Genomic DNA, 144,179 nt, shown 5'->3' with positions numbered 1-144,179 from the left:
GGAGAGTAAGAGAGGGAGCAGGAGGGGGAGACAGTGGGTGAAGGTGGTATAATGTGTTTAACATTCTGACCACTGTATGTATAAAAACACTGTAATTTCTACATGGTGAAACCAAAATTTACAAAAATACCATTTAATAAAAGCTGAGTCTCTGCACTTTATTCAATGTATTGTCACAAATGCATGTGACACTGAACTTCCATATTTTGACCAATGGTACAACATTCTTCCTCCATCAAACCTCACCCCCAGTGCACGCGGCTGCCGAATCAGGTACACAATGTACAGCGCCTTTAAAAATCCCCCTACCCTGGGATCTTCAACGTTATCTCGAATGGGCCCCCACCTGTGCAGTAATGATCTCTGCAGCACTCCAACCAGCACCATCCACCCCTTTCAGCTGGACTTATTGCTCAAACCTGCTGTTATGGAATGGTCCCCTAAGCCAGCCAAAATCAGAGGAGGCGGTTTCAGCAACGGGCTAGTAAAACAGCCCTAACAGTGTGTGTGGAGGCCTGTCCATGGCCTCAGTACCCAGGCTCACCAAGCTCTGTGAGAGCCAGTGTATCGGCTTGCCCTGAATCCATTAGGAGAGCCAGCCCCAAACCAGCTCCTTTCCTCAGCAGCGCACAGGCGGTCTCTTTCCAGCCTTTGCCAGCACGGAACAGGAGGCTCCTCGCTCCGAGGTTCTCTCCAAATCACTGAACCCAAGCCTGAACCCGCAGGGGCAGATCCGCTGCCCCTCGCCAGTGCTGCCCTGGCCAAAAGCTCCACCGAAGCTCCTGCAAATAGTTATCAGGAAACCTCAACCACAACACAGCATGTCCCACAGTGCTGAAGCAATGCGGTGATTCAGTGATGTTCAATCATTCTCGCCTCCAGGCTAGACTACCTAGCAGCCTGAAAGGAGGCCCACAGAGTGGCCCACAGAGCAATGCCTCACCCTTTTCTCAGTTTACCTTGGCTAAGGAGTCCTGTTTGAATCAGCGCAACCCCTGACTAGTATGCAAGTCTTATATAAGTTGGACCTGATCATAAGTCTGAATACATTTCCCACATGATCCACCACCTCCATCAGGGTAGCCTGAAACTAATTTCAGTGCAAAAGAAAACCAACAAAAACTTTGGAATACAGAATCTACAGTTTTTCATCAGGCTCCCATGATGAGCATGAAAGAGAGAGAGAGAGAGAGACATAGAGAGAGAACCCCAAAGACAGTTCACATTGACCTCATATCAGGTCACCAGCAGGCACAGAACAGGCTGGAGACAGCTGTGTGTTCGAGGGGTGGCACTGAAAATAGCTCATGGCTTACATATATTCACCAGGCAGATTTGGACACCTGGGAGTTCTGTTAATTTTTTAACCCTTGCCTGTGCACTATAAGAGCAGTTTGCCTTAATTACATAAGAAGAGGCAAGAAGAAATTATTGGTATTGTTTAGTATGTTATTATGACTATGATTATTCAAAAGAATAACATGTTTAATATTGCAGTTACTTTAATAATAATGATAACAGAGAAACCAGCGGCCAGCTAATGATCTAATAATCTAAAAATACAAAATACATTTATTTTAAAGTTTTTTTTCATGAGCAGTTCAAGTTCAAGTTCAGAAGCACTTGCTTTCCTTTTGAGCAATGTTTTCTTCTTACCAGACTAAAAGGAAGCTGCTATGTAATTTCATTGTTTTTTTCCTTAACTGTCAACACGTGAACAATACTCAACACTTCAGAATTATTACTGAGATGATTCTTTGTAGCTACCACTAGGATAATAGTCCACTTTAGAATAGACAGCACAAGTTCAATTATTAGCGAATTGTTTTATCCTTCTTAGCTACCAATAAATACAGAAAGAGTCTACTTCAACATAGGGAACACAAGATTGATTGTTGACTTGTGTCGCCTTTCTTAGCACACTGACAAACCAAGTTGCTGTGCAGGAATAACTGCCTTACCATTGCAGAAAAGCTTGCATTTCTTTATCTGTTCATGAATACTCACTAAGAAAAGTGGTGGTATAGCGTGCTCAACATGTTCCTTGACAAACATGAAATCTCTTGACTGATATTGGTGCTATTATTGCCATTAAAATGTGGCTAATAAATATATGAAGAAACAATTTAACATTTACAGCCTTAACTACCAATAAATATGCAGACCCTAAAATAAAGTGCTAAAAGTTTTTCATACAGTTGACTCTCTCTCTCTCTCTCTCTCTCTCTCTCTCTCACACACACACACACACACACACACACATTCAATTTTGAGATGCTTTCTTCTGTCTTTTCATCACACAAGCTGGCATTCTAATGAATTCTAATAATACATAAAAAATGGCAGAAAATCAACTAACAAAATTCCAATTATCATTCATTATGTGGGATTGAAATATGACCCATGCATTGGATGAAAATAAGGTAATCTCAAATTGATCTGAAATACACAAAAAAAATTATTTAACTGAAAGAAAAAAAGATTGTGACAGTGCAAGAACAGTTCAAGATCAAATCTCCAGAGACAACTTCCTAAAAGGTAAAAAGAGATCATTCAACAGAAGTCTGATACTCATGTTGATAATACCATTTAAATACATATGCTCTGAGGAGCTCCAATAAACAGACAGACAGGTGTTTAGAGGATATCAGATATATTGTAATCTACCGTAGATCAAGCTTCCTAACACTTACCAAGTACACCTGCATACATGACTGAACAAAGGAAATCCAGGATATCACCTTGCACAACTGGATATTGGGGATTTGTTAGGAGCAGGTGGGGGAGGGGTACCAACGAAGATTAAAGCTTAAGTTTAAACAGCCCCCTCGCAGCGAGTGAGGTGTTGAAAGCATATTTAGAGAGAGGAGGGAGTGGCCTACCTGCATGCCGCTCAGGTAAGTACACTTGCAGTGTGATCTGGCACAAAGTGCAACCTGTCATTAGCCCCTGAGGCTCTGCACATAGCTGCAGGAAGAGGGGGAGGGGTTGGGGCGGGTTCATACAGGTACAGCTGTCAGTCGTTCTCAGAGCTAGAGCCCTGCTATGTATGCTATGCCAGCTCAAACTTGGCCTGAGCCCCATACATTTAGACACGACACTACCTGAGCCCAAACGCTGTACTTTATTTCTGTTATATTTAATATTTTGCTAACACATTTATCACAATTATTCCTTTTTAATCCACATATGTTTTCCTTTATCTATTTCCCTATTTTCCGATTCTCCTACTTAGTATTTTCCTTCTACTATTTCCAGTTTTCTTCCTCAAACATATTCGAGGAGGTGGCACACTTGGGCCATGATATTATAATGAGATGGGTGCAGCTATAGCGGCTAGATGGGTCTGACTACAGGCTCTGACATGCCATTGGCTAATCATCCAAGTTGCTGAGGGTTTGACTAGACATGTCTGCCACCGCATTCAAACCAGCATAATGGAGTCTTATGCAGAAGTGGTACAAGAGTTACACTTTTTAGTGGATAAAATAGAGCATATTCCTCTTATCAACATTTTTAAAAGGGTCAAGTAGACCTAAGAGGCCGACGTTGATACTGATAACCCAGCGTGGAGGAATTTAGAGAATGTACAATTCAAATATTTGAAGCAGGATTTTCCTATTCGGGAAGGGGCACACAGGAGATCCAAACATGTACCCAGAAAAAAGTGTTGTAGAGTCTAAAGCACATACATAAAGCACATACATAAAAAATCCAAACCCTGAATTAAACATTACAGTCACATAGCAAAACATAGTAGTTAGAAAACTGGCTTACATGTGCACAGCAGCAGAAGTTTCTATATTCAATGATAAAAACCCACAAAAAAATGCTAGGAAATGAATAAATAGAAGACAGACAGTACATTCCTTGCAACTAGCTGTAATTTGTTTATGTGGTTTCATAATTATTGTCATCCATTCAAGTTAGTTTAATTCTGTGCTTCTGTGTTGCATAGCATGAAAATTAATCTGCACCCGTTAGCCTCCATAGCTGCATAGTAAAACGCACAGTGTTCAACCCTAACAGAGTTCATATGAGTCCAATAGGGACCATATGTACCCTGTATGCGTTGATTTAACACTGAACATTGTACTGTGTGGTAGCCTAACTGCATGTAGCTGCATATAAATCAATAGGTTTGGTATCTAGCAACAAGCTACCTTTCAAAATTTACAGTACTTACTGATCAGTATTTACAGTTCAAGGTAGAGCAGTATATTTACATAATATTTGCATAATTTACTGAAACTCGGCCATAAGAATTCAGCATCCCTACTTGAACTTTCTTGCTGTAAGCAAATGCCAACATTCTGATAGTTTGTTAGCCACAGTTAGCAAGCAGATATCAATTATTCTTCTAGCTGTAGTTAGTTATATTTGCAGTTTCAGTTTCTGGCATTTTTATGAGGGTTTGAACAACTGAATTATGGACAGCTGTCTGAACAGCAGGACAGATATGCTAGTCCATTATTCTCTGGATAGCCAACTAGCTGTTAACTACTTAGACAGCTATGGCTGACATGTTTTGTGAACATCCCAGAGACATAGCCGAACCACAGTTATAGTTAGCAAGCTAGCTATCTCTAGCTATTATGTAGCAAGTGGTCTTTATAAGTGAACACAGTAGGAAGAATATTTTCCACTTCTTAATGCTTGATGTTTCAGATAAAAATAAAAAGGTAAACTCAAAATTGCAAACTTATATGAATTACAATACATACAATACATCTGTCCCGTTTAATGTAGCCCAGCTTACGGCTTGCCAACTGGTGATGACAGCAGTTAAATCACCAGTGAACTATTTACAGTCATACAATCCATTTTAATATGAATTGTGGAGAAACCGTTAATAGCTTCAGTCCAGTTTTCCACTAGACACACGTTTCTCATGTTCAGAAATATAGGCTATGCCAGCAGAGGCTGCAATGAGTTACGGTTGACAGTAGGTGGCTTTAAATTACCTGTGAGTGGTAGGTGAATTTTATCAGATTTGACTCACAAGACAATAATAGCCTACCCAAACCCATATTGAGCCTGAGGCACAGATGCTAAAATACGCCTGGCCTAACCTGAACCTGACATAAAGCATTGAGGCCCATCGGGCAGGTAACAGAGCTCTACTTAGTGCTGCTGCGCTTTGTCATTGGCCATGAATCTTTCACTTTCCTTCCACTGCACAAGCAGGAGTAGCAGAGTGAGGCGGAAAGAGGGAGGTGAGTCAGAGTAAAGAACAAAGTAGAGATTAGTGATGGGGGTGGTGCCAGGGGGCATGTGGAGCGCTGTCTGCCGATATGTTGACACTCAGGACAGGGCTCATTGTTCGTGGGAGGAGCCTTTGTTACTCCCCCTGGACCTGCATGTCCTTCAGACTCCTCCCCCTCTGCTCTCCCCTCTCCCAGGGCAGCCACTGGCCGAGCTCCTTAACTGGTCCTTGACTGAATATCTATCTAAGCAACAGTACTTTTATTTATCTCTGTCGGTGGTTTTTCAGTCCATATTACAAGTTTCAAGGCTCTGAATTTCTAAATTGTAACTGAAAGTTTTTTTATGGACGCACAGCAGATTGAACTCTGGGATATGTGCTGTGGTCTCTGTGACCCACTGTCTGCAGCCAAACCCCAGGATGCCATTCTTCCCAAACACAACATTCAGAAATCACACAGCACGACGTGTCCTCTTTATCCTGACCCTTGGAAAGTTTGAGTTGGGCTCGAGATTTTATTTAACAAATTAAGGATGGGTATGAGTAATGGATCGATCGATTACTTGTTGGATACATTAATGTTTTTTATTTTCCCATAAAGGTTATACATGTACAACTATGGTTGTGCTCTGTTAATTTATTGTACAGTATGGGGAAAAAAGAAGAAACACATTAAAATAGAGGATATTTCTTCATCTAATGTGAACAGAATAAAGAAAATATATATTTTGAAATACATGTTTCTATTGCACTTTTTGTTGATTAGCCATTGTATAAGCGGGATAATGTGACTGTCTGAGGGGCAGAACATTATGCACTTTGAATGCCCTGAGCTGGGGGAAATTGCTCAAAGCAAATTTACTACCTCCGTCAAATATAATGAAAACATTTCAAAATATGTCATTTCAATGCAATGGAAACGTTGATTAAGTATTCCAGCAAATGTCCCATATCCTATACCATTTAGCAATGAACATGTCTTTATAGTACCTCGACCGGGTTATCTAATATTAAAATTCTGATTCAAAATGGTCTCACAGCATGTTTGTTATCACAGATAGCTAAATAGCCAACAACCAAATTCCATTCCAAACAAAGGCTTAACTATAAGCATAGTCAAGCAATAACAAGCTACTCTCTATACAGTCATTCAGAGATATCAAGCAGACATTGTTGTAAGTATTATATTGCAACTACTGGCTTGCTCGCGCTTACAAATTTTCACTTTATCGAGTCAGACCAATGTACTTCATAGCTAAGTGTATATAGAAAAATAAAGCACATATCCCAGTGAATCAGGATTGAGTAGGGAGTTGAGAATAAAATTGTGTCATATCATATCAATGCCTGTTTTTGTTAACATAATAGTCTAAGCATTTAGACATTATCAGGATGGAAAAACTTGGGTACTCATGTATATTGTTATGCGTTAATGCATTTTCTATAAAACAAGCAGTGCTACCTGGCCAAGATGCATTGTAAAAATAGATTCTTCCCCATGCAAGGAATTGATTTGGAATCAAGTGCATTATTCAATCACTCAATCCGTGAAATAACTAAAAATCACCATCCCTAGTACAAACACACTGGGTTGGTGCCAACATGAGCCTTTACCATCCTAATCAAGTTCTAGTCAAGTTCACCTCATGAATGCTGACATGCCCTTCTGAAACCCAGCCTTGCTAGGAAGTAAACAAAACAAACAAATAGACAGGGTGACCAGTTGGCTACACAATAAGACACCTGCCCCACTATGGGTACTCCTTACAACATTTCTATCAAATCTCCAACTCACGTTTAAACCAGAGAATGGGGCACACACAAGATGCCGTCACTGAGAGAAGCTCTACCGAGCAATAGTTTGCACTTTTTTTTTTAAGGTAATGCATTTCTGCTGAAGGAAAATGGCGCCTGAATGCACTCAGACTGTTGATCACCAGAGCTGACAATGGTAGCATGGCGGTGCCTGGGGTAGCGTGTCTGGATTGTCCACAGCAGCGCTAAGCTGAGGGATGGTTATGAATGCTGGGGTCACGGTGAGGCTCTGCAGAGGAGGGGGGCTGTTGCTAATTCTCTCAGCAGGCAGCTGGGATAGGGGGGTGGGGGGGAGTGAGGGGGCTTCAGCAAGACAGCAGAGCTATCAGATTGGTATGCACTAGGGGTGTGAATCTTTCCCTCTCAGAAGATTCTGTATCTATCTTGATACATGGTTTTACAATACTATACAGCAGATAGTTACAAATGCAGTTATGCGATAGAACTTGATCCAATTCAGCTCAATATGATTTGATTCAGCACAAATTCAGTTCAATTTTGCTCTCATTCAGTTCAGTTCAAATGTGATACAATTCAGTTTAGCATGTGTTGTCAGTGAAAACTCTTCATTCTAGATCATGAAATCAAAGTCAAAATGTAAATCTTTCAATTACGTCAATGTTAAAAAGCATTGACGTAATTCCAAACCATGGATTTAAATAGTTTGGCAAGTCGACTACTGTTTTTCTGACATCGCACCAGAGCTAGTAGCTGGTTAGACACATTTTTTCTCTCAAATCTTAACATTTTGCAAGGTCAAGCAGTTTCCCGTTTTAAATGTAAAAGACGGATACCTTATTTGGATTCATGAAAACTGAAAAATATAGTAGAGAGAGGGAGGGAGCGATAGAGAGACAAGAGCAGGAGCGAGAATGCAATAGAGACAGAGAAAAGGATAGAGGACATTTGGGAGAAAGAAAGAGCAATAGAGCAAGTGTGAGGGTGAGACAGAGAGACAGACAGGGCAAGAGAGCTTCACAAGAGAGCTTCTGGATGAGTCCAGCACCCTGCTGAGTTTTGGATAATTATGTAACCCTCTTGCATCAAAGGTAGCCCTGAGGCATTCTGTGACCCAGCCATGATCAGATGGCTCCAGCTTGGTTTTCATAAACACAAAAGGACCAATGTCACTCGCTGACCTTTCAACCCCACAAAGCCCTCGTCTGTGAACACAAAAGAGCATCTTTTTGGCAAGTCTCAACGAAGTTACAGCACCTCACCAGCAAGCATGGCTTCAGCTAAGTCAAACAAAAGGAGGTTAATCCTTCATTACGTTTTCTTCATTTCCCTTTCAGAGTGGAGGAGGAGGTAGATAATGAAAGGAGTGGGTCTCTTGGATAGTGTCTTATCCTACGGGGTGTTAGGCTGTCAAAAATTTTAACAGTTGCTTCAGTCTGGGATATGAACTGCCAACAGACCACAGCACTGATGCTGCAACTTGGTAGATCTGGCACGAATTAAGGCGAGGTAGAGGAATTTTGGTTCAAGATTTCAGGTGAGGAACAGTAACTACCCTCTTCTTTTTTGTGTTTATCTGATGGACATCCTCACCATGGTGTCAGTGTTTACCCAACGAACAACAACAGAGCCAGACACTGGCTCCAGCAGATGACCCTCAAACAAAGCAGCTGTCATTTTTCCATGAAGGTCAACGGGGAAAGAATGTTATGAACGTGGTGGCTAAAATGTGGCCTGTCGCTCAGCTCTCCCTTCCAAATACCTCTGTCCCTGAGGAACCAGAGGAACCAGCTTTGGAAAAAAAAAGCCAAAATTTCTATTTGGATGAACAGAGATATTTGTGGGTTAATACTAAAAATGGATTGTTGATTCCCAGATCCATTTCAATCCTTACATTTTGGTGGACGGGGAGCTGTTGTGTCCGTTAGCACTCCGAACTGGATGTTCATTCCAAGACCAATAGTGTGGGCTATTTCTGCCATTTCCCTGCAGGACATCCTGTTGCTCACCCTAGTTTCCAACCCTCTGTACCTTGCTATAAACAAACACCCACAGGCGTTTGCGGTCCAAACTCATGCCAAAACCACAGTGTGGGAAGAGGCTTGTGGTTCCGATGAACCCAGTCCACTCTGTGTCTTGTCAGGTCACAGAAGAATCACTGCCAAATCTAAACAAACGACGCCCTTTGACGAGGCCCCGTAGGCAAATTGTTTCCCTAAGAGGTGAACCTCCTTTCCTTGATGACAAATTGTTGTCACGAAATGAGGTGAATCTTCCCCTGAACTTGATGAAAGAGATCTGTTTGAGCTTAGACAAAATAAAAAATGAAAAAACCTAATTGAGGTCTTTCAAGTCAGTCTCTCTGGGCCAGAGGGAGAATGTGCAAATATAGTGCACCAATGATGTATACACCCAGTCTCAGAGGTCTGAAAGATGACCCGACCAATGAATTAATCTCAACCAAAACAGGATTGACACCTGTATCAACACATAATTAACATTCCAAGTAATGGCCTCAAATGAAATAATTAAGAACTGAAGAGAAAACCAGAAAACTGTGAATCTGAATTAGAAACCACAAACTAGCACAGACAGACAGAGACAGACAGACAGAAAGATAGATAGATGCATCAATAAGGCTCCCTTATTATTTATGTTTCTTATTTTTATCTAATGTAACCCATGGTACATAAAATTTTATACTGATACATCCCTAAAAGGAACAGCAGTGCCCTATGCAGAAATAAAAAAATCTAGTGTTAAATGAACTCTAACAGTATTTCATTTCAAAGTCCGGTAAGAACTTTAGATAAACGTTATTAACCCTAAGAGTTCATTTAACAATAGTAATTTTGCTGTGCTTTAATTGTATACGCTTCAGTTTGTAAGACTCAGCTATGCATTTCAATGGAAGTGCTCTGTCCATCCATTCTCTGATAAGTCACCTTTTGCAAATACAGTATAACCATTCATGCATTAAATGGCATTCATGGCAGTAACTCATTTAAAAGCAAAATGCTGAATGTGTTTTTAAAAATCATAGTCTATTTCTTAAATCATTGCAATTTATTCATATTTGCATGTGGACAACTGTTTAGTTCTTATTCTCATTTAAATGATTTATTTGCGTTTAGTAGACCATGGGGCCACGTACTTCTCATTAGCAGATACCTGGGCTGGAAAAATACAGCATCACAAAAAAGCAAATACATAATGCAATTATTCTGTTTGCAGGTATGTAGACCTAATTAATAGGAGAAGCCAGTGGGCTCCAGACTAGGATCTACCTGAGGAAAAGAAAGTAAGAAAACAACACTGAACTGTAAGAATTGGTCGGGAAAGATGCATGTGCGTCTTAGCAGCACCCCCTACACAACGAAAAAATTAAAAGAATATCAACAGAGTTGCCACACCTGTTGCTGGTCTGGACAAAGTGGAACAGCAGACAACATTTGAGATAACTACGAAATGCACAGGGTGTTGCAAAACAGTGATACTGTCTAGATCGTGATAAGTCACTTTCCTTGTGAAAGTCCAATCTCAAACAGTCAGCTCAAGTGTTCTGATTATTTGTTTTGGTTGTTCAAGCATAAATAAAAGCAAAAAAAAAATTATGTTTCACAGCCAAACATTTTCTGTTCTTTGATTTTCATGGTTCAAAATTGATATTACAATCTCTACTTCACATCTGTGCCAAAATCAGGATGCATAAGGAAGGCTAGATTCTGTGCATATATACCCAGAGCTAGTAGCAGCCTGGCTTCTGCCATACACATATGAAAGGCAAACAGAAAATACCATTTTGTCAAAACTGACATATGTTAATAATTGGAACCAGAGGATAATTTTCTGATGGTGGTTTCAGTATACTGCACATCAATCCCTGAAGTGTTCCCAGAAAAAGAAATTGCATTCTCAATCAAAGAAAGTTGTTCTACGAGCCCTTATTAAGAAATGATCTTCATCAACTTGCTATGACATTCAATGCTTTTACAGGGTAGTTGGTCAATTACCTGCCAACATAAAAATGCTATTATGTAGATACCACTAATGCACAAACACCAGTAGCACTTGTTCTAAAAGGGAAAACGCTGCTCTGGGTATATCACTTTTATAATTTTACATAAGCGCCAATTTGCTGTGTGGAGGAGAAAGTCCGAGCTTCAGATGATGAAATGCAATGACTATGCACGAGAAGCTTACTTTTTGAATTTGTGGGATACAGCAATATGTTCCCGATGAATGGAGCTGATTTCAGCAAAGTAATTATTACCAAAGTGATATTGATAACACATTACTGAACTGTTGGGATTCAACACCTGCCAAATTAACCTGCTCTTGCATCCGAACCAAATATTTTTATTGGGAGCAAAATCAAACTTTTTTGGGCTTCAGTTTATGTTGCTTTGCACATCCCATGAGGACAGGCACAGGAGATTCAGGCACTCCCTTAATTATACAGTTTAGAACTTCAGCACGTCCAGTACGAACTGGTTAAAGATGGCATGCTCAGACCCACTGCAATATCCGGTGACGTACAGCCACAAAGAGAGCTGCAGAAGTGCACACCATAACATTAACTAACTGTCACTGATGTTAAAGACTCAAACTCATGACCGTGCCAGCACCTTTATTATTATTATTATTATTATTGGGCCAATCCTTGTTTCGTAATTTCTGTTTAGTATTTGTTTTGCCACGCCTGTCTGACTTGCGCGCTGTCAATAATCAACTGCGGTGAGCGTTTCGTGCTTTCCTGCGTTTGGCTATTTCTGGACACGTGAACGTCTGAACAAAAGAGACAGATGTGTCCTGAAAGCAAAGGCAGCTGAGACGCACAACTCAGAAAAAAAAAAAAAACCTGCGTGATTCTCGCACTGGTCAGTGTTTGTGCACACATTAAGTCCTCTCCCAGATTTTAGCCTTGGTACACTTTTCAGCACACCTGGCCAGTACACTTCACCACACAACTCTGCCCCTCCAGTCTCCATATTTGTATACCCTTTTATTACTTTTCTTTTTAGCAGTAGACTAACAAAATGACAAAAACAACTGAAAAACAAACACCCCCAGTCCACACCCTCAGAACCTCCAGCACAGTACTGACCTGGAAGGTAGTTCACAGGTTAGTCTTCCGTCCTTCTTCCTCTCTCCTCTTGTCCCCTCTCGCTTTCTCATTCTCTCTCTCTCTTTCTGGCTGGTGAAGTTTGCCTTGCAGGTTTTCTTCTCACATGCACAAGGAAGAAAAAGTGCTCTCTGGGCACAGTCCTCCTTTCTTCTTAATTTGATTTTTTTTTTCTTTTTTTTTCTTTTCTTTTTGTGTCATTTAGTCCAGTTTTGTGTCACCTCCTACCTCCCCCCCACCCATAACCTCCCTCCGCTGCTTAAATCGCAACTAGCAACAACAAACGAAAAGAAAGAAGCATGCAGAGAGAAAGGGAGCGAGTGAGCGAGAGAGCAAGAGAGAGAGAGAGAGCGAGAGTCTGTGTAAAGCACAGAGTGTGCTCAGTAGACTGTCTCTCCCCGGTTCAAATTTAGAGGCTAGATTTAGGAGAACAGAGGGAGCTCTAGTGAGCATGCTCTGAGTTTAAAGACACATTTTGAAATGAATGTTACTTCCTTTCCAGTGGTTCCCCTTGTGTGGGACTCCAGCTCTGCGCTCTCTCCCGCTCTCTCTCTCTCTCTCTCTCTCTCCCCTCCCCTCTCTTACCCTCCGCTGTCTTTCACAGGAGTAGGATCAAGGAATGCAGCTTTGACCAAAGTCCAGACAACGTGTGCTCCTCACAACAGCACAGGCACGAATCAGTGTTTCTCAGCCTCGGTCCTGGGGGCCCACTCTGCCTGTTTTCAGTCCAGCTGGGCATATTTCATTAATTCATTTGGCTTGATTGAGTCATTAAATGTATCTGAATTTGGATTCTCTTGGCTGTTCTATTCAAGAGAATCTATGTCATTGGAGGTTGTGTGGGTTCTGATATAAACTTTAAAAATGATTTCATTATTAAAATTATTTCATTTTTTAAATCTACAACTGTTTTTATTTCAGTTTTTATTTCTATTAATTTGTGGCACACGGCAACTATTTTTATTTACATTATTAGCCTAATTAATTAAAAAGCCACTTGAAGCCAGCTTATTGACTGGACCATGGCTAGCCTTTACACAATTACAGTGCACTGAAATATATTTAATTAAAAAATACATTAAAGGTATTGCTACATTTAAACAAGGGAAATACACAATTTATTGCCATTTTCAAATATTACAATTATTATTATCAAATATTATCATTGTATTTTCCCAAAAGTCAACACATTCACCATACATTTGAGTGTATTCCATTTCTGTAAATGAAGCCAGACTGATCTGAACCAGCTGAAAGGAAGAAGAGAGCAGGTGAGGTCACGACATGAGAGCACAAGACCAGGGGAGAGCAACAGTGAAAGGAACATCAAAGGGCTTTTCTACCCAAAAATAAAAACTTCTTGATTTTCTACTTGCATAGAGTGTCCAATTAGGGGTTTTTTTGTTTGTTTGTTTTTGTAAAAAACATTTTTTACATTTTTATGTTGCAGTTAGGAGCTTTTATTTAAATTTATGGTCAAGAAACTACACGCCACTCTAGGTCAAAATCATCTTCCATAGACTTCAGTTCACCTCATTTCACCACGTAATCCCATAACGATAATGTAATAAATACGGAATAATGGTCACTGGGTAGGTATATCATTCTTTTTATAGATATTTTCCAAATGCTAAATATTTTTGACAAAGCTGCAGTGAACAGTTGTGTGGTGATTCACACAGCTTCCCAGAGGTCTGAGCTGAAGGAACTGAAGCTGCACTGTTCTCTCACCCCTAGTGATACCGAACCGCAGGCAGAGCAGTGAAATCTAAAGAAGTACTGGCAGATAAGCATTCACTGGGGAAGTGGATTTTTAAAGAATTATTAGATTCAAAATGAGCTAAAATCGACAGTCCAGTGGATACCATTAGATTTGTCTCGATGCAAAGCCATGTCATGGCTCATGTTGAAACTTGGTGACATATTAGAAAATATTAATCTGAAAGGATTATTAACAACCAAACAACCAAAGGAAGATAAACATGAAATATAGATTTTTATTGATGATTTTTATTAATTGTTGGAAATACTCCATAAGCATACAGATATCTGTTATAGCTAGGCACTGTGGAATAGCAATAAATTAAAAGGATCTCTATATGTTGTAAGGCAATGGCAGCAAACTGACAGAGTGATCAGATACACTGTACATAATAATCAAAATATGGCCTTTGTCTAACTGGCACTGAGAGACAGAAATATACAGTATACATGAATGTCTCTTAAGACTTTTTGACCATTTTAATATTTCATATGCTGTATGCAAAGGCCGTAAATACCTAAATAGTGCTTTGGTACATTTGTCATTTTTACCATTAAAAGCAGGCAGGCCATTTTTATGTTTAAACACAAGCACTTTTAAAACAATAACTGCTGAGGCACAAACTTTATGGAGAATGCATAAACAATATATTGCCTACATTGCCTTGTATAAAATATTGAAAGCTAAACTAGAAATGTATATTGTACAATTATATTAGTGGTTTCCAATACAATCTGGAATGCGGTAGAAAGCACAGATCAGCATCGTCCAATGGCTGATTAACAGAGGTGCTCACCACACAACCACTGTTGCTATGTTGCACCTTGGTAGGTAGTTTATGTGTCATCCTAGATTACATATTAACCTTGGTGTTTACTAGCAATTAAAATTGTATTGTAATGAAGTAAGACACTAGGAGATTTTATGAGCATGTAAAGTCAGTCACTGTAAAAAATAATAAGTCAAATAAAAATTGCATAGAGAATGCTATGCCTTTGCAGGTCAACATGTGGTTTGCACCATTAAATGTGTTCACAAATGTTATTACAGAGTGTGGTAACTTTTGTCCTCATTAAAATAAAGCAAAAAAAAATTATAATTATTAAACATTGAAATGCTCTAAAATGTTTAATAAATCGGCACGGCCCGGTTTAAATGCTTGAATGGCGAACCACTTAAAACCGCTGCCAATTTTTCTCATAAAAAACAGAAGGTCAGAGGGTCTGTCAGCAGGCTGTGTTTCCTGGTCATCACTCGTGCCAGAGAGGCAGCAGTCCGGACCAGTCAAATGGCCACATGTGGTCCAGAAAATGCCTCGCGCAAACACTTCACACTCGCCATGGAAACCGGCCAGCTCTCTTCACAGGAAAGGAGGGACGTCAGACCACCCGATGAGCGCGCACAGCCGGCAGCCATACCACCATACAATTTAACCTGCTTCCACTGAAGGGCTGAAGCGTAGCAGTCGTGGGCTCGGCGAATATACTTGGATAGGAGATCTCCTGCCTGCTGCTACTGGAAGTGGCGCTCGTGGGCCAGTAGGGAGTAAGGGTCTTTCCCCTGAGCCAAACAAACACCAGTGCAGTAAAAGGGACACTCAAGACCCTGTCTTCATCTCTCAGGCACAACCTGGGCCGCCTTCTCGGAAACAGCAAATGGCCGGCCTTCACGTTTTACCCGTCCAACATCTGAGTTCATTCTACGCTTCAAAATTTCACACACACACACACACACACACACACACACACACACTCCGGGATAATTTTAGTAAATCTAGATCAAGCCACTTAATTCCCAAGACCAGAAACTCGTGACATCGGCTGAAATTAGCGACAAACGGGTTAAGAGCGGGCATCCGAAAACCGCAATGTGCGATGAACGGCCCAGCTGTTTGGAATGCTGGCGCTGAAAATACACGCTGAGGAAACGCGAAACGCCTCCGTGCCCGGACACGCAGGGCGCTCCGACGCCGCGGCTCGGCACCGCCTGGGGTGAAATCGTTAAGTTCGCCGCGGCTAAATAATAGAACCCGCGATAATTTAGAACTCAACAGGTTTCCGTGAAAAGGCTGCCGCGCATTTCCTGCACTCGTCGACCCCTGACTCCCGAGTTGCGTGTGAGACGGGACAGGGTGAAACGCGGAGCGCACCGCGGGGAAAGGCTGCACGTGTATCGAATGACAGACGAGCGCCGAGCCCCCAGCCCGCCGCTGTCCTGCCCCGCGTGTGAGTGGCGCAGTGTGCTAAATTAGGGAGCGGCGCAGACGGACGGACGGACGGAGGAGAGCGCCTCTCCGGTGCCCTGTCTGCGGGACCTGGGCGTCTGGCTGATCCCAGGCAGGACTGGGAGCTTCACCTCGCACGCTGCTCACGTACCGTCTGACTCCGACGCAGCACCGTGCCTCCCGCCCTCCCAGCATCCTCCACTTCCCTTCTCCGGGGTCACGCTCCTCATACGCACGCTCCTGCTTGCTCGCACGCACGCACACATGCATTTACATCCGTCTCGCTCACTCTCACGGACACATGTACTCCCATATACAGTGCACACATTCACTCATGCATAAACACACACACTTGCATGAACTCTTGGGTACACACACACACATTCGCACATACACGCACACATATCAAACCTATGACGGGTGTCAGACACAGGATATGTTCCCTGTCTGGGGCTCTCTGTGCCACCCTTCTACTGTTCAGACCTCTTCTATATTTCCGTGCACCTCAGATAAAGATTTTTGAGACTTCTAAGATGGAATATACACCACCCACCATCAGGGAAAAGTTCATTTAGTGTTTGCTCACGATGATGTTGCAAAAACGAAATGAACCGCAGACCTTAAAAAAAAAGAAAATTAAACTAAAATTTAAATTTAAAATTTAATCTGAAACCAACTATGGACCTCTCATTTGTTAGCTTTGATCACTTAATAAAATCTGTCCTGAAAACCCAGGAATGTATTTCGGTTCAGCAGACCGCTGTCTGTGGTACCTGCAGTTTCGTAGCACTGACCCACTTTCACCGCGGTTTGTGCAGCACTGCGGCGGGACTCGAACGGGGACGCGAGGAGCGAGGTTCTGGAAGAGAGGCCGTCTCTCACCTGGCCTGGTCCTGACAGTCCAGCTGCCACAGCTGTCCTTGTCATATGTCCCCAAACGCCGCTCAAAATAGACGCCGTAATCCCGTGTACAGACAGCGCGTTCCTTCAGCGCATTCTCAGACGGCTTTCTGGTCCGCCGCGATAAACACGGGAAAGTCATTATTGGATTATTTCATCTCATTTCTGCCAGATACTTCAAAAAAAAAAGAGAGGGGGGAAAACAGGCTCTCTCTGCTTTGCATGTTATTAAAATTTGGCGGGGGTTTTTGTGAGCAGCAAAGCGGCTTTTTTCAGCTTATTCCTCAAGATGACACCTAGTAACACGGCCTGAAGTGACTTTGCTCAGATCTAGTCCAGAGTCCATCCTAGGACACAGGCATATTACACACACACACCCAAAACACACAAAAATACACATGCTCGCTCACACAAACAGATACACACAGCAGGAGTGGGGTAATGCCCTGAGTCAGGACAAGGGGACGAAGGGACAGGAATGATGCATTGTGGACTGTGCACAGATGTACAGTCTTCACACGCTGTCAGAGCTGTCCAGATCCCTCCATTTATGACAATATCTCAAGAACAAAAGCTGTCGGGGGCAGCAGAGCATGGGGGGAGGGGGGGTGTTGCAGTGTGGGGGACATGTGGAGCCGTAAGGCTTTCCGAAAGCGACTGACACGCTGGCGTCTGAAACACACGTAGCATGTCAAACACACACCGAGTGACTCACGGGATGATGAGCAGGGCTGTCTTTTCTGGGGGAGAGAGAAGGCCACTTCCTCAGGGTCACTCAAGGTCAGAGGAGCTGAATACAGTAGGCAAATGAGATCTGAGGTTTGAGACAGCAGCCACAGGGAGTATCGTCTTTGGGGAGTAGAAGATGAAGTGTGGTGAATTTTTTATGTCAATTATTATTATTATTGTTGTTGTTGTTGGTGGTGGTGGTGTTGCTGTTGATGTAATATATAGTATTTACTGATTGTTTATCTGTGTTTGTATTCAAATGTGTTGCTATACGATTTGGCAATATTTATAGATAGTTCCTGCCAAAAAAGCACTTTGAATTTGAGTGGAGGAGAGAGAAAAAGAGAGAGCGAGAGAGAGAGAACCGCAGTTTTTCACCAAATGAGCTAAATCTTGAATTTACAACTCACTCGCAGGTACAGAGGCTGCAGTCCTCTTGGGAGACAAGAGGAAATGTGTGGTTTTGGCAGCACATCATGTTGCCATTTGCTACAAACTGAAAGACGGTGGCTAACGAAAAAGCTAATTAAAGACCATTTATGGTCCACATCTATTTCTGTGCACAGTACATGCTGCGTAGGTGTACAGCTTAGTTTCTTTTGTTTGCAGTTCTGTTTGTCAATTGTTATTTGATATTTGTTTATTAAGGCAGCATATTCTTTGCATTGTGTAGTCAGTGTAATCAGTGTTGGGGAGTAGTGAACGACATGTAATTAAACTAGTAGTTTAACTACATTTTGCAGTAGCTTGCTGGTAGTTCAACTATATTCATATTTGCATAGTGATTCAAGTAGTTAAATTAAATAATGTTTTTGCCATTTTTTGTGTAGTTAACTACTGAAACTACAAACAATTTTGGGCCATAAAATGAAAGTAATGATTTTTTTATTTTTATTTTACCATTGTTTCTCTACTGTAATTGAACCCCCTTTGACCAGTCCCGCCCCCTTTTTCTCTCATCCTGACTGCTGTGAAGGCATGCCCAGGCAATGCATTCGTCAGGCAGCCACCACCACACACTTGACCTTTGTGTAGTGCATGTGCAAAAGGGCAGGCGTTGCTCAGTGCTCACACAGCGATAGCGTCATCATGGATAAACCTCCCAAATCCCAGCCTGAGGAAGAATCACCATGACCATACATAAACTAATAATCTCGAAGATTTTCATTAAAATAAATGTCTTTTAAGTCACTATCTATCGCTGCATTAGGTAACACAATGGTGATTGAGCCTATTTTTATATTAATTTATACTATTATTATTATCATAATTCATGATTAAAAAACTTGGTGTCTGTGGCGACATTCCCGGGAAAAAATCACAATTGGCGCACAGTTAGTGATGCGTTTTTCATCACCCATCAGTGGTTGGTCCGCCAGAGAGGGTAGGCGGAACTAACGCAACAGGCTCGCTCTTCAACTCACTTGTGTGTGAGCGGCGTACTGTTTTTTCCGGTGTCTGCATGCGTTATAATAACAGAGAAAGGGGGGGTTGGGGGAGTTATGGAACCCTAAAAAATTTTTGTGTAACACGAGAGATCATATTATTTGTTGATGTAGATTTCGTATTACATTTAATGACAATGTAACTTTACTAAATTACATAGCTATTTGCACAGCTAACGCTAGCTACCGGACCATGTCAAGAAAGACAACATTAGTTTAGACAACGTTGCGCACAGTATCCATCTCTCATACCAGGTAACGTTGCATTAGCTAGCTAGCAATCTAATGTCGGCTAACAATTAGAAAAAAACGCTAGCTAATGCTACCGACCGGTACCGACCTCACAAACCGTCTCTCGAATGCAATGCTACCTTGTTGCAATGTTGCAGTGTAGCTAACTTAAGGCCAGTTCAGATCAATGATTCGCAACGAGACTGGGTGCAACTTGCAAAATTTCAAGATGTCTGATTGTAAACGTTCTAAAACTGCACTTGGCGATTTGACAAGGACGGTCTTTTAAAACCTCAGGGCAGGCAACGGCTCTGCTACTAGCCAGTTCACACCGCTGCAATTTTCTCTGCAACATTCTAAAACCGTTTCGCCTGGTTGCGATCTGAACTGGCCTTAAAGTTACCGTTATTTACATTGCCATCGAGTTCATCAATATATTATAATGATCGGAATAAAGCCGGGGTATGTGGAGCAGAGCCGGGTCTGATTTCTGAAGACGTCACGCAGGAGAAAACTAAAAAGAATACGGCAACATGGATTAGCATTGTTATTATTTTATTACGCTTCCTCATATGTTCCTTCAGCCTTTATGCCCTTTTTTGATGAAATCTCCTTTGTTTTTGTTTTATTCTTCTTGGTCTGATTAATAATTTAACACCCAGCTCAGCTTTATTCTCGAACAGTTTAGCTAGCAAAACCAGAAACACCAGGGGTAACATTTTGCAAGGCAGTTGTTTCAAAAATACCACACAACAATCATTCACGAAAAAAACTAATGTTAGACAACGAATAAGTATGTACATAACGTTACTTTTATAACAACCGTTTTTTATTCAGTAAATAGTAAGTGTTATAGTTGGCGTGCAAACTGACTGACGTCACACAGGCGACACTGGTTGGATCCGGTTGGATCTATGGGAAGTGAGGTCCAGAAACACACCTGCAATTACCGCTTCTCGCCATTGGCACCGCCATAGAGAACGAAACTGAAATCTTCGAGATTGTCACTTTAAGCAAATACATGACACTGACTAGCTCCACCGACAAAACCTACGTTTTTACTTGTGAGCTATGCAAGCCGAGAGTAAATACACTCTCTACTGCAAAGATGTCACACACAAACCTAAGAACACATATAAAGGTGAGTGTATTAACATTGACTTTGCTAGCTAATTTAGCAAAGTTTAGATAAGTTAGCCACATTGTAATGTTGCATACAGGCAAGTGATTTAATTCATTGAACGTTAACGTTAGTCTAATTAAATAAAGTATGTAGCATTAATTCGTCTGACGACAATTATGTTCTATCAAAAACGAACATGTCGCTAACCAGCTAATGTCAGGTTTGCTAACATAAAGCAAACATTAGCTAGAGTTAGCTGACCTAGTCACTATTCTCATGATGTGTTTTGCCGCCCATACAATATGGCGAATGCATGGGACCGGTCTTTCATGATAATCACCTACTATTTGATTACAATTACCTGTGTTTGCCGACCAAGGTGTCTGCAATCAATCCAATACAATGAATAGCTTAGCCAGAATCATCCAAATGAAGATCTGGCTAGGCTGAGGTTGGCTTGCTGTTCTTTTGCCGCCTAAGATTAATACTGTAACAGCATACAATTTTATTTAAACTTGATCTAGTGATATAGAGGGCAATTCTATGGACCATTATAAATGTCATGCGATTCTGTATTATAAGTTACCTGGCTAACTGAGTAATCCTGCTTGGTGCAATACCCCCACCTGGACTCTAGTTTCTGGAAGGCAGGTGTCTGACTGATGGACATTGTATACAAAACCAAAGCTGACATTCCTTGCACTTTCCCATGAATAGTGGGGTATTTAATTTTTTTGGTTTATGTATGACCTGTGAACAAGTGGGCACTTTTTGCAATAAACTCAATTGAGTGGCATTTTTTGCTGGCATGTGACTTTTTTGTATTATATTTTGTTATAATTTTGTATCACATGTGCAATGTCAATTTGATCATTTTTTTACGAAGTAGTTTGAACTACTTTTTTTAAGTAGCTTTAGTTAACCAAACTAGATTTCTCCCTAGGGTAGCTTTGCTGTAGTTCAACTTCTTCCAGTGTGAAGTAATTGGTAGCTTGCAAAGCTATGCTATCAAAGTAGCTTCCCCAACACTGAGTGTAATGTTGTCATGCCAATACAGCTGAATTAACTGAACTGAGAGAAAGACAGTGAGACACATAGAAACAGAGAGATAGAGAGGAACGTGTGATGAGAGACTGAGAATGAAAGAGGTAAAGTGAGGGAGATCGGGACAGATCAAAAGATAGCGTGGAAAAGACAAGCAAGGGTCAAGAAACAGAAAGAAAGAGAAAGGACAAGAGAAAAAGAGTGAGAGGGGATTATGGAACAGAACAAATATGTAACCTTTTACTTGTGGCCTGCAGCCTGACCTACTACAATAGAAAGACATATCATTTTTGAGCCTATAGTCCATGCTAAGGAAAAAGAAAGACTGACCCAAGAACACGCGGCAGGTGAAGTCCGGGAGGGGACAAAGTGACACGTTTGCATTGTTGCAGCAACACAAAGGGACGCTGGCGTAAACACATGCAATCCTTTTCAGGTTTGTCCAGCCAAAATTCTCACGTGCAAGACGATAGCTGGACCCTGCCATCTTGCATCTGAATTGACTGTTCTGACAGTCTATAATTCTAATGCAGCTGTAGGGAGGTGATTTTCCCTTTGACTGGAAAGGCTCCACCTGCCTCTATGTTCTCACTCAGACTAATTGTGTCTTCTAATATCTACACATACAGTACAGTAATATATTAAATATATGATGGGAATCTATTTAAGTATATTGTATAATAATTCTAATAATAACATTATTATTATTTTATTATATGTGTTTATTATAATAATGACATGTAATATATTTAATAATACATGTTAATAATAATAATATAATAATTTGATTTGTAGAGCATTTTTTATGGAGAATCTCAAAGATGCCTCCCGTACAGACAAAATTTAGATACAAATCATGAAACAAAAGTACCACAGAGACTAAAAGGGAAAAAAAAAAACAGGATATAAAAAACAAAACATAAGGCCTACAGGGATTCGAGGGGCTCAGTCAGACTGTAAGCATAATGGAAAAGGTGGGTTTTGAGTCCAGTTTTGAAAGAGGAGAAGGACTGGAACATATATATTACTGTGTTTTATAAAATGGATAGGGAAAATCTCACAATCTGATTAATAGTTAATAGCTGTGGTATAAACCGTATACCATGGCTATGACGTCAAATGTTTCTTTACAGTTCTATTTCAATTATCACTCTGCTTATAAGCAGTCATTAAAATATATAAGCACGTATATTAAAATACATGTATTCCATATATTCCAATATATAATTTTTCCATACGGGTATTGACCACTTGAAGGTTCTTGCATTAAACATCTTACTGTATGCATGCCTGTGTGAATGGCACACATTAACCTTCAGAACTGCTCACACAATAAATTTGGTGAGGGGCATGAAATGTTGCATGCTTGAATTTGTGCACAATTTACGGCGTTTAACTCTCCAGACTGGCACTTGGCAGGAGAGGTGTTGGTCTGCAGTGTGAGACGGTGTCGGTGAACAACATGTTCCACACATGCACACACAGGCGCAGTCAAATGAGAGACTGAAGTTACCAACCATCTTCCTCACACACGCAAATACATACCTGCGCATGCCAGTACATATTCACCTGGTTAATCATTGATCAGTCACGTTACTCCTACACTACACCTGATTGCTTTCTCATTTAAGTAACAGCATTGTTTTTCAAGTTCCTCCTTCTCCTGAGTCTCCCCTCTCACTCCTTTCCAGTGCTCACTAAAGGGGCATTTGTGACCAGATTGTTTCCGTGTCCTCTCTCCCACCCCTACAGGCGTTGAATGGGACAGAGAAGGGGGTACAAATGATAACAGAAGCAGCTGAAAGGCGAAGAAGCCCGATCTACTACAACATAAAAACATATAATTTGTAAAAATGTGAATGAAGGGCCAGGCATAACAGCCTAGCAACCTGACATCTCTCGAGCTGACATCATTTCAATATCAACCAATGCCATCCCGATCAATCAGAGTAATAGAATTTACATGTTACCAGTTTAAAACTCTCTGTAACTTAGGTAAATTTTAGCATCCTGAGGAGAACATTGAAGCCCTATGTGGCTGCTGTTTTGTCCTGAGCTCTATTCAAATTGCCTGAGAACTGCATTACTGACTCTGCTGGTGTTTCCTCCGGGCCACTGCCTCAGCCGTCTCTCACCTGGCTCCTCCCAGTCCTTCAGCATCATTTGCCCAAAAAAGCCACTCAGTAATCAAACTGTCACTCACACTGGATAGCAGACTTAAGCGCAACATAGCCAGAAGAAAGGATTGCAAAATTACCATGGAAATTCATGCCAATTTGAGGAATTTTTTAAACAGGCTTTTAAAACTTTGGGTTATAAATTAAGTTTTAATTAAGTAGCCCCACTGAATATGGTGGCATTATTGCAATATCTAGGAAATCATAATGTTTTCAGCATGTGCTGATATGGCAATGTGTGTAGTTTCAGGCACAAGAAATTGAGCTGCAAAGTCATGTTTGTTAGATAGCAACAAACTATTTAATTTTCTGTGACATGAAATGTCTTCCTTTAAAATATGAAGGCATATTGTGCATTTCGTACATTGCAGGAAAATATTTAAAATGAAAATGCATACAAAAATATGGCTCCAATCAATTTTTTAATATGCCCATTTGAAAATGGTACTCTTTTCAATTACCTTTTGTGATACAGAAAAACAGCATCAGCCAACATAAAATTTCCTAATTAGGCAGAGGGAGCATTTCATTGTTTACATTACATTCTATAATTTGTGAAATCCCATATGTGCAATTTTAAACTTTTAGTTTAATGAAGTTAATGGATAATGAAAGCTAGTACATGCATAAAAACAGTGGTCACAAGTCATATACTTGCCAAATTACAAATTGTATATTATTATAGCTACCTCAATTAAAACACATATAAAATGTAGAAGCTATTTACACTTTAGATTTCCATAATTGAACATATATTAACATGTGTTACTTTTTTTTACAATTCTTTAGATGAAGCTCAATTAAAAACCCTGCTCCAGCTATACACACAGGACAGAAAAGAGCCAGGTGCATGAGGGTTTTTTTTTTTTCTGCCTGCTCCACGATTACAATTTAGCTTGGCACAAAGGACCAGGTGCATATTCAGAGCTTCAGAATGGGTCCAGCGTGTAAATAAGGCGGGGGGTGAGGCTGTGAGGGAGGTGGGGGTGTGGGGGTGTGGGGAGGGGGGGGGGGGGTTGTTCAATATGCATGTTCCGGCACTCGGCAGCACAAAGGTGTCTCGCAATTCTCCCACTCACCCCCCCCGCCACCCCCCCATCCCCTCGCCGCCTGTCCGCTCATATGCACCCCACTTCCTCTCCCCTGTCTCTCTCCCCCTGTTGAAAGCCATCTGCATTCGATTTGCTAAACGTCTCAATCTAATTACATTACCCCCGCTTAACGCAGCCGCGAGCCCCCCGGCCACAATAGCAGCGGTGACAGATGGAACAAAGCCCTTGGAAATGAGGGAGAGAGCGGCCGAGGGTGTGAGGCGTCTGGATGCCACCGGACGGCTTCATTTCTCTCTCTCTCTCTCTCTCTCTCTCTCTCTTCTCTCTCTCTCCCTCCCTCAGTCCCTCGTACACACATGTACAGCCTTCCGGTTTATTCCTCTGCAAAAAACAAGTTATTTATTTCTGCCTATAACTGCCTGCACCTCTTCTGACACCCGTCTCAGCCTGCAAAGCTACTGTAATTGGACTTCTCCTGTGACCCCCACCCCCAAGCCCCCAAGGATGCTGTCTGTGGAGGAATCTTCTGCACAACGCTTCCCTTACACATTTCAAAATGGACACGCTGAATGTGTACTCGACTCAAGGAGTTGAAAGGTGAAAAATGCCACCCACCCCACCTCCGACTCCCTTCATTTGGATAGCTGCCAAAAAATTGGAAATCTTTTGGGGGCCATGATCTACCACCCCCACCTCACCCTCCCACCTCTGGCCTCCCTCCTACCGCATGTCCTCACTCCAACCCCGATCCGTCCACCACCTCCACACCTCTTTTCACAAACCTAGAGGGAGGGACAGCGCAGCACATTGGGAAAGTCTTTGGTTCAAAACTCATGCAAATGTTCTGTACTCTATTCAAGTGTGCACAGAGGGAGGGAGGAAGGGGGGGAACGTCTGGGGGGGATAAGAATGCAAGGAAAATGAGAATACATATCATCCCTCTACCAGTATAGAAAAACAGGGAGTGTGTGTGTGTGGGGGGGGGGAGAGATCCCACAGCGCTTTCAAATCTTAAACAAAATAGAAAAAATGGAGCCCCGGTGACAGGTCCTTTTTTCCCTCCCTCTACTTTCACACGTTCATTCAGGCAGAAAATAAAAAGAGAGATGTGAAAGAGGAAAAAAAAAGAGCTAGATGTAAATTCCTCCGCAGACAGACAAAGGGTACCGCAGGCTGCAGGCGAGAGTACTTATGTAGGAAAGGACGAAAGAAACCTACCATTTGTGTGTGTGTGTGTGTGTGTGTGTGTGTGTGTGGGGGTTAGGGGGGGGGGGGGTGGAAATTTGAGTTATGAGATGCCCAACGCAAAATCACTTCTTATCCCACAGAAAAGAGGTGTCATGCAAGCTCAGATACTTAAACTTGCTTTGGTTGACCAGTCTCTCAGTTAGCCATTTGGCTGGTGAGCAATTAGGAGGACCAATTAAATACAATACCAACCGGCAGCCTCTGCACCCCCTACACCAAATACTGTACTCACACCTGCCTCCTGATTGGTTTGCCAGACAGTCTGGTTGCTGCTCATGACTCATCTGTGATCCCATTACAGAATAGAAACCTGCAATTCTCCTCATTTTCCTAAATTAAGCAGGACCCCCACCTCTCTATTTCAACCTTCTGTGATAACGTGGAGGAACTTGTACCCATCTGGACAGACACACAGAAAAATTGAGTAGTCTTGTGACAAACACAAATAAGACAGCACTTTCTCAAAGCATTTCCTTTCTCGACCTTAAAGGGGAGCTGACAGTATGGTCTGGTGCGATGAGCTAGCCTCCATATCATTCCAGACAGCAGCCAGCCAGTTCACACAAGGGTGAAGTCCCTAGATTCCTGCTCCAGATCAGTTCAAATCAAACTAAATACATTCAGTTTAACTCCTCATAAATTCCTGTTCGCTCCTTGCGAACCTCGATTCCAACTGAAAGAAGCGTTACCTGCCTCAGATTTTTATGTTAGGGATACCAAAATTCAATTATATTGATAGGGGTTTGAAATCTCACAACCAATGTTTGTCTGCAATGACTGCATGATATAGGCTATTAGGCTATCCCTGATCAGTCCAATAGAAAAATAACATAAACATCTTTCATGTTGTTCTTTTTTTAGTTAATTTGCCCCATTTTGAGTTTTATCTGCACTTTAGGGTTTTATCTGTACTTTGGGTTCAAAAGCTGTACAGCATGATTCAAAATCAGGGCACACAGTAACATGGGTAAATTATGTAGAACTCCAATAGCATGACAAAGAGAACCCCACACACATGAAAAGCAGACTGTGTTATGGTGTCATAGGAAAAGGCTAGTGTGACAGATGGAGGACATTTTTGAGCGTTATACCTGCCTAATTAGGGTTATGGATATCAGCTTTGTTGCATTTGGATGAATGTTATTTCAAAGAAAAACATCAAGAAGCATACAATCATGAAAGTATCATTTTTCATAACTTATGTAGGGAACAGGTGTGCAGACAACTCTATCTGTGTCTGTTCGATCAACAAAATGATCTACAGTATATCTGTACCCAGAATGATGGGTACAGATGACCTTGCACTTGAGGCAGCAGGCTATTCCTTCATCTTACAGTACAATCTCAACAAAAACACATTTTCAGCATACAAAAATGGCAAGTTGCTCCCACATACAAAGCACTGTCTATGTGTCATTAATTTAAACTTGCAACATCTAGGCCTACCCAAAAAATATAGATATGACAATGAGGCCATGTTATACAAATTACATTGACTGTCTTAGCTGACACAAATAAAATCAGCTCTATTCCAAAGCAATACTCCCCCAATGTTTCCTAAATTAGTTTATGTAACTTGGCACTCTGTTTTTTCACCTTACCATCTGAAGAGAATGTGGTCATTCAAAGTTTACATGTTACATGAACGTGTGAAATGGAAATCATTTAGGCTATACTAAATAGGCTATAATCTGCAATTAAGCTGTGTTGCACAAATGACTACACTATGTTTGAACAATTGTCTGCATCCAGTAGCCTAAATGTGAATATGCAGCTAGGAAAATTTCCACAGGAGGATGAAGTATTCTATCTATCTATTTATCTATCTATCTACAGTACCACATCTATTGTAGAATCTGCATTTATTTTAAGTTGCAAATTTCCAAGAACTTGTACATCTTGTAAAATTTACTGGACAACAAAGTATAAACATATTCTTTCTGGAGTGTAAGCTTTCATCAGCTGCTTTAAACATTCATTTAAATGATGCTTTGGAATAGAGCTTGTTTAATTTGTGTGAGCTAAGATAGACAATAGAGAAACACACAGGTGTGGATTCAGTAATTTTTTTCCTTTACGATAAATTACAAAGTATTTGTCATGTTTTTAAATGGATTATGGTACATGTTTTTAATGGGTTATAACTGTATACACAATAAGCCTACAACTTTTTTGTATGTCAGTTGATGATTTATAGGCCTAACATTACTTTTAAAACGTGGTGTTAGTAATTTAGCTACAGTCGGCTTTTTAAAAAGTAGTTCGAAATGCCACAGAGGTCAATTTCACCGTGGGCATTAAGACTAAAATCGGCCGTCATGCAATTCATACGGCTCCCCTTCATGATTTTTTTTAAAACCATATATAGGAAATGAAATATATATATATATATATATATATATATATATATAGGAAATGAAGCTATAAAGACTTACTTAAAATGACCATGACTGGCAATGGCACCCGGTTGCAGGCCTGCGGAACAAGCCAGTGCGTGGATTGGCGAAGTCTGCAAAGGTAGGCCGAGGTTTTCATTCGTTTCATTACCTTGTAGTCACGCAGCGGCCTAAACAGGCTTTGGTAGCGAAACCCGGTAGCATTTATGGCCTATCTACAGGATTGCAATACAGATTTGGGTGTTTCGTTTCGGTGCCGTCTTCATTCCTACGACCACACTCGCTCGGTACCGTTATCAAAACCAGCTAACTTTAAACTCGTTTTCCCCAACACTGTTTTCGCCCTGAAGTGAAGCATTTTTCTTCTAGACTAGGTGGCTAACGTCAACGTTACGGGTGGCAGGTGGAAACTGCTAGCAGCTAGCTGGTTCACTATAGCTCACTTTTAACTGGAGTTAATGTCACTGGCTGCTGTTGTTCAGTATTTTAGTTTTAATTATAGTTAATAGCACAGACGATTACTAGTACGCTGTTGTAATGAAATATCTGAAGAATAGCTAGGTAGCTGCTAGTTAAGTAGGCAGCTAGTTCGCAGCTAACATTATTTCATTTATACCTGCCAGTGCTGCCAACTAGCCACACTTGAGTAATTAGTTTCATTTTCCATTTTAAATTAACTCAGCTGAAGCTAGCATGCTAGCAAACCATGGAGCTGGTTTACTGAAGGTGCGAAGCTCAGTAGAAAGCCAGCTCTGTGAATAAAACCACTATACAGTTCATTGAATAAAACAGACGTTGCTATGTAGCTACACCATGTTTTTGTTAGTCTCAGTACAGTTACAAATTCAGTCCGAGGTTCCGCTTTGTAGTCATGTAGCCCATGAAACAATATTATGTGGGGTTTGTATGCGAAATTATAGAGAATGCATTTAAATTAAATATTAATGACAAAGTTTAGGCTATATAGCTGTAAAAAGCTAGATTCCAACATGGAGACCACAATTCTTTTTTCTTTTTTTTAAATACCCTGCAAGCAATGTTTTATAATGCATGTTCTAACAACAAAATATGGTTGTTCAATAGACAGTTTTCTATTAAATTATCTTCCAAATATCTTTGCTCAACCTTTGGGGAAAAATACTGTCTGTGCATTTCTGAGTACAGTATTTGGGTTCAGATACAACCCTATGACGGAGAGAGGGAACATGACCTTATTCCGTCTACTAATGGCTTTAAACAAAGGCATACCTACATGAATTCTCACTGTGCGCATGATGTGAATATTCATTGTGACAAATGAAATGGGAATGCACCAGTGTAAAACAGTCACTTTTTCTTGATTACTTTTACAGATTCAATAAGAAAATAAAATTCAAGTAAATGCAAACCTACCAAAACGTAACTTGGCGGGATGTCATACCTGCCATCCCAATTTCATTAACCAAGTTCAAGTTCACCCCATTAATTGATCCCAGAGTTCTGTAAATTTCTAAATTTTAGCAAATGAAATGCCTTTGAAGAATGCGTGTCTATAATCCGAGAACTGAAATTGTAAAATGACAGTAACATCATTCTGTCAAACATGAGCCCATATCAGGCCATACCAAAAATTTTACTCAAATGTTTATTTCATAATTTTGCTGCAGGATTAAGCACCATCCAATGTGTTTGGAGGCATTTGGTTGAACTTGAGCAGATCATTTGTTTCACTGCTGCTATCAGCAGTTAAATCATTCATTTGTGAAGACAGGTGTGCCAGTACCTGTAGCAGGCATACATGCCCAAACCATAACAGCCCCACCAGCATTTTGACAGATGGGGGGGGGGGCTTTGGATCTTTTTCCTTTTGGCCTATACACTTTGCTCTCGCCGCCATCACTCTGATACAAGTGAATCTTGCTCTCATCTGTCCACACCTTTTTCCAGAACTCTGCTGGCTGTTTTGATACTTTTTAGCAAACCGTAATTTGGCCATCCTGTTTGTGTTACTAACTAGTGGTGTGCATCTTGCAGTGTAGCCTCTTTAGTGATGTTTATTAAGTCTTTTGCAGAGTAGTCACTGGCACATCCAAGCCTGCCTCTCGGGTGTTTCTGATTTGTCAGGTGTTTTGCAGTTTTTCTTCATTATGGTGAGAATTCTTTGGTCATCCGCTGTAGAGATCTTCCTTGGCCTACCAGGCCCTTTGTGATTATTGAGCTCACCAGTGCCCTCTTTCTTCTTAATGATGTTCCAGACAGTTGATTTTGGTAAGTCTAAGATTTGGTCTGTCTCTGACTGTTTTTTTTTATTATTTCATAGGCGTATAATGGCTGAGCATCTGCACTTTAACCACGTGTGAATTGTTTGATAACAAATCTAAAATTGCGGAGTATAGGGTCAAATCAATAAAGAAATATATCTTTGTCTCAAATGTTTTGGAGCTCACTGTATATTGCTCATATTGTTTGAAACTGAGATTATGTACATTGAGTATTTTTGCATACATTTTATTTCTTTATTGCTTTAAAATCCCAAAAATCTGATTTTAATGGCACATATTTGACCCAGGCTAACAAATTCACAGTTGCTAATAAGTAAATGAGACACAAGAGTTAAAAATAAAAGGCTTTGAATAGATTTAATACTTTGGATACAGTGAAGGTTTGCACGTCTAAAGTGAGAAAAGAAACAGTGGGACATAATGGTTCAACTTCCTTGCTGGTTACTGATTACCAGACATACATCTATTAACCCATTCTGTTATTATTTAAAAGACGTTTCTTTATGTGTGAAGGCACATGCAGATGTGCACATGTGTGGGCACCTTATATTTCATATAAAAAATTTATAAAACTGAGTGTCTTAGCTCCAGACAGCCACCCAGCCGGTCCCAGAGGTCACAGGTCATGGGAAACTGAGGGAACAAAAGAGCACTCAAATTGAATAAGGGAGGGAGGGCAGCAATCCTGGAAAAGAAAGAGAAGGAGAGAACATAGAGAACATAGTGTGCATATGTGTGTGTGTGTGGGGGGAAGGGGGTGGGGGGGGGGGGCGAGGGGGATTGATAAAATGGGAAGGGGAAGTTAGCTACAACAAAATAAGAAGAGGAAAGCCCAAAAGCAAAGCAGCTTCAGAGACACCCGATATCAGCCTGGGTACTAGGGGCCCTCGCAAGAGTGAGGCCAGGGCTTCTCACTTCCCCGCCCCTTCACCTCCCTCAGAAACTCTATGGACTGATACAAGCTCCCTCAAGCATTGTTTGCACACTGACTTTCAGCCAGGACAAAGCTCAGCAATTAAGAAGTCATGCCTGACAAAGTGTCTCAGCCTTGTTACGCCAACCTGAAGTATAAGGCCAAATTCATTTTTAATTAACTTGACCCCCCGCTAATTAAAAAGACAGCCAAACTGGCCTTCAGTGGACAAGCTGTGGGCAGGCACCTGCGTCATTTCTTCAGTGCATGTTTCTGTGCTGCAATCTAGTAAAATGTTCAGCGTTCATTTAACTCTAATAAAGTTTATGTGACTCCTATGGGGATTGAATGTACAGTGTTTTTTAAGTGAACTCTATTGATTTGACACTGAACATTTTTGCTATACACAGCCATAAAATGGAACATTGAATGGGGGCAGGTTATGTAGATTATAATTTGAATTTTGTTCAATATTGAAAGGACGTATTAGTAATACTTAAAAATGTGTGCAACTGCAGAGGTGGCAGCATTTTTTTTTAAGCTGGCACTTGTACTGAGGCACCATCGCCTCATTCCACCACCTGCTGTATTAAAGCAAAGCACCAAAACAAATCTGCATCCATAATCAAAACCTATGCATATTATCTTTAGCAAAATAACCTCAAATAAAATGTTCTCCTTATTAATCGGTATTTCAAGAGGTAAATTTTCTGTCATGTTATCAATAGCAATAGCCTGCGTTGCACTGTTTTACAAATCAACACAAATAAAGATGTACATTTTCCATAATAAAGACTAGGGTGATGTTTCATGGTCATACTACAAAGAAATTCAAGATATAGAATACAGCAGAAACAAAACAATGGCTTTTATTATTTTCTTTACTACCTTTCTTTCCCAGGGCATATGCAGCCCAAAAGCAGCTTGATACTAGCAAAAAAACATGAGCACAGATTTAGATCTGTGGAGAATGGGGGCAGGATGAATCACAAAATGTGTAAAACTCAACTGATGGCTAATTTCAGTTTTTGCATTAGAGCGGTTTAAACCGCTCTAAAAAAAGAACCAGAAAGCTTTCACAAATGATCATGCTGCTACCCGTCACTATCATCTGTGTCTAACACAAAAGGTCTCACCCTCAGTTTTACTATCCCAGCTAATTCATATGCCACCATCTCCCTGATAGCTATCATCTTTGTCCTAGATACATGCTGTCTGTAAAAGCTCACTTCCCCAGTGGCTCCAATGGGTAGCATTTTCCTTGAATTAGATCCCATAAAGCCTACAAAAAACTGTTAAGTATGACAGAACACCTGCCATAATTAGTCATTATGTCTTATTACCAGTGCCTTATGACAAACTGTAATGTGCATAGAAATTGAACCAATTATTTTTTTCAAAAATATGCTGCGTACATGACGGCAGTATTTTGACATTTGTCATAAATAAGGCTGGGTGTTTGCCATGGAAAATATTGGCCAAAGTCACAAAACAGTCACAGCAAACTGAAAAAAAACAGCAGAAATCACAGAAAGAGCATTCATTTAATCAATTTATTAGTAAATCAAATGTCCAGCAGTGGCAAACGATTGAAGTAACATGTACAACTGTAGTACCAGCAACAAGCGCTTGAAGTTTGAAAGAAAATGAGAAGTCAGTCCCCAATAGGAACAAATTTGAGTAAAATGCATTTCCATTATGAAAAGTGAGAAAAAGAAAAACATGGAACAATGTGATGTAACAAAGGCAAAGAAGAGTAGGGCACAAATGAGTGTCGCACATGGAGTGCGTTCGGTCTGGGAACTCTTGCTGTGCCGACCAATGGTCCGCTTCTTACCCATTTTCATACATAAACCAATTACATGCACACAACACATCTTCTCATACCCAGCCAGTCACATGCGCAAACAACCAATGGAGCACCATTTTAAACCAACAGTCACATCTCTTATTGCCTGCGCTGCTTTGCATGATTTGCTTGCTACTGCTCAGAAATTCTCTCACCCTCCACCACCCCAGCTACCACCTGTTGTTTGGATCTGCTTCTAGGTACTCGGGGGTGGGGGCGGGATTCTGGCAGTCCTCCTGTTTATAGGGGAGATGAATCGTGCTCCCTGTTACATAGGGTAGTGCACGCTGGTGCATGCACTACAGTACCAAGCAGAACCATTCAGTGCCAAGCCAAATAAATCACTAACATATCCATTTAAATATCCAAATTGTATCTATTCATTTAATCTAAATATATGAGTTGTCCTGACTGAACTACACTTGTGTTATGGGAAAGTGAGGCACCCTTGGGTCTGGATTAGATCCGAACAATGCCAGTGCCAACTGCAGTCAGGAACGTATAGCATCACCACAGTTATAGGGAGGGCTTCAGTCAGCAGGCTGTCACCCACCACATTGCGCTGCAGTGCCCCCACTGGTCAGTCGGATACCTGCGGTCGGCCTGTGCCAGCTGTGTGGTCCTGTGGAGCGGGCGCTCAGCTGCTGGGCTGCGGAGTGAAAGGAAGAGGCAGCCGGCCTCACGTACTCAGGAGGAGCCGCATGGGCGTCACTGCGATGGGGCAGGCAACAGCTGTCATCAGGCATTCCAAAATCATAAGTCAGATGAGGGAAAAGCATCCGCTTTCATCTCAAGATCCATCACATTATATAATGCAATTGGATTATTTTATTGCTTTTAATATGGCTTCTGATGTCAGTGTTTTAACATGAAATTACCTATTCAGTGTAGAGAAAGCCCGGCGTTCTGTAAGTCACCAGACATTCAGCCATGCAGTCATCTCCTCTCATCTCAGCTTAAAGCAACCAACATAATATCAGTGCCAGTGTCAGTAAGTACGTGTTTATTAAAGTGTGCATTTAAAGAATCTGTGTATATGAAGCTTGGCTTCGAGCCCGACTATAGTTGTGATTGGTTACATCTCTCTAAAGTTGTAGCCTTCCTATTTTTTCTTCCTATTCCCTTTTTTCTTTTTCTCTTATTGGCTGTATAAGAGTGAGGATGAGAACACATATGGTGTGGAAAGAAAACACTGCTCTTAATCCAATAGATTTTACACCTTAACTAATTGGGCTACAGCGGGGGTCCAGAACCACAGGTGTTTTTGCCAAATTGTGCCAGTTGGCAGCTCTGATATGGTAGCCTAAACATATCTTCAGACTCTTTTTTTTTCCCCATAGGCACATGACCATATTTCAGCTCTAATATTAAACAGGAGTTATAAATAGTTTTTAACAAAATTTATAGCAAAAAATAAAATATCCTTTATGTTTGTTATTCATTTTACACTTTGCTGCAGATCTAATAGACCCCTCTGGCTTTAGGCCTTACCGTGCAATCTAACTTAACGTGAGAACATCATCAGCGTTTATTATAAGAGCTTATTTTGTCATGTGAATGTCTTATTTCTTCTTTATATACAGATTCCTAAATCTGATAAATCTGATAACTGGTCTCAGTGATCCTCATTTGAGGTTAAGCATTTAAATTGAAAAGCTTTACAAGCTCACATTATTTTGTGCTTCTCACATTGTGCAATCCATTTATACAGCGAGGTTAGTGGAATCACAGAGGTGCAGAGGTTTATTCAGTGCAGTACAGCAGTGTCAGTTCTGGGATTCACACCCCTGGTATACTAGCATAATACCCAGGGTCTCAGCGACTACCTGCTTCACAGATAGCACAGTATTGTGGTTCTACTCGCTAAAATGTTATTTTCCAATAACAGCTTTTATGAATCTAAGAAGGATCAAATGCACACTGATTTAATGGAGCTGATTTAACACCAAACATTTTACTGTGGACCTGAGCTCTCTGGGGGATGGCCAACAGAATAAAGCATTTTAAGTTCCATCTCCCCTTCTTTGGTTAGAAGTTCTTGCCCTTCACTGGTCATTGCACCTGTGGAGGGGGTGGAATTCACAGAAAAAAAGAAATCCCAGCTTCAGTCAACCAAACAACTAAGGGAGGTAAAGAATTTCCAAGCACAGCTATTGATCAAAGTCATAGAAGAATGACCCTTGACCCCTGCATGAATTACCTATGACCTCTTACATCAGCAAGAGGCAGTCTAAACAAAATGGCCCCGGGGTGTCTTCCCTGAATATGCAGCACTGCTCACACCTGTACATCTGGAAATATAACTAATACCAGCTTTTTGCGGAGAGCAGCTCAACAGGAGAGAAAAGTCAGTGCATTGGACCCACTGCTGGAGGGTCAGGTGCGCAGTTTATAAAACAGTACAAACCCCATGAGGCAGTAGCCAGGCCAGTGTGTGAGGATACACACTGATTCGGAACCTGCATACATTAATATCACATTTTGTTATTTTCACAGAGATCATAAACTTGGCTTCACTTTCCTCATAATTTATCACAAAGTACTGCAGCGAACCTGCAAATAAAATGTCTTTGACAATGGTGACTCCGAGCATGCTTGGATTTCATTGCACAAATATCTGTTTTTGTAAACCAGTCCCTGAATATAACATACTTCACAGGGAATATCTTATTTGTTTTATTTTGTGATGTGCCTTGGAGCAAGTCTTCTGTTCCTATCATTAATTTTTCAAAAGCAGATCTCTTTGTGAAAAACATATCCATCCCTGCTACCCCCTCTTCCTTTAATTTTTTCACTGGCATTCAGTGTTTTTTTCAGTCTTCCTCTTCACATCACTCTCTTTCTTTTCCCACATTTCTCTGTGTCAGTCCACATCATTCTCCAATACTCCAAACTGCTCTGTTTGATGTGGTACAACCACATTTGTAGTTTATTGTCTTTTCAAAAACATCCAGGTTTTCATTGAATGGTTCATTATGAACTAGAACTGCAGATTTCTTAAGGTTTATCCTTTTCTTACCTTACAGTACCCATGTTACCCAAAGTTTTTTTCCTCCCTTGAATTCAAAATTTTTTCCCTAAAAAAACAGTTTTATGTAGTAAACAGTGCCCCCTGCTGGTGAACAGCTTTTTGCCTGTATGTGAGTGAGTCAGGCTAGCTTTAAATGAGAACTGTAGGCTTAAATAGCAACACCTTCCCTACAAAGCCACACAACCTCTTCACTACAATACCTGAGCATTCTCTGCACCAAGTCACCTTCAGGAGCTGTGCTGCTCCTATCTGCCTCAGCTCAGTTCTCCCCAAATCTGCATGGATACCAGGCTGAAGCACAAAGAGCATCACTGGAAAATTAGAATGAATCAACTTAGGTATTCTGTGGGCAACCTAATTTTTGAAAATTTAATTTTTTATTCATTTTATTATGGAGAAGATGGGGGATGTGAGGTAGTTTAGCTAGCTACACCAACCCAAGCAAGGAAGTTAGCCAGAGTACCAGCTAGTTTGTGACTCTTAACTTTTAACTTTTCAATTTAGGAATTTTAACTTTTTTTCAGAAAAATGTAACTATTACTATCCAAGGGGTGTGTAATAATAGACATAGACTAGAACCCTATCTAAGTTAACATTTAATAAAAAGGTGACTCTGGAACATACTTGGCAACAGGCTCTGATTCATATAAAACAATTATAGCAATACGGTAATTACAGCTCACAAATGTGTTAAAATGTGCTATAATATTAGCAATTAACATGTTGATTGTCCAGCAATGAATGTAAAGCATTTCTTAAGTGATATAAATGATTGCACTTGGCTAATGTCAGTTACACAGTATATATTTAATTTTCATGTATATCATTTATGATAACCGCTGTCATCTTGTGTTCAGAATTGAGCTGCTCATCAACAGTTATATAGTAGAAAATAGAAAATATTATACAAATTAAGAAAAGTTTGCTTTTCTTCTGTACTTTTGCAATTTCAGAAACTTTTGAAAAATAAAAACTAGAATGTATAAAATATTTATAAGGACTGGGCTTAAGTGAGAGCTTAAGAAACTCACTGGATTGTTTTTGAAGTTTTTCAGTCTTCAAAAAATGTTTCACCTCATTAATTTTCAGGTGGATGCTTTTTCAACTGTGCAACTTGATGCTTAATGAAGTCTTTCAAATGTTCATATCTAAAAGCATTAGGTGGATTCTGCATGGTGTGTAATAATGGAACTGAGACCCAAAACTATGGCATCCAGTAAAGTAAAATTAATTTTTCAATTTCAAATACTGTGTATCATATTTCACATTGTCACATGAGGGAGAGACACCTGAGGGGTTAAATATTCTTCATGAGGGTCTCGTGCCATAGAAATGAATCTCTATCGCCTCCTTCTGGAAAGACCGTGTGTCGAAGCACCCATAAATGGCGGTTCTTTCCCGAGAGATTCAGCGAGCCGCGCACATATGCACACGCACGCACCCACCTCCACCCCACACCCATACGCACTACGCGCACATTTTAGCACCAGGCATTCGAAACAAGGCCGCGGGCCGGCCTGAAATTCAAGAGAACGGTAAAGGTTAATAGCTGCGCACAAATCGATACAGCAGCCCGGCGCTCCTCTCATCTTTGTGCCAGGACCTTTTCCATTTCATCTGTATGCTACGGCGTTTCGCCCCGCGCCGCTCCAGACGGACGTGGCGGCCCGAATCGATGCGGGCTGATCGCAGGATGCCTTTTGGGACGGCTGAGAAATGCTAATCAGTTTGCGTGATGCTAATTTACTCAGTTTCCAGATAAATTATGAATGGGCGAGCTAATGCGAGCGCTTACGGCGGTGCAGCTTAATCACTGCATTCTGAGACGGGACAGGGCCAGACAAAGGAGACAATTTGCGCCATCATTTCTCCTCTGCCTCTCCTCTGTGGTCCCCTGGCAGGAGCTGATGAGAGCCGGTGACGTCTTTGTTATGCGTTCACGCCCACAAATTAGGCAACACAATCGAAGGTGATGCTGCAAAAGATCTAAATAATGACTACTTTAATTAAGTGCTATACTGTATATTGACTTCATAAAAAATATTCTGATTCATCATTCCTTGCAAATAATTATTGCATAATAGTCTGAATAAGTACTCCCATTTCAACAAGGTCCCTGAATAAGTGCATCCCATTTCAACAAGGTACCTTAGTCTACTACTAACCTGGAAAAAAAGGGTCAGAACCTAGGGCGCCTGTGCAGTAAGGAGCTGGTCTTGTAACCTGAAGGTCGTAGGTTGGATTCCCAGGTTGGACACTTGTCGTTACACCTTTGAGCGAGGTACTTAACCTGCATTGCTTCAGTATATGCAATATATGCTGTATAAGCTGTATAAATGGATGCAATGTAAATGTTATGAAAAAAAGTTAATTTAGCATCAACTAAATACCTGTAATGTAATGTAATGGAACCACCAAAGGACTGTGCTTCTCAAGTGACTCTAAAGACTAAAAAATTAATAGAGCAAAATGATCTAACAGTCTACTCTCAAGTCCCCTCCCACTGCCTTGATATAGGCTATGACCTCCTTCCCTCCTGTTTTATTTTTTAAGTTGTTAGATTGGGTTATTCCCCTTTGTAGCTACCGCATGTAATTTAAAAAAGTTATAGTTAAGGGGTTACACCAATCAAAATCTGCCCAATTGTAATCACAATTAGACTATTGGTAAATACATGTTAATGCAAGCAACTTTATGTTTCTTGAAGGTATAGCTGGTCATGTACAACTAGCAAGTATAACTAACATGGCATAAATGTTGCAGTGAGTTGGTCTTAAAAGGTTTGCAGACACTGATTGCATTTGACCTTGAAATGTTTCACATTTATACCGCCAAAAAATTGCCCCAAAATAATCTTCAGGAAATATAATTGTTGGAAGCAGTTTTTATATTTAGTTGATTTGCAGATCCAATCGCTACAAGTCATTCTGGTTTTTTCAGAAGCTCCTTCAAGAGCTATAACATTTAGAAAGCCAACAATGCTAAAATTGAGCTGTTCCTACCTAGTACAAATACTCAGTGGTCAATCAACTCTGACAGAGAAAATTTTATTTTGATAGAATACAAAATCTCTCCATCCTTGAGACCTCTCCTTTTTGGGTTAGTCCCTGTGTTTTCTGGTAAGAATCCTTCTTTAGCCTTTTTTTAAAACTTTCAAACCCTCTGGGACTCATATAAAAAACTATAAGATGAACAATGAATATGTTACTCTGTGCTTACAAGCCATGTAGTGACCTACTGGAGGGAATGACGAGGCTTGGAGAATGAAAGAGCCTGTCAAACATTACCCAGCCCCAATCTCATTCAACCCCTGTGCAAGCTGCACGCCTGCCAATGTTGGAATGAAGGGTCACTCTAGACTGAGAGAAAGCCCAGGCCAACAGGGTTGTAATCATTTGAATACGATAAATGTGATCGATACTTTTGCAACTGTGTGCGGTTATGGCAAGCATTTCTGTTAAGTGTGTGACAACCGCATATCCGAAAACAGCTAACTGCACAAAATCGTGTTTTTTTTATTTATTTGAGGACAGACAGTAGGGGATGATGTCGCCTGCGCACTGGACTTGTGCTCAGACTGAGCACCACTGCACTTTCCGTGGTTGCACTGATTACTTTGGCAGGGTCATGAAGTGCTCAGTCTGGGAATTTCACACAGATGAGTCCTCTTCTGCCAGCATTCCCCATTGACACATCACACTCAAAAAATGAACTCACATGAAAGGACCCCTCCCCCCATAACTGAATGTTTCAGCAAAACAGGACTATAAATGAAAAATGGTCATCCTACAGCTATTTACTGTTTTTGGACAGATGCACAATATGTGGAGCAGATGTGTAGTTGTCAAGTTTATAAATCCCTCAGTGTTACAGAGCTCATTAGATAATTCCGGCCAGACGTCCACATCAAAAATTGCACCTGGAGCAAAGTTCCAAATCATCTATTTTTTGGGACGGCTTAATCTGCTGAATTCAATAGAGGAAGTGAAAAGTTCACAGAAGCAGGTTTTGCGAAGCCAAGGTAAAGAATACTATATTTCCCTCATGTGGCTTACAGTAAACAGAAGTAAATCAATTACTTGTGATAACCCAGAATGCAGAATCCTCTTTACTATATATCAAATATGCCCATAATACAAAAATAATATGCCCAGTCTGTGGGAATGCATTTGTTTGGAAGGTATTTAGACGATGTGAAGCACAACCAGGAGGTGACAAGGGACATACTTTCCTTTGCTCAGAAGTTTCTAGCACATGCAGTTCTGGCTGGGTGATGGGTTTCACAGCTTGCTTTACGAACACAAACCAATCGAAGCTTTGCTGTCGGACCCCACTTGTAAATAGATGTCGGCCTGATAAAACGTCTTTACTATTTATCGCCCTGGCTAGAACACAGAAGGCGCTGAGTGTGTGCTAACACAGTAAAACAAGATGCACCCTGGGAGAATATGGGGAGCAGGACACAAAAAACAAGATAAAATAATGACATAAATTGCATCTGCCACTGGGTGACACGCAAGAGGAGCAGAGAATATCAGCAGTTTTTTCGAGCTGGCGACTGGGAGATAGCTCATCGTCTTCATCAAGGCAGAGCTCTGTAGCACAAGGTTCTTCAGCTGTTTCCTGAGGGCTAGGTCCCTTCCAAAAAATTGGCAGAAAAGAAAAACAGCATCCGTGCACTAATTATGAAACAACGTATGGATAAAATGCACTGTAAATGTGAGTAAACAAAGCCGAATCCTTGGTTAAACATGGATAGCTGTAATTCATCATTCTGTCACTGGTGGGAGGTGTGCCAACACTGAGCAGACGCAGACCTGGACATAGTCACAATTTTTGACGAATCCAAATAATAACTTTTTGATTGTTCCCAATGAAAAGCCAAGAGCCCATCTCTGATGGTCCATATTTGGCCCCTGGGGCCCCCTGGTTGGACGGCCCTACCGCGGCGGGTGCCCCGCTGAGCCCTGCGGAGCCACCGGCCCTGCCGCAGATAAGGGCTCCGGGAACAGATCGGCAAACGAAGCGGCTAAGCTGATTGGGACGCCGTTCAAAACGATGAATAAATATAATGAGCCGCGGCTGATTCGCCGTGCGCACCGGGGCCAGGCCAGGGACGGGGCTCGCTAACGCCCTCCTCAATCTGCGCGGTGGACGCATCACGTCCTCGTTTCATGGGCGACGGCCAAGCCGGCCTCGACCAATGGCTGCCGCGCATCACGCATGTTTAAGGCCGTCTGCGCGTGCGTGCGTGCGTGCGTGCGTGCGTGCGTGCGTGCGTGCTCGAAGTCCTAAAACGGGGCCTGAGGCCGGGTTACACAATGAGAACAGACCTGTGTAGAGCAGGCTCCTTCAAGGGTCTCTAAAATTACTTCCAGGCATTTAATTAATAAATTGATTAAACGCTCAAAAGGGTTACCAAGACAACACTAAAACGCTAACATATTATTGACTGTATGTAAAAAATTATAGGAATGTGAAAAAATCATACTTCACTTGTATGGCTACCGGATGTGCCATAACCCACAACACAAGAACAACACACAGTGAAATATCCTGTGTTAATATAATGTGAACATGGTTTATGTGAGTCCAAGAAGGGTCAAATGTATTCTTTCAGAGTTCATTTAAAACTGTTTTATGTGTATTTTGCTCAACACAAAATCTTGCTTCTTGGTGTGTGTACTGTATTTGCCAAAATGGCTCTGGTCTGTAACGTACTCCCTGAGATACAAAGTCTTCACCAAGGCCCTGGAACAAAAGCACATTTGATTACTTTTGTACTCTAAAGGTATGGCACAGGAGAACTTCAGAGATTCAGATATCTGAATTACAGATTGATCAGTCAACCAAAAATGGTAGGAACCCAAGAAGTAGCATAAGATATTATGTTTTCAAGCCACTTACAATGCACTGATTCTCTTTTTTATTATCACTGATGCCAGAAAGTAAACAATAAAGAGAAACAGGTTGCACTTTCCATTGGTAAAACCCAGGAAGTGCTCCTCCTCTACCTCTATAACAGTGTGTTGGGTGATCTAAAATGAGCGAGTTGAGAGAAAGTTTCAGAGGAAACTGCTTAATGAAATAAAAACAGTAATTTCTCGTGTGCAATAACACACTCATTTTAATGCATTGCTTGAGACACTGACAGATGCCTTTATTAATGAACCATGATAGAAGCAGTTTATATTGTGCAGGGCAGTCAGAACCTCATTGGCAGAATGCTCAATGTTCCTTCAGTAGTGTGCTTTGAACAGACAGTCTGGGTTCATGTCCTTCAAACTAACTTCTTTCCTGGTCAATAGATTTCAGTTTCTCCATAGTCATTAAACATAGGACACGTTTTTTATGATATTTAACTTTGAAATGTTTTCATTTTTACAATGTAAGAAGACAGAATATTTTGCTTACAGAAGATTATTATTATGCTGCATCTTATTTTTCTGCATCTCTCAGAATGAAAACGTTGGAAAAAAACCTGTTCCGATGAAATCCTGCTTAAGACATTTCTGATTGTTATTACCTGAAGGATTTGTAGTTATATAAAATAAGACATTGTTTTAAATAAGGCTGGAGTAATATAAGCATTCAATTAAAATGTTAATTTTTTATCCAGACGATAGTCTAACTCACTGAAGTAACATGTTGTGCCACATCTAGTGACCTCTAAATTTAACAAAAAAAAATAAAAATAAAAAACTACGTCTTCTATTTGTATTCTGGTGATCATACAATGGCTGTGTAAATTCTCAATGTAATCTCAAGTATTCTTGACTGTGTGGAAGAGTTTCCTCTCCCCCGCATTGTATCCAGTATGGGAAATACGTGCAAACAAATCTTTGGAACCATGGAAACAACACACTGCATCTGAGCTGGCCACGGTGGAGATATATTAAGTGTTCCAGTCATGAATGACATCTAAGTTTGTACCGTAGGTCATTGGGCCTCATTCCCCAATATCTTCCAAGTTTTTTCTTAAATTTGTTCTTGAGAAAGGTCCTAAGAAAAGTCTACGTCAGATTCATGACGTGTTCTCAAAGATAAAATTGTTCATACCTGTGTTCTTATAATGATAAATCCCATTGTCCTCGTAAATTGAAAGCGCGTGCCAGTTGTTCATAATTAGCATAGGTAAACGCCCCGCCAATTCCCATAAAAGGGCATGAGACTGCAGGGCCGTGTGCACACACAGATCGAGCATTCAGATGGTCATCCTCTACTTGTAAATTCGGAAATTTATCACGTGACCAAGTCGTATATGAGGTGTTTGCGTTCGGGCGGTCATGGAAACTGGTAAATTTATCACATGAACAATACGTATGTCCGCTGGGGATGTAAAGGAGGTGGACCAATGAGATCACCCACTGTTGGTCACATGATAAATTTCCGACATTACGAGTTGACGAGGACCTGCCGAACGCACGACAATGGAGGCGAGGCATAAACTTGTTTATTGTTATTAGCGGCATGCCATTATCAGAAGGCACTTGGTACATGTAGGCTAACTGTTAACAATCATTTACACACATTATGATCGAGAAATGAAAATTATACAGATATATTTACCATTAATCTGGTACATTGTTTCTGTGTTTGCCAATTGTCCACCATGAAGTGTTAGGGTAGTGTTTATTTATCTTAAAAGACCATAATGCTTTGTAAAATAATGAAAATAATTATTACAAAAATATTATAAATGATAAAAATATTATTGTAATTTAAATCCTATAATATTATACAACTGTAGAATTGAAGAAAACGCAATATCCAATCATTTTGCACAAACATGTCAGCACTCAAATGTGTGTAAATGTGCTCTTGAGTGTGCATAAATTCTGTTCTTACCTAAGAACAAATCCCAAATAAGAAAACATTGGTGAATGTCAGAATCTTCGTGAAAACTGCATAAGTGGGTTTTAAGAAGAAAATCCTTTGGTCGGTTGGTGAATGAGGCCCATTGTTTTATTTTAATTTAGTGCATGTCAAATGTACTTTATCTATTGCAGTCTTCTTGACTGGGAACAAGTCTTCATATCTCAATGGGGCTTTCCTGGAAAAAAAATTAATAGGATGGCTCTTTTAAAAGGGCTATTATTTTGTACATTCTCATCACATTATCTGAATAAAAAGCTCAGAGAAATATTATGTATTGTCATTGGTTTATTTCTTTATCATTCGATACATTTTGTGATGCCTCAGAATTTGAAAGTTAGGGTTGTCATTTCTCTCAGATCCACTTATTTCTGCATTTAAAATTACAGGAGGCGCTTGGATGGTGTAGTGACCTGACCATCTGCATGGCACGGCAGTGACTTCAGGTCACTTCTTCAAAGCACTTCATTTATGTCAACTTGGTGCTCTTTTCCATTTATGATACCTAATGACAGTCAGTTCTTCTTTTGTCATATTATAGCAGCGTTTTCCAGGCCTTGGGGCCCATGGTCACCTAACTCAATGCTGCAAGTTACAGGAATGTGCTAAAATTTCCAACATAGAACCCATATTCAAATATTTACAAAACATATAACCATATATTGTATTGTGCTTTACAAATGTGATAGGAACCAAGATTTTTTAAAATCCTTAATTAATTATTTTTTATTCTGGAGGAGTTTTTTTTATTTTTTATTATTTTTTATTACTTCTTTGTGAATAATTCTGTGGAATTATGGTATATGAACTTGACGTATAAATTAGCTTGTTAATATATTTAGCCTCCTCAATTCAAACTTAGAGATGGTTAAAAAGCAATTCTGCCTAAAAAATGGAACTGAGATGTTGTATGCCACTGTAAATATTACTTCAGGGAGTGATCAAGGAAGCAGCTTTTTTGCAGCCATATGAAAGCATTATGCATAATGTTCATACTAGTTTTATTTTATTTATAATTCAGAGCAGAAACTGTACTAACAGTACCTCCTTCCAAGAAACAGAGGAGGTCAGAAAATCTATTCAGCCGGTGGGATGATGGAGATGGGATCTAATTGGCCTCGCACTGGGTTTAATGGAGCTGCTCTAAATGTTCCGAGCCATTAATAGATATACAGAACAAAATGATTCAATATTAGATTATAATTATTCATTATATTGATTACAGCCTGTCTCTGCTCTCTCTCTGTTTTGGCAACAACATTGCAAGGCATTTTATTGCAATTCTAATTCTATAAATGGTAATAAAATAGAAACGGGCTATGGAGAAGTTTAAAAAAAACAAAAAAAAAACATACAATTTATAATCTTGGGGTAATATGAGACAATTATTATGGAATTACAATCAGCAATGATAAAAGATATTGCACTTAGGCAAAGAAAGATCAAATTGTGTGTAATGACCTGATAGATTACCACAAACCCTCCACTGGATAAGATATAACAAAGCCCACCCCTACCCTATCCTGCAATCTGTTGGCTGAGTCCGAGAGGAGATTTCATTTGTAGCGAGAGCACCATTTGCCTGCACGCAGGTCATCCTGTCCTCCTGTTTTAGGTAGATTTGAAGGTTTTACAGGAGAGCGGCCCTTTCAAGGATAAGACGTCTCTCCACTAGATTCAATTATGCCTGCAGTCAATGGGCTTTGCTGGGAGGGGGGTGGTGATGGAAGGGCCGCTCGGGCTAAATCAGGACAAGCAGAGCAGGTATTACATTTCCCCGGCTGGCTCCCTGTGAACCCAGTGCCCCGCTCTAAACCGTGCGCTGCTGAGGCGGCCTGAAACCTGAGCCTCCTCAACTCCACGTGTATTTATACGCACAGTTTACTCCTGGTAAATTTAACCAGGGATTCTGCATACGCGACACACATATACACACACAGAGAGAGAGAGAGAGAGAGAGAGAGAGACTAATTTAATACTAATTTATACTTTAGATAATATGATTATGACATTTATGTTTTATTCATGTATGCATGTCTATATGTTAAACACTGAGAGATTCACAGAGAGATAGAATATAGAAGAAAATGACTGGGTTTTTCCCTTCTTTCAAAAAGTGCAAAAACACAGAAGTGAAATAGCCTTTGTATACGGCAGTATGCACTTTACTTGGTGCCAGCAGTTCTGCTTATGATTGCCCTCTAGGTGTGTCCTGTCTGCTAAAGCAGGCAGGGAGCAGTGTAGCATACTGGTTAGAGAACTGGTCTTGCAGCTGAGAGGTTGCAGGTTCAAATCCAGGTGAGGCACTGCCATCGAAAAGGCTTCAATAAGGAAACCCTCCTGTAGAATGCAATACTGTAATGCTCTGCCTAGGCTGTACCATCATGTGCATCTCTGCCTGGATTTATACTCCCTGCTGGTACACCCCAGCCACGGAAGAGGCTTCTTCTCTCAGTTTACCAACTGGACTAAAGAGGCTGAAGTGGATAGACTTGCATTTGTAATGCTGCGGAAGTGCAAACTGGGATGTTTTCCTGGGCAAACTTCTATAAATAAACAGAACCTCAAAGAAAGGTATTTGACTTTTATTTTTAGATTGAATTGGAATTTTAGATTGAACATTGAATACTGAAAAAGGAGAGATGGCCAGTTAGAATTATTTGCCACAGGAGGTCACTGCTACTACGAACAGAAGCATACTCATTTGATCTCATTTCCATGGGGAAGATTATTACTATGAACAAGAGCATTACTCATTCAGTTTGTTTCACTGCCTGTGTGTCTCCTGGTTGTTGTGCTACAGTAAAGAGCATGCACAAACAACGATGGCATGAAATTTCACAAGAATGAAATTCATAGTCACGATTTATTAGGAGCTGCCATGCTGGGGTGGTGTGAGAAGCACTGGATGAGACTGTGTTCAGTCACACCTGTAGAGACCTGTTCCATAGAAACACAAACAACTCATTTGGAATGAAGCATGGTTCATACCTCCACCTGCCAGAGCGTGGCCAGATATTCCAGCACTGAGATCTTTCCCAGAGACAGTTAACAGCCTTCACAATGTCAAAGCCAGGAAGACTGCTAATACGAAGGCATGCGTGATGCCATGATAGAAAGGAAGTTTCCAAAAGCCTAACTGAATTATTATTCCCACTTACTGAATACAGTAATACAGTCTGTGGCATTTTAAATAACATTCGACAGCTTTGGTGGGCCTTATGTGAAATACCAAACTCTGGAGCTTGACCCTAGTTAAGAGTTGTTTGTTTGCTTGTGATAGGTGCAGATCAGGTCAGTTATGCCAGTCTTGTTTGTTGGCTTGAGTGGTACCGGGTGTATCATGTTTTGCACACTTACATGTAATGCATTTACAATATACACGCAAGATAGTAAACAAGTATCCAATGGTGAACACAAGTCCTTTTCTTTCGAATGCAGAGGAGCTCAATAACACGCATGGAATTCTGAAGCACACCATTCAGGTCATATGTGGTCAAAGAAGGATGATGTAGCTCATCGTCACATTGCAATGTCAACAGTGAGCTCCCCACAATAAATGAGAGCTATTATGTTCTGTACAGTGGTATGCAGAAGCTTGAGCCCCAGGTCAAATTGCATGTTTTGTTAAATCTCTAAGTAAAAAGAAGTTTACACAACCTCTACAGGGCACAAACTTAAACATGACACATGTCTGCAAATTTTAAATAATTTATTTATTAAGTTTGAAAATAGTAAAATAGTAAATGTGGCATGTGAAAAAGTTTAGGCACCCTTCCAGATGATCCATTAATGCTTTTTTTAATGTCTCAAAACTTGATTGACTTGTTAAATTAAGCAAGCAAAGACAAGTTCAAATATCTCTGACCCTTCTGACCTCCTGTGGTTTTTTTACTTGCTCTCAACAACCAAGCAGCCGACTAAGGACTTGAAAATAGATCATTGTCTCCTAAAAGCAGGGTAAACTATAAGATGTCTAAATGCTTCCAGCTGGGAATTTCCTCTGTCCTAATCATCATTAAGAAATGTAAGTTAAGGAAACATGTTGAAGTTTAAGCAAGATTTCCTAGTATGAGAAATAATTATGAAAGAACTGAGATTCTCAGACCTTTCTGCTGGTCATTGGCAGGGATATACAGGTTTTTACAAATGACCAGCAGAAAGGTTCGGTGGCACTTGAGTAGCGCTGCATTACTTACACAAAAATCATCAGCATGGAAAATTTGTCGAAAGGAACCCTTTCTGGCAATCTTGTTGTAAAATATAAAACATCTCTTACATGCAGTGCATGCAACAATACCTAAGATTATTTCTTAACTAGAAGGGGTCTGTGAGGAAGAGTGGAAGAGTCTGTTCTAAAGCAAGAATAGAAAGACAGTTAGCTGGCTCCAAGAATGTCTGAAAGCTAAAGGAGGTGTTAGTAAGCACTGACTAACAAAGTACCAGAAAATTTGCATGTACCACGTTTTATTTTCTCATTCTGTTAAATTCAGCAAATTAAAAAGTAATTGTGCAATAAAAATTTGGGGAACATGAACTGCTTAATTTTGTTCCCCGCAGATGTTTGCTTCTTTGCATTCGAAATGTATAAAAAAACAAAAGGAAGAAATACATTAAAAATAATTAAACTTACTTAAATATGTGAAAATAGTACATAAGACCCACCTAAAATCACAAAAAATGTCTTCCAGATGTATGCACTGTCAAATACCTGCTGCATTTTCATGAATGACTGAACAAGCTGCACAGCACCACTTAGTGGTAACCGGTAGTATTGCTGTGCAATACAACCTCTGGGCAAATCGGAAACAAATGGGCTGTCCCATTTCTCCACATTTGGCTAAGTGCACTTGGGTACTTATATGCTATGGTGGTATATTGTGATGTGGAACATACATTTGCATATAGTGTGCATGGATGTATTAAGTGCCTAAGTGTACTGGGATTTTTAAAACAATTGGGACACACTTTTTGTTCCTTGGTCCCCATTTCAAATAATTTATTGTAGTCACACTGCTATTAATAGCTAGTAATATCTGTGCAAAGCTTGATGTGGGCTTGCTAACAACGGACAAATTAACCAGGCTTGCTAATGTTATATTCACATTAAGCATACCATCGTGATGCTACCATATGAATAAAATATTAAGTTTTTTCCATCTTTGCTTACATTGATATTTCTTCGGTGATGTTTTCCCCTCCAGTAGACACACAAGCTGGAAACCTCTTGACTGGTGCCCACCATAAATGTCACCAACTTGGTGCATTGCGGGTCTGTGTACTTGGCCAAATGGCACTCCGGAGGGGTCTTATCATAAGTCTGGACGAAGTGCACATCAAGCTGTGTCTGAGGTGTGTAAACAAAAAAAGATACACATTTTTGCTTTGAAGTTCTTTTAAAAGGAAACCATAAAAATACTGAAATGCAACTGCCCTAACCTAAAACTCAATGTTAGTGGCACATCAATGAAAATCTGTGTCTATTGTGTCAAACATATATATATATTTTTAAAAGCATCATTAAAATATCTCCTCAGTATGATTCTGGAAACATTTATCTCAGTGATCTCAACTTAGCCTTTATGTAACTGTGTATTTTAAACATGCAATAAATACAAGAAACAAAGTATATATAAATACCTGGGGTACTTAGCTCAGTTGTGTGTTCTCAGTTGAAATGTCATTCATGACAGTAAATGAGGTGTCTTGTCCATTATTTATCAAAAAATTTTTAATAAAAATGCTGACACACCAAATGGCAATAAAACATTTATTTGCAAACATAATTTATATATTTCTAAAGCAGTAAGTTGTTATAATAATTATAACAATCATAATAATTACTGAGGCAATCATTTGCAACAAAATAGAATACACATTCTTTAGAAACACTGTTTTGTAAATGCATAAAAAATTAAAACAATAATTTAAATACATAAAGCATTTTAACTTTACTTCTTATTTTGTTTTATTTGTTCTTGTTCAAGTAAAGGGTTTGCCTTGAATCAGCGCATTTTTGTACTTTTTCCCCATTTCTCATGGTGCATTTCCATTAAAATGCATGCAAAGCACTGGCGAGCCCACTGGAGAAGTTCATCTCACTTCATAAAGCACAAGGAAATTGTTTTTCTTTTTTTGTTTGTTCTTTTTTTAATTACAAGAAAACAAGAAAGACTACCCATAACACATGGGCCAAACAATAATTTCCAAAGTACTAAAACCATTTCTTACATACATTTTAATTCAGGACAATAATACGATCAAAACCGAAGACAGGAATGAAATCAGACAGAGTAGGACAAGGAGTTCAACTGGTCACATCTTTGAATCTGCTGCAGCTTTGAGAGAGAAGAGCCTAGTACCGCATTATGCTTATTGTATTCTTTAGATTTATAGAAAGGCTAAACAAATGTGCTTTAACATATCCATAAACTGCCAAGTGAAGATTAATACACAGAAAACAAATGAAATCCTCAAGATTACTCTTTGTAAAAGAATCTCACAAAGTGATAATAGATTATACTTCCAATCAGACTCTTGAGCACCCATGTAATATAAATCAGTTATAATGACCTACATAATAACTTCATTGATACCATTTCATATGATTTATGTTACACAGATTATATAACATTTGTATAAATTGCACCATAAAGTGTGAATGAATCTCCTCTTGAAACTATCCAGTGTGAGGTGCAATAAAAGCATATAACTGGACACAAACAGACACAAAACAAAATATAGTTTCTCTCTACAATAGGAAAATAATTGGCCGCACTAATTTAGCTCTGCCCCATCCAGGATAATTTGTCTTCTGACAGCAATTGTGTCTCCTGATGCGTTCACACATATCTGTTTCAACACGACGCGCACATCGACCATTATTTTTACAATCCAATGTCTACGTTGATCCATAAACTCCCAAATTGAGTCCCACACCGTTTCTGTAGACAAGGAGTCCATTCGCATCTAACAGGCCTGTGTGATCAGTGTCCCTGTGAGACGGTCGATTCGACCGTTCCGATGCTATGAGGTGCTCAGTTTTGCATATAGATTATGTTGAGTATGGCAAGCAGAGGAAGTTTGGCAATAGCAAGTGAGACAAGTACGTATATGTATATATTATCCCTAGAATCAACAGTGAGAGAATAAACTACAGCCAAGGTTGAAAACATAAAAAAGTAATTCATAACTTATTATAAATCAACGGATAAAATATTCCAGGGGGTTTTGACTACCAGCACCTAGGACGAAGTGTGCTAAAGAATCTGATCTTAAAGCCTTACCCAAAGGACAGTGACAACCTGCTCCCCTTCTTCTAAGACTGAAAAAGTAAACGTGGCAGAGGAAAATGTTTGCTAATTGCTCACTGACTGATTTTTAAAAATCCATATACCTGACAAAAAAAACCTAAATACAATAAACTGCAATTTCTCCACAGTTCTGGAATCTGTGCTCAAATTAATTAGGAAAACTTTCCACAATTGGTCACGTGCCATGACAACAAAACTGCCCTGCATATTTTTATGGTCATACAGGGCTCTAGTTATCTTTTTCAGTATCTCTATTATTTCCCAATAATTATACTTTTATTAGGCACTGCAGCAGTTTTCTCAAGGGGGCTGCTCTTAATGTTATTTGACTGATTGCAGAAAATTAGCCTCCTTATTAAAGAACAAGGTCACAACTAATGGAAAAATGCACCATTAACTGGTGACCTGTTTAACAGGCCAGTGAAAAGACCAGCGACGCTACATGCTACTTTGAGATCCGGGCACGTATTTATTTTTAAGTATCTCAGAGTGGGAGAGCCGATCCAGCACAAGTTCTGTTTTCAGCTCAGAATGGATAAGGTCAGGACAAACAGAAAACTGATTCCCAATCAACTTTCCTACCCTGAGACTCCTTCATACAGGCCCAGAATTAATCTCGCAAAACCACAAAAAAAGAAAAAACTGCCAAGGATGTAGGCCCAATATGCTGGATTTTAATTAGAAATTGAGTCAAAAGAATGGCTCAGTGAAACTGTTGAAAAGGTATGGATATTTGTGGTACCTGAGACAAATGAGGAAGAGTCAAAGTCAGAGACAGAGACACTATATGAGATGTCCTAACCCAGGACACAAAAGAAGAAAAATACACTATATAGGAAGACTGAAACAATCATAAGACTCTCAATAACCTAACCCGTCACTTCAATTTAGTTATATAGCGTGGTTGAGACAGAGAATGGCTAATGGACATAGCTGTAGAATTCATTCATCCTGAGCAAACCCCGCCATCCCAGCTTAACAGTGACTATTCGCATCCTTTCTTAAAAATACGCATGAGCCCTTTCACACCTCTCTGATTCTGTTTTATACAATCTGGCAAGAACATGACTTCAATGATGACCGTGTGTGTCAGTGCACGGAACACGTTCTACTTTGTGTATGATATGTAGATATGTCAAGGTGGACATTGTATCATTACAGTGCATGGTGTCTCATGAACTTTCCTAAACACATAATAAATTTAGGTTACCAGGGACTTGCACTAAACCACGGATGCACGCACGCACTAGTATGAGTACGTGTATGTGTCTGTCTTTCTCAGCCAAACACACACTTAACTACAGAGCTAGTGTTTTGTAATGTTCAACCAAACTATTGTCTTGAAGACCAGTTCAGATCAAATCTGAGACATCAGGCAAGATGGAACGGCATTTTTTTTCCAAAAAAATCTTTGAATGTTTCCAAGTAAATGCTACACAGTCCACATCAAAATGATGCTTAGCAAATTAAATGACTGTTTCCGTTACAAGTTACAAGCTGGCTAAGGGGATCCGTCATACCTTTGACACTGGACATCAGTAAACATCCTAAAACTTGGTCATTCACACTGAATGGAATCTCTTCTGAGAATGTTCTAAAATCAGACTGGCCAGCCAAGGACCTTGATCTGAACAGGTCTTTACCTTTCCCAACTAACACAAAACGTTCTCACAATGTTGCTGCCATGTAGTGGCAATGTTATTACATAGACAAAACATTCAAGTAACATTGTGAGAACATTTTGTGTTAGCTGGGTTTGTTGGATTGTCAGGAGTTGGCTTTGTGCTTTTCACACCTTTACGCTAATCACGGCAGGGGATGAGTCTGTGGGGAGGGGATGAGTCTGTGGGCAGGGGATGAGTCTGTGGGCAGGGGATGAGTCTGTGGGGAAGGGATGAGTCTGTGGGCAGGGGATGAGTCTGTGGGCAGGGGATGAGTCTGTGGGCAGGGGATGAGTCTGTGGGGAGGGGATGAGTCTGTGGGGAGGGGATGAGTCTGTGGGGAGGGGATGAGTCTGTGGGCAGGGGATGAGTCTGTGGGCAGGGGATGAGTCTGTGGGGAGGGCGATTTCGCATTTCGCCACAGCGAGAGAGCCGAGCTTCGGCACTTGTCTTTTTTATCAGTGAGTGGCGGCGGCGGCGGAAGCCAAGCCTACACTTCCGGCTGAGATGAGCGCAGAAGCCGCAGAGGAACTGGAGCGTCGCGTGAGAAAACAAGCTGGATAAACCGAGAGAGAGAGAGAGAGCTGTGCTTCGCCAGGCGATGGCTCCCCCAGACAGAGACCAACCGCACCCCACCTAACCCTGGGCTGTTCCCAAAATCACACTCATTTCGTATTGGCAACTTGTTCAACGTCATCCAACAATTCTCCAGCGAGGAGGAATGTGGTCATTCATTGCTAGGTGACAGCCATGGAAACCAGGCTGCCGACAGAGTAGGGTTCAGCCTCCTGCCCTCTTTGAGCACCCAGGGATGTGCATTCTGTCAGCAGAGAGACGGTCCTGCTGCACCAGCAGGCCTCGCTTTCACTGTTTTTATACGCACAGCTAGATTAGCGCAAGTTTGTACAAGTATAGATATATATGTGTATATATACCACATATACTTTTAGGCCTAAAAGCTAGATTTGAGGGTGATATACATGCAATTTGAATGTGATGGAAGATGGAGAGGGTGGAGTTGGGGGTTTGGTTTAGGGGGTAAGTAGGTCGGTATTTGGAGGTGTGGGTGGCTGTTGGGCTGCTTAAGCGGACAGGGTTTCAGAGAGGAAGAGGGGAGGTTGCTAATTGGCTCAGTCCTGCAGCAGGGTCTCTCTCCAGTTGAAGCTGTGGTTGGGGCCGTGCGTCAGGGGGAGGATGGGCGGGTCCACCAGCTGCCACACCCCCGTCTCGCCCTGCTCCTCACACGCACAGAAACCAAGGTAGGGGATCTGGAGGGGAGGGGAGGGGAAGTAACAGTGAAATTAAGATCACAAGAGATGCCAGAGTAGTCATAACAATAATGATAATAATGATAATTGTTGTTTCGTTATTATTATTGTTGTTGTCAACAATAACGATAAAAGGAAGAATATGAAGTATAATCATCATCATCATCATCCTCTTCTTCCTCTTCTATGTATTATTTTTTTTTTATTGAATTAATTAATTTTTTTTATTCCCTTAGGGAAGTGGAATACACTGAAATACATTGCAAAGATGTAGAATTTAAAAAAGAAATAAAATGAAAGAGAGGAAAGAGGTGGACGGCTGACTCACCTTTCTAACCACTTGGACAAAGTCCTTGGAGTTCTGGGGCGAGAGGCCCTGCATCTGGCGTGTGCAGGCCTCCAGCGAGGAGGCGTGCGCCACGACGAGGACGTTGTTCCCTGCAGAGGAAACGAACGCGCGTACACGCAGGGGCACAGTGAGCACAGGCGTTCAGCGGCCAGGGAAACGAACGCGCGTACACGCAGGGGCACAGTGAGCACAGGCGTTCAGCGGCCAGGGAAACAAACACGCGTACACGCAGGGGCACAGTGAGCACAGGCGTTCAGCGGCCAGGGAAACGAACGCGCGTACACGCAGGGGCACAGTGAGCACAGGCATCCAGCGGCCAGGGAAACAAACACGCATACACGCAGGGGCACAGTGAGCACAGGCATCCAGCGGCCAGGGAAACGAACGCGCGTACACGCAGGGGCACAGTGAGCACAGGCGTTCAGCGGCCAGGGAAACGAACGCGCGTACACGCAGGGGCACAGTGAGCACAGGCATCCAGCAGCCAGGGAAACAAACACGCATACACGCAGGGGCACAGTGAGCACAGGCATCCAGCGGCCAGGAAACGAACCGCGTACACGCAGGGGCACAGTGAGCACAGGCATCCAGCGGCCAGGGAAACGAACGCGCGTACACGCAGGGGCACAGTGAGCACAGGCTCAGCGGCCAGGGAAACGAACGCGCGTACACGCAGGGGCACAGTGAGCACAGGCGTTCAGCGGCCAGGGAAACGAACGCGCGTACACGCAGGGGCACAGTGAGCACAGGCGTTCAGCGGCCAGGGAAACAAACACGCGTACACGCAGGGGCACAGTGAGCACAGGCGTTCAGCGGCCAGGGAAACGAACGCGCGTACACGCAGGGGCACAGTGAGCACAGGCATCCAGCGGCCAGGGAAACAAACACACGCAGGGCACAGTGAGCACAGCATCCAGCGCCAGGGAAACGAACGCGTACACGCAGGGGCACAGTGAGCACAGGCGTTCAGCGGCCAGGGAAACGAACGCTACACGCAGGGCACAGTGAGCACAGGCATCCAGCGGCCAGGGAAACAAACACGCGTACACGCAGGGGCACAGTGAGCACAGGCATCCAGCGGCCAGGGAAACGAACGCGCGTACACGCAGGGGCACAGTGAGCACAGGCGTTCAGCGGCCAGGGAAACGAACGCGCGTACACGCAGGGGCACAGTGAGCACAGGCGTTCAGCGGCCAGGGAAACGAACGCGCGTACACGCAGGGGCACAGTGAGCACAGGCGTTCAGTGGCCAGGGAAACGAACGCGCGTACACGCAGGGGCACAGTGAGCACAGGCGTTCAGTGGCCAGGGAAACGAACGCGCGTACACGCAGGGGCACAGTGAGCACAGGCATTCAGCAGCCAGGGAAACAAACACACTGCGGGCTACTGATAAACCGCTATCTCGAACAGCCGCTAACTGTCAACAAATACTTAGCGTTGCTGTCGTCAAGTTCCGTTTACTATTGTGTGAAAAATTAAACGCATATTCTGCACATTATAAAGCATATATATATATATATATATAGTGTATATGAAGTGTATATAAGCAAAATGTGTCATTCACATTCTAGACTGTCATTAAACTTAGCTTCAAACACCGTAAGGTATCCTTTATATGTAGGTTACTGTACAAAATTCCAGTAATATGGAAAATACTAATTATCTTCTTTGAAATACTAAGTCGCTTCTTTGAAATCTCTGCACATTTTTGAAAGCTTTCAACTTGTTATACATTTTACATTTGAAGAATTTCGAAAAATGAGTAGACATTTTATGGTAATTTAAAAAAGCAGGCAGCTTACTCCCTGTTTACAGTCGGTCAGAATCTCCCTGGTCACCTGAAAGCTCCTGCTAATGTAAGTGTCATAGGACTCTGACACTGCCAACTTGCTAATGGGGATGTGAGGTCTGGAAAAGAGTGAAAAAGAAAAGCAACACATAAACATCTGTTTGCAATGCCTACATATATACTGTGTCTAAACCTAAATACTACTTTATTAGGAAATCCACTTTACTAACCGATTTTGACCAATTATTGTCTGAAGATTTTCTGTTAACTAGGGATCAGTAGCACAATACTGTTTTTTTCTGACAGTTAGAAGATGAAAGAGTTGACGTTGGTGGATCTGACAGAGCTGCTGCTCCCACAGCACCTGCAGTGTCTGCTGTGGCTGGAGCTTGAACTAGTGTTGCTCAGTCAGAGACTTATTAGACGATAGAGGCTACAACATCTAGGTTAGTATAAAATATAAAGAAAATATCTCTTACTATACATATAATGATTAAGCATGAGTTTTGTGCTTTGAAAGCACAACAATTTCAATGCCAGTGTACATTAGCCGAGAAAATTGCCATTTTCTATCCTTTACATTTTCTAGCAATTTCATCACTTATCAACTCCCAGTTTAAGGTCACATCCAGGTATCTTCCACATCAACAAAATCAAAACACGCAGTTTACGTAAGAGGTCAATGGTAACATGAGCACATGAGCAGATAGAGAAACTCCCTCAACTTGCTTTACAATTATGTAAATTATGCTGAAATTTCCCTTGGAGAGTGAAGAAAAATGTATTTCTACTCAAAAAAATGGACAGAAACCCATACATAATAAGCAGTTCCCATCTCTACTGATAACTATTTCTGTCTCTTTGATCCGCTGTGAACCAGCAGTGCATCCCTGGGTAATGATGCAGAGGCTGTTAACAGCACACGTGTGTGTGTGTACAGTGTGTGTGTGTGTGTGTGTCTGTGTGTGTGTACAGTATGTATGTGTGTCTGTGTGTGTGTACAGTGTGTGTGTGTGTGTGTCTGTGTGTGTGTGTAAGTCTGTGTGTGTGTACAGTATGTGTGTGTGTCTGTGTGTGTGTACAGTGTGTGTGTGTGTGTGTAAGTCTGTGTGTGTGTACAGTATGTGTGTGTGTCTGTGTGTGTGTGTAAGTCTGTGTGTGTGTGCGTGTGTGTGTGTACAGTGTGTTGTGTGTGTGTGTGCATGTGTGTGTGTGTGGTGTTGTGGGTGTGTGTGTGGAAGTGTGTGTGCGTGTTTGTGTGTGCATGTGTGTGTGTGTATGTGTGGAAGTGTGTGTGCGTGTTTGTGTGTGCGTTTCTGTGTGTCTGTGTGTGTGTGTGTGTACACAGTATGTGTGCGTGTTTGTGTGTGTGTGTTTGTCAGTGCGTATATGTGTGTGTGTGTGTGCGCGTTTGTATGCGCATGTATGTGTGTTTGTGTGTGTGTGTGTGTGTGTTGGTCTGTGCGTATATGTGTGTGCGTATATGTGTGTGTGTGTGTGTGTGTGTGTGTGTGAGTTTGTGTGTGTGTGTGTGAGTTTGTGTGTGTGTGTGTGTATGTGTGGAAGTGTATGTGTGTGGGCGTAGATATGTGTGTGTGTGTGTACAGTATGTGTGTGTGTTCGTGTGTGAGTGTGTATGTGTGTGTGCGTGTGTCAGGACAGCGCAGGACATCATGGCTGTGCTCAGTACCTGTATGTTGTGTCCACGCTGAGGTTGGCTGCTGCCAGGTCAGCGGGGGGGATCCAGGCAGGCAAAGACGTGCCCGAAACCCACTTGGTCCATTCAAATAAGCCCGGCTCCACCTTAATTTTAATCTTCCCGTCCTGCTGGAGTCCTGAGAGAGAGGGAGAGAGAGAGAGAGAGAAAAGGGAGGGAGAGAGAGGGGAAGAGGAGAGAGAGAGAGGGAGAGGGTGAGAGGATAAGAGAGTGCAAGGATGAGAGAAGGAAGAGTCATATATTATGTATACGCATACTTAAACATGGCTGTATTTACAGTATATACTGTGTGTCTGTGTGAATGTGTGCACGCATGTGTGTGTGTGTGTGCGCACTTGTGTGTGTGTGCGTGTAAGCATGTGACAGGATTAACAGACCGGTGTGTGTGAGAGAGTGAGACAGGAGTGAGCGAGAGAAAACAGGAAATAAGGAGAGGAGCGAGCACAGGGCTGGGAGCTGAGTGCTTTGCTGCCCTGGTGGAGGCTGTACCTCTCAGGATGTTGTGAGCCGTCTGAACACAGCGGAGGGAGGGCGAGCTGTACACAAAGTCAATCACTGTGTTGCTCTCCAGCAGGGCTTCTCCTGTGATGTGCACACACACACACACACACACACACACACACACTACGCACCACCACCACACACACCAACACCCACATGACGCACACTGCACATGCCGCCTACCACGCACACACACACACACCCATCGCACGCACGACACACACGCACTACGCCGCACACCGCACACACGCACACACACAGCGCCGCCGCCGCACGCCGCCACACACACACACATAGGGAGAGGAACCAAGAAAACGGAACTTTATTTTTTTTATTTTTTTTAACCAAGTCCTGGCTATCTTCTTCACCAGAGAGTGCACAGGAGTAATTGTTACTACGAGTGTAATTGTGACTGTAACTGTTGGATGTTGACTGCGACTTCCACTGTGACTGTGACTGGCTGTGACTTATGGTAAGTGTAACTGTAACTCCGCAGTTGTTGTAAAGACTGTAATTGTGATTGTGACACTGACTGTGACCTGGCTGATGGTGACCACGACTGCACTGTGCTCACCCACGAGCCGGGCCTGCGTGGCTCCGAACACGGTGATGGGCCCGTCCTTGTCGTAGTCCCGGTAACCCCCGCTCCGCGCGGGCAGGCTGGGCGGCATGTTGAGGTTGGTGCGCATGTATCGACCTGCAGCGCCCAACACAGAGCGTGTGTGAGAATGGGGATTAGCACCAGGACAGGGAGATTCACTGAAGCAAGAAGGTGTCTGGTAAGAACCGGCATCTGGAAATATTACACAAATGCATATAGACACTGCTTCCTGCTTGCGCCAAATGCCCTGCTAATTCCTCCTCTAATCTCCTTTATCACCCCAATATGTACCTGTACCACAAATGTCAGGTGACGACAGGGCCAAGATAAATAAACAAAGACATTGGTTGTTAATGCAGCATAACATTACACTGATTAAATAAGCAGAGAAAAACATTCCCTGGAACATGGAGGTTTGGGCCAAACCTCTTCAATCTAGATTTCTGAGTGTAGTTCCTCCTAGCCCCTCCCCCTCACCTTTGGCATCAAAGCACTGGGACAGCCAGTGTTTCCCAAACACCACATCCATCCTCTCACCATGGCGACAGACAAACAAGGTCCGCTTAGGCAGCCGTGATTGGCTGTTGACCCGTAGTACCTGAGAGATTAAAATCAAGAAAGATAGATAGAAATGCATGATCTATAACTACTTTACAATATTAATAGTATTATTAGCTGTTACATTAGTCATAAAAGGACAGCCAACCAGCATTTCCTCATTCCTGCTTAGCCATTATTTTATCCCAGTGCTTCACATTAGTGACTACATGGACTACACAGTTTTTTTCAGTGAAAACTACTGATGCAATATTGTGAAAGGTTCAGCAAGTATAGAGGCTCTTCGAATGTGCCTCCTTCCACCAAGAACCCCTTGCCCATTTAAACCACGTACACTTCTGGTAGGCAGAGCTGTATCAGGCAAAGCAGGTCACTAGACAAAATTAGATCATAGCCCACAAGTAAAGATCCTTTATGAGCACAGATGTATATGTAAAGATACCATGCTGTCTTGTCCTCTGCTCTTACACTAATGTACTGTAATCAAAACTGGAATAAAATATATTACAACTATATTACAACACTTCAGAAAATATAGGCAAATACACAAATAATTTTCTTCAATATATACAGCTCTGAAATATATGTATCATTATATTTTCAAAATAAGTTCACATATTTCCAATATATTGCCGTACATACAATTTCAGTAAGGGAACCCTGTGTGACCCACAAACCTGCATGGGCTGGCACATGACATTAATGGAGGAGGGGTCCCCAGGGCTCCGATCGTCTAGGAAACGGTCGTCCAGCAGCCCGTCACACACCCCGCCCACGGCGCCCCCGGAGCCCGAGGGGGAGGCACAGCTGAGGAAGGAATGAGACCTGTTCCAAAACACGGAGGAGATCACTCAGACAGAGCACCCTCAAAACACGGAGGAGATCACTCAGACAGAGCACCCTCAAAACACGGAGGAGATCACTCAGACAGAGCACCCTCAAAACACGGAGGAGATCACTCAGACAGAGCACCCTCAAAACACGGAGGAGATCACTCAGACAGAGCACCCTCAAAACACGGAGGAGATCACTCAGACAGAGCACCCTCAAAACACGGAGGAGATCACTCAGACAGAGCACCCTCAAAACACGGAGGAGATCACTCAGACAGAGCACCCTCAAAACACGGAGGAGATCACTCAGACAGAGCACCCTCAAAACACGGAGGAGATCACTCAGACAGAGCACCCTCAAAACACGGAGGAGATCACTCAGACAGAGCACCCTCAAAACACGGAGGAGATCACTCAGACAGAGCACCCTCAAAACACGGAGGAGATCACTCAGACAGAGCACCCTCAAAACACGGAGGAGATCACTCAGACAGAGCACCCTCAAAACACGGAGGAGATCACTCAGACAGAGCACCCTCAAAACACGGAGGAGATCACTCAGACAGAGCACCCTCAAAACACGGAGGAGATCACTCAGACAGAGCACCCTCAAAACACGGAGGAGATCACTCAGACAGAGCACCCTCAAAACACGGAGGAGATCACTCAGACAGAGCACCCTCAAAACACGGAGGAGATCACTCAGACAGAGCACCCTCAAAACACGGAGGAGATCACTCAGACAGAGCACCCTCAAAACACGGAGGAGATCACTCAGACAGAGCACCCTCAAAACACGGAGGAGATCACTCAGACAGAGCACCCTCAAAACACGGAGGAGATCACTCAGACAGAGCACCCTCAAAACACGGAGGAGATCACTCAGACAGAGCACCCTCAAAACACGGAGGAGATCACTCAGACAGAGCACCCTCAAAACACGGAGGAGATCACTCAGACAGAGCACCCTCAAAACACGGAGGAGATCACTCAGACAGAGCACCCTCAAAACACGGAGGAGATCACTCAGACAGAGCACCCTCAAAACACGGAGGAGATCACTCAGACAGAGCACCCTCAAAACACGGAGGAGATCACTCAGACAGAGCACCCTCAAAACACGGAGGAGATCACTCAGACAGAGCACCCTCAAAACACGGAGGAGATCACTCAGACAGAGCACCCTCAAAACACGGAGGAGATCACTCAGACAGAGCACCCTCAAAACACGGAGGAGATCACTCAGACAGAGCACCCTCAAAACACGGAGGAGATCACTCAGACAGAGCACCCTCAAAACACGGAGGAGATCACTCAGACAGAGCACCCTCAAAACACGGAGGAGATCACTCAGACAGAGCACCCTCAAAACACGGAGGAGATCACTCAGACAGAGCACCCTCAAAACACGGAGGAGATCACTCAGACAGAGCACCCTCAAAACACGGAGGAGATCACTCAGACAGAGCACCCTCAAAACACGGAGGAGATCACTCAGACAGAGCACCCTCAAAACACGGAGGAGATCACTCAGACAGAGCACCCTCAAAACACGGAGGAGATCACTCAGACAGAGCACCCTCAAAACACGGAGGAGATCACTCAGACAGAGCACCCTCAAAACACGGAGGAGATCACTCAGACAGAGCACCCTCAAAACACGGAGGAGATCACTCAGACAGAGCACCCTCAAAACACGGAGGAGATCACTCAGACAGAGCACCCTCAAAACACGGAGGAGATCACTCAGACAGAGCACCCTCAAAACACGGAGGAGATCACTCAGACAGAGCACCCTCAAAACACGGAGGAGATCACTCAGACAGAGCACCCTCAAAACACGGAGGAGATCACTCAGACAGAGCACCCTCAAAACACGGAGGAGATCACTCAGACAGAGCACCCTCAAAACACGGAGGAGATCACTCAGACAGAGCACCCTCAAAACACGGAGGAGATCACTCAGACAGAGCACCCTCAAAACACGGAGGAGATCACTCAGACAGAGCACCCTCAAAACACGGAGGAGATCACTCAGACAGAGCACCCTCAAAACACGGAGGAGATCACTCAGACAGAGCACCTCAAACACGGAGGAGATCACTCAGACAGAGCACCCTCAAACACGGAGGAGATCACTCAGACAGAGCACCCTCAAAACACGGAGGAGATCACTCAGACAGAGCACCCTCAAAACACGGAGGAGATCACTCAGACAGAGCACCCTCAAAACACGGAGGAGATCACTCAGACAGAGCACCCTCAAAACACGGAGGAGATCACTCAGACAGAGCACCCTCAAAACACGGAGGAGATCACTCAGACAGAGCACCCTCAAAACACGGAGGAGATCACTCAGACAGAGCACCCTCAAAACACGGAGGAGATCACTCAGACAGAGCACCCTCAAAACACGGAGGAGATCACTCAGACAGAGCACCCTCAAAACACGGAGGAGATCACTCAGAGCACCCTCAAAACACGGAGGAGATCACTCAGACAGAGCACCCTCAAAACACGGAGGAGATCACTCAGACAGAGCACCCTCAAAACAATGTGTTCACCAAATACACAAATACACACAGGCACACGCACACACAGGAGACTGGTCCCAAACATGGAGGAGAGTCATTCAGACGGAGCACCCTGTTGAACTGTGTAACACAACGTGTGTAACACACTCGCATGCACGCACGCACGCACGCACTCACACACGCACACACGCCGCTCCATGCGGGGCGGGGCAGCGGCCCAGGGAGGCCGGCGTGGCCCAGCTCACCCGTGGAAGACCCAGGTGTCGCACTCGTCGGCTCGGCTGATGTAGTTCTCAGGCAGCAGGCCGGACAGCCCGGTGCTGAGGGAGGTCCCGTAAACCCAGCCCTCGCTGGTGCTGTTCTGCTCCACCGGAGACATGAAGATGAAGTCCCCCGGGACCAGCTCCAGCTCGTCCTCGTTCTGGGGAGCGTAGGGGTACATCACCCGCAGCGTCTGACAGACAGAGCCGAAGAGTCAGCCACAGCGCCACCGCCCATTAATGTGCAAACCATAAACACTACTTCTCTTTTTCCTTCACATCAACTGAAGAGCAGTCTCCCTTTTGCACAGCATCGATACTCTGGGAATTTATGTTATCAACCTGTCAGGTCAGTGGGTCAGAGTCGCTCAAATATGGCTGCCTATGGTTGCTCATTGTGCAGCTGGGTTTCTTTTCTTCCTGTTTAAATTTAAATTGGCCAAAGATTCAACTTTGGTGTCCCTGGTCTAATTCAGTCCCGAATTAGACAATCAACACCACAACAACTGGGGCAACAACTGAGCTAATTACTCTGCTTTATATTTACCCAAGTAGTATTCCTGCAGATTACAATCAATGTGAAAACAAACATTCTCTTTCACCAGTATTCAAAGAAAATGCCATCTTTCATATTGGACATTTTGGTTAGTAGCATTTCACTAAAAATTCTCAAACATTTTAAATACTTTTTCACTGTCACTAAACTCATTTTTAGCAAAATGAATGTTACGAAAATTTCACGAGGTAAAACATTCATATTCTTCTCAATGGTGGAAATACATAGGTAAAATTGTCAATAAGCTGCAGGAAAATTATACCAGGGACTCAAATGAATATGTTACCTATGAAAGTCCATTTCACATACGAAAGTTCATTCCAAAGAAAGATTTTGTTATGCAGTGCTGGCACAGATCAGATCAGATCAAATCAGAAGACATAATGTTGGGATACCTCATGATTGGCAAATCGGATGTCACGGGAGAACAGCACAGCTAGCCAATCACAGCCCATCGAGACGTCGACGCTCTTGGCCAGTTTCTCTAAGGTCGGCAGGTGATCGGGTTGGAAGTGGTAGGCCAAGGTCACATGGAGCTGTTTCTTATGTGGCTCCACATGGACATCTGAAAAAGGGAAGAGAGAGGACGATGGTTTCTTATGGTTTTTACTTGAGGAATTTCACTTTATTACAATTTTTAAATAATGCTTCCATTCACTTTTTATCGTACTTTGCCCTTTCTTTTGTTTATTGTGTCATAGTAAATGACAGAACCTGTGGCCTGAAAGGGGCTCCACAATTATTGGCTGGACCGCAACAGCGAGGCCAGCCCTAAAAACGCGAATGTCTGTGACTGAGTGACTGAGTGAGTGATGAAGTTACACCATTGGTCGGCCATAAAGTACACCATTGGTCTGAAGTGTAGAGATTAACACCGCTATTTGAAGTCAAGGGCGCAGTGTTTGCAAGTTAAGTTGGTTAGGTGCCGACGCCATTAATGCAACGACCGTGTTTACTTGAGTACTATTATTATTATTATTATTATTTCTAATACCGCTGCTTTTAAACAAACTCAAAGTTTTAGTGTCACTTCATGAGCTAGTAAAATATACAGTAATTCAGTTGAATTTGCATTTGATGTTTATGGGGAAACTACATACAGTAGTGTTCTTGGACACTGGAGAAAAAAGCAGAATTTCTAGGACACAGCATATTTTTGCAGTATGTTTCTCAAAATACACGGGACTTTTAATTGAACGTGACTGCTGTTATACTGCAGTAAAGTGCTGGGTCATATCTAATAGACCAGTAGTCACAGAAAATATTCAGTTGCTTTTTTGCCATGTAACAGTACATAGCAATGCATGCAAGCTTTTTACAACATGCGTTACTGTGTGGGCCATACACAGGGATTTAAGTAGTAACTTACTAGAGTAAGAGAGTTTCCTCAAAAAGGACAGAAAAACAGTCACTCCAAAGTCATTTTCTCATGATTACTAGAGAGTAAAATGTTCAATGTTATATCAACTCTGACAGAAAATATTGTACTATGACAGAGTACATACGGTCCCCAATCGACTCACATAAACTTTTTGAACATTTTACTCTCTAAGAGCTGTTATATCATTGTATACGTAGAGAAGGTGAGCGCTGACAGTAGCTCAGTTCTGCCTGGGAGTGTCACCGTGTGCAGAGTTCCCAGCATCCCCCACTGCACCTGTTTCCCCACCTGCTTTAGCAGCGGCCTCCGTGGAGAAGTCCGCAGCGAAGGTCTTGAGCACCTCGGCCACCTGCTCCTCCACGAACAGGCCAATGAAGTTGGAGGAGGTGTAGAGCTCCAGGGGCAGGGGGCTGGGGAATCGGCCTCTCCACTGCCCCACCGTGGCCTGCAGTGCCTCACACAGAGCCTCGACTTTACCGTCCGCACACTGGGGGAGAGACGGCACGGGCGTGCGGTGTGAGGGGCAGCACAGCCAGAGATACAGCACAGTCTTACACTAACATATGCCTATACTACAGGCTCCCATACTGAAATATACTAACACAGTCTTACACTAACATATGCCTACACTACAGGCTCCCATACTGAAATATACTAACACAGTCTTACACTAACATATGCCTACACTACAGGCTCCCATACTGAAATATACTAACACAGTCTTACACTAACATATGCCTACACTACAGGCTCACACACTGAGATACAGCACAGTCTTACACTAACATATGCCTACACTTTCAGGGCTCACCCTGAGATACAGCACAGTCTTACACTACTATGCCTACCTACAGCTCCCATACTGAGACACAGCAGCACATAATTAATGTAACTCAGGACACTGGAGAATCAGCCTCTTTCACTAACTACCTGCACTGCAGGCTCACACAGAGCCGTCTACTACTTCCACCGGCTCCCATACTGAGAACAGCACGAGTCTCAACATGTGACACTACAGGCTCCATGAGATACAGCACAGTCTTACACTAACATATCCTACACTACAGGCTCGCACACGAGATACAGCACAGTCTTACACTAACATATGCCTACACTACAGGCTCACACCAGTACGAGCACTACACCAGCACAAGTCTTACACTAACATATGCCTACACTACAGGCTCCCATACTGAGACACAGCACAGTCTTACACTAACATATGCCTACACTACAGGCTCACACACTGAGATACAGCACAGTCTTACACTAACATATGCCTACACTACAGGCTCGCACACCGAGATACAGCACAGTCTTACACTAACATATGCCTACACTACAGGCTCACACACCGAGATACAGCACAGTCTTACAAGCCTACAGCACAACCGGAGACACAGTACAGTCTTACACTAACATATGCCTACACTACAGGCTCACACACTGAGATTCAGCACAGTCTTGCAGCCTACAGCACAACCAGAGATATATTACAGTCTTACAAGCCTACAGCACAACCAGAGATACTGGTAGAGAGCTACACTACAGTTTCACACGCGGAGATACAGCACATTCTGATTCTGATACCTACAGTACAATTTTACATACGAAGATACAGCACACTGGGCTCACCATGAAGAACTGGCAGAGAGTGATGTGGGGGAAGATGTTGTGGGCCTTGTTCTTGCCGCAGGTGAGGCGGGACTGCTGCCAGAAGTGAGACAGCTGGTGCAGCAGGGGTCCGCTGGGCCGCAGGTACAGCACGTACTCCCTGGGCAGGGGGTCGTCCAGGAAGGGGTCGTCCACATGGGAGAACAGCCTTGGGACGGGGAGACAAAGGTAAGCCGGGACACTCAGGAAGGGGAAACAATTCACTGAGACACCGCAGCACACCTCTGCTCCTCCAGGTACTGGAAGGACTAATCGAAATGTTATGGACACACCTGCTGAAGGACTGATTTCCCACATGGCTGCTGCACTTACTCACTCTTGCCAGAAGGTGGCATCAGTAGGTAACTACACTGGCAAACAAGTGGCACACTTACTAATATGAACCTTTGTGTGTGTGTGCATGTGTGTGCGTGTGTGTGTGTGTTTATATACACATTTGTGCGTGCTTATGTCTGCGTATGTGTATCTGGGCGGTATGGTAGGAGTATGCCATAATAAAATCTCAGATGACAGACAAGCACGCACACAGAGGCGCCATAAGTGGACAGGGACCATCAAAGAAATATAAAATAGTATTTTCTGGGGTGGTGGGGCCCAATGTGATGGTGACGTCCCTGCATACACGCACAGTGACACTGCAGTCTTTCCCTCTAATGTCTTACATTTTACATATTCAATGTCCAGAAGGGGGCAGCAGACACCCAATAACAGTTGGCTTGGCTTACGTGCCTGTTGAGCTTCTGTTATGAGCAGTAGTTATCTTCTTGGGCAGATGCACACAGGCTTGGTAAAAGATATGCCTACAACTATAATGAACAGAGTTGCAGTACATTCGTGTGTGTGTGTGTGTGTGTGTGCATGCGTGTGTTTGCGTGAGTGTGTGTGCATGCGAGTGTTTGTGTGTGTGTGTGTGTGTGTGCGTGTGTGTGTGTGTGTGTGCGTGTGTGTGTGTGTGTGTGCGTGTGTTTGCGTGAGTGTGTGTGCATGCGAGTGTTTGTGTGTGTGTGTGTGTGCGTGTGTGTGTGTTTGCGTGAGTGTATGTGCATGCGAGTGTGTGTGTGTGTGTGTATGCGTATTTGTATTAAAAAACTCACCAGTCACAGGCAGCCTGCACACTTCTCCCTCCGGTGGACACCAATGCTTTCAATCTGCATTAGAGAGAAATGGGGACAAGGGCGGGCTTTATTAGATACGATTACATAAGGAAAACGAACTTTACTACTGAAATCAACAGAACAGAAAACAAAAACAGGAACCCCAGTAAAGAATAATGACATATTTCATGAAGCACAGGCCTGAAAATGTGGCTAGCACACGACTGCTAATGCAGCAGGGCCAGAATTATGCTCAGGCACCAACCTGTGCTAGAGTCTGTGTAAGTAGCTGATCGTAGCCACCTCAGGCAGAGTTACTGAATCACACATTCAATTGTCTCTGACCACAGTGTGTTACCTGTAAGCTCAGGGAGACCTGACGTCTCATCATTACAACAGGAGGGTCCAGCCTGTCTGAGATACACTGTCTGTCTAACGTCCACACTCACAGGCAATTTCCACAGGCTTGGAAGAACAGAGACTGCATAGTCATATTATATTTGAGATAACAGTAATCTCACAGACTGCCTCTGCAGATGGCACACAACCTGTTCTGGTTCTGCACAGTCCACCAGGTCCGTGAAATTTCTGTCACATCACGACGATTCTGCCCTACTGCAGTCGCAAAACTATCAGGAGGCTCTGAGAACCATCACTAGAGCCAGCCTGAAATCGCACATGCTAAGCCAGAGCTATTCAACTGGGGGCCCAGGGGCCAAATGCAGCTCACTAAGAACATATCTTCTGCCCTTTCAGCAGTGAGAAGAACAGAAAGGACTGATCATTCAGATACCTTAAAATTGCGACTATGCCCATGTCTGCACATGCAAAGAGTCAGCATACCTCCCGCTTCTAACCAAGAATACAAATACATACTGTGTACATGCAGGCCTATTCTTTAGTTTCTTACTATTTATTTGAACAATAAAAAAGAACAAAAAAACTAAAACAAAGAAAAGATATAGTAAGCAGTATATAGTGCTTGGAGAGGCACAAACCCCCTAAGGGGCTTATTCCTGGCCTCTATCTAAATAGAAAGAAACATTGTTCACAATATTACATCAAAACAAAAGATAGTAGTCCCATTTTTATTTCTACATTGCTTATAGTACACAGACCCTATCTGGCCAGTACACACGATTTAATAGTTGAAGAACCATGTGATACACGGAAACAGAATTTTGGCAGGTGAACATCGGCTGGGGCCACACAGGTTATATTAGGTACAATGGTGCAGTTCCAGTTTATGTTTGACTAGCGAAATTTGTGACATTTGCGGTAGTTACTCTCAAGCCAATGCAGAAGTAAATCTTTTTTTAGAGCCCTGCGTTCATGGTGATGGTTAACTCGCACCCGCGTCTGAGTGACCGCGCGCAGCCTCAAGGCCTGTCACACTTTCGCCCCCTCGGTCCATTTCCCATAATGCCCGGGGACAGTGCACACAGACATTGCTGGGAGGAGTGTCTTGAGAGAATGCAACCTATGAAATGTGACCCCTTCCCCGATACCACATGGACCCTCACCGCCTCTGCTCGGAAGCACCTCCCGCATGCTTCAGAACAGAAACGCAGCGGCTCCAGCCATTTCAACAGAGCCTGGCTGCCACAGGAGGCCGTGGAGCACGGAAAGTAAAACATCAAAGGTTCTCTGGCTAATGATGCTCTGGACAGCTGCGACACAGTGCACCACGGTCATTCTCCCTCTCTCTCTCTCTCTCTCTCTCTCCTCTCTCTCTCTATCTATCTTTCTTTCTCCCCGTCATGCCATTTTTAAGTTCTCTTGCTTAATTTATTTTTCTCTATTTCTTTTATCTTTTTTTAATCACTCTCCTTCTCTCCCCCCCCCACAAACCCCTCCCAACCCCCCCCCCCCACCTGCAATCTCACATGTATTTCAGATTTAAACACAATTGCAGCTCTGGTTTCACGGGCTTTCATTTACAGAAAGTGTTAATATATTACCCTCAGCTGCTTTGCATGGACTCACATGAACACACAGCAGGTTATATTAGCAGCAGTGTGGTTCTGCGCTCAACCAGCATAAAGACGCATGAAAACCAATGAGCAGATGAGCAGTGTTTCTGTGGGAAAACAGTGCTGTAAACAGATAATGTGTGCAATACCAGCAGTTGCTTAATATTCCTTAAATAGAGTATTAGGATTCCGGAAGAATTAAATTGCGTAAAATCTGCCAATGCATGCAGACACACTGGACATTGAGAGCTTAAAGATTCAAGAACGCTTGATGACAAGAGCAGGCTGTTCGGCCCATCTGGTTTCGTCATTTGCGTTACGGTCCCCAAAATTCCAGCGAAAAGAAAGCATGCGAGCCGAGACTAGAACCAAAATGGAGGAGATGACCTACAGAGCACTGCGTTTGACGGCGCTCGTGCAGTGCGTGAGTGTGTGTGCGAGTGTGCATGACCCCATTAAGCAGTGTGAGTGAGAGGCCCTGCTGCCAGGCAGAGCTACTAGCTAACCCATATTAGAGCAGCCTGGGGCCGCAGGCACGCTGGTCTCCCCGGAGCAGGCAGGTCCGCCTCTATCTGACCCGCCCACACGCGGCGGAGAGCCCCCTGCAGCGCAGACGCTGGTCTGCTTTACTTTCGGGGCCACCTTCAACCGAAAAATAGCTACCCTCCCCACTGCCCTTTGAAAAATTAACATTTTACATTCACATTGAAGGCCTTCAACGGGCACTCTCATCCAGAAAGACACAGCTAACATTCTTTGCATACAACTCATTTAAACAGCCGGACATTTGCTGAAGCAATTCGGGTTAAAGAGATTGCTCAAAGGCAAAACTGCAGTGCCCGCACCTGGGAATCAAACCTGCAACCTCAGAGTTACAAAACACAGTTCCCTAACCACTTTACTGCACTGCCGTAAGACACTCAAAAGCCCAGCTTCAATCGGTGAGGCACAGAGACGTGCTGTCTGAGGATGACATTCAGACCGTCTGCACAGGATGGGAACTCAGAGGTAGGACAGATACAGGACAGGAGCTTGGTGTCCCCACTGGATTTGATCACTGGGCGATCACCCATGCATCCAGGCACAGGACCACAAGCATGCGAGAGTTTCCCCTGCCAGGCTTCAGAGTGACTAATGCTTGCTCTTTTCTGGTTGTGAGCTCTGCTTGACTGGGTGACTGAAAAAAAACACAAAAACATCTTTAATCTCTCAGGCGCAGTTCTAATCTTTAAATACATTTCTCTCTGGTTCTACTGCTCTGAGCGAACAGGACCCTGAGACACACTTCCTTTTCAGAGTACAGATCACCGCCCACACACACACACAGAAATACATGCACACAGACACACATCCACACACACAAGCACACACACACACACACACACACACACACACACAGAAATGCATGCACGTATATAGACACGCATCCATACAGATACACGCACGCACATACTCATTCTTAGTGTACTTAGCCACAGACTGAAAAAGATTATGCTTAATGAGGCCACTGAATACGATGAGAAAATTCAATTTCTAACTTTCTCAAGTACAAATCAGCCAGCCGTTCAAACTGAATGTGCATTTACACGAATTACTGAAATACTTTTGTGCTCCTCACACAATTGTGAGAAAGACTTGGGGTCGCTCCTCGACAGCTTATGAAGAGTAACAGGGAACGGCATCCCTGACCAGGCCCAGTTTGTGACCTGCTCTTGACAAGCACGCAAAAACTGCATGTAGGCCTACACACGACAGCCATGAAATGTTCTCCCCTCTTAGGACAGGACCCCACAGCTGGAGCACAGAGCAGGTGAACTCTTTGATGGGTCAGTGTGTCTTTATTTTTAAACTCATTTATTTAACAATGTGATGATACAGAAAAAAAAACCCTATGTAGTACAACATCAGTGCGAGTAGTTCAATAAAGCCTGCTACCATCTTAAAGATTTAGCACAACCATTATAAAAAATAAAAATAAAAAAAATTTAAAAAAACCGATTTACAACAATGTCTGCAGGATACTAATCGAAGAGTCACAGAATACAATGGTTCTGCAATAAAGGCGGTGAGTACACAATGAGGGCAAGCTGTCAGCCGCCTGAGGTCACCGTGCTCCTCCAGGACAGCTCTGACATACGACTCGACGCTTGTTTAGATACTGACGAAGGGCCACGGAGCACCTGAGACCGCGAGGAATGTGAACCGAACACGCCGGGCTCCATACGGCCCTCTCCGCTCATTAGTCACACGCGTCCTACAGGATTTCACCCCGCTCAGAGCCGGATTCCAGTGAGAGGGGCCTTTCATACGCGTCTGGCCTGGTGTGTCCCCAGCGTGGACTGATATGCAGACCTTCAGACAGGAAGTTCCTCCAGAGGGGAAATAATTGGGTTCATGTGCTCATGTGCTCGAGTGTGTGTGTGTGCGCGTGTGCGTGTGTGTGAGTGAGCATGCCTGCGAATGTTTGTGTGTGTGTGCATGTGTTTGAGCGCATGTGTTGGATTGTGTGAGTGCCCTTTGGTATGTAAGTATGTGGCCTCTACTTGTGTGTGAGAGTATGAGTGTGCTTGCATGCTCTTGAGAAAATACATGTGTGTGCATGTGCATCTGCACATGTGCCCTGCATGTAAGTGTGTGTGTGTGTGTGTGTGTGTGTGTGTGTGTGTGTGCGCACGAGTGCCTTCAGAGCAACTTCCTCCACTGTTTTCTTGTTTTTCCAATCCCCTTCCACAGTAAGAATACAGCCCAATTCCCAGCCTTCCAAACCCAATCCATTCACCAGTCCAGCTACGGCAGCCCTGGTATCGACGGGCCCTGGAGCACGCTCAGTGCGCCCCGTCCCGGAGCAGCGCTGTCCCCCGCGTCACCTCGCCGAACCCCGGAGGGGAGGCGGGCGAAGGGTTAACCTGCCGGGGCCACGTGCAGTCAGTTCATCATTCTGAGCCAACAGCCAGCGGCTCCCACAGCAAGGCCATTGTGACACGCGCTCTCTGGGCCTTCCCACACAGCCGAGGAGGGGAAGCTCAGCTGTGCGGGTCAGCGTACGTGGCAGCGACCTTCCGCAGAAAACAAAGGCCCCGGGGCAAGAATCCCACAAATAAAAATATTAATGAGAGGAAGAAAAAAAGAAGAAGAAGAAGATGAAAAAGAAGGCGTAATGTGGCAAATATTCTGTGTACTACACAAATAGATTCAGCCTGATGTGAATTAGGCTAAGTTTAGCACTTTTCTCATACAGAAGGCCTCATGCAGAATAAAAACTAGCTACATAATTACAATCAACACAACGATACCATTAGATTCACAATTAAGCAGCTATTCATTACCTTGTACGCAAAAAATAAATGCTTATAAATCAACAGTTTGCAGCAGCAGCGCAGTGTTAAATCTCCATGCGCTGTACAAACATAACACAGCCTGAATACTGAGGTACTAAGGCAGCACAGGCTTGTTCAGCCATAATCTCCCTTCGATCGATGAGACCGTAGTCAATACGGCAGACAGATGCGCGGATGGATGGAGGGAGAGTGGGAAAGAAAGAAGAGCACTTCCTGTGTCCTCTAACTGTGAGCTACATCTCCCCTCGTCCACCTGGGAATGGAGAAATCTCTTCCTGAACCCCCCATAGCCTTATTAGCATAGGCCTGATAATTCTGTGTGAAGTGTTCTGAGTCACAAAGAAGTAGGTCATTCCTCATGTGATCTTTTATTTATATATATTTTGCAGTTAGCCAGATAGCTGCAAAAAAAGTAGGTTTTGAGGTTCTCTGACGATCGTACGTAATCCACACACACACACACACACACACACACACACAAAGACTCTGACTTTTCACATGCAGTAGCTGTGGTTAAATACTGGCTGTGGCTGAATACTATTATGTGCTTTACCCAGAAGCGAGGGTTACTTTGTTTCAGAATGATGATCTTTGATTATTTGAGAAAGCATACAACCTCAAAGAGAGGACATCTGAAGCAGAATTTTGAGGATCCCGCATTGTCAGGCTACACACACAGCTTGTCCGCACGGATCAAAAGCGGGGGAAAACTCTCCTGGTTTGGTTTGGAAGGCTTGGTTTTAAGAACGGCCATCGTCAGATGGTCAGACAAGCACAGCAGGTCAGACAAGCACTGAAAAGCTACATTTGACTGAGAAGGCAATTTTACATCCAGGAGTATGCTACTGCGTGGCCAAAGTACCAGTCTGTTATTTCATTGTTTTTTTCAGCCTTATAATGCATTAAAAGCAAAAAAAAAACATAAAGCATATCTGTGTAAGGTGGAAAACTTGGCAGCTTAAATAAACAAAGAACCTGACTTTCCCAAGAACCTGAAATGTCCATATGTTGATATATCTAGTCAAAAATAGAAATATTTCACAGCACAAAAGCAATAATGCTTTTTCACGTTGCACATGTATGTCCTGCTAAGAGTGTGTGTGTGTGTGTGTGTGTGTGTGTTAGTGAGAACCCTGCACATGTTGCAACAGGAGTTCCCCTTCAGCAGTGCTATCTGCGTTACAGAAAACCATACTTTGAGCCTATCAGCTGGGGAGAGTGCGTAAGTGCGGTCTGTCCTCCCACATCTCACTCAGACACACACACACACACACACACTCACCCACAGTCACAAACGCTTGCACACACACACACACACACACACACACAGTCACAAACTCATGCACAGACACAGACACACATACACACACACAGTCACAAACTATCACACACACACACACACACAAACACACACACACACACACACACACACACACACTCACCGACACACACACACTAACAAACTCATGCAGACATACACAGTCACAACTCCCACGCACACACACTGTCACAAACTCACACACACACACTTACATACAGACAAGCACAAATGCATGCATGCATACATAAAAGGATGCCCACACAAACAAAAATACTCACACACACACATACACACAAACATTTACACATGTGCAAGCACACCCACACACAAACACACACACACACACACACACACACACACACACCAGAAGCCATGAGAAGACAGCCTGCAGAAGTGGGAAACGTTTGGCTGTAAACAGAGAGGTTTTAGTGCAAACACATAAACATGAAGCAAACAAAAATGGCCACCACCATGCTCCTCCATTCTGCCGGGTGCAAGTAGAAAACATATGTCTATATATGGACAGAGACCGCCGCTGAACCTCAATATTAGAGCCCGACCGATGCCAGATTTTTGGGTCCGATGCCGATCCCGATTTTGTCCTAGCCCACCGATTACCGATGTTTTGACCGATATTTTGTCAAAAAAATTTTTTTTGTCAATTTGAAAAACTTATGTTTTATTAAAGTTTCTATATTTAAGAACATTTAACTTATAAGCAAACAAATAAAAATAGAAATAAACACACAAAGAACTTTTTAGATAAAAAAAGTAAAAGATGATATTAAATTAAATATATATATTAACACCATATTTTAAGTGTGTGAAATCAAAATAACTCCACACCTTGCTTTTACTCCTTTCTTTTCCAGCCATCTATAAAAAATTAATTTTAAAAAAGTCAGTTTTCCAGTTTCAAACATGTATTTTTATGAATATTATTATTGTTGTTGTTTTTGTTATTAATTTGTTATTATTTCTTAATATCTATTCTCAGTACATTAATTATATTTTCTTATTTTATTCCTACTACGTGATCTCAAAGAGTAAGACTATCTAGCGAGCTTCCCTGTCCGTAAGAATTTGGTGGTGAAAATAACTACAATGCGCTCTGATCTGATTAGATGACACACTCGCTCGCAATAACGCATTAGCTATTGACACAGCCTCATTATTTCTTATTATATATTCTCAGTAAGTTAAATGAATTATATTTTCTTATTTTATTTCTACTAGCCTACATGATCTCAAAGAGTAAGACATTATCTAGCGGAGCCAAAGAGTGAATCAAGTGTAACGTTAGATGAAATTAAATTGACTGGATGAAATACGTGAAAAAAACTACAATGCGCTTTCGTGCAGGTCACCCGCGCTAACTGTTGGTTGATTCACTTCTCCAACAGCAATCCTTCTCTCATGTTATCACGACAAAGCTAGATAACATGGCTTAAAATGATCCACGTTAAAAGTGTTTTATCGGCGTTTTTACTGTCTGGTTAGCTTGCTACGATGACGCGTGACTAGATGACACACTCGCTTGCAATAACGCGTTGGCTATTGACACAGCATCATATAGTAGCTAATATCATTATCTCAGATTTAAAAAAACAAATGTGTGATGCATTCAATCACCATTTTTTTTGGCTGGTTATTTATTTGAGAATACAGCGATGTCCTCTGGAAATGTAGATCATACGCTGCTTATGTGCTCACTGCCACTTCATAAAGGCTTGCTAGCCAGCTAGCTTGCTAAAGTGAACCAAACAGACAAGTACAGATAAATAATCATTGTTTTTTTGTTTATTATACTTATTAAAATATCGGGACACATCGGTGGCATAACTTCCGATCCTGATGTCGTCAAAAAAGTCAAATAATGGCCGATATATCGGCCAGGCCGGTCAGGCTCTACTCAATATAAAAACTGCCTTCCTGGCCCATTGCTGGCACAACTGCAGGGCCTTGCTTGCATTTCTTCTTTCTCATGTCTTGAATAATTAATTTGTGTTACAGTTTGTGAGCCATGTTGTATCAAGCAACACAGCAATAAGATCAAGATGTTCTGAATTTTATCTAGTGGGCTAGCAACTTATGTTTAGAATAGCTCACATTCCATTTGCAAACCTCTTACAGCCCAACCAGCTAAAAGCACTAAGATCATCCAGCACAGATGCACCTAGGTTATATATCCCATTGATGTAAGCATGTTATTTTACTTTCAATGGATATTTATATCCTTGACAAATTATCCCTACTCCATTTTAACAGCATTGATATTCACTATGGTTGACGATCGCTAAAACATCTAGAACATCATGAACAGCAAATGGGCACTCACAGAACGCCTGACATGTGAATTTACTAAACCCATTAACTGTAGGCCTACTCATGTATGATGTGAAAATGCTACAATACAATCCATGGCATTGTACAGTGCAATGGAGGCCAAGGAAGCATGCACACACACACACGTGTGTTCAGTTAAGTGCTGACAAAGTGCTCGTATCTGTGAACACTCCAACACAAGGATACTCAAATCTGGCACTCGAGGCCAGAAGTACCGCTGGTTTTCATTCTTCTACCTAATCGGGGATTATATAAAGTTTATTTAAGCCCAGGACACCAGGTGAGTGAAATCCGGGCGAGTCAGAGAATCTAATCAGACTATTATCTACCAGGCGGAAAAGGAAATCAACAACGCTACTGCCCTTGTGAGTCACATTTGAGTATTTAGGCTCAAACACGTATGTGGTTCTATCCATCCCTGTGTAGGTGTGTAAAATCACACACATAGAATAACATATCAGCCATACAGAAGGGGCTAGGGTACCGAAATATGCTGAAGGAAATCCCAGAATGCAACACAGCTGACAGAACTGCAATAGTGCTCCAGTCATCTCTTAGCATAGCCGCTGTACTTCAGATGTGGCGCACAAGAGCCGTTTCAGGACTGTGCTAACTTCTGCTCTTAATTGTTCAAAGAACTCAACTGTTTAAAACTATGAGTTAACAGCTGTAGGTAGGATGCGTATCCTTGGCATGAAAGTTCGAGCCAACCAGCACTGGTAATGCGGCTGTTTGGAAAACTACCCATGTTGTATGTAATTGTTTTTAACTATCGACATTCTTTGTTATTACTCTGCATCACTGATGTGTTATTGTATAATTTTTGCAGGTGTATCACTGATGTGTTTTATTGTATAATTTGTGTATGTGTACCAATTATGTGTATTATTGTGTAATTTTTTGCTGGTGTATCACTGATGTGTTTTATTGTATAATTTTTGTATGTGTATCAATGACGTGTGTTACTGTGTAATTGTATTTACTCACTGTGCTGCAACTTTCAGTCAGTTTAGTTCTACTCCAGCGACCAGATAGATTTTTTTGTGTGTGCTTTAAAGTTAGGGTAACATTATTCACTGTTACGGGTTTTTTGTTTCTTACGCGTCTAGTCATACCGTACCCATGACAACGCCTCTGCCCATGGCTCTGGGTCACACTGTTCAGCCACAGCAGAGTCAGCATTAAATGCAGAGATGTCTCATTATGTAACCACAAAGGTTTCCACTATTATATGAAAGTAGCAGCAATATGAAGCACTCTCTAGCTCACCGTTCGCGACCTATTTTTACACCTGGTCTATTAAAGTCATAATGAATGGTGGAACCCCCCTACACACACCACCCTTGGGATGGGTACAAAAAGACAACCGGACAGCAGGGTGCTTCTGACCTCATTTTCACACTTAAGGTGTGAAAACAGAACAACGGTGTCAGTGTGCGTACATGCGTGCGTCTGTGTGTGACCGAGACAGACCAACCAAATAAAGGATTTGAAGAACAAGAATTAAATATCATATTACATATCATATCATATCATATTTTTAATTCTCTACAGATAATTGGTGATGGAATTAAAACAATCTTGTGAAGATTGCAAAGCATCCTGTGTTGTCAAAATGAGACCAATTTTTTTTTTAGATCTCAGACAGCTGTGCTCTGTTGGTGACCAGTTTTCTAGGGAAAACACCAGGACTGGAAATATGAAAATACTTCATACGGTTGGGCCGTAAAAAGAGAGAAACAAGCCTTCTGCTACATGGACAGATATCACGGATATCACAGTTCTGAGAGACTCTGTCTCTCCCCTCTCATTGGTTCCTTACGTGAAACTCATTCAGATTACATTCAGTCTCTGCATTATCAATGCAACCTCAGCATCAATAAAATGGAACATTTACTAAACAAACATTTTCAAAATTTGACTGTTTGCACAGCAAGATTTGCCAGCACCTGATAAAAGCTCTTTTGAGTAAATTTGTGAAATGCTATTAATTTTTAACTGTGAGTACTTTCCACAGGAAATGTGTTTTTTTTAGATGAAATGTTTATCTGAAAACAGTCAGCAAATAAGTAAATGTACATTTACAAGATACAAGCATACAGTAACCAGATCAGAAATTCCTCTTTTATCTTTTGTTTTATCATTTTTAACTCATTTTCTGTGATGCAATTGTATTTTTCAAAATACGCGTTATTACCAGACAGGTCTATCATCATAAGTTTTGTTGGAACCAGATTTCTGAATCATAAAAGAGGAAAGGTTTGTGCGAATGAGTAAGAATGTTGCATCATCTTGACTTGCAGGCCATACTCAATTATTTTCCAGTTACAAGCTGTAAACACACAAGCTCAAAAACTGCAGTATCTCAGCTTTACTTTAATGCTACCACCCACACACCAAAAAAAAAAAAAGTGAGAATTTTCCAACCAGACACTCCTAGTGAGCTTTCTCATCGAGACAGAGGATGTTCATTACAGGTCTTGCAGTTTCTCTACCGCCCACACAAACACACACACACAGACATGCAAAGCACACATATCACAAACACCCATGTAAGCGCACACACACACACACACACACAGAAAAATTTACTCACGGACTAATTCAGGCAAATGCTAAATAAATGCAACTGCACATCATCAGCTGAAAATTTTTATGAATGAATTTCTTCAGCTAATGCTTGGAAGCATTTTCTCCACATTTTCAGAGGAGACGCTGCCATTATACCCTCGTGCAAAAACCTGCAATGCTTCAGCAACATATCCAACTGTATATACATGAATAGTATGCAAAATATAAGTTGTTCTGGATGGCAGTGTCTGCTAAGGGCATATATGGGCCACAGATAGGCCTACCTTCCAGGTATAAATGACCGTGTCTTATCTGTACTTTCGACCTGTACAAGCTGCAGAAGGAATATCCTCACGTGGGGATGATAATGTAATTTAATTTAAACACACACACACACACACAGTGGCATGGTCAAATTATGCAGCATGGCATCACAGTAACAAAACCTCAACAGTTTAAATCCTCAACTGAATCATTTTAATGATATACCTGTTACAGGTTAGGTATCACAATGGTTTCACAGCTGAAGACGGGTGTGGTCAATTTTAGGTCTGGAGAGGCCAGACGTGACCAGGGTAATGGCCCACTATTAAAAACTAACTGACATGTGACATCTCCAAACCCCATGCCCATATGGAGTCTCAATGCGTTTCTCGCATCTGAAAAAATATGCACTGAAATATCACAATGAACAGTGTGAACAACTGAAATAGAAAAATTCTGACGTTGTTGCTATAACCATCACACCTTTGGTGTAAAATGTCCCTTGCTGTAGCCGGATGTTTTGAGAAAGGAACACTTGTCTTGTGCAGTATTACTCATAGAACATGAACGAGGGTGGCATTAATGCAGTTGAGTGGAAGGTGTGTTAAACACATGCATTCATTGCACACAAACACTGCATGAACGCAAACAAACAGACACTCATACACACACAGATAGAGACAGCCTAAATTAAGACAAGGTTGTTCTACATTAAAGCCAAGAACAGGAAAGGCAATACACGCGTATTCAAGGCAGGTCCTTCTTGGGTTTAAAACACAAACGTACTACAGAATGAAACCCATAACCTTGAAATCAGTCTTGCAGTCTTGAACGTGACTGCAAGGTTTAAAGCCAAACAGGCATGGCAGGCAATACACGTCAAATGCAAGTCGTGTTTCAGTAAGTAGCAATTAAATATTAAATGTTTAAAACACGTGTGTGTGTGTGTGTGTGTGTGTGTGTGTGTGTGTGTGTATGAATGTGTGTGGGTTTGTGTGTGTCTGTGTATGCAAGGGTGTAAGACAGAATTATGGGACAATTTACTCATTCATGACATTTGTAAAAACCTTTATGTAGCTGAATGCCCAAATCTCACCACCCACTTTTTTTTTTTTTTAATTCACAGGCCCAGGATCCTATCCTCTACCAACCCATGTCTCATTGACCTCTGCCTCATTATTCAAGAGGTTATTCAAACAGGTGTCAATATTTCTAGTGCTTTTTTAGCCACCTGTATTACCGTTAGCACCAGCACACTTTAATTTTTATACTCTATGCGCATCATTAAGGTGCACATCACTGAAAATGAAACATCAAAAAACCATCCCATTCACTGGTTCCTCAAGTGGTATATTACTGTCATTTCCCGAACTGATGTGAAAATGCACCCCTCCCGAAATGGGTTTAATAGATTCCTGTGTGATTTCTAATTTTGAATCGCATGGCTTAGAAACATCAGCAAAGGGACATTTTTTTTGCTTTTTTAATTTCTCGTGAGCTATTACAATCTCACATTTTAATTTTTCAATTAAAGTTGCCATTGCGCAAGGCTAAAAATAGACACTCGACTGCAATTGTTCCCCTGGATAATTCGGCTGACTTTTCTACCACCTGCTCTCTTGAAATATTAAGTAACGTAGATAAGAATATTGGCTTGACTGTCACAATCTATTACCAACAAACTTGTACCACTAAAAACAGTGGTAGCCATGCAAGTACCCTGAAAAGCTCTCTCAAACTACAGCGGCACCCCCACAGTGTTGTATTACAACAATTTTAAATACAACATAATATAATTCACAGGTTGTTTTGTTGTACTTTGTTGCCTATATCTTAATGTACCATGAAGAGGCCTTCAGGAACTGACAAACATACACCCTTCTCTGTTTCCTACCAGTCAGGTGACATCACAGCTGTGTCATGCCTATGTTATTTTCCCCACCTTTCCAGTCTCGCACACGCGCACACCAAGGCCGGGCAGTCGACCATATTCCTCATTCTGTGGGTGAGTGTGGTGCGGAACCAAGAATAGTTCTCCAGTGAGTCAAGCCTCACCTGCTACAGTGAGGTTTACAGAGAGGACATCAGGTGACATAAGAGCGATGAATAAGCAAACTTTATCGCTCACTGAAAGCCGGAGTATGGAATGACAAGGTCAGACCGAGCCCAAATAAGCACACTGCTTCCTCTTAGCACACAGATATTCTCAGGGCCATGGAGTACGCATGTGACCGAACGCACATTAGCTTGGACAGTTCGTTATAGCGTTATTATACTGATACAGTGAAAAATGGCTTAAGATGGTATAAATAAATGATAAATGACTGAGGCTTTAGCCATCAGAGGAGATGCTACAGCTGTGAAGCGACTCAAGCTTGCAGCTTTGTTTCCACTTTCCGATCAGAGGGGACAGCTGCCCTCTGGGGTGTTTGTCCAAGCATGTCACCATAAATCACACACGAGAAAACTACCCACTACCGTGCATTAGCACTACAGCAGTTTTTCATCTTAATGTCCAGGCCATGACACCGTGCGGGGGGTGTACAGCACAACAAGGACAGGGCCCTTTCACCTCGGGTATGGTGGCAGTAACCATAGCTACCTTCAACCCATACCGGGTTGGGCAGAACAAATGACACTTCATAACATCCACCTTATGTCCTGTAGGGTGAACCCAAAATCATACTTTTGATATTTGACTAATTTTTCAGAAGTTTAAAAGGGAATCTCAAACTCTGATACCAAAAAATGTCCCTATTAAGCAGAAAAAAATGTTTTAAAAAAGGCAAAAAGCAGAAAGCTACAGAGAAAAGACAGTAAAGGCAGCCTATAAATTGGCCTCTCTTCAGTGTCAGTTATAATTGTTGAATCGAATTACAAAGTTTTATATTATGTGGCTAGCTGCCCCGTCTACAGCCAGTATCTCATCAGAGCTAAAATGGCTTTGTGTGTGCGCGTTGCTTTGTGAGGAAGGCATTTTGCCGAAATGTATTTCCATTTTCAGCATTTTGCACATCTATTTTATTCACCATGTAAGCAATATAAAAATACCTCTGTGTTTAGGTTTGTCTGCAGTGTACAGAGAGAGCCGCACTCCTTCATCGACAACCCCTGTTCAAGCCCAGATGCAAGGAGACCGGCAGCTCCCCCCCCCCCCCCCCCCCAACCCCGCACCTCACCCCCGCCCCCTCTCCCTCCTCAGGCCATTGACCACACAGACACAAGCTTTAAACTCTGACCCCTGCCCCTCCCCCTGCAGCTCTTTGGGGAAATCCCACAGCCCCGGCGCAAGCATCCTGACATTTCCTGTTTACAAACCTGCCAGCAGTGGCAGAGCAGAGGCCCTAGATCGTAGAGCGTGAAGCGCAAGCCACTGACCAGAAAAACCCCTGTCGGCCCGTCAGGAGTTACCCGGTTCTCACAAGAGCGGCTAGCCCCCTAGGAAGGCTGACCGCATCTTATGCTTCGCTTACTCAGAGCGCCTGAGAAAAAAAAGCAAGCGCTTTCAACTTCGAGGCAGATTGTACTTTGCAGATTCAAAGTACAGTAAGCCCTGTTCTCTCTAAGGCTGCGTACTGCATGCTAAAAACAGGCGGCGAGTTTCTGACTAAAGGCTTTTACATCAAGCTGAAGGTAACCCTGCATCACTGAGGCCAGGCACCTGAGTTCCAAGAACACCCCACCGTACATGCGCACACACACATGCACAGACACACAAATATCTCTCTCTCTCACACACACAAACACAAACACACAACAACACAACACACACACAACACAAACACAAACACAAACACAAACACACACACACACACACACACACACACACACACACACACAAACACAAACACAAAAACACACACAAGCACAAACACACACACACACACAAACACACACACAAACACACATACACACACGCACACACAAATGGAGAACATTCTGATTCGCTGCGGGCCTAAAGGCCTGTATATTTAAGAGGATGAACTGTTTAAGATGGCAACTGAAATATCTGTTGAAGAATCCATGAATAACAGAATATAAATCAGCGGCTGTGCTGTTACTGTAAACTTGGTTCTGGAGGTAACCTTCTGCCACTGCTTCAAATTAAAACGCAGAGCATGACCTCCACTGACACGCCATCAAAAGCTGTAGCAGTTATAAAAATAGTTCTCAAAGCTGCCGAAGTCCAGACACAGTGTGCAGGGCTGCCAACTCCTATTCTTTTGGCACGAGACACACACTCTCAGGGTCAGCGTCGTACTCTCACACAGTCAAAACACATCTCGCGGCAAATAAAAAGACTAACTAAAAACAAAGCTGCTCCCCAATTGAACAAATTACGTATCACCTCACAGAACAAAGGGAGATTGGTTCACAAGCATTATGGAGACTCTCGATTGGCTACCGATCTTTGACAGCATCCATCCCCCACCAACTGGTCTGTGATCTGACCAAATTTGGAAGCCCCGCAGTGTGTGAGAGGGCGCAAGCCAAGAGAATTCAAAGGAAATTTTAATTCAAAGACTCACATAACACCTGTAGCTGTAAAGTCTAGCTTTTTCAATATTTTTTTTTATGTTTTATGTACTCATTCTCATGCATATATTTCATTTCATGTACATCTTTAATTTTTTAATTCAAATACCTCAAGTTATGGGGGGCCCTGTGTGCCACCTTTTCAAATAGTAAAATATACATTCACATAATTAAATAGACACAAATAAATATAGTTTAAATTATTTATATATATTTTCTCTGTACTTAATTTATTTTATTTAGCATTTTGCTCACAAATCACAGATTTATTATTTTATTTATTTATATTTATTTAATTTCACCACTTTTAAAATTTTCCCATTTACATCCTTTGTGTTGATTTATTCATTAGGTCAAATACATTTATTCATTGTATTTCTATATAGTATTTTCCTTCTTCTATTTCCTATTTTCTTGCTCCAATATTATATTTGAGAATGTGGCACATTCGGGCCACGATATTATAATGAGGTGACGAGGTCTGTCAATCAAGCAGCATAGAGACACACGGCGTGACGTGGCACGTAATAAACACGCCCACCCTGGGTACAACCTGGGGTACTCGCTATTAAAATGAATTGAGGATTGAAATTTTGACCACCTCCGACATAAACTGTGTTTGCTTTTTTTGTGATTGAATCAACTTTTCCACGTTTTGTGTGCCCTTATTAACATAAGTAGCGGTTATCGCCATCAACCAACTACTTAATACAGAAAAATCGCTCGTCCTTTTGAAAAAATAGCTATCATTGTCATTGTATCCTTTCAAACTCAAACTGCTAGAGTACAGAACCAAAATAACAAAAAATGTGTCACTGTCCAATGAATTATGGTGCTCACTGTGTATGTATATATATATATATATATATGTATATACAAGAATGTTACATAGAAAAATATGTATATTAAATAATTAACATATACTCTATTCAAAAATGAAGGGACAACTTGCAAATAAATATCTCAAGATTACACACATAAATGCAAATAATGCACACATTTGCAGCAAAGCACATACACAGTTTAGGGATGCCTATTTTTTCTAGGTTTAATTCAGTTTTTATAGACATTCCCTGTTTTCAGTGCTCAGTTCCACTGGTAGACTGCTGTGTTTGTGCCTTCCCTCATTGAACGTTCGATTTGAAAATAACTGTTTTCCTGTTCTGTGCTACAGCAGCCATCCCATGTCTGTCTGTCTGTCTTTAAGCTCGTACGGCCGGTGAGAGAGGTGGGGTGAGGGACAATCACTCACTTGCACATGCAAACTCCTTAACTAACTGCTTAGAAAGAACCAGCCAATGAACAGTTTTTTTCCACCTTCAAGAACTGGGTGTTAAGAATAGTAACAGTTAATATAATACATAATAATTTTCCATTACTGAATACTGCCCATTTAAGGAGAAAAGTCATCTCGGTGTGTCAAGTAATGCAACAGCGCAAGAATCCAGAGTTCCAGGAAGACACATTAAACAATATCAGTGAGTGTTATAAGAAAGATCTGAAGATTAAAGTAGGATATTTTGAAAAAGATGTTGCATGTCAAAATGTATTTATTTACAGTTGTGTTGCAACCTTTTTAATTTTTTTAATAAAAAATTACAGTATCATATGCAATAATATATCATCAGAAAACTGAAGGGAACTACTGCTATATAAATATGCCAATATGCATACAGTTTTTCAAACAAAAGTTACCAAGACATAAACATAGTTAAATAGACTTTGGAATACATGCACTCTATATTATTTGAATTTGAAATCTAAATTTACCTACTAATTAATCGTGCTGGCAACTAACAGCATTTTTAAGCTTGTTCATTGTAAATGACAATTTACACTACACAGCCCCATTGTCACTATGAATGGCATCTTTCAAAATCCTAATGATACACTTCACATGCCCATCTTTGAAACAGTCCGTTCATTATTTTAAAAATCCTGAGCATGCACGGTGTTGTCACAAATCATGGATGATAAAAGAGGGAAACTGGGCAGTTCCGTGGTCACATGGTCCAGTGTACTTGTAGGTGCACATCGTTTCATCGTGCACCTTCAGTGACTGGTCTCCTCCATTCATTAGGCCAAATTAATGCCTCTAATATGCAATCATTCTTTATGAAGAAATAAGAAAAATGTAGCATATTTCAACAAGAAACCCAGGGCCCTTACTTATGCATAGGTCAGCTCTTTAATATCTCGCCTTGTGCAAAATGTAAATGTCTGAACGGTTGATTTAGCCACCATGCCTACAACTCACAAACAGCATGCAGGTTTTTGGAATCAATTTTAACCTCAAACCATCCTGCTGTTAAGTGAGTGTGCCTTGATGATTCACTGAAAACTAACTAGCTAGCCTATATGTGGTAGAAACAAGGAAGCTTAGGCAATTAAAATTCTAAGGGAAAATAGCTCTAAAGGTTCAAATGTTCTTTCATCATGCATTCAAAGATCATGGATACGCCTCTGCTACCGCATGCTATTATAATATAGGCTTATCTGTGCCTATTAGTCATTACACTTGACATTGCGGTATCATTGTGGAATCATGGGCAATTATTTTCACTGAAAAAGAGCCTAAGTCCTGTCCTGTCCTGTCTAGGTATCAAAGTAAGAGGCAAGCTCAATTGAGCTCTCTACAGATGGAAAAAGACAAAGTTCCAAAGAATAAATGCTACATGCAAGAGAAGTTTCCACCAATTTGCCTCCCCCTCGCTCATACTATCCTTGCAGCAGAAATGGGCCCCAATTCCTTAAACTGAGAAACTGCAATATAGCCGTTGCACATAACCAGTCAGCAGAAGCTGCTCAAAACGGTTCTTATCCCAATCTGTACAAATTAACCTACTGGTTCAATCTCAGCCCGTCTGTCCAAAAATGGATACCGCTCCAGATACCTGTACACATTTCCACCCTGGTTGTCCAAAACTAGACTGTAATGTAACATAATGTCTGACATTAGAATGTAATGGTTAGCCTACTTTTATACAATCAAGGGTACCTTCTCATAAACCACACAGACATACAGGCACACACACACACACACAAACACCCATAATTTCAGTCACATAGCATAATATTAAGCCGCAATTTCTGAATGGGACTTAAAAGCTGGGCAAACAATGGCAACTCAAAATCAACGAGTAATCTTCATTGCCCTTAAAGGGGAATTTCACTTTATAAAACTTCTGGGGTCATTTTCACACCTACCCGAGCTTTTGTGTGCACCCCAGACAGTTTTTATGTCGCTTGCTTCAATATTTAGATATTTAGATATTTCGATATACCAGTGTAAGCAAACCCCCCCCCCCCCCATCCAATAGAAGCCCATTCAACATCAAACTCCACGTTAGACTCATTGTAAACACACATCCCTGCTTCTCATGACTGATATTGTCCTTCTAATGAATGTTAGAGCAACATAAAACCTGTCTGGGGTGCACACAAAAGCCTGGGTAGGTGTGAAAATGACCCCAGAAGTGTTATAAAGTGAAATTCCCCTTTAATTTTGAAAGACTCAAATGAGCACCATTCTATTGCTGACCCGTAAGCACACTTTGGCCAAGGCATCCAGTGGCCAGCCAGTTTATCCATTAAACTTTACAGTAATTAGACTGGTGCTTCAATATGGCACCATTGAAGCACCAATCTAATTATATTTAAGTGAGAACATTTATGGCCACCTGTTATTATGTTTGGCCATATTTGAAAAGTCTGGGTATAGCATGGAATAGGGCCTATAGCTGTTCTATAGCATGGAAACAGCATGCAAACACACAAGCACAAACACACAAGCAAGCAAACACACATACACACACACACACACACAACCTGCTCAATTCAGGAAAAGGGGGTAATGGTGAGAAGTCTGGTGAGATTACATGAGTGCCTGCACGTGGGTGTCTCTCAGTATGGTCCCAGCTGAAGACTCTCACATAAAGAACTATTGTAAAGGAACATTTGTTCACATTTCTAATAGATGTACGGCACTGGAAACAGCTGCCAGTACTGTGTGTGTCCATCTATTCCTTCAACAGAAAGAACAACAGCATTTATCCCACAGCTGTGCACAACTCCTCTCTGGTGAAGGCTGTATTGCTTCCAGTACAAAGAAAACATGCTTCTCTCCTCAGTCAAAATATATTTCAGCAGCCAGGATTACCACACTGAAAGCTGGGTAGACCATCATTTGTTGTGAATATTGTTGCCCTCGTTACAAAATGGTTACCGCCTCAGTGTTTCGAAGCACGTACCCCACGTGCCAGGCCAACGGCCTTCTGCTGAAAGCCTGGAGAAAGCAGTGTAGTTCAGAGCCTTAAAACTCCACCTTCTAGGGCGGAACCAAAATGATTTAACCAATCATATCACCTCATTTCAACAAATATCAGTGAGACAAAAGGAGGTGGTTGAACAGCAAGAGGTATGAGTAAAATATATTACACTTCCATGGAGCAGCCTCTGAAAGTCTGACCAATGTCTAAGCTGGCACGTCCCGGCTGGGCCTATCGCTGTTGCCATAATGGCCTTTTCGGGCCATACGGCGGAACTGTCTTCAAACCTTCTGAGATCTGCCCATCTAGTTTCTGAAACTAATGAACACCATAAGGCCTGGATGTAGTCCAGGAGTCACATGGGTCGACTCGTGATTGGTCATCACATATCTCAGGGGGAGTGGTTTCAACTAGCAGGGTATCATACGCCTAAAAAAACAAGACATCCACAAATACCCTGGCTCTAAATACCAATATCTACTGCCTTATGACCTCTATATCTTATTGCGTGTTCATTTTTTGTGTTGGAATTCTCCATTAATCATGTTATAAGATCAGTTATTCTTTAATTAAATATAAATTGAGTGTGCTCTTGTTTTAAACCAGTTTGAGACCACACCCAAAGATCATCTTAAAGATGAGCATACGACATTGAAACATCGTGGCCCACTGCCTTCATTCATAGTGCTAGCATCCTTTATGGAAATGGTATCGAGTATTTCCAATCCTGGCAAAGTCCAGGCTGTTAAGTGCGGCAGAAAATTCAAAACATTTTTTAACTTAAATAATTCAACATAAATAGATTCAACAACAAAATCGTTCATTACTACACAGCATATAGCATTTTATACATAGAAATTTGCAGACTGCTTTGTAAAACATTTGCATTCAATTAATGCTACTTTTTAAAATACAAATGGTACATGAGGCTAAAAATCTTTGATGACATCTCCAATAAAACACTTTTAAATGACCAAACGTCTGCCAGTACTAGAGGAATAGAATCCTGAGAAGTGTTGAGAAGTTACACAGTTCAGAGGTTCTTTCAGTAAGAACCTGAAAAACAGACTCTGTGAGCCGTTTGAGAGTGTGTCTCCCTCCCCTTTCCACCCCCTCACTTTTCGTTCGCTCTCGCTCAGCACATATGGGGGCTCTTACATCCAAACCCCAGCGCTGTATAAAAGGTCACACACCACTTCCTGAAACAGACCACTTCCTCTCAGCGGACACCATATGAACACAAGGTTTACAGAATGCATGCCAACATGGGTGCACGTGCGTATGCATGTGTGTGTCTGCATGCACATACAGCGTGTAGTGTTAGTGGATGTGTGTGTTTTGTGTTCAGAGCGTGTTTGAGCGTGTGACTTACACAGTGGGGACCCAGTGCTGCTCTTGGGAATCCACCCAGTGAAATTTGTCATGCGAATAACACAGTCAACACCAAATGACAGTACCACCATCAGCAACATCCAACTAACAATGTAGGAGTGAGCACACAGTTCAGAGTTCAGTGCCGAAGCAATGTTCTCTGCTTCATGTAGTGTTATGCAGCATTAACATGTCACAGTCTACAGTCAATAAGGGAAAGGTCATTATTGCTATCAGGGGATTCTCTCAGTACTGACTGTGTTCAGACAGGCTGCCTAAAGAAGAAATATGATTAAAAATGAAAAAAACATGAAAACTACCATATAACAGATCTACCTATACATATGATCTTTATATAAAAAGTAAAAAGATTACATTTTCAAAAATCCATGATTATTTAGAAGAGCATGATCTTCCTCTGCAAACATAATTCATGATGACTACCCCCAATAAAAATGCACTCCCTCTCTCCACAAATCACAAACTATAATATACAACAATTTTACCAGGGAATACATCTTAAACATACCCCTTACTATAGCCAAGAATGAGAGTCTAGAATAGTTTGTGTAAAGTGTGTGTTAAACCCATTGCCCCCATTCAGTTTTACATGTACGTAATGCATGTTAAACATACTACTTGGAAAAGCTAAATCCTGGATTGAACCCATGGTGTGAAAAAATATATTTCTGGTAATGGTTCTAGATGATGCCACACCCATTCATTTTGCTTTAAGGTCGGAGACATATTCATTGCACAAATTGCACTCTAGATAAGTGGAGTAGGACAATATCTGCAGATTAACTCACACATTAAAAAAAAAACTAGAAATACCGCCTCAGGGTTGTATGCCTCCACCAACCAGTAGCCAGTTTGGATATAAAATGTCTTCACTTCATCATGTTATCTTATTAGACATTTGTGTGAAATTTTGTCATAATTGTGCTGTGCCATCATGGAGGCATAAAAACAAATCCAACATCTCCCCACAAACATCAACTAGCCTATATCTTTTACTGGGCATTATTTTTGGTCTTGACAGGCTCCATTAGTCATGTTATAAGATACATAGTCTTTTTTTAATTAATGTGTAGAACTGATGACCTTTAAAACCCCATCCTTAAATGTCACATCACAGATCTATAAGATTATTAGGGAGGAACTGCAAAACCAAAATGACCATCTTCAACAAGCATAACACATGCATATATCTTTGTTAGATCAGTAACCATGGAAACAGCAGAGGAAGTTCTAAAGAGCACTCTGGACAGGAAGTTGGGGGTGGATTCAGATCAATATTTCTGTTCTGTGAATGGCGTCAAAATAAGTGCAACAATCCGTCAGTGAAACGTGCAATATTGTTTCATCTTTTTATTTCAGGAGGGTGATCATTCACAGCCAGTACCACTGCTCAGTAAACCTGACAAAAAAGACTGAATCATTCACCCTCATCCTCTCAGAACATATGCTTTTCAAAACAGCCAAATGGGTGTCTGGGCTCCAAAGGGTCAAATACATAAAAATATAAATACACAAGTACACTTAATATATCACAGGGATTTAGCTATAGGCTTTAATCACGCACCGTATTCCACTGGCCACATCAACACAGAATTAATCTACTTTCCCCACACACTGCAACAAAAATAGCCCTACTCTGGGCATTATGTACTTGATAAGTCACTCTGGAAAAGAGCTTCTGCTAAATGAATGTGATTTCATGTAATGAGTTTCCAGTCTCCCCCTGAGACAGATCACACCCCACCCTGGCCAGACCGTTTATTCCTTCAGCCCAGCAGTATTACCCAGATTTCAGGGCGACAGAATCAGGGTCAGGTGATTAGCGCGAGTGGATAAGATCTAAATAATCTAAATAATGACCTTGAATCCACTGGTGCTTGTACAGGCCAGGATGATACAACATTCTGAGTTGTGATACTGTTGGATTTTTGGCAATCCACACAACTCCTACACATGGTATGAGCAATGACCATGAAATTATCTTAAAGATAAACATATTTATGTCTGTCTCCCTTACACTAGCAGTAGGGTCACAGCAGACAATGATGCCACCATTTTATATCTCTTCTTAGTATCTATGTACACTACACTCATATTTATTTTTCCTTGATATGAGGGGAAAGCATGTGTAATACCAGAGAAACCTAAAAGAGAATAACATTAAACTGAAGAGTCTTTTCTGACGCCATCATCTAAAAGGCTGACCTTTTCACCAGAGAGCACCAACCTTTCACCAAAACAAACTCTACCGCAAATACTGAGCACAGCTAATTATTTTAACTCTTAAATGTGAGAGTTTGTGACACTTTAATTTAACTCTCACATAGTTTGAATGGAGAACAACTAAACACTTAAAAGAGAAAATCAGACATGACTTAACTATAATTTTGACCAAATTATCCAAATGTATTCAGACCTGTAGCGTGCCCCAGAGTTGTATAATGAGAGATGAGAGCAGACATCAAGATTCTTTTTTTGTCTGTGTGGAACAGCTTGCCAGGTCTTGCAGTAAAGGTCAACGTTTGACAAAGTAGTGGTCTACTCACTAGCCAGTATTTAATTGAGCCTCGTTGGGATGAAAAACTTGTATCAATACACATTCTCATGTTCTAATGTGCTTCGGAGTGTGATACAGGTGACTGAATGCAAGTAGAGAGTATGCGAGGAGTCAGTCACACCCTCATTGTCTCATTACTGGACCGGATGACGTGCCAAGTGTTCACTGCAGAGAAAAAGGGAAGCCTGAGCATGTTTTATCTTGCGTGCTCACACGCCGTACGTTCAAACAAAATGTCCGTCTCGCGTAACTCGCCTTACTTTCAATACAATGAATGAAACATTTGCACGGTGTTCAGTCAAAGTGACTCCAGCTAAGGCAGTGTATCCTGCATTGTCATTTTGCAGAGGCATCACTAACAGAAGTAAAATATATGGTAAAATACTGTAAATATTTATATAATTATAAATATATTTCAGCGTAATGCTTTTTTAAATATCTTTAGTATGCAATAATTTGCCCATACACTGTGAAGTGTTGCAATACACTGACAATATATTTTACTTCAATATATTTTCTGAATGTTCCATTTCCATAATGGATGGCCCATGACAGGCTGTGTCGGCCAAACCTGGCCAAGAAGACCCACAGGATTCATTTGATTAGTTGCTGATTTGAAGGTACAAAAGAAGCCAACACACCCTGGAGATCTACAGGAACAAGGCTGGCTACCTGGTCTGAGATGTTCCCAGCTTGCATCTGTGTAAACAGTCAAACCCCACTCTAAAGCTTCACCAACTCCTCCTGACAGCATCAGGGGTGGCACAGTAGCATAATGGTTACGGAAGGTTATACCCTTGAGCAAGGTGTTTAAAATGCATTATTATGGATGAGAGCATCAGTTAAATGGATGTCTGTAATGGATACCTTCTCATTGCTGCATTAATAAAACCCCTCCAGTTCCTACTCTAAAGCCAGCGAGGTCCGAACCAACTGTATGTAGCACACACTCACGCTCTTCCTCCATCATAACTGCATATCATCAAATGGCTTTTCTACGCCTCATTTGTCTACTTTGACCACACGCACGCAATTTCTATTTCTGACATGAAACGACACAAACCTCTTCCCAGACCCGGCCTCTGAAAAGGCGTCGGCTGGAGAAATGCAGCCGTAACGTGTCTCACGAGTTTGAACACAAAAGCACAAGCATACATACATGCACACACACAAGAACACAAACACATAAGCATGCACATGACTTATTGAGTAAGTCATTTTTGAATGTAGTTGATGAAATGCTTACTCAGGCTCATATTGAGCCTTCTGCTATTGTGATGTCATCATTTGGTGCCCAATGGAGTGAGATCAAATCAGGACAGTAATTAAAAGGCCATCTCATCCCAACTGCTTTCTGACCACTTAAATAGGCCTCCAATATGCTGGTGGAAAGCTGTGCCAAATCCTGCACATTGTCCCGGTGAATCCAGTTTGAAAGCACGAGCTATAGTCAGGGTAGCTGCTTTTGGAGATTTTGCTCTCACTGGCAAGGGCTGGGTGGACACAGATGGCTCATCTACAATCAAGGAGGCACACACCCACACACACACAAGCACACACACACACACACACACAAGCAAGCATACACACGCGCACACACAAGCAAGCACACACACACACACACAAGCACGCAGAGACACATGCACACACACACACACACACACACACATACACCCACAAGCAAGCGCACACACACACACACACAAGCACACACACACAAGCAAGCACACACACACACACACAAGCAAGCATACACACGCGCACACACACAAGCAAACACACACACAAGCGCACACACACACACACACATACACACACACACGCACACACACACACAAGCACGCACACACACATGCACACACACAACACACACACACACACACACACACACACACACACAAAGATGCAGTTCTCAAATAAACAGTGGAGAGGAAAATAAAAGCCGCTTGGTGCTCGCCCACGTCAGCTGTCATTACCAACTGGCCCAGTGGGGACCTCACTAGTTGTGTTTTCAGGATTGTGGTGTGTAGCAGAATTGGGATCAGCTGCCATGGGACTGAGAGTGTGTGTGTGTGTGTGTGTGTGGGTGTGAGAGAGTGCCTGTGTTTTTCTGATGTGTCTGTGTGTGAATGTATGCTTGCGCTTATATATGTAGGTGTGTCTGCGGATGTTCATGTAAGTGTGTGTGTGTGTGAGTAGAGTGTGTATCAGTTTGTGCATCCTTGTGTGAGAGTGTGTAAAAGGACCACATAAGCTGAAACAGAGCACAAGTGTGGCGTGGTTCTGGGGCAGTTGCCAAACAGCTGTGCCGTGGTGCTGGACGCAGAGGCGTCTAGCATAGCGTGCGTGCGGCTCCCCACGAGCAGACCGGCAGTAAAACCGGACCCCGCTCTCCGCCCCAAGCCAGGCGGGGGGTCGGGACAGCACGGGGGGGTTAGGCAGATGGTCTGCATCGGGCCAACGCCCATCCAGAGAGGAACTCTCCTCAGCTTCTCCGGTAACGGCAGAAGCAGCAGCTGCACGCCAGCGCCGGTCACCAAGGGACGAAGCCGGCAGCGCGGCAAGTCTGGCGAGCCTGGCCGTTTACCGACCCAGAGCCCCCCCCGTTCTCCGCTCCCCGCTGCTGCTCATCCCCTCCTTTACTGTCACTTTACTGCCCAAATAAAAGGCACTTTTCATGTCCTACTGTTTACATGAAAACAGGTAGAAGCCCAAAAACCACATGCCCAGGTATTTGTCCTCCTAAGACAGGCCGATGCAGCCTGCCATCACCACCGCCAGCATGCACTTGGAAAAATATGTACGATTCAGATGCGTCAAAACCTGTAACTATGTCCAGGTCTGCATCGGCAGAGTGCCAGCATACCTCCCACAAGCCAACGGCTAATAAATAATAGCTCTGCATATTTTAAGAAGCCTACTTTTTATGCACTTGTATGCACCTCGTACTCATGAATGCAGTTTATAAATTGTATGCGGAAAATGCATTCACAAAGATGCATTAAGCACATAAAAAGTAGTACTTTCTTAAAATTGCATGTGCTTGTATGCACCTCGTATTCATGAATAATTTCTAAATTACTGAAAATGCCTGGGCCCTTTACATGATTCTTTAAAAAAAAAAAAAAGACCTGTCCCCCATTAAGAAGTAGGTGGAGAATTCGGTCCTAAGCTGTGGTCCAAATGCATAACCATAGGCTGACCTAAATGAGTCAGCGCATCCCCAGGTAACCCCCGGCCATGCGCCCGGGGGGCGCCGGAGGGCCACAGTGGCTCAAGCGAGGAGCGGCCCCTCATCTCCGCTCGGCGCTAGGCTATATTTATGCGCTCTCCTATTTCGAGGAAGGAAATGGGCGACAATGACCGAAAGCAGAGATAACATGAACCCCCCCGCAGGCGGAGCTGCAGCAGTCTCTCAGTCCAGGACACGTCCGCTGACAAACGGGACTGCCATTACTGCCACACAGTGTATGCGGTCCATACGGAGAGGCTGGGTTCCAGGCAGCAATTAATTACAGGTTTCAAAATGTAAAAAGCTTGAACGTTAAATCTTTTGAGAATCACATTTTAATCTTAATATTTAAAAAGTGAGTATATGCATATCTAAAAATGTTAATCACCATTTATATGTCAGCAAATGATAGGCATGCTGCAAATATTAGACATTTTTTTTGCATTTTATGTTCAGTCAACTTGTTTGGGTCATTTATAGCAAATGTTAAAATAAAACCTCACTTCTACCACCCCAGGGAAAACATGCAGAGCAGGGTGTGATCTAAGGGGGAGCCAGGAGGAGCTTAGCTTCCCTTAATAACACCAGGTCTCCTAAGAACATTGTTTCTGAAATTTTGGGGGGTTTCATGAATATCATTTGACAATGTGTTTTGCCTATTTTTACAATGTGCATTTAAAGTTAATTTTCGAGATCTGTAAATTATGTTATAATGGATGGATAAACACTACATATAAACACAAATAATCTGGTGTGTGTTTTTGGGTTCATATACATGGTTATTCATAATCATTAAACCCAGCTATACTATTCCAACACTCAGATGTGGCGCCGCTATATTTTCCAAGCTTGCACGCTTTTTCCCACCCATTTCAACTGATAATCACATATCTAATTTCCATTTCATCTGTAAACGAACACGTCATCATCATCAGCGAAAGACAACTGTTCGACAGCGAGCCCTCGCAGAGGCCCGTGGGAGTGTTTGAACCCCCCCTCCCCCACCCCCACCCCCACCCAAAAAAGGCCTGACATGAGCAGCCCTGAATGTCACGGCATAGACGGTACACAGAGAGCACACTGCAAGCACCTGGGACGGCTGTAAAATCCCACCTGCTGGCATCGCCCCCTTCACCCACCTCCCAGCCACCTCTGCAGGCGTCATGGGACACGCACGCCATGACAGGCGGGGGAGTGGAGACGAAGCGATCGTCAGCGACTGTTGTTTTGTTTTTCGGAAGCTGCATCTCTGTCTCGTGCCCTCTTTTCTCAGGCCAGCTGTCGCCTCTCTCAGCCAAGACGTCGCAGGCCTGGGCTTCCTGACCTCTCCTGGAGGAGCCAGATCACCTGATGCTCCGCAGGCCGCACTGAGCACGTGCAAAGCACAAGCCGGGCTTTCAGAAGGGAAAGAAATTCCTCTGAGCAGCCTAAACTGATGGAGCTCAGAAAATATATTGATAGCCCTTGCAAGAAAGCATAGATCAATATTGTTTTGATACTGATCACAAAATCGAAGGAATATACATTTTTTAAATATGCTAATGATTTTTTATCATTTGCATATTTTACTGGATTAGCATAATGCAGTATATACAACAAAATGCAGACATATTGTATTTATTTTTACATAAACTAACCTCTATAGTCTGTAGACTATAATACAGTGTTACATGGTGGAAGAACAGAAGCAATTATGTTTCAGTTAAACACAGGTTATAAAATGGCAAACAAGCAGATATTCATGTTTAACAGGACTCAAATGTTCCACTTCCAGGCAAATGCAGGACAGCTCACGACAACCACTTCCTTTTTTCTCTTGGTCTTCTATGGAAATCTTAGGCAACCATTTGGCCCAGATTGCATCATCAGGCTGACAGGCCAGCCAAGGCGAGCGAGACTGGAAAGAGTGAACTTCGCTTGAGTCAGTGACTGAATCCTTAAACGCGTCTTCCTTTCAGTCTTTCCATAGTCAGCATGACCCCTTACCCCCTTGCCTCCCCCGTCCCTGTACACAAACCTTCCAATCCCCGCTCCCCCCCCCCCCCCCCATCCCCCGCACCCAATAGGGTCAACTCACAGACTAAAGAGCCTCTCTGTCACAGGTGCTTTGCTAAAACAAAAAAAATATTTTAAATAAAATTTAAAAAATAAAAAACCTCTTCACCACATCCAATCAAATGGGACGGGGAGGAATGACACACCCTGACCTTTTTTGGCGAATCATTCCACTCCTGTAGTGGCAGCTAACTGGAAACAGTGACAGAAGCACTGAATCAGCGTCCCAGGACTGGCCAGGAAACAAGCTGTCACAGGGTGCTGCGCTGCAGACGAAATGTGAAAACGCCATTCTCGGTGCTCTCCCGTAGCAAAAAAGGCAGGCGTTTAATAATGAACACATACTTAAAGCTGCTTTAAAGCTATACCAGTGATGGATAGTACCACATTCTTTCATACTCTCCCCTCTCCTTATAAAAATGAAATATCTGAACGTACCACTGACTCTCAACGAAACTCACCTCGGCAATGTGTTTCAAATAACCTCTCTATGACACCATGTGGTTCTATCAATCTTCATTTTTGGTACAGTGCCATGAAGCACTTAAGACTTAAAACTTGGCTCCTGCTTGCTTTCTTAGTAGTTGTCATATTCCCATGAACATTTGGTAATCATGTAAGAAAAATTCCACATTGTTCATTGCTGAATAATTGTTTCATGCAATCATTGTTTCTGTTAATGTGTTCATCACTCTATGTTGCTGAGTGTGTAGCGTAATTTATTGCACCTGATGGAACCTGCTCACTGAAAAGTACATTTCTGTTGCACCTGAGGTATTTGTTGGGTTAGATTTTATGATAACAGGATGAATTGAATCTGAGCCAGAATTACTCATTTTTATCTTCTCTGATCTTGCATTTTTTCCTGTACACCCTTTCATCCCCATAATGAGTGATTTCTTCACCTCACTTTGCAGAAGTATCCCAAGTTGAATTACTTTCCCCAACATTTTCAACTAATGTAATACAATAATTATATGTTTGTGAGGGGATGCAGTGAATATATAAAACAATCATATCTGGCAAAAAAATAAATGGCCACGGAATCCCTCGCCGTGAGCCCACACACAATGCGCAGAAACACGGTCCCAGATTCTGCGCAGTCGAGCGCAGGCTGAGGCTAGCACAAGGCCCTGCCCTCGGTAACTCTCGCGGGGCCACACAGCCGACCGAGCTGCGAGCGAACTCGGAGTCTGCACCAGTCGAGCAGATCGACTCAGCTGTGAACTGCCGGAGGAATGCGGATGAGTGACGCAACGGGTCTCTGTGGTGCGGGGCACTCCTCAGTCTCACGAGGCCGCAGCCAAAAGAGGCCATTGTTCACGCTTCGTCAAAAAAAACCCCGAAAGGTAGGGTTACAGACCGGAGAAGGGGGCGTTTATCCTTCGAAAAATGTACAGAAATGAGCGCACAAGCGCACGCGACCGCTGCGATGAGAGGTATCCTGTGCTGGGGTGTGTACCCCAGAGCCGTTGAGGAAATACGGTAGATTAAAAGAGTTTTTGTGCGCGAGTTTTTTTTCCCCCTCGCAGCGAGACTGATGAGGTTAACCGAGTGGAGAAGGAAGTCTGGTCGCCATCAGTGACGTGCACCATGTTTCCTCCCAACTTCAAGAGACAATGTCGTTCAGCCCCCTCACCAACATTCACTCCTGCATTCAATGTTTTAGCACACAGGCACAGGTAGGCAAGTGACAGTTGAGAGCACTCAGTCAACAAGAAAACAAATGAGAACAAAGCTACGAAACAAACCAACCCACAAGGACAGGAACTGACACAAGGAACTTACATAACAGGAACAAAATACAAAGTCCAATGAAACAATGGCCATTTCCTCCCAGGATAAAGCTACACAGGTATTCAGCCATGTCAATTTTATGTGTATGAAAAAAATGTCCACAGCATAGTTGTACTGCCCTCAGATCCTGCCTACAAACCTCACAATCTGCCGTCAGGGGAAAGGGGGGGGATCTGTATTATTAACATCCTGTTGAAATAGCTGAAAGCACCTTTTACTTGAATTACTGTTTAACACCATGGGTTTCAACAAAAAGGCTCATACCAAATGCTGCAGTAGTAGACACCAGTGAGTGCTTCAGGTATTTTTACAGGTATGTGTTTTTTTCTGGAGTCAAAAAATAGCAGGAGCTCAATCTAGGAATAAGGGTACTTGATAAATGTTGGTCTTGACAAAAAAAAAGATCACTAACCTAACGGCTTAGTAATCAGCAGATTGTGTGAGTGTTAGAACTTCACTTTTTATTAGTTCTGTATTTCAAATAGTAGCAGGCAGCTGTAAAAGTGCAGTAAAAAAACACCTTGCTCCGGGGTACAGCTTCTGCTTGTCCCATACGGGACTTGAATTAAAACCCTCCCGATCCAGGGAAGGGTGCCCTAACCACAAAAGCACATGCTGCCAAAGGCTGAGGCTCATTTCCGGCACAAAGGGTTCCTCCGCCTTGAGGTCAGCAGTTCCTCAGACCTCTGCGCAAGCTAAAGACAGCCCTCTGGAGAGAAAGACACATCAACAATGCTTAAAGATCATTTTTAGAGTAATAAGAACATTTTCCTTTTATAGTAAGTCAAGATGGATCAAAAGCAGAGAGGGAGAGGAGAGGAGGGGCATCCGTTCACAACTCCATCTGTCTCCGCCAAGTCATCACAGCCTGTCTGGCGTGAAAGGGCTTTTTGACTTCCGACTTCTCCTAACCCTAACCCCCCCCCTTCCTAATCTCAGCCGAGAGACACTGCCTGGCAGGCCGCAGTGAATGGAGGAGAGGGCCGTGCTAAACCGGTCAGAAGACGACCTCTTTAAGAAACGTCTGGGGCCTGGGGCCCAGTCCACGCAGCCTTATCCATTGTACCGCTCGTTCGCTACAATCGCCGTAGCTCGGAATTCATTGTACTCGTCTACAAAGCCTTTGTCAGCCCTGTTCACTAGTGCACACTGCTGCCCTTATAAGCCATCATTAAGCTGAATGCGACTTATTGTATTATAGTTTCCAATACAGTAAGGCTAAAGTTGAGCTTTGGCTTATGACCCAAGGTAGTTTAATTAGAGCTCTGGCAGGCCACAAACTCATTAAAATGCATGGTGTGAAATGAGACATATTTATTATGTATATATATAAATCAATCATCTCTGTGAATCATCTGAAATGGGTTTAAGACACCTGCATAATTCAGCTTTCAACGGATATAAATCCACCCACCGAGAGACACTGATAGAAGGTCGGATTTTTCACCAAGTGTCAACACGCATGCCAAGCAGTGAACTTTTTTTTAAAGCTGGGCAGTACCATCACTCATGCAGACCACAAAATATGCATTTGTGAATTGGTGCATGTCTATTTCCTTTGACTTTAAGCCTACAAGGGCTGAAGAGCCAATGAGGAAGCAGCCTCTGTTAGTCTGTCCCTCTCACATACTCTCAGGTGGAGTAAAGGGTTAATAAGGAGAACATCATGGAGCACTGTTTCAAAAAGATAGGGAATTTAGAGCGAGGGACAGTAATTGAAACCAGCAGCAGACAAATTACTTTTAAAATGTCCTCTCTGTCCGTTCTTATCTCCCAAACCCAACCTAAATCTCATGCTTGTTTTGTGGTAGCCTGATTTGGTCACTTTTCAGTTGCAAGATGCCAATAATGAAGGAATGAAAATCTGATAACCCCCCCCCCCCAACCCATAAAAAATGGAATTTACATGAACATACATAAATTACAAGGAATAATATAAAAGCACTTTTATATATATTTGCTTACATGGAAACATGTGAAGGATTTTATGAGAGTCCTTAGATGACTCAATAGTTGAAACACAGTCAGGCTACTGAGTGTCCACACATGCTTGAACCACACCACACACACTGGATATGCCACAGACTGCTGGGATGGGAACAAAACCACACACAGATATTCTGTGGTGAGAGACTGTTAAGTCAGTACACAGGCCTGCTCTGCAACTGACTACCAAATGGACATCCACATGAGACCCAGAAAGGCACACACATACACACACGTGCACAAATGCACACAAAGCATTAACAAGTCACGCCATTCTTCCAGCCTATTTCTTGTATAGTATCTCAAGCTCGAGAGACAGCATAAGAAAATTTAAAAGGCACAGGAGATGAAAATCCTATTTTCCTGTCTCACATTTCACCCTCCAGAAACATCCATCTTGCCTCGTTTATTTATTTCTTTATTTAGCCAGTTTGTAACCCCTTAACCTCATATAAAAATGAACTGAACAGCTCGACTGGGTAATTAGTGTATCAAAAATCATTTCCGTGGTCAAAAAGGTCCCTCTGTCATCTAGATAAATTCCAACCCATTTAACCCGTATTTTGGTTCTAAAGTCCACCAACTGCCCATACATTCTTTTGCACCCTTGGATGTTCTGAACATCATCATAACTAACACTGAAGGCACTTGGTGCATGACTGTGATATATTCATTGATATAATTTATTTATTTATTATTTATTTATTTATTTATACTTTTTATCATGTTCTCATCACACTGCCTATAGTATTAAAAAAAATTAATTTTAACTGTCAAAGGGACAGAGTCCAAAGCATCTGCCTCCATGACTCAGAGCGAACAAATAATAGCCTATATATGCAAACCATAAAATGTAAATCAAAGAACATGCAGTGTAAGTTCTTTATGCAGTGTATGCTTATTTACATATTTATTTGACTTGCATATTATGCTGAGAGTTTGGAAACATTCTCTCTAGGGCAGCACCTACATATGAGTGGTGTGCAACAATGGCTGATTTAGTTCATGCCATAGAATGCACATGGATTCCATTCAGAGGTGGAAGCTCCTGAGCTGCATTCAACAAGTACATTCAAAGAAAACTGTCTGTTGCTAATAATGGTTGTTGAACGATTTTAAGTGATTTCGTTTGTGACTAACAGATTTTAAATAAAGATGGGCATAAATAAACAGAGGGTCATTTTTGTTGCACCTTCCTGTAACGTAACAATGAACATTCCTAGAACCGCTGCCAGACAATTAAATCTCTACCAGAAAAAAGCACACACCATATGCATACATTCATGCAGCTACTAAAATTGTGTAATGGTTAATATAGCTAAATAATGGCTCCGGTATTGGCCTTGTTGAGGTTAGCAATAGGTAGCTAGCACTTAGAGCCAGCCCAAACCTATATGCGACATAAGCAGCTACCTAGGGCCCGTTAATTATTCTAGAATATATAATATTTATAATGTTGGGGTCCTGCAAAGGCTAGGGCTGGCACAACTAGCATGGTATAATATAATCCCACATGGATCGATAGCAAGCCGCAAAGTAACTAGCCAGCTAGCTAACTGATGTACAAAATTTGCAGTGTTACAGTGCACTATCAGGGTTCGTCCTGCATAGGGAATCCTGAGGTGGCCTCCTCGATCAAATTTTGTGCCACCTCCACAAAATTCTGACCGGCGTCAGCACAAGACAAATCTATTTTTAAAAAAGCTACAAATACAAGCGTTGTGCTCAGTGGATTTCTATCATTTGTAACTGCAATGGCAGCATTACTCTGATGTGCCGCTGTATCATAATCAGCACAATGCATCACGGAAGGTGCTACTGAAGAACGCAAAGCTACAGAAGCACGGAGGGCACGATCACACGTCGCTCTGAGCTCGCTGCGTTTAGACAGGTAAATCTTGTTCTCTTTTGCACCCCAATGTCCAATGTTTTCAAAAAAGTTTCCTAAATTACGTCCTATCAGTTTGATGTTTTCAACTATGCAGATATGGCCCACACAATAACAAAACTTTTTTCAGAAATAGGAGGAGCAGGTGAAACGACATTACAGTCATCATCTGATCACCACTGGCCATTCAAATTATGACATGCCTCCAGACGCAAGACAAATATGCAAATTAAGTTCATATGTCGATTTATAATTGGTAGATGAAATGGCTGAAGTTCACAAGAGTATTCTCCATATATTCATGTTGGTTACACTGCACAAGAAATGCCATTAATAATTTTTACACACCAAAAATTATAATATTTTAATATGCTAATATTTTTCATTTTATACAAATGAAACAAAGTACATACAGACAGATTAAAGGAAAAACCAACATAAACTGTCTTAGTATGGTGTTGGGCCACAACAAGCCACCACAACAGCATCAATGCGCCTTGGCATAGTTTCTACCAACAGACCTCCCTGACTGTAAGGGTCAAGCATTCAGGCCTGTACCATTCTCTTGGTGTACGCCACACATGTATACACCCACTTCTCAAGAATATGGTGAAGGATGACTCATCTGGCCAGTTTTTTCCCCACATCTCTGTAGACCAATGACTATGGTTTTTGCACCACTGAACTCTCAAATTTGCATTTGTCTTTGAAATGAGGGGTTTATGCACTGCAACCCTACCACATTACCCCCCCTCTATGCAGTTGTTGACGGACTCTTCTTGCTGACAGTGATCACGTCCTGCATTAACATTCTTAGTCACCTGGAGTTTCTCTTCCGTTTTCCCTTACATATCGAACTAATGCTAATCAAATCTGTGCTTTCGACCACAATTTCCGACCATATTTACTGATGTCTTTCCCATAGATCTAAATGCAGATGTCACTTTAGTCACTGTTCCTACTGAAACACTAGCCAGTTGAGCAGTCTTTGTAACTGAAGCTCCTGCCATCCGTGCCCCAACAATGAACCCTCTTCGGAAGTCACTTAGATCTTTTCCTTTTGCAATCTTGATCCAAAATGGAGGTCAACTGGGCCTGCTCAGCATTTTTATACATGCCACAGAGCAGGATAGGATGTTAATTGCTTAATAGTATCATGCAGTACCCCAGCATGGAAGCATCTGCATTCGTTATGTTTCTCCATCATTTATGTTTTTTCTTTAATTTGTCACCCATCTGTATCAATCCTTGTAGTGGATAAAATCCATTATACTTTACATACCTCCATCCATCCATTATCTATACCTGCTTCCCTGAGCAGGGGCGTAAGGGGTGCTGGAGCCTATCCCAGCGTGCATTGGTCAAAAGGCAGGAATACACCCTGGACAGGCCGCCAATCTATCGCAGGGCACACACACCATTCACTCACACAATCATACCTATGGGCAATTTAGAGTCTCCAATTAGCCTACCTGCATGTCTTTGGACTGTGGGAGGAAACCGGAGTACTTTACATACAAATTCATTTTATTATTTGTATACTTAGCACTTTCTGTGCCATTTATTAAATAACTGTCATTTCTTTTTGTTTGTCAATTACAAATTCCCACAGGAAAAATAAAGTTCAAGAAACCTGAAAAATTATTATAGTCATTGTTACTGAGTTTACAGTCAAATTTATTTGAGACAGGACAGATTTACATGTAACTCGTGACCATTTGAGAATGACTGGTTACCCCACACTATATTTCATTTATTTGATGTGACCATATCTTCAGTAATAAAATTCTAACCATTTTTCTTGATGTTGTTTTGTCATTTTGCTTCAGTGTAGTGGTAATATGTGTATCCAGGCATTGTAGCAAGTCATGACAGCATATTTGATTGATAAGAAGTACAATCAAAGGAATCTGAAATTAAATTATAACACAAATATCAGAGCATATTTACATTTCAATTGCATCATTTTGCATAAATGTGTTTTAAAGAAAAGTTGTGATGTTTTGTTTTGTTTTCCTTTTTTACACATCAGTTAATCTAAATTTTGTTTTTTGGGACAATGTCCCTTAAATTGCCATACTTTAAATTAATTAAAACACTCATTGAAAAATAAAACATTAAAAATAAAGTGACAAAAGAAGGATTATGATAAGAAGACATATACCCTAGTAACTGTCTATGGTTGGACCCCTACCAAATATAACCAACAATGGATAAAGTAATTAATCTAAACTTATGGAACATCATATTTAGTTTCTTGACTTAAATCATATAGTTACAAAAAAATTAGAAGCATGCTGTATCCAATTTTCTCTTATTCACGCAAATCATTGATAACATTTTACTCTTTAACAACTGTCATGTAATAACAATAAATACACTGTGCTGCCATGTAAACTAATTTGACACCATATGATATTGGCCTTTCATTTATCTTTAAATAAACAATGAACAAATTATACTATGCTTTGCTTTTCTTTGCCATGGTACTCAGCCAAGGTACCTAGTATTTGTTATTAATGTGTGCTCTGTGTCATGCCACCTTTACTAGATAAAGGCATCTGTAAGAATGAATTAAAATGTAAAAATATCTAGCTAAAATAGCTCCATTTCATACTGTATACCTTGTACAGTTGATAAACTGTATCAAATATGAAAAAACATAAATATTTTCCTGCGATAGGAAGTGATTGAAATTTTATACACCAGTTTGCATTTTTTTTGTTACAACACCTGAGTTTCGCTCTTCAGTTCAACTTTAACAGCCATTTATTTGGCCACCTAAATGTCCTGATGGCCTTGAATTCAAATCTGTACAATTGGGATGGGATGCGATCCGCTAAGTTATGGCTTGGCGGGACATGCCCCATACCTATACAGCCCCTTTATGTCTTCTTTCATGAGGTTTTGAAAGTTTAATTAATTACTTATAGACAGTGCTTTGCATGAGTGAGTAACTTGCCTTTTTTTACATCGAAAACATGTTTTTCTTGAGATCATTATTTACAATGAATATACATTTGAAGAACAATGAGAAAATTTCATAATTTTCCAGATGCTGCATTTGGTATGGCAATTTGACCCCAAGCATATCAATCAAAAAGGTTGATTTTTTTTTTAAATTTGTGTGAGACTTGCTAATATTTCTGCTGCATCAAAGGGGTCAAATGAGATCTTCTTTGTAAGGAAAAATCCTGTCACATGAGTCGCTTAAAGCCATGTGATAATAAATGCCTTTTTCCAATTAGTTACACTAATTGATATTAGATGAAATTGATTTTTTGGACAAAGTTTTGCTGAGTGAAACGTTTTGTCCAAAAACCATTGAACATAAAACACCATAAAGCACAATGATTAAGAACAAACTTAGAAAACAGGTCAGACCTTACTACAAATAATCAGCAAGGTAACAAAAAAAAGTGAAAATAATGTCACAATTGCCATTTTTGGGATGATGGAAATTCAGACAATATTTGATCTTGTAGCAGTACTTAAGGCTTTTAAACCCTCCCAAAAATAAATAAAAATAGGGATAAGAATTGCCATTTGATATCATTCAAAATGTATTGCATTCAGTTCTTGCACCATACCTGACCATTACTAGCTTTGCAATATAAGTAGCATTAGTAGGTTGCAATATACAACCTGCTGATTAGGCTACATGCCAACAGATGTATTCAATACATGTTCAATTAAACATATACTGTACTTGCGATACTAAACTGGGGTAAAATAAAATTTGAAAAAAAAAAGTGTACATGTTCATTAAATGTGTGCCTATTTTGATCTATTAGCATTTGGTAATTCCATGTTCACCTGCTGAACCTCAAGCATATGTGTCCTGCATTTAATTTGCATTGTAATAATATTATAGGTGTGGGGCCTATTTTTTATTTATTATTTTTTATTTTTTTATTTTTTTTTAAAAATAATTTATTCATTTTGGGGATAGGGGAGTAGCTGGTGACCTGAAGTTGCTAAAACACTATCCAACAAATCTAAAGAAAGCACACTGGAGAGGTCACTCAGCAACAACAAATATACCTAAGTCCATCTGCAGATTCGCTCCCATACAGGACTAACAACTGGCCTGAGTAAAACAACAGAATGAGATTAAGATCTGCAATGTAATTACTTAATTCAAACTTCAACAAAACAACAAATGCTGATCTGTAGAGTCGTCCTGTCCTGAGTCACATTCTTCGCGTCCCCATGATATAAAGAAAAAGCTAGCAGAGTCAGAAATATGGTTGATAGCAAGGAGCTCATTATCTAAACTACCATTCATCCAATGGAAAATGTTGATGTGACTTTTAAATATTAGAATAATCAAATTCTCTAGCTAATTAGAATTTTGCGTCCTTTTGATCCTGTTCAGACCCTGTGTCTAATCGCATATATTTGAAGATGATTAATGATTGGATTTACATATGCAGGTAAAGAGATTTTGTCCCAGATCTGTTAAATCTATTACGTTATGACAAATGAGTTTTACAGTCTTCCACGTGTAGCGTATGTCTATATTATTGTGGGTCTCTGAAATTTGCCATGCATACCTGTAGCCAAGTTGTGCATATGACAGTCCCTTACTGTCATCCTCAACTCCCAAGACAGCAATGTGCCCTTGTAAAACTTCAATTTAACGATGTGCCAACTGTTGCTCAACTGTTAGCTTATGTACGTGGCAGGATTTGACCTCTCTGCAATTCGGCTAAATCTGCGCAGGGCAGGGAGTGGGCGCGTAGAGAGAAGCAAGCGTCCGGGGCAGGCTAATGCTGTCACCGGCAATGATGTTGAAAGGATGCAACGATCGCATTTTAGAGATCAAGACGCGTTTTTTTCCCCATGTAGCCTAACGTTTAGCCTACAGAACAGAGCCCAACATGACTGGGGGGAAAAGAGAGAGAAAATATAATTTCAGTCGTCGTTCATTTTCATAAAAAAGATTAGTATTGTTATTATTATGGTTATTATTATTATTAGACACGAAACCCGTAAACTTATGGACAATCGAGAAGCGGAAACACTAACCACGGAGAATAACGGTACTGTTGTACTGCGTGCCGTCATCATAGGACTATCATAACTGCTTTACACTACGGACTCTTACAGCTGCGCAGTTAGGCAACTAGCTAAACCATCTGGGACAGGGAGGGTAAATTAATAGTCCAACAGATACTTACGCCCTTGTTTTTGGAAAACCCATGGACAGAAGCACATCCAAATTAGTTCCATGTTTGACGGTGCCGGGCCGGTTCTGTCGCTGCCTCCGTGGGGTGACTTTGGTATAAAGATCCTCTTTCGCAGCCATAATTTCAGGATTCCATTGATTTAGTCCAGGGATCTGATAGCTACCATTGAAAGCAGCAAGAGGAAAGAAGCAGGCATAGGAAACTGACGATTATTTTGTTAGCTACAGCTAGTACAGTGCAATCGCACTCTCCCCCCTCCCCGCCTCCCAAAAAAGGGAGAATAAAGTGCGTCTCGGCTCAGTTTTCCGTGTTCCTGTGCTCCTGCACTGTATGAGCTACGCTTCCTGGTGTACAGCATTTAAAGTCAACATTACAGGGGGGTCACACGACGGACGTTACTTTGGCGTTCTCCTGGTATCACTTTGACTCAATATTACTGACCAGATTTGAAATTCTCTTTCCTGGGCCCCTTCCAACCGAGTTGGAAAAATGTAGCAACACATTTATCATGAACTGAATAATCATGAGTTGATTTGCTTCCTCTTTGCAATGACTAATTCATGAATGGCTCATGATTGAACGTAGCTTCGGCCTATCAGCAGGCTGGCTGCTGTGTACCGCCCCTTTGGCTTAAAGCTATAGGCAACCGTCTGCTGCTGCTACACAAAATTGGTTCACGAGCTGCGCCAGTACAAGATTTCATCATTCCTTCGGATTCTTGTACGTACATTTCCAGCATAAATAAATGAATGTATATTAACGGAAAACTGATTTGTCTTTTTGTTTGAAATCACATGCACTTTGCAAACAGAGAACCATCACTATTTTGTAGATTTTTTGCTGACAGCAAACAGGACAACTCCTGACCTCTATTTTTTAGCAGTCCACCACCATTGCTTGGACTATATGACATATTGACTTTCTATTCGCACTTTGGGCAAGATTTTGCACATCTTCCAACTTTCCTGAAATGGGTACCAATTTGGCAGCATAACCACCAATAAACAATGTTTGGTACTTTTCTAATGTGTTCCCTTCAGGATCAAATCAGTGACTTTATTGAAAAGTAATCCTGATGCTTCATGTGCATGTATACCATACTAGACAGTTGGTTTACACCCACACAACCTCTATTACAGTGGAATCCTTCATACTTCTGAAGAGCACTTTGGCTTCCTGGTTTAAACTGTCAAAATCTCTTTCAAAGTCCCTACGATAAAGTAAAGTTTACACGTGTAAAGTTTTGTGCAATTAATTACATTTTCTATCATCCTGCCAGCAATGTAGCTAATCCTATACTTTATGAATACAGGGCACCAGTTTTAAACAAGTCGATGGTAGCTACTCCTTTGATCTAGCTTGGAAGAGAATTCCTGAGATGAAGTGCTAAAACATTTAATTGTCTGCCTTGTAGACTACTAGAATGGATACCAAAAAAATCAGTATTAAATTAAGACAGGGCATACCTGGTAATAAATCAAATCCTGCAAGAGCAAATTTGTGAAATGCTTGATAGATAGTGAGCAAGACCTTCAACTCTGCCCTAAACTTCATAGGGAGTCAATTCAGTTAACCTCAATTTTGCCACAAAATATCAAGTAAACAAATAAGATGTCTTGACAAGCAATCAGACTCAGAATCTTTTTTTTTTTTTAACGTTTTCAGATGAAAACCAAAACTATCTAGGAATAGCAACTTAGTCAAGCTGCACCTAAAGCAAACTAGCAACACTTCCATCTTTCGACAATTTAGTTTCAGGCAGTTTTTTGTTACCCATGGCTGGATTTTACAGACAGCAGCTGCCATCTCAAACATTTCTGCTATATGTTTGTGTGAAAAAATATGATGTGCAAACACATATTGCATTTCTGTTTTTGGATGGGGCAGAGTTAATACATAGATTTTGGTTTTCTCCATACCCTTACTTTACCTAGCACAAAGGTTCAGACCATACAGGCAACGTACCTGAAAGTTACAGTGCCACCTGTTAGTCAAGAAGTGAACTACACCTTCAGTCATATTGTTTTCAGGTTAATTCCTTATTAGGTTAGGTGGGTGAGTTCAAAGAAAACCTTTTTTAACTGAAGAACCATGCATTGAATTTAATTGATTTTCTCCTGTGTAGAGCAGCAACAGGAGAGCTCTAATCTCTTTCAAAGATCTTAAAGTGCTGAACATCTCCCACCCACTTTTAAGTAAAGCACTGCAGCCATTTCACATAATCCACAGATACTGTTTGAGGCTGAGGGAAGTATTTAATTTTCCAGTTAAACTGTGAGATGAATGGGCAGCCTTATTATAACTTGGCCATGATACTGTCAAACATCTCCACTCTGTTAGAAGTGCTGCAAAATCATTCGGTGGCCTTCAATGACCTAAATCCCATTTTCATCCAAGGCATGGCATTGCCCACGGCTGTGTCGGAATCACTGTGCTGGTAAATGGGGCATGTACTCGAGCCAAGGTAAGACTTTAACACAATGTTTAACAACAAACTTATTTTTCTACAGCCTTGTGGGAAAATATTATCCCAGACCACTCCCCCTTAACCTCAGCCATTTGGCAAGAGATGGCTACAGGGCAACACGGCTGTTTCAGTGCCAGCCCTATCCTTTAAGGGGCTCTAAGCAGGATCTGATTTTAATCAGGGGGCCCCCTGGTGGTCGCAGGGATCTAAGCAGCTGCTTATGTCACTTATTGGGTCGAGCCGGCGCTGGTTGCTGCATTCCAACAGAGCAATTTCCTGTTGTATACAAATCCTTTTTATAATAGAAGGGATATGCCTGCACTGTTGGACTAATATGCTAGAGGCCCTTTGGTGACCCAAACAGTCCTTTACTGCCTGTATGCATCTGTGATAAAGTGAATGAAGATCACACATCCACTGTATCCTAAACGGAATGAGCTCACCCAAAGATCATGGCATCTATCTCCAGAATAAATGCAATCACATCTGCACTAAATTTACATTCCATTAAAGAAATGGAGTATACTGCCATTGGAAAAAATGTAATTTACATTAACAGTCCGTTCAGCTGGTGCTGGCCCTTGAAGTTTTATTCAACTGATGTCTCTGTAAGAGGCTCATGTAACCCTTTTAAGCAAATATGAAATATTAATGCCTTCCAACTGGTCTCCGGTCTTACAAATCTTCATTTCATGTACATTAAAATCTAAAGCAATTTTTATACACTTGAGACCAACCATGTTTTTGGATGGCTAAAATTGTAATAAAAATGCATCACTATAATTTCAAAAGATACTTAGATGAAACCATTCTTGAAAAAAAAAAAACACTTGTTGGGTTCTCAGAGCTTAAAATATATTTAATGACTCCTGAGATTTTATTGCATTAAGGATTTTACTGGACTAGCCATAGATGTACACAAACTGAAAGACTATACACCCTATACATTTCATTCAGACTTGACTACAAACACAATCGCTACAGGAACTGTAATTTATTACCAATTGTAAGGCACTCACACACCATTGTATTGTGTATGCACGGGTTGGCTAGCCTGCATTAGCCACCTGTAGTCAAAGTTGCTGGTACTTTTTAGCCAATTTTCAGACCACTGCCATCATATTCATGCTCCTATATCTCTCGGAAAAATTGCTGGAGGTCATTGCCTCCGTTCTCGGGATTTATTCCTGTTGTATGTCCCCAACGTCCGTACAGAGTTGGGTAAATGGGCATTCATGTATTCTGTTCCCTTTACCTGGAATATGATACAAAAACATTTTAAGCTTTCTAACCTGTTCTCTCTTGGTGTCTTTAAATGTTTGATTAATGATCTAGGGATGGTCTCATTGCCATGCCTGTGTTCTGGCTAGATTTGGTGCCATGTACTGCAATAATGATTGTTATTTTAACTCAGTTTGCTGTATTTTGATATATGTTGTTTGTCTCCAATTCAGTGTAATCGAATTGATTCTTGACAAGGCCAGGTCAAAAAATTAATCAATGAAGTCTATTCTGGTTAAATGAAGGTTAAATAAAAAATTAAAATAAAAAAAAATCTCCAAAATCAAGAATTAAATAAAATCAAATTTATTAATATTCTTCACAACACAAAGGGGGAAATTCTAGCAAAATGTCTAAATCTATAGTCAATAACATTTAATTTCTCTCCTCACACATTACTAATGACCATTAAAACCAGAGGCTGCAATTCTACATTGTACTAAAGGGGGTGCTGTTATCATTATGAACAATAAAAAACAAACAAAGGCCCCTCAATAATCAAGCTAAAAATAATTCATAGCCGAAATAATGCGTAGGGGCAAATAAGCACACAGCACAGTATTTACAACACATAATCTTAAGAGAGCATAAGAAAAAGGACAATTCTTTAAAAAAAAATGTTTACAACAAACATGAACCTTGGTTGAAACATCTTAGATTTACTGTACAGTGACAATTAATAACACAGTATCAAACAAGCATAATTTGCATTAGGGAAATCCATATTGTTGTATGTCCTGATTTACAGAGATGTAGTGAGGTTTAATGAGCCTAGTAACTATGGAACTATGAGGTAAGATGTCAATCAGACTCTTTTAAACAAATCAAAAGGCTCGGTCCTCCACAGCAACACACAGTGATTGGTTCAAACCAGTCAAGCAACCACACAATATTATGGCTCCACCTTGTTTAGGCCATATGAAAGCAAAATAACTCAGAAAGGAAATAGTGTGGATTGAGGGAATAATATCCAGGACTGCACACAGGAAAAAGGTGCATTATGGCTTATATAAAGAATAAAAGGGTGCTTACAGTTGTTTTGAAACAGGCAGAAGCACAAGGGCTCTATGTTACACACACAGTCTGATCCAGTCGCACCAGCTCCAATGTTACCCAATGACCCCCTTTCTGTGTCACCAACTCCACCCCAAAAACTGAAGCCCAGCACCGTTTACATTCTCCCAGCTACCTGGCTCAAATACAATGGAAATGAATAATCCCTTTAAACAAACTCCCGCAGATTACAGACAATTTATAAGAAACATACATGTTCACCAATTTTCACTATTTAAAAAAATAGCCTTTCATGAGATCGCACAATTTGGCTAGGAAAACATCTAGTTAAATTCTCAGGGACCGGCAGAAATGTTTTCAAATTTTCCCAACATCGCAAGTATGGTTGAAGTATTTCATATAAGCATATAACCCTGTTTGGTTTTGTTTCTATCCATCTACGGCTCAAACGAAGAGTCACAGTGCATAGCACGGGGGGGGGGGGGGGGGGGGGGAGAGTTAGTGCAAATGGGACAGCTGCACAGACGAGCAATGTTAGAATTTGAGAAAGCTTTTGTCCTACCCAGAAAATTAGGAGTGATTTAAAATGGATATGTTCATCCAGCAACTCAGTATAAAAATGTTCCCAATACATTAAAACCTCAGAATGCATCAACACCAAGCCCACATGTGAGTTGGTAGTGATCTTCCTCTACAGTTCCAAAGCGACCGTTTTATCAGTGCTTGCCCACCAGTTCTGTTCCAGTACTGTTCAGACCACGAAGGAAGACTTCTGCCTGAACTCCCCCTGAAATGCAAACACATCCACCTCAGAATCTGCCTCCACCCATCCTTAATGACACTGAATAAACTGCAAGACTACAATCCTCTGCACCTTTGAGTAGAAAGGTATATCAGCCTCCTGCTAAAAGGGAGGCGGTGGCAGGAATTTAACAACCACTTAACCAACCAATTAACTAATGGTAAACTAACGTTACTGTGTCAGTGTGGAGTTTAGTCAACCAGAGGTAAATTCATCTTGCCAAATTCAAACTGCAACCCTGCCCTAGCTCCACTGGTGTACTTACGTCTTCCTCGTCAACATAGTCAGATGGTGGTTGGTACAGTGCCCGGGGTTTGCTGTGGAAGGAGACATGGAAATTAAGCAAGCAATCCCTCCCCCTGTACCTCCCCCTCCCACTCCACCACTCAGGCCCACAACGATCTTCACAACTGAGTTCTTTCAGAGCCAGATGAATTTGAATCTTTTTTTTTTTTTTTTTAAAGCAGATTCTGCAAGAAAAAAAGAACCTTGAGGCAGGCTCATTTTCCTATAGCAACCAGGCCTCTGGCTCACAGAACTGTTACATGTAGGTACAGGTATATGGGACTCACCAGCTACCTGATCAGTCCTTAGCATTTACATGATACGTTAGATATTGGCATGAGCCCATGTTCACTGTGTTAAGATGAAAGTGGTCTAGGTTTGCCTTCGGTGCATGGAAAAAAAACATTTACAAGTATAGCTCATTCATTTGTATATTGGCATTCAGCAATACATATTATAATCATTCTTGAGATAATAATTCCAATTTATTATTTTTTTAAAGCACATGCAACATGCAAGTTATCCATTTGGTATAAATATAAAGAAAATACTCACCTTTCAGACTTTTCTGTAAAGAGTAAATGAAAAGGCACTGGGTTAGAAAAACACTCTTGTTATTCTTGTATTTACAATTAATTTTTGAATTCTAACCATCACACTGCTTTCAATTTTGAATATTAAAATCAGTGGTAAGTATTAAACTCACTGGGAAGGTATCCTTTGCGATGAGCGTACCACAGTCCAAATGCCAGCAATCCCAGTGCCAACAGAGCTATGATGACGCCAGCGGCAATGCCCCCCGTGTTCAAGTCCTCTGCACACAGAGCACAGCAGCCATTACTTCTTTATCTGAACTTCAGTCAGTACAGCCATCTATACACAGGTACATATGCGGGTGGCTCCACTCCTTACAGAGGCTGCACTCCATGAGGCCACCTCCTCCTTGTAAGCGCTGGATAAGCCTATAAAGAGTCCTTCCCATACCTCCCTCCAGAGGGCCCCACTTCTCTCAAGAGGGCTCTGCCTCCCTCAATAAGGTGGCACTTCATGGCTTATTAAGCGTTTATGAGTTGATGTTTATTCATAAATAAAAACAGGCTACACCACACACTCTTCTTACATATTGAGTCCAACTTGATCTATTTGACAGATATGATCATGGGCTTTCTGTTTGTTTTAGGTTCAGGCAAGAGCAAATATTCAGTCATTCTTCTAATCAAACAATGGTAATTCAATCGCATAACGGTAATAATTTGACATTTTGATGTAGCTTAGATTTTTTTTTTAGGTTTTTTTTTTGTCTGTATTTTACTCCTGGAAACTTATAACTTCACCCAGTGCTGGGTCCTTTCTGAAAAAAAAATACATATTAATATTCTCTACAGTAAATCATACTGCACTTAAAATTGGTATACTCTATCCAGTTTATGACACTTCTCATAGTCCCCGTCAGGCAGCTGATGACTTTATTTATAGTATGCATGTTTTGGTACGAGATACTATGCCGCAAATGTAGGAATATCTGTATTCCTTTTTACTTAGTGTTCCCTTTGGTCTTTTACTTCCCTCCCTATGGTAATAAATTTGCACCTGGAAAGTAAAGAATCCAGTAAACCAGATCCAAAAGGCAGAAACACATCTAAACGCAATCCTCCTCCTCCCTTTCAGGGTCTCCAAGAGCCTCAAACCCCTGCTATCATCGCCTATGAGATCAAAGACAATATGTAGAGCTGCGTTTTAACCCTTCATTGCCCAACACCTGCCCTACCATGCAAACCATCTTGTTTGTAACATTACATCACATTTATTTGGCAGATGCTTTTATCCAAAGCCACATACAATAAGCGCAAGTTAGTATGAAAACCTGGACACTTAATGGTATTCCCAGTCCCCAAGCGGGAAGGAATTCTTACAATCAATAGGGCAATTGAACAGACCCCTGAACTAGAAAGATATAAGGATAACTCACACCTTGGTTTGAGTCTTTTCTTTTTTATATTTTCAGCTTTTCCTACGTTTTGTGATTTTCATGGCGATTTAATTTTTCCTTATCTTTGGACCAGCTGTTTTTTTGAGATTTTTTTGTTCTTATCTAGGTTTGGGTGTGGTTTTGGTATGCCTCCTGAAGTAACCTGCTCCTAGCCATTATTCCAGGTTCTCAGCTTTGTTGGATCACACAGAATTATTACAGTCTAGCCTCAGGCTTTTGGCGTAATAACGGAATCCCCATTCAACACCTGGGCTGATGTGATTTTCCATTTTGAATTTTGTGCCCTGAGATTTGGAGACCCTCCCCTTCTTGTTTCTCCCCCTTTCCTGCCTTCCCTGCTGTCTTGGTTACACAAGTCACACAAGATGTTTTTACACCTTGCGCAAAAACGCATACGTTGGTTAAGAGTGCCTCTTGTTAGTTAACTTAACATCTTGCTCAGTTAATTTCCTCATTGTTTTGTGTGTAACCTGTTATTCATTGTATTGTTCTTTGTTACCATTATTATTCTTGTTTTAGTTCATTCACAATCTGTTATTAGTTTAGGTAATTCATGGATGATAGCTTGCATGTATTTTATTACTTATGGTTAACTTCAAATTATTAAAATTCCTGCATTTAATTTACTTATTCAGAATAATCTGCATATTCTGTTAAAGGGCTGGTGTAATGCACCTCTCTCTTTAACACTGAATGAGTGACCAACCGACGAAGGCCCATGTTGATATAAAGATTTTGAAGATTTAATTGTTGATCTAATTGGGGTTTTAGCACACAGTAACACTTGTGTTCAAAATTTAGAGTGCCGAACATTGTACAAGGGCACTGATCTGCTAAAACAGCTAGGTTCAGAAAATAAACATATTTATTCAATCCTCAACCCTACACTTCTCTGAACATTCATATGATTAATAAACAAGGTACAATTTACAAGTTGTGTTCCCATTTAAAATGGGGTGTACAATACCATGATTTACACCCCAAGAACGAACACGCAATGTAGCATTCAATTTCCTGTTGTCAGGTAAGAAAAGAACCAAGCCAGTTTATCCACATTCCTTTCAGGCAGGGGACATGTCTAATACGCTAGTTTGTGCTAATATGCTAGTTAATATGCTAGTCTGCACTACTGTACCCTAACTGTGATATGAGAAAGATTGATTGGGAGAACTCACGGACTGCCATTTGGACTGCGGCACAGCTCTGCGGAGCACCAGCGCCATTACTGGCTGTGCAGAAGTACGATCCTGAATCCAACTTTGAGATCTTCGGAAATACCTGGAAGAGGAAGAGAGGAGATTTAAAGCCACCTCTTCAGACCAGAGAAACTACTAATCGCATACATGTGTCTTTTGTGCCAGACAAAAGATGGCACAAAACATTCTACTTGCACATAATCATGACTGCCCAACTCAAGCATAAAGAAGGTAAAAATATAAAACACACACAGGAGGACCTAATCCAAAACGAGTTTCCAAAAAAACTCATGTAGTTCCAACATATAGCTGAAAACATAAGTAAAAAGATACCAGTGGGTTGAATCCAAAGAAGAGATTTAGCTAGGATTAACATAGTTTAAAACATAGCTCTAATTGGATTACTATTACCATTATTAAATCCCAAAAATCCCACTTAATTTCATACATATAAATGACAAGCTTAGGTCTGGAAAGAAGCACTTGCTAAATTAAGTACACTGGTCCCATGAGCACACAGATTTTAGGGGGACACAACATAAAGCTATTCTCATCTTTTGTTAAGAACCAATTTAAACATTGTCTTTACAAAAACATGTTTATGTGAGTAACAAAGTGGAAACAAAGCTGGAGATGAGTGCTGCTTTGGTACTTAGAAAAATGACAAAGAACCAAACAGATAGTGCTCTTTGGTGAACAGGTTTTGTTGACAAAGGAACAAGAAAGAAAATTTCCTTTTTTACTCTTTCGAGTTGATTTACATGCATCTCTTTAAAAAAAAAAAATTTTAATTTAAAAAGCTGTTCGGGATGTGGGGGGGGCACTGACCAGATCGCCGGATTTGGAGTCGATGGTAAACGAGGAGTTTTTGAAGGCGGGGAACTTGCTGGGGTCCTCGGGGAGGGGGGTGTTGTTCTTGAACCACTTGTAGGTGCAGGGTGGGGAGCCGTCCTTGTCGAAGCAGGAGAGCGTCACCTGCCTCCCGGTGGTGACAGACGTGGGGATTCTGCACAGGGGCTTGGAGGGCGGCACTGCACAGAAGAGCCATTGGATCACAACAGGCCCTCTGACCCAGCCAGCCATTACATCACAGTTATTTAGCAGGCGCTCTTATCCAGACAGAAACAATACACAAGAGACAACACGTCAGAGTGCATGGAACATAAGTGCATTCCACGGAGTGAACCGTAGCGCTGTTACGGGCTTTGAGCTGAAGCCCCCAAGGGCCAGTGCGTGTGATAAAAACCAGCTGAGCTACTCACCTAAGGGTTGGAATGTCCTATACCATAAGCTAAATCAGCCCGGGATCAGCCGACTGCTTCTCAGGAGTGAACCTCGATATGATCGTCTCCCAGAAAAAAAGCTCATCACTCCAGCGTCTGACTGGCTGCACAATCCCCCTACATTCCCCACCACTGCCCCTGCCATTCCCCAGGTCATAACTGCGAAAGAGAATTAAGCTCCCCATTGACCTACTTTGTTATAAAAAATTTAAACTTTTTTTTAAATGCTTTGTCTTCTTTCTGAAAAATGTATAGTCCTCTCAAATGCACTTTTTGGTCAACCATTTTTGGATGAAATGAATCCTTTATTCACAGGCCTTGCACAATCCCAGCCCATCCCTGAGGCTGTAAGAGTACTAACCTTGTACGACCAGCTTCACGACGGCTTCTCCGAAACCCTGGCTGGAGGAGACTTCACAGGTATATTCACCGTTGTCTGCGCGTGTCACTTTGTTGAACCTCAGACCGCCCGTGTACAGCTCAACGCGGCCAGTATACCCCGCTGTGGAACAAAAACAGTATCGAGTTCATTAAGGTGAAAGTGCACACAACGTATAACATATTTTTGCCATCTCCTTCTGGTTCACTGCAATACTGTTCACATCTACACAGGAGCCTATCCTCTGCATAGAGCTTCATTTGTTCATAAATATATTCATTTAGCATACAGTACTGGCACAAATTATGGAAACACTGTTATTTATAAACAGTTTAACGATTCATACAATATTTTGCAACCATTTCATTTTTTGGAAAATATTATGTAATAAATATAACATCAACATAAAACAAAAGTGAAGAAATAATTAGCATTTGTGTCAAACAAGTAATAATCATTACACCTTCCTGCATATATTAGTTCATACCTACATAATTGAGCAGTGCGAGTATGTTTTTGGTTTTTGGTTTTATTTCAAATTACTGATAGTCACGTAATGTCATTATCAGTCCTGGTCAAGATGATAACTGTTCTGAATACATTTTTCAGGTGTACATTGCTACAAGAAACAACAACAGAAGAAAGGGCACAGATAAAAGTTTTAAGAGTACTAAAATTTCTTTAAGCTCAGCATTTCCATAATTTGTGCCAGTGCACATACATAAACACACGCATATATATTGTACATATATTGTACGTTCAAAAATTGAAAAATTATATTATTTTGAACTACAACAGCTGAGTATACATTTTTTTTATTACATCCAACAAAACATAAATCCGCAGTAACATGTACAAGCTTATCTCCATATGAGGAAAGAGTCTTGTGGTCTCCCATGACCTGATGTACTGGGATGTAAATTGGAAATAAGCCATGAGGACAGGCGTAGAAGTATAAAAAGTTGTTGACTTTCACAAGTAAAGGGACAGTTACAGTACAAACTAAAAAAAAACAATTTTCCACTATTAGCTCAATAAGAAGTTTAAAACCACTGGGGAAATGCCAAAGCCACTTGGGAGAGGACAAAAGTGCACCTTGCCCCCATACACAGTGAGGCAGATGGCTTGGGCAGCCAAGAAAAATTCAAGGCTACAATTGGAGATCTTGGAAAACTTTCAGATCTTGGAGACACAATGTCAAACTCCATGTCAGTTGGCTTTTTGGACGGGTTTCCAGAAAAAGCCTCAGCTGAGAGCAATCAATAAAAATAAGCATGTGGAATCTGCTACATGGCACTGAAACCATGTGTTATGGTCAGATAAGAATAAACTGGAGCTAACTGGCCATGGTCATGGGGTCGGTTAGCATCTACTGCTCCTGGGGTGCTTGTTAGTACATTTTAAATTTATAAATGAATAAAATTATATACCTAATTAATTACATTTGCGGCGCACAGTATCCGTATAGCAATTTGAATTTTGTAGGTTACCCAGAACATTACCACTACTGTTTTTTTCCCCTCACTCAGCATGGCTAGTCCAAATGAAATGTCTATCTTGGACATGGAATATTTCATGACAGCCTCAAGATAGTTTATGAACACAAGTTAACATTTAGTATCATGCTGATCTCGCAAATTGTTATTGTTAGGCTTTTTTTTGCAATGGTTATAAGAAGTAAGGTCCAAAGTTTAGGTGTATCCAATAAGTTTGCCTCACACCATAAAGATTCCGTTCAGTCAACTTGTTTTGCGAAGCTCATGTAACCAGCACATGTATGCAGTATGGACCAATCGCACCACTAATTGAAGCACTTATAAAAAGTGTATTCTGGACAATACAGCCTGTGTTCTTGAGGAACACACTAGCAAACACTCCCTGGGCCAGCAGCCTTGCTCATTGCCTATTGATAATCCCCATCACCCATCACAACTAGTCTGACAACACAGAGCAATGAACAGGCTGGTAACAACAACATACAGGTGAATAGGAATGCATGCCTTTCACCAACAAGGAATGTGCAACATACTGTACGTATGAGGCAAGACCTTCATTACTCAAACTGTTATTGTTTGTTAACTTTCAGTCATTAAAATATTAAATTCTATGCCGCTGTGAGGTCAATACCTGATTGATATGACAACAAAACACAGTTGACAGGTATGCGATTGACTTCCCATACCTTAAATACTGGAATACTGAAAATTTTAAATGGCAATGAGTGAGAGAAATAAAGACTAATCTCACCAGTGGGGGCTCCATTGAAGATAACAAGAGTTTGAGACGCCTTCAAATTCTTGAATTTCCATTCAAGTCTGGGAGTTCCAAAGTCAGCAGTATACGAACATTTTAGGTCAGCCCCTAGAAAAAATGTTTTTTTTAATTAAATACAAATGCAAAAATGAATTGCAATTAATTACAACTTGACCTATTTGACATTAATAAAGATGACAAAAGCAGATTGAAGTTTCTGTTTCCATAATAGTTCCTTCAGAGACAGCTCAAACTGACCTTGGTTTTCCGGCACATTGACGACTGGAGTACTCGTTGTCACGTCGAAGGCCACCGTGTCTGTACAGAGAAAGGAACAGGGCAAGGGATGGCAAAATTTAAATCATGGAGGGGTAAGGTATAACTGGGGACAGCTAATGCTCTACATCCTCAGTCGGTTTCAACGAACAATGCTGAATAGTGTAAAACACTTTAGAAGTGACATCTCAGAAGGCCACCATCCTGCCTGACCTGGAAACGTAATGTGCAGTGAGGTGAAAATGAACAATCATGGCGCACACAGAGCGATTCAGGTTAGCGCACAGATGGGCAACAAGGAACGTATCCGATTCTGGTTTTCATGCCAACATCTGGTGGCTGGCCTTAATTATTTAATCAGCCCGAACATTTAAGCCATTTAATACTTTAGCGACATTTCTTGATAAGCGCAAGAACGTCGACCGAAGACTGTTCTTGTGTCCCCATATGAAACGTTTTAATGTGATCTAATTTACGAGTTACATTGTTGGTGTACACACAGTCAATCAGCTCAGTTACCCAGGGTAGTCGGTGGAAACAAAGATCTGCATACACACCTCCAGGACCAGAATTGCCCACCCCTGTGTTAGCCAGTACATTGCTGGCGCACATATCTTGAATTGCACTTCAGAGAAACGGATGCCACACAGTGTCTGCTCCACTCCTGGCATAAATCATTCTCAACCGGGAGTCCAATGTTTACTGGACCAATCACCTGAGGTCAATATTCATAAGGCTCTTCATGATTACAGGTAAAATATGCTGGAATTGTGTCTATGTAGTCGGTAAAATTGGGCGCATTCCGCCTGTCAATTTGAGACTGAAATGACTCGCTTGCTCTGTTAAATTACTCTTCCTTCCCCAGTAAAACAAATCCCACCCAGATAGGGCCCAACACCAAAATCTTCATTCGAATCATAGCAATCGTAAGTGTAGCTTATCAGTGTTAAGCAGTGCTTCGGTCTCAGGTTATGCAAAGCTAACATTAAATTAGTCTAGATCATTTTCAGATTTTAACCCAACAATTAAGCCCTCATTTTGACCGCAACATTTTCATTCTTAAAGACTAACATGGGATACAAAATAGGCTACACTCTAAACAGAAGGAATGTTCCCTTTCATTTTTGCAGCCTACATTAGAACATTCCCTTTAGAAATTATTAGCCAGAAAGGCTGCATTTATTTACAATGTTCCCTGTTGAAGAATAAACATGCTCTGCTTGAACAGAAGTGCCTGGAATGCTCAGGTATTTCTGTGCTAACTGTACAATGATTTATCACCACACGAAAGGATTCTGGTCAGCTGTTAGTGGCACAATTATCATCTCTTGCTAGAGAACATTACTCAGCTATGTTTTCTTTTTTTGAAACCCTGATTGGCTATGCACTAGTGGAAAAAAGGGTGGTCTTGGTAATGTCTGGACCATGTCATACTTTAAAAAAATTTGTTACAGTGGACTTAACAGTGTTCCTAGGAAGGTTCAAAACATCCCCAATATTTTTAGAACCTTCTCCAGCTTTTTTCCTCCTAAAAACTTTGAAGCTCCAGAGGCAGAGCCTTGGCCTTCATGACATCAGGACTGATCTGATCTTTACTCGGCAAAAACTTGATGTTCCAACTCATTTCAAGAAATTTTATTATTGTTCCCAAATTTTTGAAAAATCAATCTACATTGAAAAACAAAAATCGCTCTCCTCATTTTTAAATCAAATCATGTCATTGGAGAAGAACCACAGTAACCACAGTTTCAAGCAGTTAACCATGTGGTCTCCTTTAAAAGCATATCTGTATCATACACATCACATCTAATCGAACATCAGGGTATAAAATACACAGTACATACTTCCAAGTTAGTCCTACAGTGCATATTGAACCACAAGCCTCAGGAAGCTCACTGATAGATCAGAGACTCCAGGAGTCAATATCTTTTCAGCTTACTGATTATTAATTTGATCACTTTTTGCTTTAACCCCAAAGTCAGAAACAAGACTGCAGCAGTAAGCATTTAGCAGTTAGCCAACATACCCGAGAACAAGAGGTGCCAATAAAAGTCCTAGGGGGGTGGCACGGTCTGTAGTTTCTGTGGTTTCAATTCAATCAGCTGCCAATGAAGGCCCTGAGGAAACGCTGTGAGGATTCTTCAGCCAATCAATGAAATGAACCACTGGTGCCGAGACACCCCTAAAACCAACAGACCCTGCCGGCCCTCCAGGACTGGAGTCTGACACCTGTGCCCAACTCACTGATGCAAGAGCACAGAGGATCAGTTAACACACTGAACAATGCCCCTGCTCTGGGACTGACTCTGCCCTTTCCCACAAACACAAAGACCTACACAAGATTCATAAGGACAAGAAAAAAGGAAAATCATTGAATTGATATTTTTCCCCCTGATACACGGGGGTGGCGCACAAACGGAGCCACATGGGAGGCTACAGGTGGTCAGGCTACGCACTGCTGATGTCATTAAAAGAGTCACTGATCTACTAGGCAGGAGCCTGTAAACATGGTCATTTCCCTAAACCCTTTGGGTGTGGTGAGGTATACAGGCGTGCGATGCATGACTCAACTGCTACATAAGCACAGCACATATAGCAAAACCATGCATTAACCCTGGGAACACAACGCAAAGCTGCAAACTGAAACTTAAATAAGGTATATTCATTGAGTTACTTCCCGATACTTCACGCTCGATTTTCAGAACGAGACACACAAAGGAATTGCTTGAGGATGAGTAACTGTGGGAATTTCAACATCAACAACAATTTCCATCTCAAAATTCACACCAGATAAGTGATCAAATGTTGGAGATTGTATCAGTGGAAAAGAATCTCACTCTCTGATTTTAAATAAAGAAGTCTGGCTCCCCAAGCCATGAGGACCACAAATGAGGTAAACTGAAATCTAAGTCTGGATTAAAGATCTGTGATTTAGACACACTTTCACCATTAAAAATACCCTTCAGCTGGAAGCACCAGAATGCTGAAATGCTGACTGCAGACATGCGTACATTTGCAGTGTGTAAAATGAGACGCTTTGAGAACTACACCTGATGACTTCCTTGTTTGCTGAGTGAGTGGCAGTTTCGGGGGTGGGGAAACTGGTAGAGAGTTACTAGGACAAGTATAATTCTGATGAGAAGGGGAAAACATAACTGAGCCAAATCTTTCTAAAAAACTAATATAAGAGAGCATACAGTAGTTTGAACCCGCATTTTGACCAGGCCTTAGTTAAACTGATGTGGGGAAAAGACCCGTGGACTTTGAACCCAACAAAATGAAGGCTGCTGGTAAACTTTTCGACCAATGAGAAGAGGGAATTCATGTAGTGACTGTCCTAGTAAAAACTAGACTCTTCGAAGAACAATGCATAAAATTCATTTTAGTTTCATACAGTTTAATTTCAGGTAGGCCAACAATAATGGTGCACTCTTAAAGTGCAAGAGTCTTGTAAATACTACACAAAGCAGATTCCATGTATAATTATATCTTACAAAGGGCAATACTTTTCATATGTACAGATGAGTTTTTTTTCTTATCGTTTACCACATGTAAGCTCATGTAAACTACACAGAGACATGGCAATAATGGCCTTACCTGATTTTGTGAGGGTTGTTCTAAAAAACATTAGTTGAGTAATCTTCTGATGCCCTTATAAAAAAAATTATAACCCAGGATAAAATACAGATAAAATCATATTTAAGTACTAACTAAACAGCCAACCGACATCAACCCTGTAATTAAATGTACGCAGGCCTACAATAAATTGCCTTACGACTAACTCTGGCCTGCACTCAAATATTGAGGGGCCTACACCGGACCCACAGTTTAGCATCCATGTGAAATCAATTAACATATTTTTAAATAATATTTTATCGTTTTAAAAAATAGATAAAATATATTTCCCCTGTTCCCAACCCCGTCAAAGAGACATTTACCCATATTTTCACATGGGCTCCTACAGATAGGCTACTTTGTAACAACCAAGCTGCTGTTAAATGCATTCGTCATGGCAGAATTGTCTTGAAGAAAAAAACAAAGAATTTAAGGTTAAACCGAAGGTCATTTTAGATACTGTAAACTTTTTTGACAAGCAACATTCCTAAGTTTAACAAAAAAAATACACTAATATTAATGTGCCAACTTTTAGCTGAGCTACAATTTTTATGTTCGGACACACAATTCCGAGTAACTACACCAAGGTATTCCTACCTGTTGTCTGTAAAAAGAGAAGCATAAATGCGAAGGCAAACATGTCGGTAGTGATAGGTTTCTCTTTGTTTTCTTTCGGAGCGTCGATTCCACCAATAACTTTATCACAATGTTCTCAACCTGCAGTCCAGTCTTTCTTTGAACTTTGTAAGACACGAAATGTTATCAAATAGGCTCACGATCGAAACTGGAAGTTTCTCAAGTGCTAAATGGGCGACTTGAAACGTCTAGTGACGAAACCCGCCCTTCCGCATAGACCGCACCTGTAAATGGAGGATTGGCTTGTTACTTGATACTCTCAGTCCTGGTGAAGTGTTGGCAAAGCGCCAACAGAAAGAGGTCGTGCTAGTTCTGCATATTTTGTTATCGTTATCTTGGCGAAAATAAGTGGTCAAACAAGTCTGACTTTGGACAAATTGCGGCATTTCTAAACAAAAAAAATGAATCATTGCCCGAATCAATGTAATGTAATGTAATGCCCTCTATACGGAGAAAATCACGATATTCACTCAGCTGTTAAAATGCACTTTAATGTAGTGGCATAGGCCTACATTAATTTAAAAAAATACAGCAGAAAACAAAACTATACAGATAGTCCGTGGATCGCAAAGGGGTTACAAAATGCCTGCAAAAAAAAACCCTATATAGACAATTCATAAAGTATAGAACCATAGATACAGAAAATAAATATAAAAAATATAAAAAATAAGTTAACTACTATTATGAGGATATGTAAGAAGGATTATTATAATAAAATATTGGAGGATAACAAAAACAGCATTAAGGGCATATGGAATGTGTTATTAGAAATGGATCAAGAAACTCAAGTTACCTGCAGTACTTTATTTACAATGATAAGACCATGAATAATATGAATGATGTCGTTAATGGGTTTAATAATATTTTGGTGTTGATGATTATGGGGACACAAATCCAAGCTCAATTTTTCTTAGAGCAGTGGAAGAAAAGGAAATTATAGATATTGTTAGTAAGTGCAAGAATAAAACGTCTACTGACTGGTATGAAATTGATATGACAATAGTCAAGAACGTCATTGATGGTATTGTAAAACCACTAACCTACATTTGTAACCTGTCCTTCCAAACAGGTACATTTCCATGTAAAATGAAAATTGATGAAGTTGTCCCATTATATATAGCTGAGGATGGACATCACTTTACTAATTACAGGCATGTGTCTTTACTTTCCCAGTTCTCTAAGGTGTTGGAAAAACTCCTCATTTAGAGGTTAGACAACTTTATTGAAAAGCATGAATTGTTGACTGACAGTCAGTATGGATTTAGAACAAACAGATCAACATCTTTGAGTTAATAGAAGAAATAACTAATTGTATAGACAAAAAGAAGTATGCAGTGGGAGTATTTATAGATCTAAAAAAAAGCATTTGATACTATTGATCATGACATATTACTCAACAAAATGGAAAGGTATGGTATTAGAGGGGTTGTGCTGAATTGGTTGAAAAGCTATATAGGAAACCGGCAGCAATTTGCAAAGATAGGTGAGTATAAATCAACATGTATGGATATTACTTGTGTAGTCCCACAAGGGTCAATATTAGGCCCAAAACTGTTCATTTTGTATATAAATGTCACATGTAGGGTATCAAAGATACTGAAATTTGTTTTATTTGCAGACGACACTAATATTTTTTGTTCTGGGGAGAATTTGCAGCAGCTTTTGGAGGTGGTTTCGACTGAAGTGAGTAAATTAAAATGGTTGTGGTGGTTTGACATCAACAAATTATTAAATTTGAACAAAACCAAGCTTATGCTGTTTGGAAATTGTAAAATAAACACTCATGTACAAGTGATGATAGACAATGTTAATATTGAAAGAGTATATGAAAATAAATTACTGGGTGTGATATTAGACCACAAAATTTGCTGGAAACCTCACATAAAATATGTACACGCAAAGTTGGCGAGGAGCATTGCAGTTCTGGGAAAAACTAGGCACAGATTGGATCATAAAGCGTTATACACTCTGTATTGTTCACTTGTATTACCATATCTGAATTACTGTGTGGAGGTATGGGGTAACATGCACAAAAGCACCATACACTCATTATGCATACTACAAAAAGAGCCATGAGGATAATAAACAATGTAGGATTTTGTGAGCACACTAACATGCTGTTTATAAAGACACATGCTTTGAAGTTCATGGATCTGATAGAATTTAAGACTACACAAATAATGTACAAAGCAAGAAACAATTTACTTCCTGGCAACATACAAAAAATGTTCTCAGACAGAGAGGGGGGTTATGACTTAAGAGGAAAGCTTAATCTAAAAAACATTGTGTTCGTACTACTCTGAAGAGTACGTGTATTTCAATTTGTGGGGTGAATTTGTGGAATGGTCTAGATGTTGAACTGAAGCAAAGTATATATATAAACCAGCTCAAGAAGATGTACAAAAAATTATTTTTGAGAGGTACAAGGATGTGGAATGAAGAAGGGGCCTTGTATCTCTCAGGACTGAGAGGCTCGTTGTTGATGATGTTGTTGTTTTCTTTATGTGATTGTTGAGACATGCTGGATGAGCACCTGCACGATGATTATGTATGTGTAAATTTGATAAACATTAAGGTAATTACTTAAGTTATATTTCATAAAAACTAAGGTAAATATTTAAGTTGTATATGGTGAACTTGAAGGTAATTATTTATGTATATATTGTTACGTCCAAGGACGTATTTATTATCAATCGGTCCAATTGTCCCCTTCTGATATGTATGTGTCTGTTTGGTCTCTCTCTCTCTCTCGTTTCGCCTTTGTTCCGCTCCTCCTGACAGGCTGCTCCGTCCACTACAACAGTGATTGAGGTAACAAGTTGCAGGTGTGGGAGAAGGCGGGACAAGCATAAATACCTGGGAGCTGAGATGTGGGTGGTTGGACTCCTTTCTCCTGCCATCAGACTATCCCTAGAGCAGTCATCTCTAACAACTGAAAAAACTACTTTGGCCTGTTGTGGCCCTATCTTGGTGTTGTGTGGAAACCTGAATTATTAAAGCAGTAAAAAGATTTCAGATATTCTTTCCAGGAAGCTAGGGAGTGGGTGCCATTTTGTTTAATAGCCTATACCCTTTTCTCTTTTTTAAAGTTAGTAAGGGAGGAAGGTAAGATTCTTTGTTCTTTTGTTCTCCTTTGAAGTTTTTGTTTTATTAGGGTATTTAGTTTCCTATGTTGAGGTGGATGTGTTTTGTTCATTATTTTGGCCTAGCCCACTCCTGAAGTTTGTTTTTATTTTTGCTTCCTTAATAAATTGTAAGATTTTTGTTGAAAAATCTGGTTGTGGTCTGGTTGTCTGAGGACGGGAGAAGGGACTCCATCCACTTTATGTTACGGCTCAACCCTAGACTGGGACGCAAACAATGATAAACATGAAGTTCATCATTTAAGTTATAGAAAAAATATTACATTCGGACATGTAATATTTATTTTGTTTATGGAGAATTTGCTTTACATGTTTACTGTTAATTTTATTGGTTATTCTTTTTTGTGTGTTTGTTTTCTTACTTATTTGTTACATGTTCGAAATAAAATATATTCAATTCAATACATCTTAATAAGGCTATACTCTCATCAGGATTTCCAAAGCCGTCACTGGCATTTAACCATTTCAAATGTAGCTTTCCACGCTAAATGCAAATAAACCGCTCGACAAATAAACAAGTCAATAAATGAAGTAAAATGTAATCTATCCATACAAAAAAATCAGCATTAATAGGCTATAGACCTATTTTTAAGTTTGAAAAGCATGCATCATAGCCTACAATAGGCTAATACGCAATTTGCAATACTGAACATGACATAGTCCTACTTATTTTCTAGATCTCCATGTACTGAAATATGATTTCATGAACGAAATGTACAACAACGCTCTCGAATAGGCACCAAAGGTCACAGTAATCAATCAATCGTGTGCTGGCTTGTGCCGTTAAAACACAATTTGTAGATAACCAGAAATATCAGGCTAACACATTTTGGCCTCACTCAGTAGGGAATCGCTAAATTGCCAACATTGCTCAATAATATTTCGATTGTGCTACGTATGTGTTGCTTGGTACTGTATGAATATTATTTGTATACAATTGTTGAGACGGTTTTGTATGGGAGTGAGTTCATTCAGCACACCCAGGATGCATATTGTTTAAAACGTACAAAACATTACCATTCGTCTGTGCTGTACACTGCCATACACGGTTCCATTTCTGTTCTGGAGACTAGCACTAATTTTATTGCCGGAATATGTTGTTTTTTGCTGGCTTGCGCTACAAAATAATTTGTGTTATCCGTTTTTGAAATATTAGGCTACCATTTATTTTGAAAAGCCCCTTGTACTTAACCACACTGTAAATATAGTCCACGCCATGTCAGAACGGCACAGAACATTATCACAAACTGATAAAATGTTGAATGTCACATCAAGTAGAAACATAATTTGGTTACCTGACCCACAGAGAACAATATTGAGGAAATAGCTCACTGTAGTCTTTCTATAAACATTTTTTTATTGTTTACTTTTTCGATGGACCCCAACAGTTTTTAGTGTGATGAAGGAAGGATATTTCACACATTTACAAAAGTTTGACGTGCGCGACACCCCAGGGAGGTAGACGCGGAAGTTCCAGGTGTGCACCTTTGCTGCATGGAAAGAGAGTGAGCGCGCACCCACACCTACACAAAATCAAACACTTTCCGACTTCCGCCTCACGGGTTCTGGGCGAAACAATGAAGACAAAATAAAGCAAAATTGAGCGACAGCGGTTTCTTTTCTTTCTGTGTGCCCGGACATACAAAACTTCAAAAGAAACTCGATCTCTCAATGTACACTCCCGGTCTCAGCCGCGGACTGTGGAAAGGAACACACCTTTAAGCACGTGGGCTGATTAGCCTACTTAATGCAACCCAGGTGCTCTTTCCACCGGTCGTGTTGTCGAGACTCGAGACCAATCCGCTTCTCCCTGATTGAATGCTACAGATGACTTCTCTGTTTAGAATGCCCGGGTAATCTATCTATCTATCTATCATGTATAATGCTTCCTGATTTCAATGAACGGTGCTTCAAAGACCTGACCGGTTACATATTGCTCTGCCTATGTTGTTCCATGCTTAAGGTAAGCAAAGTTATTTAAAAATGAAAATGTATGTCCGACTGTAAACCAGAAGAGAGTTCTACCTACTTATGGTAAACATTATTTATCTGAGCTCGAACTAACAGATGGAGGCTGAGTGAACGTAACTGGAATTGCAGAAGAAACAACCCATTTCAGTCCTGTCGATTGGTTGGATCTTTGAGGTCAGCTCTAATGCAGTAATTTGCTTCCTCTTTTCCATTTTTGGTGAAAAAGATCCCACGTACTCTATTATTGACGCCTGCTGGATTGTTGAGTATGTTTATGCACATATTGTAGGTCGCTTTGGATAAAGGCGTCTGCTAAATACATGTAATGTAATGTTGAGTTAGACAAAAAAAGTTCCAAATTTGGTACAGACACTCTTTGGGATGTATATAACCATCTCAGAAGGGCTACCAAAAGTGTTTAATCCATGAAAGGCTTTTTTTTTTTTTTTTAAGCGAAAATAAAAATAAAAAAACACGAGACCAATGACTGTGCGTTTTTTTTTTTAGGAAGTCACACAGTGTTTTAACAGTCTAATTGAAGTTTGAATAAAATACGGTGGAAATTGTTGGACTTCAATAGTCTGAACGAACACAGACCTGATTTTGCCGTATTTGAATGCTTACCTGCTTGATGATGTTGATGATGATAATAATAGTAGTAGTACTTAGTAAATTGTTTCTCTATCCTTGTTGGGATGGTAGTTATTCTTCGCTCTCCTGTGGTTTAGAGTAGCCTATGTAGGAGTCCTGCAAGTGAGCAAGCCACAGTACTGCCACCAGCTCTGAAGGAGGCAGCCAGTTCAAGCTCTGTCGATTTGTGGACTGTTCGTGGTGGCTTCTGGGGTGCCCGTTAGTCAGGACGCTACCGTCGATTTCCACTTCATAAACAGGTGATATTGAGAGAGTTAAGCAACCTCACTGTGACAACTTTGGAAGTACCTTGAACTCTTAGGGATTAGCATTTCAGACTACCAAACATGAAGGTTTAAAGGATAATTTTGAAAGGACGTTTGGAATGATGCCCTGTATTATGAAGAATCAATCACTTGTACTCTGATTTGATTTCTGAAGAAACATTTGTCAAAATAATTGAATCCGTACAATAAATATAGCTATACAATAATATAGCTGTAAATAATGTAAATAAATCACTACTCTACAAAAAAATGACAATGCATACAAAACACAGGTGTATTTAGACTAAGTAAATGGATACAGTAATTATAAATATTATTTTTAATAGAATGACCTTTGTTTATTGTCCAAAACCAATGAAGGGTTCATGTGCTGAAACATGAATTGGTAGACAAGCACAAGGGGGGGGGAGTGGGGGGACAAAAAAAATACATACAACACCAACAAAACTATGGGAACCCCCATATTAACCAAGGACTGGCACATACATTTATTTAGCTTTGCTGTGGGTGCAGTACATAAAAAATGGAACCCAGAACATTAAAAAAGCAACAGAAAACATGAGAAATGCCACATAAATAGCATGGCACTCAATATTTCTGTAGCTTAGACGGACCACTAAATTCACCTGCAGAGACCTCAATAGCATTTAGGGACAATAGGTGTAAGTCTACAGTTATCATAGTTTCTGCACATCTCATGGCCCTCAAAGTCCATCATGCCTGCCTTAAACAGTCTCTTCATATCCAGGAGGACCTCTGACCTGCCCGGGGATCTCTCAGGCACTAATCATGGCTTTTAACTCGTATTTATTCATTGGCTGGAAGAGGAGTCATGCTTTACCTTTTCACTGGCTCCACTAAAACTAGGGCTCAAAGAAGATTGAGAATCATCTCTAGCCAACGCAAAGAGAAATGATTGGACAGAACCCCCACCCCACCCACCCTATTCGACTGATAAAAACCGACAAAGACCACACTGACAACACAGGTCCTGGAGTGAACATCTTTAGAAAAGGTCAGGCAGTACCAAAAAGTTTACAATGTTCATGAACGGTATGAGAAAGGAAAAAATTAAATACACACAGGAAAAAAAATAAAATAATTTTACTTCAGTTTTGTGAGTCTTCTCAGGACCTAAAAAGGGCATACATTTGCTAAAGTTGTTTCATACCTATTGAAGCAAAGTGGCGTCTCGAGTAACACATAAAAAAATATTGAGTATATTATAATCTACATGGCGGATCCAGTACTGCCACTGGCCGGAGGATCCCTTTCTGGAACTCATCGTCCATTCTGACGAGCCGATGCTTGCCACTGTCTCAGCACCATCCTTCTCTCTCTCTTTCCCTCCACTTCCTGCTTCACTAATGCCCTCACTGCGAGTCTGTACTCGCCACTCCCACAATGCCATGCTGTCGTAGCTGGTTCCTCAGAATCTGGTTCTTGGATTTCCAGTCCTCTACCTGAATGAGAGTGAGAGAGAGGGAGTGTGTTTTGAATGAGAAGTGAAATTTCACCATTAAGTATTTACCAAGCTTTACATAGCACTTGCATGTGGTTAACGTTAAACTTGATCATTGATGGGTCTGCTGTGGGGTTTTTAATTTACTGAGACTAATAACACATGTTCTCCACTTCTTTTCAGGGTAAAAACACCTTTGAAAAATCAACTGATGCCACCCTAATGAAAATGTAAAAAAACTGTAAATTAATTTTCTAAATATGTATCACGGCAGTACAATACATTGAATATAGCTTAAAGGAGGAACAATTTCTATATCTGTACACACGCAATTTTTCAATTATATATTTACTCAATACTGAATTACATTACATTTCCTAACATGCAGGAATCTTGCCTATTTTGAAGCTGAAGTAATGATGCTTGGTGTGTGGGAGCATTGTGCTGCGTGTGGGGGGCACTGTGCTGCAGGGGGCGTACCTCTTGTCGCAGCAGCTGGTTGTCCATCCTTAGCCTCTCCAGCGTGTTGAGCTCGTCCACCAGCCTGCCGTTGCTCTGCCGCAGCTCCTGGATGTAGTCGCAGGCCTTGGACAGGATGCCCCCTTTGCTCTGCGACACACAGCCCGCACACAGTCAGGCCGGGTCCCACACATCCAGAGGCCTCCCCCCCCAAACCTGAGCACCCCTGCCCTCATTTCAGTCCTGCACACAGTCAGGCTGGGTCCCACACTCTGCTCATCCAGAGGCCTTTCCCCACCCCGTGTCCCATGTCATTTCGCTCAACAGACACAACATTTTTGTGCAGTAGCACATAGGTGGCCTGCAGTCAACTATGGCCAGCTTTGAGGCTGGTGAGCAAACGATCTACGCCAACCCCCTGGTCCCGAAGAACAAGTATGAGGCGAAGATATCGCAAGGGACAAGCAAAATGGTTAGCAGACAAACACATTGATGATGGGGAAATACTCTACGCAAATGCACCATGGTCCAAACCAACAGTATTAAGGGGACAGACACATATATACATACAGATTGTAATGTATTGTGACTTCCCCCCACCTGCCCCGTCTTGGTGGAGTCCATGGTGCAGTCCGGAATGGTCTTGGACAGCTGGACGATCCAGTTATTTATCTTGTCTCGCCGCCTGCGTTCAACTGTGGTACACCAATAACGGGTTATTTATGGGGGTGTGGAGGGGGGTGGTATATCAACCAATGCATCAGTTGTTTTCAATGTACTTCAACAGGGTTTGGGTTCAGGATGGATTCTAGAATACTCAAGCATAGTGTTAAATATGTTATTGACTTAGGAATGTCATCCAAGTGTAGTGCCTACGAATCTTATAAATAAAATCACACATCTGTAGAATTTCATTCAACTGTGGTACAATAGAGGACTTTGAATACATCTTAAATAAATCCCAAATACATGTGTTTTGAAATCTTTCTGTGGCACAGTAAAGTGTAAAACTTCAGAGGGGGTGAATACTTTTGCAATCCACTGTACATGGACACTTCCTCACCTTCATTGTGCTGGGCCCGCCTTTTGTCATCTCGAGAGGTCCGTGGGGTATCCGATTTACTACGAAAACCAAAGCAACCAATGTGTACATGCAATGACAGTCAGTACCGCTTTAATTTTCTATCCTTTCGCCTCAAATATATCACATAACATGTCATATATACACATACATGCCATCTTTTGTACACATGAAGTATGCATTTTAATTCTAAATAAAATCCTATCCAATTCCAGTTCTGTAACTCCTACACATTTCAGTTTCATCATGAATCATTCTGGTGGTGTGTTATTAAAAGCTTTAGATACAATTACATGGCACGATCCACCAAATGCCATCAAAGAACTCTGTATATCTTTAGTACAAAAACATCCAAGACTTCCTTAACATGAGCAGGATTGAATTTCTACATTCTCCATGAAAAACTTCCAAAAAAAAATTTTTAATTAATGTTTTATATTAATTTATTTATATGTCATCTCAGCACCTTTGAAAATTTCCTCTGGTCTTCTTTTAAGAATATTTTGTGTGACGATTATTTGTTTTCCCATTTCTGGAGCACAAAATTAGTATAGGCTAAATTATTACTCTACTGTACGTATTGAAAATCATCCACAATAAATACAGTTCATATAATTTTTGCTTTTGCTACTTTGCTTGTTGAAGGAAACTACTTTCTCTGGTTAACTTTTAAGCTAGGCGCGTACAAAGTCGAACTCAGCCGAAATCAAACTGCAGCCAAACACGGCACTGCATACTAATGTGTGTGCTCACTGCAGCGTCCATTTAGTGACCCGCCACGGCAGTGTGCAGCCCACATTATTCTACGGTTGTGATAGCCACGGGAAACACAGCAGTGACAACGTTTCCCACACCATTTCATTTTCCAGCGCTTCCTTTATATATTCATATATAGTGCGCTTGATTTGAATTAATGTGTAAAAACATTCTATGGCTTAGCTTTAAATGCTACATATGTTTGTATATTTTGCATTTCATAGGCTAAATAAATTTTTTTTACATTTGCTGCATCAAGCACATAAAACAATGGCAGTGGTAAAGGAGCCGAAACTTCGACAGATGGACATAGATTATTTAAAAGTTGCATTAGTTCATTTTGCGCAAAAAAAAACAAAACAAAGGGAAGTAGGTACGTTGGCCTGCTCAGACAAGGAGATGGGATGCAGCCACTGTAGCCACCCATCTGATATTTTAGACCAATTGCAGGCCATCTCCGTATTGACCTTACAAAGTTAGGCGAAGTTAGTTTTCATAGCAAATATACATCTTACAGCTTTACACCGATTGCCCATAGCGGGCTGCGGCAGTGGACGTGGCTTCTCACAAAAGGCATATAACCTGCAAACAGATTCACAAAGGACCACGGAACTTTATGTGCCTACCAGCAGGCAAAAGAGGCAAACCCTACATAATTGGCCAAATAAAGCAAACGGGGATTCTGCAGAGCTCACTTCTGACCACTGAAGAAGTGTGCTCATTGGCCTTGTGACATTTTTAGCCCAATCAAACAAAATGGGTGGTGCTGTTGAAGAGCTTGTTTCCGGTCACTGAACAAATATAGTGTTCACTGGCCTATGCGGTGGTGTCATAACCAGCTTAACAGTGGCTTGAATCTGAACAGGCATATCTCAGGACTCGTTTGAGGTACAGTCATGAAAATGTGCACATAATGTGAATCTCCTCATGTAAAACAAGTTAGTAATGGGGCATGGAAGAAATGGTTAACATTTGGTAATTATCCCACATGTGAACCTGGCATATCTTGACAATTGCATAGTGTTGAAAGATGTATGCCCCCAAGTGCCATCTTCTAGCACAAAGATTCCCATCCTGTGCTATTTACATTATCCCACCTTGAAACTGCTTGTAACTGATCAAATGAACAGCCTATTTCCCCAAGGCAGCAGCAGCAGCAGCAGCAGCCATGTTTCACGGACCCTCCACCTAATCTCCATTCAGCCCAGACACTGGAGGAGTACATTACGTGCTGTAAGTCTGTGTGCCGGGAGCAATGGACCTCTGACTGGATCCGGCCAGAACATCCTGAGGAGACATCATCACGTACAACTGCCCTGTACAGCACAGAAGAACAGGAAGAAGGCTGTCGCTATGGTGACTAAAGACAGATGACACTGACTGCCAGCGATAACACAAATTGAAAACTAAACTTGAGGCAATATCATATGCACCTCATACCCACTCTACTGCAGACAATATTTTTTTGGATGTTTATGATCTGATATATGCATGCAAAAATGATTCCTAGATAATTGTCACTAATCAGTATGCACATATTTTTACCCATTTAATTGGCAAAAAAAAAAAAGTTCTCTCCCTCTCCACCTTCGCTAATGTATGGTGAGTGTTCAGGCACAAAATGTCTGCCGTGCATCACCCAGGTGGGTGCTACACATTGGTGGTGGTGGGTGAGGGGAGTTCCCCTTCATCACTATAAAGCACTTTGAGCGTTCGGAAAAGTTCTATATAAATACAATCATTCATTCATTCATTCATTCATATACAGGTGCTACAGAAAAAAAATTTGTATTGTTTGAAGATTTTTTTCTTTGCACACATGAAATTTTTCCTTTGTAGTCATGAAATTATTTTTTTTTTTGTATTCTAATATCTCTGAAGTGTCTTATGGATTGAATTTTGGGAAGTAAGATATATCGTATGTTTTCCTGCATGGTTCCAAGTAAGATATTAGCATAATAAACGTTGCAACCTTGTGCCTGAACTGTAAATAGACTGAGCATGTGCTGTCCAACTGGATCAAACCAAGCACCCGATTCATTCACACAGTTCTTTCAGATGCACACTCCTCACCTGTGGGTGTGTTTTGACTGAGCAGGGTGTCAGGGGCCTGTACGCTGGTAACCATGGCGCCAGGCGCGGCATCCGATATGGTGGCAGGGTAGTAGGTGTAGTGAGTCTCGGAGCCATCTCCCTCCAGGCCATCAGACTGGGAAAACACAGCCTGAAACAAAGAGGAGCCACAACGTGACCGAGCCGTCACCGCGGCGACCGTAAGGGGCAGCCTCACGCGCCAACCAGCGCTCCTTCTGCTTTCGCCGAACGCAAGTTTTAGGGTTAAGGGGGTTACCTGGGTGACGGGTTGTGTGGACGCGGGGAATCCCGTCACCACGCTGACGGCTGTGGCTCCGTCTGCCTGGCCCTCCAGCTGTCCGTCTGACACCTGGATCACCCGGTACGTCACCTGAAGGAGACAGCGTCCCCCTGAGAATCAGCACTGCATCCTATTATAAAACAGCTGCATGGCTGGCTTCCGGGGAGTCACAATGAACCACTTTATAATGAGAATTTAGCAGATTCCCAAATCCAGAAAAATTCTGACAAATTTGTGCTACACACAATCCATTTATTCAGATTAAGTTCCTTCCTCAAAGATAAAGTGGCAGTGCCCCAACCTGGGAAGCGAACCTGAGTTGCAAGCCCAGTTTTTTAACCGTTATACTGCACTGCTACCCTTCAAAGAACTGACTAAAAAACGCAGTTCAACAGGCACCAGGGATCAAGTTGAGGCATGTGACAGACATCTGACATTCAAAATGGCGACTCTGACGATACAAGTTCAACAGCAACTTTGTTGCAGCGACTCAACTGGCAAGCATTTGGGAGCCTTATTCACAATAATGGGAAGAAGACTTTTGTTAAGGTTGTGTTAAGACAACATCCAGGGTTGTTATTGGATTCTGAAGCCAAACGCTTGTGCGACACAGAGATATGTCTAAGTGTGCAAAATGAAACTGCCCTTTGGTTAAAATATGGTCAGTGTGATGTGTTTTTTCCAGTTTTTTCCCCTTACAAATTATCACAGCCCCATTATATGCAGTACAAAGTGCTCCAAATTGGGAACTCCGCTGATGCCCAGAATCAGAGACTTAAAGACACCTACATGAAAATTCAGATATTATCCTGACATACTTTTAGCCTATGTATTCCATTACGAAGGATATCACAACTAAAAATGCTAAACCACGGGAGTCAGGTGCAGACTGTCCAGTAGGTGGAGTAATGAGACAACTTCTAAGATACACTACATGGCCAAAAGTATGTGGACACCCGAACAACACACTGATGTGTGGTTGTTGAAAATCTCATTCCAAAGCCATGCGCATTAATTTGGAGACTTTCCCAAACTGTTGCTACAAATTTGGAAGCACAGTTCTCTAGAATGTCATTGTATGCTGTGGCATTAAGATTTCCCATCACTGGAACTAGGGGGCCTAGCCCAAACCATGATAAAAAGCCCCAGACCATTATTCCTCCTCCACTAAATCTAATTATTATTATCATCATCTTATCTTATCCAGAATGACTTACATTGTATCCAATTATACAGTTGGATATATACTTAAGCAATGCAGGTTAAGTACCTTGCTCAAGGGTACAATGGCAGTGTCCTACCGGGGAATCGAACCTGCGATCTTTAGGTTACAAGACCAACTCCTTAGCCATTATACTACACTGCCGCCATACTGTTGGTACTATGCATTCGGGCAGGCAGCATTGTCCTGGCATTCCCCAAACCCAGATTCGTCAGTCAAACTGCCAGATTATGAAGTGTGATCCATCACTCCAGAGAACACGTTTCCACTGCTCCAGAGTCCAATAAGTGGTGTGCTTTACACCACTTTAGCCGACGCTTGGCATTCTACATGGTGACTTTAGGCTTGTGTGTGGCTGCTCGGCCATAGAAACCCATTTCATGAAGCTCCTAACGAACAGTTCTTGTGCTGACGCTGCTTCCAGAGGCAGTCTGGAACTCGGTAGAGAATGTAACCAAGAAAAACTATTTTTACATGCTTCAGTACTCAGCGGTCCCATTCTGTGAGCTTGTGCGGCCTACCGCCTTGCGGCTGCGCTGTTGTTGCTCAGAGATGTTTCCTCTTCACAATAACAGCACAAACAGTTGACTGGGGCAGCACTAGTAGGGCAGAAATTTGACAAACTGACTTGTAGGCAAGGTGGCATTCCATGACAGTGCCACGTTGAAAGTCACTAAGCTCTTCAGTACAACCCGTTCTACTGCCAATGTTTGTCTATGGAGATTGCATGGCTGTATGCTTGATTTTATAAACCCGCTGGGTGTGTCTGAATAGCTGAAACCACTAATTATTAGGGGTGTCCACATACTTTTGACCATGTAGTTTATTTGGCCTGGAAGCAAATACAAACTTCAAAGAAATGCACAGGCAAGACATTCCCTTGCATTCAGCACATCTGGGAAGAGTTTTAAAAATGGATTCATAAACTAATCTTCTATCTAAATAATTAAAAGAAAAATAGACTGCACTATAATTTCAACCCTTTGAGTTTAAAACAGAGTAGCATCATCTAAGCCATTCAATTACTACATTCAGAAAAGAACAAAAATCAACATTTCAATTAAGATGATGCAACGAGATTCAAACATATTGGCGTAAGGCCTTCATCAGAGAAAAGATGTTATGTGCTCATGGCAATCTTATACAACCAACTGCCATGTATCGCTACAGCTAATGACTATCCAATTAGAGAAGCACTATCAATCACATCTTCTATTTACAGAGAGGCTACTAATGGGTGCTTAACATGTGACAGCAAATCCAAAAGGTAATACATATTTTTATTTCAGCACATTGGGTTAGATTCAAGACAGGACATTAATACCCATCAATGGCAAGTCACCTGTGCAGGTATCCTAATAAAAATTGCTTTAAAACCTTATGGTCCAAATGGGTCCTCTAGTACTAAGAGTTGCGTCCTCTCCCCTCCTACCTGTGTAGTGGGAGGGTTCAGCTCCTTTACAGTACCTGCCCCCCAGCTCCCTCAGTCTTGAACAGGTATTTGATTGGTTGCTCCGAAGAGAAAGTAGTTGCTGACTGGATAGTAGCAATGGCTGATGGGTCTTCAGCAGTGGCAACAGCTCCTGGAACACAAACACAAAATGCAAATGAGAAGGGGTTCAGTATTATTCACATAGTGCTCATCTTTTTGGATCTCCCTTTCAGCAGTTGTAATCGCATTATTAGTTCCGAGTAATCTTACCCTCTTCAATAACAGGACCATTCCCATCATGATCTGGGCTTTTCTGTTGCCTGGAAAACAACAGTTCACAAAAATGAGAACTTTAAAATTATCTTTTGTTTGTAAGCAAAAACGTTCTAAAATGTTCTGTGCCTGTATACCGTCAGCTCCCCAGCCAAGTCCAAGCCACTGATATTTCCACTTCCCACTGTAATTGGGCCAAGGCATTATATTGGAACTTACCCCTTCATTTCCAGTGAGAGTTGGATAAAAGTACTCTCTTCTTGGGTGAAACGCTCACGATGAACCGATATGCCGCCACGAAACCTGAAAGTTATACAGTACGGTAAACACCAGTCAAATAATCACCATCAAAATATATTAAGAAATGTATACTCATAAAACATTTCCATACAATAAAAAACACTTAACTGCAAACACAACTTTCGGATCACTCGCATTAATGCAACGCCAGTTACTATAAAGTATATTCATTACAATTCGAAAATCGAAAACATCGATCAACACAGCGCGGATTTGTCCATTTGTACGGCTAACCAGGTAGCTAGCTTTAGCAAAACCGATAAAATGGACATTTATGTTAGCTTAACTTGTAAAGTATGAATCCTGGTACAGGACATTGGTGCAATCCAAAAACAATGAAGAAATGACAGGTAGCTTGGCTATAGCCAGCTAACAAAGAGCACGGAACAATCAGCCACCCTACTACACTAGCTAGCTGGCTAAATTAGCAACTTTTTGTAGCTAGCCAGATGTCTGATAAAGCATCTCATCGCTTCATGAATACTTTCCTAACAAAATTAACCTAAATGGCCATTAATGGTACATCAGTAAAGGACACGCTTTGGTTTTGTTGGAGAACGAGATCACTGATCTGTTGGTCCATAATAAAGACCAACTGTATAGCTTGCTAGCTAACTAGCGAGCTTGCCAAAACAAGCGAAAACAAACATTGTAATTTCAAGGCTATCCCTGCAAACTTCACTAAATACTATAGCAAGCTAGCAATCTGTATGCACCAAGAATGTGTGCTTTTGCGTTAATACGAGCAACAATACTACCACTGATCTAAAATATGAAACATTTGGAAAACATTATACTTGACGTACCATTCGAGACTCCGTTCTTTTTCAAGTAAAAGGTTCTCATGCGCAAGCGTGTTGACGAAACACAATGACGTCTTTCTTCTTCGTCTTCTTTTACGATTTTCGATGGTACGACGCTTCGAGGTATGTACTGCCCTCCGCTGGTTGATTAAAAAAAAACTAAACAGACCCTCGTCGTATATACGTCCAGTTGCTTCCCAAAAAATCCACAGCTTTCCTTTAAATTAGTTGCTGATTCTTTTTGTTTCGACCAAGCAAGGGTTTTTTTTTTTAAACGAACTCATAATTCTGAAACAGCTTTGAATAATATTCTCCTCTATTTTCCATATTTATTTAAAAACGCACCTCTATGGTCAGGCTTACAATCAGCTGTAGTCTGGAGACAGGGTGCGAGAAGCCTGTAGTCATAGAGCTTTGTAGGTGGCAATCCTTTCCTTACTGTCACCTGTCAATCAGCTGTGACCCGACTTTACATGGGCTGGCTCTTGATAGGCGGGTATGGTTGTCTACCCCGCATGACTGCATGGGCTCTCCATCCCTGTCCTAGTAGATATGCAGCCATATTCTACTCCTGGCGGGGTCCCCCCAATACATACCACTGCCACCTTACTCACTGTCTGCTATATTGCAAATTCCCTAATTGCCTTTCTACCCTCTTCCCCACGCTGCCGACTCTTGCCCCAACCCTCGAGAGTGCTTCGAGAGTCGTCTGGTCTCCCCCACCTCTGGTCCAGCCCCTCCTTCGTCATTGCCTCCACCCTGCCCACATCTGGCGCCACCTGCTGTTCCCCATCACCGCCACCCGGCCCCACCCATCATCTGAGCCACATCACATATCTTATGAAACTGGCTGACATGCTGGTCACCAGTCGGCACCCTGAGCCGACCAGAGGAGGATGGGTTTCCCCCTTGAGCCTGGTTCCTTCCAAGGTTTCTTCCCACCTACCACAGGGAGTTTTTCCTTGCCACTGTTGACTTAGGCTTGCTCCTGTGGGGGTTTAGGCCAGGGTTGTCTGTAAAGCGTATTGTGACAACAGCTGTAAAATACGCTATGCAAATAAAAATTTGATTTGAATTTTGATTTGATTTGATATTTATTACATGTATGCAAATCACATAACCGATCTGGACGTTTCCCTACCATGTTTAACCATCGATTAACCCACAGTGACCCAGTCTTAATGTTGTTAGTTTAATTCCATTGATCCTTTCTCCTGTCATATAGATATTTACATTTTTGACGGATTCTTGAATTGAAAAGTAGGCTAAAGCCTCCCTCTTTTGTGATTTTCCCACATCTCTTGCCATGGCTTCATAATCATAATCATCTGTGATTTG

General features: G+C 41.5%; 3 protein-coding genes and 3 long non-coding RNA genes across 7 annotated transcripts; 2 read left to right on the top strand and 4 right to left on the bottom strand.

The window, feature by feature from the left end:
• Nucleotides 1–24,753: 24,753 nt before the first annotated feature.
• LOC135262403 (uncharacterized) lies at nt 24,754–29,219 on the bottom strand. Its single transcript, XR_010332214.1, has 3 exons — nt 28,475–29,219; nt 25,407–25,573; nt 24,754–25,172 (listed from the first exon to the last, which is right to left on the bottom strand). It is a non-coding gene; the product is annotated as an uncharacterized LOC135262403 (long non-coding RNA).
• A 20,901-nt stretch (nt 29,220–50,120) lies between these two features.
• On the bottom strand, nt 50,121–109,724 carry LOC135263462 (ubiquitin-associated and SH3 domain-containing protein B-like). The gene is made up of 14 exons (XM_064351489.1): nt 109,163–109,724; nt 68,456–68,509; nt 67,323–67,509; nt 65,976–66,174; nt 64,702–64,871; nt 63,736–63,944; nt 60,801–60,948; nt 60,043–60,163; nt 59,539–59,661; nt 58,953–59,045; nt 58,437–58,581; nt 56,751–56,865; nt 54,935–55,036; nt 50,121–54,606 (listed from the first exon to the last, which is right to left on the bottom strand). The coding sequence occupies exons 1-14, from the start codon at nt 109,288–109,290 to the stop codon at nt 54,469–54,471; spliced, it is 1,932 nt and encodes a 643-aa protein (XP_064207559.1). The 5' UTR covers nt 109,291–109,724; the 3' UTR covers nt 50,121–54,468.
• Nucleotides 54,923–56,967, top strand: LOC135263463 (uncharacterized). The gene is made up of 2 exons (XR_010332471.1): nt 54,923–55,036; nt 56,751–56,967. It is a non-coding gene; the product is annotated as an uncharacterized LOC135263463 (long non-coding RNA).
• Nucleotides 109,725–113,209: 3,485 nt separating the features above from the next.
• f11r.1 (F11 receptor, tandem duplicate 1) lies at nt 113,210–126,886 on the bottom strand. The gene is made up of 10 exons (XM_064351488.1): nt 126,610–126,886; nt 122,380–122,439; nt 122,116–122,229; nt 119,851–119,991; nt 119,035–119,237; nt 118,186–118,288; nt 115,727–115,834; nt 115,576–115,588; nt 115,001–115,052; nt 113,210–114,720 (listed from the first exon to the last, which is right to left on the bottom strand). The coding sequence occupies exons 1-10, from the start codon at nt 126,650–126,652 to the stop codon at nt 114,685–114,687; spliced, it is 873 nt and encodes a 290-aa protein (XP_064207558.1). The 5' UTR covers nt 126,653–126,886; the 3' UTR covers nt 113,210–114,684.
• Nucleotides 126,887–131,331: 4,445 nt separating this feature from the next.
• Nucleotides 131,332–135,716, top strand: LOC135263460 (uncharacterized). Of its 2 annotated transcripts, none has more exons than XR_010332469.1 (3): nt 131,332–131,754; nt 131,859–131,936; nt 134,325–135,716. It is a non-coding gene; the product is annotated as an uncharacterized LOC135263460 (long non-coding RNA). The 2 variants fall into 2 exon arrangements; XR_010332470.1 differs by having other exon boundaries at nt 131,332–131,763.
• On the bottom strand, nt 133,144–142,782 carry LOC135263459 (upstream stimulatory factor 1-like). The gene is given in 12 exon segments (XM_064351487.1): nt 133,144–134,142; nt 134,622–134,750; nt 135,201–135,295; nt 135,664–135,722; nt 137,666–137,753; nt 138,511–138,661; nt 138,788–138,901; nt 141,466–141,498; nt 141,501–141,616; nt 141,736–141,785; nt 141,958–142,041; nt 142,147–142,782. Coding segments are annotated over 12 exon segments (1,038 nt in total). The 5' UTR covers nt 142,176–142,782; the 3' UTR covers nt 133,144–134,052.
• Between the last annotated feature and the right edge of the window lie 1,397 nt (nt 142,783–144,179).

Source organism: Anguilla rostrata, chromosome 9, assembly GCF_018555375.3.
Source record: "Anguilla rostrata isolate EN2019 chromosome 9, ASM1855537v3, whole genome shotgun sequence".
NCBI lineage: Eukaryota > Metazoa > Chordata > Actinopteri > Anguilliformes > Anguillidae > Anguilla > Anguilla rostrata.
This window is presented reverse-complemented; position numbering and strand designations above follow the sequence as displayed.

What these genes read in the sequence shown, in the direction of transcription:
- LOC135263462 (XM_064351489.1), bottom strand. Translation starts at nt 109,290, where the DNA reads ATGGCTGCGAAAGAGGATCTTTATACCAAAGTCACCCCACGGAGGCAG. An exon ending in GGAGGCCGCTGCTAAAGCAG is followed by an intron (nt 64,872 to 65,975) that starts GTGGGGAAACAG and finishes TCCCTTTTTCAG; the next exon opens with ATGTCCATGTGGAGCCACAT. An exon ending in AGCGTGGACACAACATACAG is followed by an intron (nt 56,866 to 58,436) that starts GTACTGAGCACA and finishes ACTCTTTTCCAG; the next exon opens with ACCTCACATCCCCATTAGCA.
- f11r.1 (XM_064351488.1), bottom strand. Translation starts at nt 126,652, where the DNA reads ATGTTTGCCTTCGCATTTATGCTTCTCTTTTTACAGACAACAG. An exon ending in CGTGAAGCTGGTCGTACAAG is followed by an intron (nt 119,238 to 119,850) that starts GTTAGTACTCTT and finishes TCTTCTGTGCAG; the next exon opens with TGCCGCCCTCCAAGCCCCTG. An exon ending in ACTCCAAATCCGGCGATCTG is followed by an intron (nt 118,289 to 119,034) that starts GTCAGTGCCCCC and finishes TTCCTCTTCCAG; the next exon opens with GTATTTCCGAAGATCTCAAA.